The sequence below is a fragment of the Lampris incognitus genome, chromosome 2 (assembly GCF_029633865.1).
Source record: "Lampris incognitus isolate fLamInc1 chromosome 2, fLamInc1.hap2, whole genome shotgun sequence".
NCBI lineage: Eukaryota > Metazoa > Chordata > Actinopteri > Lampriformes > Lampridae > Lampris > Lampris incognitus.
Window position 1 is genome coordinate 28459532 of NC_079212.1, and position 144179 is coordinate 28603710.

Sequence of the window (144179 nt, forward strand, 5' to 3'; positions counted from 1 at the left end):
TTGTTTGTTTGTTTGTTTGTTTGTTTATTTCTGTTGTCTTCTATTTTTCCCCTGTGCACATCTCAAAAACCATCTGCACGGAACATCATTTTGCCAAAGTCAGAAATATTACAACTGTGATCTTACATGTCAAGTGATCCATCTTAATTAAGAAAAAAAAAAGTATTGATACAATAAAAAGGGATAATAAAGAAGGGCTTGTGTGGATAACTTTCCCAATTTACATTCTGGATGCTTCTCCTGTGCTCAAAAAGTCCCACTTCTCAGATAAGCCTTCAATGCTGCATTTGGATAGGTCACAGCTTATTTGAGATATGCAAAGTAAATCAATAACCGTTGAACATGTCACCTTTAAAGACATCCTGGCTGTCCCTGACTGCCAACTGGCTCCTGCGAGTTGCAGCTGCTGCCTCCTTGGCGATAAAGTGACTTGTTGCTGATTCTGTGAGTGGTTTAAATAAATACCAACCTGTTGCTGTACATTTTTGTCCCCCCCCCCTTCCTACTGGCAGAGGTTTACCAGCAAGCAGGATGTAATCAGGCACTACAACATGCACAAGAAGAGGGACAACTCCCTGCAGCACGGTTTCATGCGCTTTAGCCCCTTGGATGACTGCAGTGTCTACTACCACGGCTGCCACCTCAATGGGAAGAGCACCCACTACCACTGTATGCAGGTAAGCTACACAGCCTCAGACGTGCCTCCCCGCCGCTGTCTCTCTCACAGACATTCATGAGTATACACAAACATATGACCCCCTCATCTATAGGCATTGGATGCACATGACCCATTGTCCCTTATGCTAGAGCTCATTATGAAATGGGATTTCAGTATAAAATTTATCAGAGTTTACTCTAGGGCAACACCACAACATTTAATGTACAGTAAGCGCTGATGTCATTTTCCATTGAATTTTATGCCATGAAATAGTCAGTCTATATTGTTTGTTTAAGTGATATGTAACTCGGTGCTCAAGTTATGACTTCATAAAGAACCTACGGCCTACACCGTCTCCATAAAAGAGCCTAAATACAATTGAGTTGAGTTATTGTTTGCACCAATGATGCCATTTAGGGGCAATTCGTGATGGCATAGAGTATAGCAGAACAAAAGGAGTTGGAGAGTGTCACATGGCTGATGCCGGGCTCTGGGAAAACAGGGCCACTTAGCCATAACAAGACACACATGAGCTCCGAGATGGTGGCGAGTCGCACAGTTTAACAACATCCATAAAAGGGAATTACCGTTCCACCGCTTTTTCCATTAATCCCAAATTGCATTTTAAGAGCAGTTTGGCAAAAGGTGTTAGAAAGTAAATAAAAGAAAAAATTAAATGGATGAAGACATGTGTGGCCGCCCTGCGTTTTCCCCACACCTCTTCACTCTCTCGCTCCTTAATTGGCATGGATAAAAATTCGGTTAGGTGTTTATATAAACTACACATTTTTCATCTTTTAGTACCAAGCAGCCAGTTGAAGATCATTCCCCCCTCCGGATTTGTTTAATTTTTTTACATCTGCTTATTTTCAAGGTGTCATCCCGCTGAGAGCTTTCTCACCAGCAGGGCAGCGGCCCAGCGGAGGATGGCCTGAGATATATTCTTTTTAAACCCTCTAACGGCCTAATTGTTATTAAGACGTTTCAGCCCTTGTTTTAACAGTCCCTGAGAACCTGCAGATGTTGGCATCGGCACTCTTGATTTAGGGAGAAAAAAACGCAGTGGCATATTTTTCATTGTTTGACTCGATATGGAGAAGTTGCCCCGTTTGTGTGGCTGAAAAGTGCCAGGGATGATATACAATTGCTGCTTTTAATTCAAACATTAGCTGTTTTTTTTTCCTTCTGCTGGCTCCGAAGGCTCCTGTGTACCAGAACATTTTAAACTAAAGAACAAGACAAGCAACACCCCCCCACACACACACACACACACATCCCTCTTCCTTTAAACCTGTGAAATTTGTTCTTTTACTTACAGTAAGGTTGCAGTGATTTCAGTCTCACGCTACAACTATGAATTGCACTTTCTAAAAGACATCCTTATATGGCAGGTAGTTTCAATCACATGCTGCGAACTGTAACCACTGCCTCTTTCAGTGAAGTTCTTCCTTTTTACCAGTTGTAGAAGTTACAGCATTGTTTGCAGCATAATTTGGCCTTATTTGACTTTTTTAACTAGCACTTGTCAAGCTCTTATCTCCAGTCCCTACAACCATAAAATAAATGGTAAATGAAAAAAGAAAACAGCCGTGTGCTAACCATTTCTAGGCCACTGGAATCATCTAAACCACAATGAGCTCATTTCTCAACAGTTTGTCTAGCATCGGAACTCTTGATGGCACCTTTTGTCTGAGAATGATTTGATCTTCAATGAAAATGATCTTCCAGTCCTCCCTGACATATCGACACTGTCACGTCTGCACCCCGGAGACAGACTTTTTTCTCCAGTCGTGTTGTTTGGTTTCGTCTCTACAGGTGGGTTGCAACAAAGTGTACACAAGCACCTCTGATGTCATGACACACGAGAACTTCCACAAGAAGAACGCGCAGCTGATCAATGACGGCTTTCAGAGGTTTCGTGCCACCGAGGACTGCGGCACGGTGGAGTGTCAGTTCTATGGGCAGAAGACCACCCACTTTCACTGCAGGTGAATGGGGCTCAATATTTTGTATGTCTCCCTCATCACTTCGTGGTAACACTCAGCCTATATAAGATAAGATAAGATATACTTTAATGTCCCCATAGGGAAATTTGTTCTTGACGCTGTCCTACAGTTCCAGAGAAGATAAAATCATACATGCTACATAGTAAAATAACATCAACATGTAACAATTTGCACATCCACACCTTCTATCAATGATGACTTATTGCACAACCCCCGTGACCAGCATCCTACATTACCTGATAGTGTTAAGAATCTTAATGGACATGGGCAGGAATGAATGTTTATAACAGTTCAGCCTACTCTGGGGATGCTTGAATCTTCTACCAGAAGGTAAAAGCTGGAACTCTGGGTGGAGAATGTGACCTGGATCAGACACTATTTTCTGTGCCTGTCTGACTCCTCATAGATTGTTTGGAGGGACGAGTATTTTTTTAACCCCTATAATTTTTGTAGCAGTCTGAACCAGACAAGCGATCTATGTTTTCAACTGTACAGACAAGTTACCATACCAGGCTGTTATCCCAAATCTTATAATACTCTCTAAGGCTGCATGGTAAAATAGTAACATGAACTTCTGCTCAACTCCATAGATCCTTAGTCTACATAAAAAATACATCCGCTGTTGCAGGCTTCCAACATGGACCCTCCAGCGGAGTCTTTTATCAATATGAACCCCCAGGTATTTATTTATAAGAGCAGAACTGGGTGATGGGTTCGTTGGGGATAACCACCGGCCTAAGATCACCCACTGCCCTGGGGTCAACACCATGTCCTCGGTCTTGTTGGCTTGTCGGTCAGCTTGTGTGTTGCTGTAACCACCATTCCTAATAAACCAAGATGCGAAAGACTGAGCGGCATGAAAAAAATGAATAGAGAACATGTCTTTCTTTGCATTGTCCTCACTGGTTGCGTGTGACATTGAATGTACAGCACTGCGTTATTTAACTCTGTATCATTGCACGCCCTTTCTCTATTTTGACAACATTTCACTGGTGTACTCCCACCTTCAAAGTCTTGCAGTTGGCCTACCGAACTTCCTTTACCTTTTCTAATAATACTCAGAGAACCAGGTATATGCCATATATGCAATATCTGCAAAGTAAAAGTTAAGCATCTGCATTGTTATTAACAGTTGGGTTTGCAGAGGTACTCCTTAAAAGGTTAGGAAAATGAAATGTTATTTAACCAAAAACTGCCTATGTACTGACTTGTGGAACTTACTTGTGGAACGTAAAAAACGTAACGTAATTTAGGAAGGGATGTTATAGCTAATTCCCTCGCTGGCAGCTGGTCTGGAAGGGCTGTTATACATTTGTGCAATCTACACCCATGATAAACATGGAAACATTTGGTGTACCAAATTATCATATGTTCAAATCTTCGTATGAACTTTTTTTTTTTATTTCAAATCATATAAAATGAGAATTGATGATAACAATTTTGATAAACATAGAAATTCCCTGGTTGGTTCACCAAGCTGATGTTATGGAAAAGATTCCTCTGGCAAAGGTTAACCATGGTGACTTATCAGTAAGTTGCTGATGTGTTACCTAATCTACAGTTATCATTCCTCCAGTGTCAAGCATTTGAGTCATGTGGCCTCACTCCTTGACTCCAAACTGCTTCATAATACTGATGAACCTTTGTGATCAGGCATCTGAATGCTTTTCCTGTTTTTTTTCCATGCTTTCTTTTAGGCGCCCGGGCTGCACCTTCACCTTTAAAAACAAGTGTGACATCGAGAAGCACAAAAGCTATCACATCAAGGATGACGCCTACGCCAAGGACGGCTTCAAGAAGTTCTACAAGTATGAGGAGTGCAAGTATGAGGGCTGTGTGTACAGCAAGGCCACCAACCACTTCCACTGCATCCGCTCAGGCTGCGGCTTCACCTTCACCTCCACCAGCCAGATGACCTCACACAAGCGCAAGCATGAGCGCCGCCACATCCGCTCCTCAGGTGTCATCGGCCTCTCCTCCGCCTTCTTGGCATCTAAGGATGAGCCGGAAGAATCGAGCAACGACGATTTGGTGGACTTCTCAGCCATCAGCAGCAAGAACTCCAGCCTGAGCGCCTCGCCCACCACCCAGCAGTCCACCACCGTACCTCACCTGCTAGCCACACCCACCACTGCCGTCTCCTCCTCCCCATCAGGCCACACCCTGAAGCCCACGACCTCGCTGTCCAATGTGAGCCAGCGCATGTCCAGTCTGCTTTCCCAGGCCTTGCCCAGTAACATGCCCGTGGCCCTGGCTCTTTCCAACAATGCCTTGGCTGCCTCCAACCCCTTCTTTCCCATCATGCCCAGGCTGCCTCTTCAGCTCCCCCACTCGGCTGTCAGTTTGATGTCAGCCGTCTCTTCTGGTGCCCACTCTATGTCCACCGACTCGCTGACCCAGGGCTGCTCCACAGTGGGGACGGATGGGGCAATGGTGTCGACCCCAACCTCTTTCGCTACCTCCTCCATCATGGAGAAGATCTCGGCGAGCAAGGGGCTGATATCACCCATGATGGCCAGACTGGCAGCTGCTGCCCTCAAACCATCCAACAACCCAGACACAGGTTAGTATAATATCAACAAATATTCATCAATGTTAAATGAAGTAGTGATTGGTTTGGTGATTACTTTGACCCCTTTTTTTCCACACAGCTGAAAGTAATAATGACCCCTTATCTACTTCATTATTAATTGAAACAGCTTGAGTGAAATTATCATGTGTCCAGGAGAGACTTCTTTGTTAATTGTATGGGTTTTTTTCTGTTAGGCCATCTGAAGTTGTTGCCAAAAATTACAAAAAAATATATGGCAAAGACAACCTTTACTGAGCTAATGATAATACAATGTAGCTTGTTTTCATCTAAAATCCAAATCCCCCCTTCGTGTGTGGACTCGCGTCACTCCAACTAGAGTTGAGAGAGTGCATGCAGAGGTCACTACTATCACCATCACACAGGGAAGAGAGAGAGCGCGAGAGAGAGAGGAAAACTCCCGCTTTGAGGGAGTTTAAGCGACATACTTGAGGCATGGTCCTCTGCTCTGGGCTTGTTATTGTGGTGATTGTTTGTCAGATACCCACAATCCATTTGGAGATAAATGCGCTGACAGGGGAGAGTAAAGCCTGTAAAAGTCTCTTACGATGTTCGGAGTGGGGGCTCCCGGGGCTTGTGTCGAACGTGGTTCCTCATCACTGGTCTCTTATCTGTGCCTGTGCTCGTTCCAAGCAAATGGAGGTGGAATGAAATTAAGTTCAGAAATTAAGAGAACAAAAAATTTTGTTTTTCTCCCTTACCCTCTTCGTAAACTGATATAAAAACAGAAATTGCTCATGCAGAATTGACTCAGTGCACCAGAGCTGAGAAAGCTTCTTTTTTTTCACCCCAGTGAAACAAGAAGAGTTACACACTCATAAAAATACACTTTTCCATTTCTAGAGACACTGTTCTCACAACAACAAAAAATAGAAAACAAGCTGATTTCCATCCAGTGTAAACACATTTCACATAAATATTGGAGGTAATTGCCTTGTCTGTTTACCATATTTCTCTTAAAAAAAAAAAAGGGAGGAAAAAAATGAAGGTGAGGTATTAAATTCGTAATACGCCGAACACACTCTCCCACTCAGAAGCTGTGGGGCCTCCTGTGCTGAGCCGGAGCAGGTGGGGTGTGGATTGTAAATTGGGCAGATCGGGGAGCATCTCCGGATGCCTGCGCTGGGGAGGATTACGATGCCTGGTGGTGTTCCTCGAGAAGGACAGGCCCGGGGAGAGAAACGGGGCAGCTGCTCCGCGGAGCGAGGAGCTTGTGTATGGAGCCCGGGCTGTCAGACTGAGCTCCACCTCTGGGCTTCCAGCAGGTACCCTGAACCCTGGGAGGGTCCCGCTGAGGGTGGGGCCTCCACAGATGGTACCACAACCCCCCGCCTCCCCCTCCCCAAAAAACACTTGCGCATTTACGCGCGCACACACACTCATGCACGCGCGCACAGCCTCATCAGTGGAAGAGGAGCGTTGCAGCAGCTCACAAAAGCTGTCCTCCCCAATGCTGTCGAGGGCACTTGAGCGGCTCTGCCGTGCACTTCAGTCAACGTTGCATCTAAAACAGCAAAGCACGACTGGAGGACAGGGGTCGATTGAGGTTTTTTGTTTTTGCTATTTCTCACATCTGCTTCAACGAAATGTGTGTGAACAGGGCATTCAGGGCTAAATTGAAGAGGAAGTGGTTTGTGCTTCACAGTCAAAAAAGGTGTGAGATGGGTGTTTCAGTGTGTGTGGCTACTCCAAATTGTGTTGTGTTTGTTTGTTTGAAAGAGAGTTGTGAAACTTTGCTTCTAATAAGAGTAAATTATGTCATTTCTTGTTCCCCTATCTCTGCTTTCAGCATTTTCTCAATGTTTTTTATTTGCGTTCCAGTCTAATTTACCCCTAAGTGTTTTTCCTAGAGATCCAAGCATCTGAAGGGTTTACTAATTAGACACACAGTACAAATGATCTTTCACAAGCTCTGTATCTTATCCAGAGTAATTACATGGTTGTACATTATTCCTGGATAATTTCCAGAAAGACGCTGCTTTGAGTCAAACTCATTTGTTCCCCCTCTTTGGAAAGTGTACGGGAAAAAAAATAAAAACACATAGCACTGTGCAAGAGTACAGGGGACTTTTTTACAGCAGAAACCACCTCACACAGTCAGCTTGCTCCTCGAGACAGTTGTGCTTGTGTTTATCGTCACATGGCGCTCATGTGTGGATTATACAGGGAGTAGCTGCTCTCGATATCATGCACTCTCATTTTGTCCGTAAACTGATGTAATTGCCAATGACAAGGCAGGATTCGTCTGGCTAGTTAATTTGGGGTGTCCTTTTATCAAGTCAGTCGGTGGGGGTTGGCGTGGGGGTTAAGGGTTGGGGCATGTGTAAGCGTTTGGTGACCTCAAACCAAGCACAAAATTGTATGACTACCATTTTCTTCAACTCCTGCACCCCCCCCCCCCCATACCTCACCATTGTCAGACTAAACTGACACTGACACTGACACATCCCCATCTCCTTGCTTTCAGCTGACAAGGCCTAAGACTGGCTTTTCCACTCCTATTCTGCCTGATATGTCTTTGGGTCATCTTTTAGCAGTGTGTGTGTGGGGAGGGGGGGGCTGAGGTTGGTTTCCTCCTACGTAGGCTGGTCTTGCTCTTTCTCCCCAGTGAAAAAAGGAGAGGGGCCTCACTCGGCTGAGGGCCAAGGGCACACACTTGGTTGCCCATGACCTTGCCTGTCACAATCCCTCAGCACCAGCCAACCCACCCTCCTCCATTTCCTAAATGACATACCCCCTCCGCCCCATCACCACTACCAAACCAATCATGGCCTCTGATACACACCAGTCTGGCCCAGGCTGTGCCAGGGGCCTCCACTCCTCCCTCCATCTTTTTTTTTTTTTTAATAAAACACCACTTAATGTCTAGCTTTTGCCCAGCTTTCTCTGTATAGCCCCAGGACAAATTAATATTTCAATCACTTGGGGATTGGGGGGGGGGCTGGATTCACCTTCCTGTCAGCATGTTTTAACCACCCCACCACATCCCCCCACCCACCCCCCGAGCCCGTCTTTATTTATTTTATTTCACCGCTCCTGTCCTCACTCACAGCATCCACTGAATACCTATTTGGAAGAGAATGTGATCGAGAGGTCACGCTATTTGAACCGATCTGATTGGCTGTCAGCTCTAATCTGACCGACATACCCCCATACCCCCCGGTTCCTCATGGGCATGCTCGGTGGCATTGGCTGCCGTCGTTGTCAGGCCAACAAGGAGCCGGGGAAGGTGGAAAATGTGTGTGTGTGTGTGTGTGTTGGGGGGGGGGGGATAATCTTAGACTGCCACTTTCCCTCAGCATTAGCATCTCACTTAATGACCAGTTAAGAGGCAGCCAGGCAAATGAGTTGTGACAAGTGCTACAGAAAAAGAAGTCTTTTTCCCTCATATCTCCCGCCTCTCAATCACCATTTAAAAGGCTTGACGGCCTGACATAATTTCGCAAATAATTATCACTTGGAGTATTCTTCTCGGGCCAGGACAGAAGTCAGATTGGATCTCGTCATTGGGTAATAATGCTGACCAACAATAACTTTGTTGTCTCTCCTCCCCTCTCCTCTGTGTCTCTGTCTTGATCCTCAGGAAACGGTCAGCCCGCTCCGGCGAGCCGGTTCAGTCTGGTTCAAGTGAAGCAGGAGCCGGTGGACGCCAACTCCGGGGCCTCCCAGGACGCCATGCAAGAGCACAGCTTGGACCTGAGCAAGAAAGACCACAGGTACAACGACACGGGACACTTAACGTTCACCGCTTAATGAGTACTTACATTTGATTGTCGCTACAAATTCACCTCATAAACAAAACAGTGTTGATGCAATTAAGAATCCTTGGATTTATTCATTTCAAGATCAAAGACACTTTTTGGCGGGTTTGGTGATAAATGTGTAGATTTGTCTAAACTATTACAGTCATCTAAAATTTGCATACCAATTTATGATCCTCCCCATATTTCTCCATTTCTCTGCGAGAGGGATGTTTGCCTAAACCTTCAACTCCAATTTTCCTGTCCAACTTACAGTAGATCTCATTTCTTGTGAAGCCAGCATTTTTCTTCTTCATTATACATGCACACCTTGTGTGATAAATAGTAATATTTACTGTTCTCATGCAAATCTTGACTAAACATTGTTCATTTTCCTTGTTCCAGTAATGAATCAAACGGACACCCTGTACCGGGGAATACATCTCTTTTATCCTCGCTTATGAATAAGGTAAGATCCATCCATCAAACGCTTTTCATCCCAAGACAAATTAGCGGGACGCGGAGGGGCCTGTTTGTTTTTTAATGTTTCACCGCTAATAAGATGAGTTTGTATCATTTAAATTTTCCAGCCATTTTTCATAGAGTGTAATTTTCACTGCACCTCTCACAAATTAATATAATGAAGCAGTGGCTGGGTGCCATGCCAGATATATTGAGATGTTTGTTTTTTGATGAGCTGTTTTGAACTCGCCATCCATTTTTTTCTCCTCCTTCCTACTTTTTTTTTTTCATTCCCCACTCTCTCTTTCTCTCTCCGTATTTATTTATGGAGTTTGTAAATTATTTGATTAGAAAGTCAGAGGAGGAAAAATAAAGAGAAGCCGTCGCGGTCATTTTTTTTTTACCAAGTCTAAATGTTAGCGAGGGGATGTTCGAAGGTGTATGCTTTTGGCTCTTTTTTTTTTTTTTTTGTGAAGAATAAAGTGGACATCATTTCAATCATACATCTACATGGAACTGATACAGATTCACCGGGGGGATTTTCATTCACCTTGATGATTAAATGACAGATTCTCTCTTTCATTTATTCCTCCGGCTAACTGGCTGAGAGTAAACACCCCCCCCCCCCCCCCAGGGCTTGCTGGAGAAAAGTGTACATTCATGAGTCGCACTCCACAAAGCAGTTGTTGAACCCTGACAGGAGTGGAGCTTGAGGACCCGTTGTCCTACAGCTCTCTGCGTCATGTCAGCCTTTCGGGGTGAAGATCCGAGCCGCCACATCACATAAAAGAGTGCACAGTTGCCCCTGGAGAATTTGTGGCGCACACACTTGGCTCGCAGTCAAGCAAAAGCCCGGATGTTTGTAAATCTGGCTGAGCCTTTTTTGCTCTGCCAAGTCGTTTGTGTCTGCCTGTGTGTGTGTGTGTGTGTGTGTGTGTGTGTGTGTGTGTGTGTGTGTGTGTGTGTGTGTGTGCGTGCACACGCACTACCCCACGCATGTCTTGACATGTAGAAGTGTCTAGCCTACCTGCGCTTGGTTAACCCAGTGGCTGGATGTCTATGCGCTGTGTGTTTTGCAGATGTCACAGGTGAACCCTGCCCTCTTCAACGCCATGAACATGAAGACAGAACTGGAGGCAGGCCAAGGTGCAGACACGTCAGAGGCAGCTCAGTACCTCAGCAGAATCATGAAGAGGCCCCTGCCAGAAAAACACACAGAGATCTGGAGAACATATCTACGCAGGTACTAAATGGCTAGCGGGAGCTTTGAGTCACTACATTTTGATTCATCTATTTATTGGAGTTAGATTTTTTTTTTCAATGCTGCCAAAAAGCACAACTGGTTTTTGGAGGTACTGTACTTAGAAGATCAGTATAAATCACATGATTACTAGCATTTTAATGAAAACCCGCTGAAATACAGAATATTGCCTTATGTCCAATAGCCGATTTCTCTTTGCCCCAACTTCCTTTTTTGCCACAAACAAGCTTTTTATTTAATCTGTGCTTGATGACGTTTGTGTCTTGGGAACCATGTGACCAATGAGGATTTCCGATTGACATTCTCACAACTTGAAAATATCATGCAGTGTATACAAACAAGTCAATTTTTTGCGTGATGGCAACTACAGCTACAGTGGTTAGGTGTGTGGTTAAGGTTGGCTAGTTAGGTTGCCATACAACATTTCTGCTATCTTCATCTAATCACATGGTTTCTTGGAGAATATCAATGGAGAATCTCTCCCTCACCTCGAGTGCTTTGTGACGGTACAGATATATCACTTAGAATCTGGAAAATTAATGTCTTCCACCTAAATAAGACATTTGGTCAAAAACATGTACCAGCTAGCATTTGTTGATAGGTAAGTAATCATTTCGCTATTATTTTTTTCATCTGATGCAATGTTTTATTCAGTATTTCCATGTTGTTTGCCTCTTCGTTTAGGTTTGACACAGATGACTTCTGTGAGGCTCAGTGTGACTTCCTGCAGAAGGTCCACTTCCACTGTTTGGTGGAGGATTGTGGAGCACTCTTTAGCACAGTGGACGGAGCCATCAAACATGCTAAGTAAATATCAGATGCCCAAATTGGTCAATTATCAGAAAAACTAACAACTTACTTACGTAAAGAGAAGCAATCATGATTTTCAACATTATCTCTATATACTATACATTGCAGGAATAACACTCCATAAGCAGTTGTAATACCAAGCAGTCTCCTTTGTGTCTGAAATTTTGCCAAAATTGTGCAGGAAAAGTTACAGGCAGAAAATCAATGAATGTGAAAACTACAACTTTTAATTCCTGGTTTGCCGTTACCTTCAGTGGGCTACATTAAAATAGGCTACACTGTGTTGGAAAATGCAAATAACATACTGCTGTTGTAGCAAATGCCGCTGTATACCATGTGAAGATGGCAATTTACAGATTATCCACCAGTGACATCACTTGTAAACATTTTTTCCCTCAATTCTGATGGCGTTTCAGAGACACATTAAGATTGCTCAGTGTTATGGCTGTTATTCCTACAACATATATAAAGAGATAATCCTGAAAACTGATTGTTTCCCCTTAACTCATGGCCTTACCTGGCACACTATAGGTTTAAGCTTTGTTGAACCAAACCGAAATTTAAACAAGGCTCTTATTTTGGGTTTTTTTCAGCTTCCACCTCCGAGCCAACCTGAAGGTAAAATCAGAGCCAGCTTTCAATGACGCTAAGGAGTCTGGTGAAGGGGCTCCTCTCCAGCCTGCCGCTCCTATCTCCATGGCCAACAACCCCTCTATGGACGTGGCCAGTCTCACTTCCACTGGTGGCTACGGCTCAGCTCCACCTTCCTTGCTGGCATGGAAACAGCTGACAGGCAGCATCCCCCAGATGCCCGCCTCCATGCCCAACCTGCCAGCCAACTCCCCTCTGGCTACCACCTCTCTGGAGAATGCCAAGCCCCAGGTCAAACCCGGCTTCCTGCAGTTTCAGGAAAAGTACGAGAAACATCCGTCTCTGTTGTATGGCAGCTTTTTTTTGTGTTGAATTACTTGTTTCCTTTGATAGTGAGAGTATTGACTCAATTTGTTATACCCTCTCTTTTCATCCATCTAGTGATCCCTGTTTGGCTACTGACTGCAAGTACTCCAATAAGTTTCACTTCCATTGCTTGTTTGGGAACTGCAAATATGTGTGCAAGACCTCGGGCAAGGCCGAGTCCCACTGTTTGGACCACATCAACCCCAACAACAACCTGGTCAACGTGCGCGACCAATTCTCCTACTATTCTCTGCAGTGTCTCTGTCCCAACCAGGTGGGTGCAGCTGATAACACAAAGCCACAGACTAGCAGGCCTTGAGCTGAATCACCAACTGTCATATCCCAGAGTTTTCTAAGCATGAAGTATGCTATCTATTAGACCTGTATTTGAGGTTATTTGACTCTGGGCTTTCACAATCGCCTCTCGCGGTCTTCCATCTCCGCAGAAAAAGACAGTCAACTCACCCCCGTAATGCCTGTTTATATGTCAATGATGTCATTTTGACTGCCGCATTCTCCTCTCAGAAAAGGCCAATTTAGCTGATATTACCCAATAAATCATTGTCACTCGCACAGTAAACAAGGCTGTCTGGAATAGGGCAAAAATCAGGAGAATGCTTCGCAAATGAAACTTAAATGGCAGCCCCTGCCTGCTCTCATGAGCCCGCATTTGGAGAACAGTTTAAATGAATTCATTAATGTGTCGAAAATCGGCCCTCTCAAGAAATGGCACCCCCGCCCCCGCTCATCCCCACCTCCTAAAATGAACAGATCTTATTTGGCCCAGTCCTTTGGGACCAGGGGCTCACAAACAGATGGTGGTGTACAGACATGCTGGAAAAGAGGGGTGTCTGAGAGAACTGAGCCTGGATAAATAGTAAAGAATTGGCATGTTTTTATATGTGGGACTCTCCCAATTCACAAACAAACAGGGATTGCAAGCTTTTGATAAGGTTGATGAAATACACTTGAATACCGGGTGTAGTGTTTATTCATTTGTATCAAAGCTCCATTTGTTACCATGCTCTTTTGCATAATGAACTTGGAAACTTGTCATGGAGGGTGACTGAAAATGTGTGTATTTTACATTGTCCCCCCGCTACAGCACTGTGAGTTCAGAATGAGGGGCCACTACCACTGTCTGCGGCCGGGCTGCTTCTTCGTCACCAACATCACCACCAAGCTGCCCTGGCACATCAAGAAGCATGAGAAGGCAGAGCGCCGTGCTGCCAACGGCTTCAAATATTTCACCAAGAGAGAGGAGTGCGGCAGAATGGGTAGGCACTTAAGTTTGTTAGTTTGTACTTTATTGGTCCATTTGTTACATTGGGGATTTGTCATTCACTGCCTTCATTGGACCAGGAGCAGCACAGCGTTGGCCCCGAAGCAGCACCGTTTGGGGCAGTTTGTTGGAAGGATCCCAGATGCTGGTGGTAACTCTAACCCTAATTCAAGTAACCCCCCAGTTGTCAGCCCAAGTCCAACCAGGATTACCCGGCCTGTCCGGGGATTTGAACCGGCTACCCTCTGGTTATCTGGTTTCCTTTACTGCTGGGTTGCCATCCTCAAACAGTTTCAAGAGCTTCTAATGCTGTTAGCAGATAAAGGGGCTGCAAAATGTTTAATTTGTGTAAAAATGAAAGAAAAGAAAAACTTCTCTTGACAGATCGACCCCTGCAAATATTTTAAATTACACAGTGGGCTGTGCATTTTGCCCCTGGGGTTAGAAAGGCTGCTCAGCCCTCTGTCAGACAATTACAGTTTCAAAATCACAAAAATTGATTGGCGTCATGGCGTTTTCACATGACAACAATGTGATACTGTATGCATCTTGGCCCCTCATCTTATCCTTGTCTTCTTAACTTCCCCCAAGCCTCTCTCTCCCTCTTTCTCTCTCTCTCTCTCTCTCTCTCGCTCGCTTACGACAATATTTTCCAAGGGGGGATATTTGGGCTAAGGGTGTGAAATCAGGGTGTATTTGGATTGATTTTTGATGGCTGTTATGAGAGAATATTCTCTTTATGCCTTGGTTGTTTACAGAGGGAGAAATAGCTGCTCCTGGCACTGGCAAATGCACTGTCACGCTATCAGAGTAATTCACGTGGCATGAAACAAGCCCGGCTCATACCTTTTGTTGTAGTGTTTTGCATACGCACCACGGCACCTTCAAGTCCCACCAGTCCTCTTTGCCTACACTCGATGCACAGTAAGGCAAACGGGGGACAGTCATATCCTGGTTGTTTTCCTTTTCTTTTTTGACCCCGTCAGAAATGAGCTATTAGGTTTGTGTGTGTTAATTATCCGGCCTGTCTGGTTTAGCCCGTTTGTGTTCTGAACCCTGCACCTCACAGCCACGGCCGCCATCGCACAGAAACGAATTAAAAGTGATCTCTTTCTTTGTTTTTCAGGTGGTTACACAAGCCTTTCAGAGCGTGCACGCACAGAGAGAGAGAGAGAGAGAGACACACACACACACACACACACACACACACACACACACACACACACACGCACACACACACACAAAGCAAACAAAAAACAGGCCCTAAACAGCTGTTTTTTGTCCCCAGCCTGATCTGCCAGCTGTATTGTTTGGGCTCAGGGAAAAAAAACAGAGGATTACCACTGCAAGCACTCCAGTCATAAAGAATTGATGGCTTGCCAGTATCCATGGCAGCAACATTAAACTGAACACCGCCGATGATGTTACCTGGTTCCTGTCTCACAAAAGGGCCTCCGTGTCATGGGGGTTGCTGTTATTTGCTCAACTTTGCGTGTTTTAAACATTGTGTGTACAAAAGCTATTTGATGACACGGACGTGTTGTGCCCTTCACTGGGCGCCATGGTTACTGACATGCTAGCACCTGCCCAGCATGTTACTCTTTCAATTATTTCTGCCTGCTTTTATATAATGGTATTTGATTAACAAGCACAAAAAGGAACATTCATTTAATTTGAAATCATAAAGCAATTAGAGCCGGAGTTGTTAAAACAGGGGAAAAAGAACAGAGGTGTATGACACAGACGACACCACAGTAGAGAACAAAAGGAAAGATGACAATGGAGAGATTTTGAAAAATGAATTTAATATGGGAATAATTGTATATTTACTTTGGTTTGCAGGGGTGTGTGCATTATTGGCCCACAGAAAATGAGAATTTATTTATGTAAATTCCTGATTGAATAAAGCATGTCAGTGTAATAAAAGGGCTCCACAGGTTTGGACCACCGAAGCCCAGACTTGCTCAGTGTGACACTGGGGCTGATCTAATATTCCTCCTACGGGTACACTCTGAAACACGATCTGTCTTTTGTCCTGGCCATGTCAACATGTCAGATTTTTTTTTCCCCCTCCCTTTATCTCCCCAATTGTATCCGGCCAATTACCCCACTCTTCCGAGCCGTCCCAGTCGCTGCTCCACCCCCTCTGCCGATCCGGGGGGGCTTCAGACTACCCCATGTCTCCTCCATACATGTGGAGTCGCCGGCCGCTTCTTTTCACTTGACAGAAGTTTTGCCAGGGGGACGTAGCACGTGTGAGGATCACCTCCAGTTCGCCATCCCCCCCCCCCGAACAAGTGCCCCAAATAACCAGAGGAGGCGCTAGTGCAGCAACCAGGACATATACTCACATCTGGCTTCCCACCCGCAGACACAGCGAATTGTGTCTGTAGGGACGCCCGACCAAGCCGGAGGTAACATGGGAATTCGATCCGGCGATTCCCGTATTGGTAGGCAACGGAATAAACCACTACACTACCCGGATGCCCCTTACATTTTTTTTTGTCTCAAAAAAAAAAAATTCGCTAAGCACTTCGGATTCGCTAAGCACCATGGATTTCAGCTCATGACACACCATTATGCACTGACACTACAGCATTTAGCACGATAGCTGTTTAATAACAGAGTTTATCAGGGTAGCACTAAAGCTGTCAGTTTAACAGCATCTGAGTAAGATAAACTATAGTGAAAGGTAACCATTCCACCATTGTTCTCGTTTCTTTCGCAGGCTGCAAGTACAACCAGCTGAACAGCCATTTTCATTGCATTCGCGAGGGTTGCCAGTTTTCCTTCCTGCTCAAGCACCAGATGACGTCCCACGCTCGCAAACACATGAGGCGGATGCTGGGGAAGAACTTTGACAGGGTCCCGTCACAGGTACTGCGACATGGCACCACCAGCAAGCGCTTCTCAAAGGGGAAGTTTACCTTGAAAATAAGATCTGGGCAACATAACAGATTCTGGTTACCATGTCACACATGCACTGCGAAAAGGCCAGCCATGTCACACACCCTGTTTACAGTTGACGAGAACAGCAAGGCCTCGTGCCATACAGTTTGGAGTTGTATGGGAGAGGGGATGGGAACGGGGGGGGGTATGTTTCTTGTTATGTGAGTCACATAGGTTGATAAGAATGAAGAGTCATTTCTCATTATAAAACATACCTGTCTTACACATTCAGCCAGTCAGTGACAAACGATACCTGAAGTTTCCTTTGAAGATTTTTTATTTTTATTTTTATTTTATTTTTTTGCATTATTCTGAAATAATCTCAGGCTTAAACCTCTTTGGTATGTACAGTATGTACAAATGTGGGCATGTGAAATTACAGACTGCTGCTAAGCCTTATGTGAGGATTTCAAAACGAATTCCTTACGTAAGACATGACCGCAGTCTGAGGTTGAATCTTTTGAAATGTTTTGTGTGGGGTTTTTTCTGTCATGATAAACGTTGCTTGTTTGTCAGATACCAAAACTTAAACTCTGCACAGGAGGATTCTTCTCATCCCATAATTACTATTAACTTTATTGCAAATTATATATTTAGACATGTTGGTAATCTTAGGTATGCAGATACTGTTTGTGTTCTTGTGCCTTTGTGTTGAGCATATTTGTCACTAAACTTGAACTCATGTGGATGGAACGTTCATCATATTCACTAGCATATGTTTGAGATGACCTGAGGCTTTAAGGACATTGTACCTGCCGTTACTAAACTGTCTGCATTGTGCGGTCTTTCCCCCAGGTGATGCCCCTCGGCCAGAGGGTGGACGAGATGCAGCAAATGTCCGGCATGTCAGGCTCTATGGCCGCACAGCATGGCATGACCTCCAACTTCTCCAACATGATGGATGAGACAGATGACTATATGGACTACATGGGTGGAGGCAGCCCGCTGGGCCTCTCCTCTGAGTCCTCCAACCAGGACCGCAGCTGCACCAGCACCCCCGTGGGCAACGAGGGCTCCCCGGCAGGTAAGCTTGCTGATATACCAAATGCCCGTGTGATGTAAACCTAAAATGTGTCTAAGTATCAGCAGGTGGAATTTGAATACTAACAATATATTGGAGAAGGCAAATAGTGCATTACTGATTTTATACTCATACGTTAGTATTGGATCATAAATCTTGCTCCTGTACACTGTCATTTTCTACCATGCTGAGACAAGTATCACATTTGTCATTTCATATTTTCTCCAGTTGAATTGGGTTTTTGTGTTTTGTTGCTTTTTTATGAATAGTTTTTTTTTAATAGTGAATTGAGTTATGTTATAAGTTTGACAAAGTATAGAGTGCACTGTGATATCCTGCTCTTATGTTCTCAGTCCCAAACTTGCAAGATCCTTTTTAATTTGCCTGGTCATCCTCAAATTTCATTTTCCCCATTAACAATTTGAGTTATTTGACTACATTTTGTATTCTTAATTTTCCTTTCGCCAAGTCCCCCTTGGCTCTATGAGCGTAATGTCTACCCAAGTAATTTAAAATTTTAAATGATAAAAAGAAAAGGTCCCTCTTTCTGACACCTGCTGAAGAAACACATTCTCCTCTGCTTTTTCAAAATCTGAGCATGCCTTCGTTTGTATGATTTCCACATTTCTCCATTTGTTGCAAAATATACATATATATATATATATATTATCCACCTACTCTCATCATTGTTGCTTTGGCTGGTGTTTGGGTTACTTGTCTTGAGTGGGCTTCATTTTGTATCATTCTCTTATCTTTTCCCCTTTTTTACCTCCCATCCCTACCGTCCCTGTGTGTGTGTGTGTGTGTGTGTGTGTGTGTGTGTGTGTGCGTGTGTGTGACCGGGCCCTTGTTTTTTGTGTCTACCTTGTCTGTCTGTTTTCCCCTCTGTGTCTGTCCTCCACCTTCTCTGGTCAACCTGTCTCTCCAGGACAAGGCTGCCCCGTCACCACTTCTGCTCCTTCCACCCCTGCTGACACTAGCGCTCCCCAAAATGCACCTCCTCCTCAAAATGCTCCTCCTCCACCACCACCACCTCCTCTTCCTCCTCCTCCAGCTCTCCCCACTCTCCCCGCTCCCTCTGCCCCGCACCCTGGCCTCCAGTCGCAGGCCCCCTCCCTACCTCCCGCCCTCCTCCGCCCTCCTCTCCCTTCACTCCCATACCTCCTCTCTCCATCCTGTCTGTCATACTCTCTGCTCAGCGCCTCTCTGGGAGCCACTCGGAGTGTTGTCATGCCAACCAACACACCAGCTTTCAGCCCCATCATTGCCACTCCGTCTCCGGTTAAAAATGACGTCCCTATAGTTCAGGATGCTGCAGGTACTTACCCCCCGCTCAAACCAACACTGCAGCTGTCACTCTCAATTGAGTCCAGTGCAACATTTAACTGTGTGATCTACTCTCACTCGGCAGTAATGTTGTAGAAAGATGAGAGGAAATAAAAGGGACTTCCCAGCATGCAAACAAGTGAAGGAAAAAAAAAGAATCTTGTAAAAGTGCATGCTTACCAGGGTGGGCAGGTTAACAGAGAACAACATCTCTGAGAGTAAATTTATCATATTGCATCATTTAAACCTTGGTGTTTGGTCACACGGAAGTTAGTATCCCTCTTTGGTGTACTTACTAGGCTTCAGAGCTGGTGCGTTAAATTCAGCACCTGCAGTCGGAAGCCTTGGCCTCGTTTAGCCTCCATTAACAACACTCCATCAGCGGCCTCTTGTTTTAATCACAACTCAAGTTTTATCGAGGCCCACTGCTTCCTGTCGTACACAATAGGGATCGCATCATTAGCAGGGACTCCAGGGTGCTGGAGAAGGTGGGTGCCCCTCGTAAAACAACAGGGAGATAAGATGGCCCGACCCACAAGTCCGCCTGTTTGGAGGCTGTAGACACCATGTAAAAGTGTCACGTTCTTTTTAGGAGCAAAGTCAATCTGTCACGTTCCCCTTCCTTTAAGCTTCATGGGAATTATTTAAAAAATGTCTTTAAAAAAAAACAAGATTCCAGGGCTCAATATGCTTACTCAGCTGTGAACCACTTCTGGCTGAGTAAGGAGGCATTTAAGTTGCAACCAAGATGGTCACGCCATGTCAGTTGCTTGTTGTGGGTGGGGTTTATATTTTTCGCCAACAAATTCAGATTTTAACATGATTCCTCCCTCTTTTTTCCCATCCTCAGGAAACACTATCTCTATCCCCACGGCCACAGGCGCTAAAAAGCGCTTCTGGATCATTGAGGACATGTCACCCTTTGGCAAGCGGCGCAAGACGGCCTCGTCACGTAAAATGCTCGATGAGGGGATGATGCTGGAGGGCTTCCGACGCTACGACCTGTATGAGAACTGCAAGGACTCAGGCTGTCAGTTCTCCCTGAAGGTGACCCACTACCACTGTACGCGCGAGAACTGCGGCTACAAGTTCTGCGGCCGCACCCACATGTACAAGCACGCGCAGCACCACGACCGTGTGGACAACCTGGTCTTGGATGACTTCAAGCGCTTTAAGTCTTCACTCAGCTGCAACTTCGCTGACTGCCAATTCTCAGGCAATAGCACCCACTTCCACTGCTTGCGCTGCGGCTTCCGCTGCACCGACAGCACCAAGGTGACGGCTCACCGCAAGCACCATGGCAAGCAAGACGTGATCAGTGCTGCCGGATTCTGCCAGTTCAGCTCCAGCGCCGACTGTGAGGTCGCCGACTGCAAGTACAAGCTCAAGTGCTCGCACTTCCACTGCACCTTCCCCGAGTGTAAGCACACCGTGGTGGGTATGTCTCAGATGGACTCCCACAAGCGCAAGCATGAGAAGCAGGAGCGTGGCGAGCTGCCGTCCGTGTCCCCAAACCAGGAGGGGCCACACCACCTGGGAGGAAGCGTGTCAGTGGTCCCGCCAGCCTCTATTGGTCTTCCCTCTCCCTCCACAGGGGGCCTCCATGCGATCTCCCTTAACAATAACACCAACGCACCCTCGATGCTCTACACAGCAGGCAGCATGGCATCCGAGTACAACCACACATACCCACCTTCCTCAGTCAGCCTGGACAGCTCGCTCAACCTGAGAACAGACACCAGCAGCTCGCTGTTCTTCCTGAAGAATGCAGTTGGCCTGGGCCTCAACGACTCACTGGACCTCAGCAAAAAGTTGCAACGCGACTCAGCTGTGGCCATGGGCTCCGGACCTAACCCCATGCCCCGCCTTGGTCTACAGGCACCTCAGGACGAAACCACAGGAACGTCTGGAGATGCCGAGGATGACATGTCACCGGAGGAGGAGGCAAACGCGGAGGAGGACGACGACGACGATGAGGATGATGATGAAGAGGAGGACGAGGACGAGGCAGAGGAAGATCTCAACACTGACTCATATGAAGATTCGATGCCTGAGCCCGACGGCGAAAAGGACAATGGCGTTAGTTTTGATGCTTCCGTTAACAATACTGACACTTCCCAACTGGAAAAGCAAGAGGCTGACCCTTGAAAAATCCGGACTTAAGGAACTGAAAAAAAAAAAAAACATTGAAAAAAAATTTTGTGTACTATGAACAACCAGAAATTTAAGTGGCCTCATTTATCATGTTTAGAGACAGTTCAGATGACAACAACGGGGAGAGAGAAAAAAAGAAAAAAACAGCAAGTGGAGAAATGACGGCCTGAAATGATTTATTATGATGTTTACAAGATGACCAACATTATTAATTCAATTATGCATTAAAATAAGAAAACGAATGGAGACACAAAGAGTTAGGGCCCTCTTTTATACACGGGGCAGCAATGTAAACAATTTACTACACATCAGTCTTTTTTGTGTGCGTGCATGTTTGACTTTAATTTATTTTACTTTTTGTTTTCACTTTTTTGTGTGTGGCAAAAAAAAATATAAGAAAAACAAAAACAAATCTCTCTATATAACTATATATGTAAGTGTGTGTGCGTGTGCGTGCGTGTGTGTGATATACAAAGGAAATTGCTGTTTGCAGTCGACATGAACTGCAACCACCCTGGTTACCTATAAAAAAGGGAAGTAAATCACCGAGGGGAAATTACGAAACAGAATGTGTTCAAACATTTGATCTTTTTACCTGTATTATTATTAATATTGTTATTATTATTATTAATATCATCATTGCTATTACACACTGAGAGCAAGGGTTTACATGTTGCTTTGGCTTGTGCCCATCTCTCCAGTTCACCAGTTGCAAGGTGTTTTAATTTGTTCTTCTTCTATGAAACGTGGAGTTGACCAGTGACTGCATGGTCAGTCTCGGCCGCAGGCGGGCATCCGCTTGGCGCGGTCGGCGAGCTGTCGATATATATAAACAATTCTCTCTGACATTCTGCTAGATATGCTCACCTAGCACCACCATCAAGCTCAGCCCTTGTAATTTTATCCCTATGTCCCGTGTTGAGGAATCAAAAGTTTGTGTATGGATAGTGCACTTTTTATATTAGCTGACAATGATGGCGAGGATCGATAACTCCAAACATTATATTTAAAAGATATTTTTGTTACCGTTTGCATTCATCGCATCACGATTTCATTATTTGTTTGTCCTGTCGGTTCGGATGCATATCGATTTTTTTTGTGAGCGGGCGAGGGTCGTGACTTCACGGCCGACCGGTTGAGGGGTCAGCCTTCCCATTGGAGGTGAGGAGTCACTCGGATGCAGCGTCGGTGTTTTATCTTTGAAATGTACAGACCCAAAATGACGTCTCAACGGCATTTTTTTTTCTTTTCTTTTTTTTTCTTTTTTTTTTGTTTTTTGTTTTGTTTTCCATTCACTATGGCTGTGGTTGCGCTCCTGTTGTAACGGTTTTTATTTAATATTTATGTGACCTTCCAATGAGAAATTTTTAGGGTGTTATTGCACTTTTTAGGTTCATTTTTACCTTCTGAAAAAAAAAGGACGTATATCTTTTAACAGGGAATTTGCTTTAAGATGTTGTTTTAGTTCACTTTGCTTTGATGCACAAATAGATGTTAGTGTGACAAAGAACTGTTGTTCTGTGGTTTATTTAAAAGACTGCTTTTATTTGCTTCGATTGATTGGTCGGTTTTCAAAATGAGAGAGGGGGGCGCGCCAGAGAGACGGCGGGCCCCGGCATAAAAACACTAATACGAACTGTGATTTCAAATTGATTCTCCAGAAGATCATGGAAAGGTGCAGATACTGTAGTACTAAATTACGAACCTGTCAAATCCACCCTCTGGTTTCTATCGATCGGATGTGCGGGACCGAGGGGTGAACATGGTGACCATGAATTCTCTCCTGAACTTGGCGTGGGAATATTAAATCATCACACCGTAGGGAACAATGTGTGCAGATGGTATTCCTCCAGATATTGTTTTGAGAAGAAAGAAAAAAAAAAGGTTGTACAGTATTTTCTTCTGTATAAAATAACTATATATGAACAAAATGCTCTTTGATGAACAGCTTCCTTTAAAAAGAAAACCATAAAAAAGGAGAAATGAATAATAAAAAGTTAAAAATTGAAATAGCCTGTCCATACTTTGCTTGTGTGTGTGGACCTTTTTCAGGCACAAGTCAGCGGGGAGACGTGTCAAGACGTTGGCCAGCGACTGACTCCGGGCCCTGCTCCTTCACATGGGAGTGGAGAATCCTTTCTTTCTTTATTTTTACTGAAATATTTTTTACATCAGAAGATCCTGTCTCCCCCCCCCCCTTTTTTTCTTCCAGTTAAAAGCTAAAACCTCATGCAAGTTAAACGCTCATCCACTGATCTGAATTTACAGATTATTTATTTATTTATTTAACTACTTGTTTTATGCATCGTGTTGTCGTTTTTGTGTTTTTGTTTTTCCTCAGCTGAAATGCTTGGTTAATATTTACTTTGCTGTGGGCATGCCTCGTTCACACTGTGTGGCTCGACTCATGCACATCACCTTCTCTGTTCCTTCCACTGATGGACTGTTTAAATCACCATCGGGGGAGGAAGACACCCTGCACTTGAATACTGTGTGTGTGTGTGTGTGTGTGTGTGTGTGTGTGTGTGTGTGTGTGTGTGTGTGTGTGCACACGTGTGTGTGTGCGTGCGTGCGTGTGTGTATGTGTGTAAAGCAGGATTTGTAAAAAGTTGAAAATAAATAAATTCTAATTATTGTAATAACTATGTACATGCTGCTTGAAAGTGCTTTAGCCTGAAAATATTTAGGATCAAGTATAACCTGAACTCATGACCACAGGGGTCTAAGGACTCTCTCTGTCTCTGTCTGTCTGTCTCTCTCTCTCTGTTTCTCAGAGTCTCTCTGCCTTTCTCTCTCTCTCTCTCTCTCTCTCTCTCTGTACTACTACTGAAGTGTGTGTGTGTGTGTGTGTGTGTGTGTGTGTGTGTGTGTGTGTGTGTGTGTGTGTGTGTGTGTCCCTGCTCTCTTCCAGCCGTTCCAGGTAGATAGACGGCCTTTGTAAGAACTGTCCAGAAACGGCCCTGACCAACAGAGGCATGACACTTAACCTCGTAGGTCATGACCTCGTGCATCTTCCCCTTCCTTGCACCACTTGGGACCCGAGTTGAGACGCTGTCTCGCCAGAGATTGATGTTAAAAGCAAAAAAACCAGAAAAACAAACCTGCAGCTTGGCCCTCGGGGGACTCGGCAGCGTGTGTTGTTGGAATTACCCATTTTAGGAGTTTTGCTGTTCCGAGTCAGAAAAATTCAGTGAGGCTCATTGTGAGTTTTAGAGGCCCGCTCCTGCTGATAAGATGCCTCCCTGTGATTGGGCCGTCGTTAACGGGCCACATTTTGCATCCGATAATGTTTTTATAAGACATGCACTGTGTGGTTCTGTCTATCCCCCTGTCTACAGCTGTCCCCGTTCCTCCTCCTCCTCTTCCTTGTGATGTTTCTTTAAATGAAAAAAATTACAAAAGAAAAAAAAAACGGGTAAAGGCATCGCCATCTGTCAGCCAGCTGGCATCCTGTATATAATCTACCAGAAAAAAAAAAGAATAAACATGAAAATTATATTACACAAAAACCAGACGGAAACGACCTCCAAATCCTGCATAGGCTGCTGCCGAAACGACAGATCATTTTACTGTTTTAATTACCAGAGGGAGGGGAAAAAAAAGATGGTTAAAAAAAAGTAAGTGGGAAATGAAATGAGATGTATTTCCTCTGCTAGTGGAGTGTAATATGAAAGCAGTCCGCTGCTGCAGTATAAACAGCGACACGTTTTAACCTTTGTTAAATATATTGCACTTTTGGACTAAAAGCCATCTCCAGTTCGCAGTCAATTTGGCCAGATTCATAACCATTACGGGGGAGTAAATGGGACATTTTATATGAAAAGTAGACAATGAGGCAATTGAGGCAAAAAGTCTTCTGCTACTTGAATTTGCTGCCCTCAGCATTACTGTTCATACCCTTCATATTGCCTTTCCCCACTTGGAGATATATATATATATATATATATATATATATATATATATATATATATATATATATATATATATATATACTTTCCCTAACGTTGAGTGTTTCTTTAAACAAAGTATATATATAGTGCTGTTCATCATTGTACTATATTTATGTTATAGGTACTTTTGGTTCTGCGTGTCTTATGCAAAGACTGAGCTTTTCACTCTGAAATAAAAATGGACTGAACAAATGTAGGACTGATTCGGTGCTGATGTCTTTTGAAGTACCAGGAATAATACGACCCGTCTTTTACACATGCATGCAAGTGTTGATCAGCACGCATACCTCTATATGGTTTTATTAAACACCACTGAAAAGTTCAGGTGTGCCAACATGCATCCAATTTACTGTGTGTGTGTGTGTGTGTGTGTGTGTGTGTGTGTGTGTGTGTGTGTGTGTGTGTGTGTGTGTGTGTGTGCGTGTGCGTGTGTGTGTGCGTGCGTGCGTACTCTGGCTTACTCTGACGTGTCCTGGGTTGATGTGCCAATAACAGGTTTAGTGTGGAGGTGGGGGAGGTGGGGGGCATACAGAAAAGGAACAATCGGAGCAAGGAACACACACATGACAGGTGTGTGCTGCATATGTGGTCACATGAAGCCTATAAGGCAGATTAGGGCCCAAACAGATGAAGCACTGCTTAATGGCAGCTTTTATTAAGTTCACAAAGCGGAGACGGAGGGTGGGAGGTGGGTGGGTGGGGGGGGGCTGAGGAAAAGCAGGTGGCTGGGTCTGTGTACTCCTAGATGAAGATACATATTGTGCAGAGGAGTCTTATTCCTGTGGATGGATTCATGGAGATATGGCCGCCCAGGAGTCACTGCCTGCCTGTCCCCAAATTGTGTTGTAATAGCCAATACAGGAAGTACTGGAAAAGCTCACAAGGAGGGGGGGAATAAAACATCTGATGTTCCAACCAAGAGATACGGCATGTGACACTGATCATATCATGATGCAGTATGTGTGGCAGAGGACTACAGTGGCTGCAGCACCAGTCAGTCCTGGTGCAGCCATGAACCATTTTACAGCTCAGTGTTGAACGAGCTGTTTTCCTCCTCTCTCTCAGCACTCCTCTCCAGTTCAGTCCTCACTTTAAGTGAGTTGCCCTTTGCAATAGACGTTCATTTATCTATTTTTGCATGTGTATGGGCCTATTTTGGAAAGACCCCGGTCACACGGTGAAAAGAGGAGGCCGTGTGAAAAAGGCTGCTTTGCCATTGGTAGCAGCTGTTGTTGGTGAGACACCCCTGAGGAAAGGGAGAATTGGACACACATTCAGCCAATTTACCATTAACAAGACCTTATTGGAAGCAGGGCCATAAGACACATGCAGCTTTGCCGTATGTGGCTTTGTATATATAGACGTAGTGCTATTTCACCAGAGCATGTGTGATCGGGCTGTGGGGTGGTTGTGAAATTAGTGATTTGATATGAAAATGACATTGGGGGGGGAGGTATTGGTGGTGGTGGTGGTGGTGGGGTGTTGGTAGCTGGGGAGGATTCCAAGTCCATCCAAAACTATTTAATTTCGCAATGCCTTTTATTAACTGTGATAATTTCACCAAATATAAAGTGAAATATTAAGATGTCAGACTGAACATTTCAGCAACTGAGTAGAAAATAACCTTTATAAATAATGATTGAACCCAGTAAAAAAAAGAGAAAAAAAGTGTTTTAAGTGCTTGAAAGTAACTAAAACAGCTTAATGAACCGTGTCCATGGAAGTTTCACTATTAAAAACAACCATAGGAAAGTCTGAGGAGTTGAAAGATGAGATAATTTCAGACATCAAACACACGAGTTGGTCTACAATGATCTGCACACACAAAAAAAAGACTTCCAGCCCTTTAAAATTTTCCACATTTAAATGTAACCACACCATGAGAACCCGGTTGTTTTTAAGATTTTCAACATAGCAACCATTGGTCAAGGGGATATTGACTTCATCCTCCGCTATGATTTTATGCATTAATAAGTGTGTAATTATCTTTTAGGGCCCTCTGCTGCACTAAAGCATAGAGGCACTACTCGATTCTCCGCTTTTCTTCCCTACCACACCTGTGCTTCACGTTTCTGGTTGGATAACATTTTTCCTTCCTGTTCCCTCATAGATCTCGGAATCTTTGCCGTGGAATGCATTATGTTTTTTCTACTTTCAACGCAAAGATAACAAAGCATTCTTTTCACAGTTTTGCTGGAACTTTCTATTAGTTTAACCGTCTGTGCAGCTGCTCACATCAAAAAACTAGAAAAACTGGACAGCGTCCTAGCCTGTTCAGACAGAACGAAAGTCAAAATAACTCCCCAGGAGCCGCTGATATGGTTTTCTTCTATATGTTTTGCTTCAGATTGCAAAAGTAATGCAGATAAGGTCCCATGTGATCCCCCCACCCACACACACACACACCCACACACACAGGTCAAAGAGTGCAGGTTAAGCTACAGGGCACCACCATTTGAGCAGGTTGGGTTTCAATGTCTTCCAGGATTGATGCATGTCCACACTATATGGCTTAAAACAGGCTCATTAAGGTTACCTCTACACCATCCAACTGCCCAAAAGTCATGCTAATGCACTATATGATACTGAGTCAGTGCCGCCCATTTTCAGTAGTACACAACCACCAAGACTTAAGTGTTGTAGCTTAATAACTGTAATACTAGCTCTCATCAAGAGCTGCGAAACACTGAAATAGATCACAGAAAGTTGAATCAGTTTATCTGGACATGAGAGAAACGTTTCATCACTCATCATTGAGCATGATCACTTCAGATTATTGGCAATGGCTTATCTGTATGTCATATCCCGCTTATTTACGTGTTCAAAATAAATCATCATCATCACCATCGTCATTGAGCATGCACAAAGACATTTAGTTGGGTCATGTACACAAACCTCACACTGGGTTGTCTGGAAATCCCATTATAGTAGTAATTTTATTGCCTAAGTGACATGTGGGCTAAATCCTGCAGGGGGGGGGGGGTATGTGACGTCATTATTATTATTTTGATGGAAGAAGCGCATGCTTGTCGACATAGCTAACATTTTACCATAATTGAAATGAAACGAAAAGTTCGCATGTCTACGTTACTGTCAACAAGGGGCAATTCTGCATCCACACAGGGAACAAACAGTTCATTTATTTCCTTTTGAGCTCTTGTTTGACAGGACTACATTTTCGGCAGAGTACAAAAGGGGGGGGTGTTATGTTGCGCGGGAGATTTTACTGGGCAAACAGGCGGGTTGTCGTCTCGCAAACACAAACAGAATCCAATGGAAAGACGCGTGTTGAGGACCTATAAACAGCTTCTGAAAAGTGAGACGCTTGTCATCCCCGTTACATAAATGTTTACCGAGAAATACCAAACATTGTGTTCTATTTGTTTTACTTTGCCTGAAGTTTGCCCATCGCTGCAGATTAGTCATCCCCGGGGTTAAACAGGACTTTGTTAAAAGAACAAACACTACATACGGCAGCAGCCAGAAACAAGTGCATAAAACAGTTGATCCCCCCACTCCTGGCGCGTGGCCACGCGGCCATTACCCTTCAAGTAGTTTGCTGAAGAATCCGAGCAGAGGTCTCCAGAGTAGAGTGCGGCTGTTTCATCACTTTATAAGTCTTTTCCAAAAGCAGAGCGCTCGGATTGGGGAGGTGGGGGTGGGGGGATCTAATGGCTCAGAGCTCTTTCAGGGGCCGGAGTAATTGGCAGTCCACTTCAATTGCCACAGTGCAGCACCAGTCGTTGGCAAGTGAGGCCTGCCAATTTCTTGGCAAACGGAGAATTTCCTAAGTGCTAAGCTGTAAATTTGCTTAATTTGACGTGAGTCTGAGGGGGAATGGGATGGTTTTCTTTCAGGGGGAAAAGCCCAGCAGATTGGCTGACAATAAGCGTGAATGGTCCAGCATGGTGTTCGTGCTGTGGGATGATGGGTGGAACATCGGACTAACAGGCTCTGACATGGATGCCCCAGCCTTTGACGCTGGCGTTGGACTTGTATCACTTCAGAAACCATATAGAAGTGTAATTCCACTTTATACTAGAAGTGATGATTTACTCTAAAAGCAGCGGGACATCTTCAGAGACATGACCAGGGCCTCCGCTTGCAGTTTACACATCAACCAACATACTAAATGTGCAGCTGGTACATGATTGCATAAAGACACACCTGTTGAGGTAGCTGGAGGTAAATGTGTTTTGAAATTGTTGTGAAACCAGTTCAGATATTTGCTGTACCATTTGCAGCAGACGTGAAGAGTGGTTGAAGTTTGGTGGTTTGACATTATATAACCCAACTGGTGGACCTGTCAATTGACAGTTGCCTCGTTTGAAAAAGACTTGGGCTTCAAGGGAGGGAAGAAGACAATATATGAAAGTAAGAGGAAGTCATTGTTTTATTTTTTCCCTTGTTTTTAATGTAAAGCACGTTGAGCTGCATTGTATGCATGCAAGGTGCTATACAAATAAAGTTCATTATTATTATTATGAGCCATGGATTTCCATATACAAAGACGTTTAACGCAGATTGCTCACATGAAAGACATAAACGGTTTCTCCCTATTTTTCCTCCCCGTTAAAGTTTGTTTTTTTTCCCCTAAGGAGTTGTTCCTTATCTGATGCGAGGGTCTAAGGACAGGGTGTTGCTGTAAAGCCCCTTCAGGCAAATCTGTAATTTGTGATACTGGGCTATAGTACAAATAAAACCGACTTGACTTGACTTGACATAAGACTCTTCCAAAACGGGAAATTGTAAAAGTGTCTAGGAATATCGAGAAAACACAAGGAACGTCCGTATTTCAAACGATCTAAGAATATATGAGAACACGGGGGGGGGGGGTGAAGGACTTGAACACACTGCAAAATAAGAACTGTTTATCCAGGTATATATAGTAAAATCTCACCCCACTGGCAGATACTATTGCTCATTTCAAGGAATGAGTGTACTTGTGTCATGATTATAGGACTTGTTAAGCTCCTATAAATATTCGCCTAACCCTCTCCTTCTCTTCCGCTCTCATATTCTGCATCCCTCCCCTATTTCTCTCTGTGTCTCCCGGTCCTTCCTCCCCATCGTAAGGGTTCTGGGGGGGTCCGTCGTTGCCCGGATGCTTCCTTACGTAGCCTTCCCACAATGCAGTCAGTAAGCAGAAGAACTGCAAGAACTATGCACATCAACCTACTACTACTACTACTACTACTACTACTACTACTACTACTAGTTTCGGCTGCTCCAAGTAGGGGTCGCCACAGCGGATCATCCGTTTCCATTTCTTCCTGTCTTCTGCATCGTCCTCTGTCACACCAGCCGCCTGCATGTCTTCCCTCACCACATTCATAAACCTCCTCTTTGGCCTTCCTCTTTTCCTCTTCCCTGGCAGCTCCATATTCAGCATCCTTCCCCCAATATACCCAGCATCTCTCCGCCACACATGTCCAAACCATCTCAATCTTGCCTCTCTTGCTTTGTCTCCAAATCTTCCAATTTGAGCTGTCCCTCTAATATAATCGTTCCTAATCCTGTCCTTCTTTGTTACTCCCAGTGAAAATCTTAGCACCTTCAACTCTGCCACCTCCAGCTCCACCTCCTGTCTTTTCACCAGTGCCACTGTCTCCAAACCATATAACATAGCTGGTCTCACAACTATCTTGTTAACCTTCCCTTTAACTCTTGCTGGTACCCTTCTGTCACAAATCACTCCTGACACTCTTCTCCACCCACTCCACCCTGCCTGCACTCTCTTCTTCACCTCTCTCCTGCACTCCCCATTACTTTGGACAGTTGACCCCAAGTATTTAAACTCAAATGCCTTCGTCACTTCCACTCCTTGCATCCTCACCATTCCACTGTCCTCCCTCTCATTCACGCATAGGTATTCCGTCTTGCTCCTACTGACTTTCATTCCTCTTCTCTCCAGTGCATACCTCCACCTCTCCAGGCTCTCCTCAACCTGCACCCTACTCTTGCTACAGATCACAATGTCATCCGCGAACGTCATCGTCCACGGAGACGCCTGCCTGATCTTGTCCGCCAACCTGTCCTACGCACATAAACCATTTTCTTTAATTGTGTAGCGAGCGTGTTTTGATATGTAATGAGCGCGCATGCGCGAGTGTGGAGACTTGAAGATATGCGTAGTAAAAGGTCAAGGTTATGCCTTGGTCTCCGGTCCATTCTTTACTAATATAAGTACTATAAAGTACAAGACATGGTGTCAGAAGTTGTCGTCCTCGCCTCTGAGATAAATGCAATCACCCGACGCAAGTGACCGGAATGTTCCGTGCAGTCTGACTACGTGAGAAAGGAACTTTTGAATTGGCCGAGTGAGCTAGCGGAGCTAACGCTAACGTGGAGCTGCGTTGATACAACGTTTGAGGGAGCGTTCGGAAGGTAAAACAGGATGGATTCTCTATTTTCAATAAGTCCGCCTGAAGCATTTGACTTCGGAGACTTTGGTAGTTGGCCTAATTGGATCCGACGTTTTGAAAGGTCCCGCATAGCGGCAGGACTAAATGCAAAGAGTCAAGAGTATCAAGTTAACTCGCTGGTTTACACTATGGGAGACATGGCGGATGACGTTCTGAACACGTTAGCACTGACGGATGAGGACAAGGAAAAGTAGGACAAAGTAAAGCAAGCGTTCGATAAACATTTCATATGCAAGCATAATGTGATCTACAAAAGAGCTAAATTCAACAAACGTAGCCAGGAGCCTGGTGAGACGGTTGAAGCGTTTATTACTGCTGTGCATAAACTGGCTGAGCATTGTCAGTATGGAATTCTCCAAGACGAGATGATCAGAGACCGCCTTGTCGTAGGTATCAGAGACCATGGACTTTCAGAGAAGTTACAGCTAGATTCTGAGTTGACTCTCGTGAAAGCTGTCACAAAAATCGGCCAAAGTGAGGACATTAAAAAGCAACAGCCTGCATTGAGACAGAGTAGCACAGATGGCACAGATGCAAACATGGATGCAGTTCGATTCAAGTTCAAACAGAAATACTCTCTACTCTTTAAACCAAAGGAAATAGTGCAAAATAATGCAAATACTAAGTGTGGCAGATGTGGGACGACACATGAAAATTAATTCAATGCATGTCCCGCGCGCACTGCTGAGTGCAAGAAATGTAAGAAAAGAAAAGGGGGCATTTTGCCGCTGTTTGTAAAACGAAAATGAGAGTGGAAGAAATTAAGGAAAATGACTTGGATGAAAGCGTAGAGACATTGTTCCTGGGCACAGTGAATTGTACAAAATACAACACATTCTGGCAGAAATCGGTTGCAGTGAATGGTCAGCAGATGACGTTCAAGTTGGACACGGGCGCTGCAGTGACAGCTATCCCGGCACATGTGTATTCACAAGAGCGCCATGGAAAGCTGCTACCGACAACCAAAAGACTGTGTGGCCCAAGTAACACTCCCATAGAAGTGAAGGGACATTTTACTACGGATATTAGTCACAATGGAATTGTGGTGAAGCAGCAGGTGTATGTTGTGTCAGGGTTAGTGACTCCTTTGCTTGGCTTACCAGTGATACAAGACCTCTGCCTGCTCAGCTCTGTGCAAGCTATCACAGCAGCTGAGGTAAGCTACAAAGAAAAATATCCCAGAGTTTTCACAGGCTTAGGCAAGCTAGAGGGAGAATACAAAATTAAATTAAAAGAAAATGCCACTCCCTTTTCCCTCGCTGTGCCACGCCGTGTGCCACTGCCCTTAAGAGGAAAAGTTCAAGAAGAGTTAAAAAGGATGGAGGAAATGGGCGTTATTTCTCCCATAGAGGAAGCTACAGAGTGGTGCTCAGGAATGGTCATAGTACCAAAACCTAATGGAAAAAATAGAATATGTGTCAACCTAACCCGCCTGAACGAAAATGTGTGCAGGGAGCGACATATTCTTCCAGCTGTTGATGGGACGCTAGCTAAGCTAGCTGGAGCTAGGATTTTTTCCAAACTGGATGCTACTGCCGGTTTTTGGCAGGTGCCTTTGCACAAAGATTCAGCCCCACTCACAACCTTCATCACACCATTTGGCCGTTATTGTTTTAATCGGCTTCCCTTTGGAATATCATCCACGCCAGAACACTTTCAGAAGCGTTTAACACAGATTCGGACGGCCTAGAAGGAACTTTGTGTCATGCGGATGACATCCTGGTGTTCGGTGCCACGCCCAAAGAGCATGATGACAGGGTGCATCAAGTGTTGCAAAGACTGCAGCAGCGGGGCCTAACTCTGAATGACAAATGTCAGTTCGCAGTGAAGCAGGTCAAATTTCTCTGACACGTTGTCAGTTCAGAGGGCATACAAGCAGATCCTGAGAAGATTAGGGCAATTAGAGAGATGCCACCACCCAAAGATGTGGCTGATGTAAAACGCTTCATGGGGATGGTCAACTAGTATGTGGGGAAATTCTCTCCTAACATTGCAGAGTTCACTGGGCCAATCAGAGAACTCCTGAAAGCAGAAAACGTGGATGTGGAGAGCAGCGCAGCAGTGTGCCTTTGAAAAGGTGAAAAACGAGCTAAGCTCGTCTACTGTCCTTGCCCAGTACAGTCCAGAGAAACCGACCAGGGTATCAGCAGATGCATCGTCTTACGGTTTAGGAGGGGTCTTATCTCAGCTTCAAGAACCTGGAGACTGGAGCCCAGTGGCTTCCATATCTCGCAGCATGACTGAAACAGAGCGCAGATATGCCCAAATTGAAAAGGAGGCCCTTGCTGTCACCTGGGCTTGCGAAAGATTTCAGACCTACCTCCTGGGTCTACACTTTGTGATGCGAACCGACCACAAACTGTTAATCAGTCTTCTCAGCTCAAGGCCGCTGGATGACGTCCCGCCTCGTATAATGCGCTTCAGATTGAGACTTCTGCATTTTTCCTACTCAATTGTACATGTACCAGGGAAAAATCTTATTGCAGCTGACGCTCTATCAAGAGCTCCACTCCAGCGTACTGCAACAGAGGAAGACCTTGCGCTTCAGAACGACGTCACAGCTCAAATCAATGACGTCATTCAGCAAATCCCGGCCTCACTGGAGAAGTTGCTACAAATAAGAAGAGCACAAGAAGAAGATCCAGTGTGTAAGCAGCTGTCCTCCCTGATCCACACGGGATGGGAAAGAAGCAGTTCTGCGCCACAGTTAAAGCTGGCAATACAGAAACGACTTGTTGATGTTGGATGGCCTGTTGATGAAAGGAAAGAGAATACTGATTCCAGCAAGCATGCAATAGGACATCTTGGACAAAATTCACCAGGGTCACCAGGGAATAGGGAAATGCATGGCCAGGGCCCATGAAGCAGTGTGGTGGCCTGGGCTGACAAAACAAATCAGAGAGAAGGTACGTCAGTGTGAAATTTGTGCTAAAGAGAGTCAAAATGCCACAGAACCTCTGATGACCACACCCTTGCCATCACACCCATGGGAACGGCTAGCAGCTGACTTATTTGAGTGGAAGAAGGGTCAGTATTTAGTAGTCATTGATTACTATTCAAGTTACATTGAGGTTGCAAATTTAACAAGTACTTCAGCAACAGCTGTGATTGTGAAGATAATAGTCATCTTTAGCCGCCACGGGGTGCCGGATACACTCGTCACAGACAACGGACCGCAGTTTGCTGCTGCAGAGTTCGCAGATTTTGCTAAAGATTATAACTTTCAACATGTTACCAGTAGCCCCCGTTACCCACAAAGCAATGGGGAAGCTGAATGTGCAATAAGACTGTGAAATCCTTGTTGCAGAAGAGTGAGGACCCTCACAAAGCGCTTATGGTGTACAGAGCAACTCCTCTTGCCTATGGAGTATCACCGGCACAGCTCCTGATGGGGCTCAACATCCAAACACCCCTTCTGGTGTGTCCACGCACTCTCAAACCAGCATGGCCAGACTTGAGAGCTTTTGAGTTGAAAGACCAGGAGCTTAAAAGACAACAGGCTGAAGGATACAACAGACGACATAGAGCACGGGAGACACCACCACTCCAACCAGGTCAGAGAGTTTGGATACGGAATGTTCCACACACAGGAGTCGTCTCTGGATCAGCAGGGACACCACGTTCATACACTACCGTTCAAAAGTTTGGGATCACCCAAACAATTTCGTGTTTTCCATGAAAAGTCACACTTATTCACCACCGTGAAATGAATAGAAAATAGAGTCAAGACATTGACAAGGTTAGAAATAATGATTTGTATTTGAAATAAGATTTTTTTTACATTAAACTTTGCTTTCGTCAAAGAATCCTCCATTTGCAGCAATTACAGCATTGCAGACCTTTGGCATTCTAGCTCATAATTTGTTGAGGTAATCTGGAGAAATTGCACCCCACGCTTCCAGAAGCAGCTCCCACAAGTTGGATTGGTTGGATGGGCACTTCTTTGAGCAGATTGAGTTTCTGGAGCATCACATTTGTGGGGTCAATTAAACGCTCAAAATGGCCAGAAAAAGAGAACTTTCATCTGAAACTCGACAGTCTATTCTTGTTCTTAGAAATGAAGGCTATTCCATGCGAGAAATTGCTAAGAAATTGAAGATTTCCTACACCGGTGTGTACTACTCCCTTCAGAGGACAGCACAAACAGGCTCTAACAGGTACTATTTAATGAAGATGCCAGTTGGGGACCTGTGAGGCGTCTGTTTCTCAAACTAGAGACTCTAATGTACTTATCTTCTTGCTCAGTTGTGCAACGCGGCCTCCCACTTCTTTTTCTACTCTGGTTAGAGCCTGTTTGTGCTGTCCTCTGAAGGGAGTAGTACACACCGGTGTAGGAAATCTTCAATTTCTTAGCAATTTCTCGCATGGAATAGCCTTCGTTTTCTAAGAACAAGAATAGACTGTCGAGTTTCAGATGAAAGTTCTCTTTTTCTGGCCATTTTGAGCGTTTAATTGACCCCACAAATGTGATGCTCCAGAAACTCAATCTGCTCAAAGAAGTGCCCATCCAACCAATCCAACTTGTGGGAGCTGCTTCTGGAAGCGTGGGGTGCAATTTCTCCAGATTACCTCAACAAATTAACAGCTAGAATGCCAAAGGTCTGCAATGCTGTAATTGCTGCAAATGGAGGATTCTTTGACGAAAGCAAAGTTTGATGTAAAAAAAATCTTATTTCAAATACAAATCATTATTTCTAACCTTGTCAATGTCTTGACTCTATTTTCTATTCATTTCACAACATATGGTGGTGAATAAGTGTGACTTTTCATGGAAAACACAAAATTGTTTGGGTGATCCCAAACTTTTGAACGGTAGTGTACGTGATTCAAACCTCAACAGGCAGTCTCCGAAGAAACCGTTCTCATTTGAGAGTAGTGCCTTCACCGTCTTGAAGCCAGTCGGACTCTGGACTACACACCAGAGTTGGCAGGGCAGTCAAGCCTGTTAAAAGACTGAATTTGTAGTTTAGTGTTGTGAGTATACACGGAGCAGAATAACCTCCATACCACAACAGAGAGGATCAGGTAAGTCTACCCCACCTCTCAGTTAGGTTATGTACTTGTCTTGATATGTTCATATGTCAAAAAAAAAAAAAGGAAAATGAGATGTGGAATGTGTGGCAAGAAATGTGTTGTGAAATGTGTGTCTAGATATGAGATGTGAAATGTGAAGTTCATTTAACCAGTTTACATATGCTCAACTTACAGAGATGTTTAAGGTGCCAGCTGTTCCCCTACCTTGTTGGTAAAATCAGCATTAGGCTTTATTAACATATGATTTAAGTTTTCTGTAAAGATCCTAAAAGTATCAGTTTAAAAGGGGGAGATGTAGTGAGCAGGTTTTGATATGTAATGAGCGCGCATGCGCGAGTGTGGAGACTTGACGATATGCCTAGTAAAAGGTCAACGTTATGCCTTGGTCTCCGGTCCATTCATTACTAATATAAGTACTATAAAGTACAAGACAAATTGCGCACATCAACTACGTAGTTCTTTTAACTACGCACATCAACCATTTTCTTTAACTATTTCAAGCAGCGGTAGACAACTTTTTTTGCATAGTGTAATGACTATAGCATAATGACACCATCGGCGTTTAGATTGGTTCCCAATATAAGCTTCGCTTTCAATATGCAATTCTGCCTGCCACCGGGTACGATCTCGTGGGAAAACGAAGGCTCGATTTATGGCACAAGGGAAGCGTGTCGACCATTGCGTAACCAAAATAGGAAGAGGACAACTTTTTTTTCCCTTGGACCCCCCCCCCCCCCCCCGCGCTTTTTCCTCCCAATTGTACTTGGCCAACTACCCCACTCTTCCGAGCCGTCCCGGTCGCTGCTCCATCCCCTTTGCCAATCTGGGGAGGGCTGCAGACTACCACATGCTTAACTCAGATACATGTGGAGTCGCCAGCCGCTTCTTTTCACCTGACAGTGAGGAGTTTCGCGAGGGGCATGTTGTGACTTCTCTTATGTACACTATTGTAGTGTTACTATTCGTGGGTTACTAACTTAATCACTATTATATATAAGCACACGGAGACGAGGATGCGGCACAAGTCTGATCTTTACTGACGGAGACATCACACACTACTAGGCTCGACCAGTGTATTACAGAACTCAGTAGTGGTGACAGTCCAACACAATCGAGCACCGAGTGCTCGATCCAATACACCACATCCCTCTTTTCCAACTGAGATGTGGCCTACTCATCAGTTGCTTCAACAGTAGACCCTTTACCGAACCATTAACACTATGGCATTAACACTGAACAAGTCTTTTCTACTTGCATATTTCAATGATTAATACAGCATTTTTTTTAAATGACAGATGACTCTCATTAAACAACATAAACCATTTCCTTTTCACATTCTGGTGGTTAGCATGTAAACATTTTGAACATTCAGCAATCTTGCAACATTTCAGGTTAAACACACCTTGTACTCTTTGTTTCACCTTCTTTTTTTCTTTTTTTTTTCTTAATAAACACTTGAATGATCACACAAAAGAACCCTGAGGTTAGTCATTGTATCTGGCAGGGCGCCTAACTGCTCTGCCACACTTTGTGTAGCATGTGGGTATACTGCCTGTAGTCACCGGAGGAGGGTCGTGTGGTGGCAGGTCATGTGGTGGTGAGTCGACTGGCACAGGCGCTTGTGAGGGTGAGGGTTGTACCTCTGGGTCAAAATGTTCCTCACTGTCCGTGTCTCTGAATAGGCTCGGATGTATCTTCCTCAGATGTCGCCTGTTCCTTCTCTGCATCCTCCCAGCCGGTGTCTGCACAGTGTAGGACCGTGGTTCATCTCGCTGTCGGATGACAACGGCAGGCTCCCAGCCGCGCCGCTTTTGCATGTGTACGGTGTCTCCTGGGGTCAACACTGGCAGGGGCTTTGCACACTGGTCGTAACGTTGTTTTTGGCGGAACTGCAGGTTCCGGATCTTGCTGTGAATGTGCTGTGGGACTGATTGTGTCAGCACAGCACTGGAGCACGGAAGTGTGCTTCGTAGAACTCTCCCCATCAACATTTGTGCAGGTGATACGTCCAGTCCTGTCACCGGTGTGTTCCTCAGTGACAGCAGCACCAGATGTGGGTCAGTGCCGGTCTGCACTGCCTTCTTCAGCGCATGTTTCACTGTCTTTATGGCTCTCTCAGCCATGCCATTTGAAGAGGGAAAACCTGGGCTGGAGTGTGTGAGCTTGAACTCCCATGAAGCTGCAAATGACTTCATCTCATAGCTGGCAAATGGGACATGGTCACTCACTATCTCCCTAGGAATCCCGTGTCTGGCAAACACAGACTTCATCTTCTGGATTACTGTGTATGCTGTTTTGTCAGATATGTTGAGCACTTCAGGATATTTGGTTAGGTAATCAACTAACAACAGGTATGACTGACCGTGTAGCTCGAAGATGTCAGCTCCGACTTTCATCCATGGCAGTTCTGGGACCTGATGCGGCATAAGTGGCTCAGCCTGCTGTTTGGGCTGTAGCTGCTGGCATTGCACGCACTTTTCCACCATTGCCTCTATATCTCGTGCCATGCCAGGCCAGTAGAGAGACTTTCTTGCTCTGGCTTTTGTGCGCTGCACTCCTTGGTGTGCAAGATGCAGCTTCTCCAAAATCGTGCTCCTGAAGCTCTGGGGTATGATGATTTTGTCTCCGACCAAGACAATGTCATCTTCCATGCTTATAATGTCCTTTACTGCCCAGTAGGCGTGTAGTTTTCTGTCCAAACTTTTCTTTTTCATGGGCCAGCCTTTCTTGTGTTTCTCACACACAGCTTGCAGCACGCTATCTGCTGCCGTTGCTTTCTTTAATTGGCTGAGTGTTTCCTCGCTCAAGGCATCTGTGGCATCCAAGGCATACACAACTCTCTCATCACAAGGGTTTTCATCAATATGGTCACCTTCTCTGCTAGCTGTAGCGCGTGAGAGTGTGTCTGCAATGTACATGTGCTTGCCTGGTGTGTATGTTACACTCAGATCATACCTCTGCAGTTGTAAAAGCATACCTTGCAGCCGCGCAGGTGCTTTGCTCAGCGGCTTGCGCATGATGACCTCCAGAGGCTTATGATCGGACTGGACAGTTACTGGTCTGCCGTAGACATACTGGTGGAATCTCTTAGCAGCAAACACTATAGCGAGCAACTCTTTCTCTATCTGTGCGTACCTCTTTTCTGTGTCGGTGAGCGCTCGTGAGGCATAGCACACTGGGCGGTCGTCCTGCATCAGACAGGCTCCCAGTCCATCCTTTGAGGAGTCTGCTTGTAGAGTGAGAGGCTGCTTGTGATCGTAGTATCTCAGCACAGGGGCTTGTGTGAGGATGGTCTTTAGTGCCTTTAGCGCTGAGCTGTGGTGCGGGCACCATTGCCACGCTATATCCTTCTTGAGCAGCTGTCTGAGGGGTGCCGTGAGTGAGGCTTCGTTTGGTATGTATTGCGCTAGGAATTTTGTCATTCCCAGCAGACGTTGGAGACTTTGTTTGTCTTCCGGGGTTGGCATGTCGACAATCGCTTTGATCTTTGTGTCGTCAGCTCTCTGTCCTGCTGCCGTGATGACGTGTCCCATGTACTTTACAGTATCAACTTTAAACTGGATCTTGTCCCTGTTAAATTTCACATGTGCGGTCTTGGCTCTCTCCATTACTTTCTGCAGGATTTCATCGTGTTCCCGCTCTGATGACGCTGCGATGATCATGTCGTCTGCTATAATGTATACACCTGGGATATCGCCGAAGGTCTCACAGTTCTTTTGTTGAAACACTTCGCTGGCCGATTTGATCCCAAATGGGAGTCTGAGGAAGCGGAACCGGCCCCACGTCGTGTTGAAGGTGCATAGCTTAGACGACGGCTCATCTAGCTTGATCTGCCAGTATCCATCCTTTTCATCTAGGATGGAGAAGATGGATTTTCCTGTTAGCCTCCTGCGCACGTCTTCCGGTGTAGGAATGGAGTAGTGTTGACGCTTGACTGCCTCATTCAGGTTGCAAGGATCCAAACATACCCTTAGCGCACCATTTTTTTTCTTTGTGGCAACAAGACTGTTCACCCATTCTGTAGGTTCATTGACAGGAGTTATGACTTTCCTGTTCTGCAAGTCTGTGAGTGTCTCTCTTAGTGAGTCCATGATGGAGAGTGGTACGTTCCTGCACGCGTGAATCACAGGCATGACGCTGGGGTCAATGTGTATGTGATGAACTCCAGGAAATTCGCCTAATCCTGTGAAGACCTCTGCATACCTCTGCAGCAGCTCCTCTTTGGTGGCCAGAGGTTTTGCTGGTTGTGGGGACTCCACTGCAAGCGCCTCGACTCTTCTCACCAGCTGCAGCTCTTCACACGCATCTCCACCCAGGATTGGCTTGTCAGCTCGGCTAGACACATGGAAGTCCAATATAGCCGTATGCTTAGATGTGCGGCAATCTAGAGATGCAACACCATCTGAGGGTAGTCGTGCACCACCAAAAGCAATCAGCACAGTCTTTGTGGGCCGTAACTGAACGGGACCTGGTAGCTGCCGGAATACGCGCATAGGAAGCACATTTGCATCGGCGCCTGTGTCCAACTTGAAGTTAATTGCTACGCCTCTGACCGTGGCTGTTTCACGCCATACAGTGCCTTTAGCTTGGTGGGCTGCTTTGTTTTTGTATTTTCCAATCATGCCTATATATAAGGAATCAATTTCACTTTCTAGATTATGCACTGTCTTTGTCTTGTAATTGCCGCTTTTTTCAGTGCTTGATTTACACACCTTGGAAAAATGATTGTTCTTACCACATTTGTGGCACACTGCACCATAAGCTGGGCATTGACGGGGCTCATGTTTATTTCCACACTTGTGGCAGAGAGTTGTTGCTACATGCCTCTTGCTGCTCGTTTTGTTCTTGTTCCAGCTGCCCGTGCGCGTTTGCCCTGTTGCTTTCTTCAATGCCTCCACTGAGGCGTCTTGGACAACATGTGACGTCTGCATCGCTTGTATTTGTGACTTAGCGAGCTCGGCTGATCTACATATCTCTACGGCCCTGCGCAAAGTAAGCTCATTATCACGTAACAGTCTTTCTTTCAAACGGGCATCATTTATGCTGAACACTAATTTATCCCTTATCATGTCATCTTCATGTCTGCCAAACTCACAGTCTTTGCTCTTCTGGCGCAGCTCTGTGATGAATCTGTCCACCGATATTCCTGCTGACATCGTGTGCGACCAGAATTGATGGCGTTCGAACACGACGTTCTTCCGAGGGCTGCAGTAGTCCTTGAAGGCTTTCAGAACGTCCTCCATCGATTCGTCGTCTCCTTCTGGGATGACGGTGAGTGTGTTATACACTTCCAGCGCCTCCTCGCCGATGGTGTGAAGCAGAATGGCTATTTTAACCGTCTCTTCCTTATCCAACGCACCTGAAGCGGTCATGTACAGCTGGAAACGCTGCTCCCATCTTCTCCAGTTTTCTGCGACATTCCCGGTAAGTATCAGCGGTGGTGGCGGCTTGAACTGTTCCATATTTGTGCTCAGTGCACGTGTTAGCTAGCTGTCTCAGCTACCAGCGAACTCGTTGAAGTACCGCCCTCGAATTATACCGTAACTCCGTCTTCTGACACCATGTTGTGACTTCTCTTATGTACACTATTGTAGTGTTACTATTCGTGGGTTACTAACTTAATTACTATTATATATAAGCACACGGAGACGAGGATGCGGCACAAGTCTGATCTTTACTGACGGAGACATCACACACTACTAGGCTCGACCAGTGTATTACAGAACTCAGTAGTGGTGACAGTCCAACACAATCGAGCACCGAGTGCTCGATCCAATACACCACAGGGCACGTAGCGCGTGGGAGGATCATGCTATTCACGCTATGTAGCGACCAAGACACATACCCACATCCGGCTTCCCACCCGCAGACATGGCCAATTGTGTCTGTAGGGACGCCCGACCAAGCCGGAGGTAACACGGGGATTCCAACCGCCGATCCCCGTGCTGGTAGGCAACGGAATAGACCGCCACGCCACCCGGACGCCCCCAGGAAGAGTATATTATAGCGCTTTTGTTTTCCCTGGTAGCAAATAAGGAGGATGGCGGGAATGTCATCGGAGCTGGAGAGCGAAATTGAAAATGAAAATGAGGATACAAGAGGGTTTGAAAATAAATGAAAAGGAAGAAGAATACATCAAATTACCCAAGTGATTCTAGTCAGGCATTGAGAACAGATGAGACATCTTGTTGAGATGATAGCCACGACGAGAAGACGGGATTTTTTAAGGACTCATGCGGTCGGGAAGTTTGTAAGGGGAAAACTTGGAGATGTACGATCGATCTGGATAACAAGAAGTGGGATGGTTATCATTGATTGTAAATCAAAGCGTCAGAGAGATGGAGACCTTAAGATTGATGTATTTAAAGATTTTGGTGTGTGACGTGCTTCCCACTCGGATCAAAACCACTGTCAGTAGAGGCTGAGTCATTTCGGGATGTTTCAGGTGTGTGTGTATGCTTCAAGAAGAATGACTAGATTCCGAGAAGGGAAGAAGGGCAGTAATTCTGTGTGTTTGACATTTAAAAGGGAATTGCCAGAAAGATTGTACCATGATAACGTGTGTTACAGGGTGAAGCCATTTGAGAGAGCTCCTCTTGGATGTTTTTGCTTTCAAGAATATGGACACGTTGCTGCAGTTTGTAGGGGAGTCAGAAGATGTTGGAGATTTTGGAAGAACAACTGCATAGTGGAGGAGTGTGAAAGTTGAGAAGGTGCAAGCAAAGTGTCTGCACTGCAAGGGAAATCATGAAACGGGGTCAGCAGTGTAACCGGTTATTTTCTTGCCCGGTGCGGGATTCGATACGGTGCTTACTGCACCACAAGGCGACATCACTAACCGCTCGGCTAAAGGGTCAGACCCGTTAGTTAGGGACTAACGTGTCTTATTGGGTAGTTTACAGTCGTCACCCTTCCCGGAAGCGCGCCCTCGCGCTTTGTTATTCCCGCGCTCCGAAGAGACTTCTGAGGATCTGCACACTTCCGGATCCCACCGCTGCCACCAGTGTAACCGGTTATTTTCTTGCCCGGTGCTGGATTCGATATGGGGTGTATTGCACCACAAGGCGACATCACTAACCGCTCGGCTAAAGGGTCAGACCCGTTAGCTAGGGACTAACGTGTCTTATTAGTAGTTTACAGCAGTGTCCAAAAAGAATTAAGAAAAAGAACGTGAATAAGATTAGAGCAGAAATTGGATTTTCGTACGCCAAAACTGCAAAGAAAATGGAGAGGAATGACGAGATGGTGGAAACGCAAAAAGAACCGGAGCAGAAAATGAATGGAGCTGACCAGAATATCTGCATGAACAAGAAAATATTGTAGCGAATTCGGGGGCAGTCCGGGAGATCGTCGCCACAGCCGGGGCGCGAACCCGTGTCTCTCATAGCGCAAGCGACAACGTTAATCAGCCCATTAAAAGGTCTAACCCGTTAGTCAAGGACCAACGTGTCTACTTATCCATGCATGTTACACTACCCCCCTCGCTCGGGAATCCCACTTCTGACACCAATGTAGCGAATTCGGGGGGCAGGCCGGGAGATCGTCGCCACAGCCGGTAAGCGAACCCGTGTCTCCCCCACCGCGACGTTAACCAGTCGACTAAAGGGTCCGACCCCTTAGTCAAGGACCAACGTGTCTACTTATCCATGCACGTTGCAATATTTTTTGGCACCTATTGCCATGGTCATAAATTGAGCTGCTGAAATAAAGGGGAAGTCGGAAAGAAACAAGATGGTGCCGGATGCTGCCAGGAGACATATCTGGAGAAGATCTAGATGTTACACTGCGGGAAGGATTTGCATCAACTCAGACGGGGTCTGAGTTATAGAATGGACGATGTTGTGAATGGGCCATCACCATCACGTCTCTCTGTGATGGCCTGACGGCCTGTCCAGGGTGTCTCCCTGCCTGCCGCCCAATGACTGCTGGGATAGGCTCCAGTATCCCCGCGACCCTGGGTAAGGATAACCGGTTTGGGTAACGGATGGATGGATGTTGTGAATGGGATCACTTTGGGTGTACAATGTAAATAATCAGTACTGCAGTGTTCTTACATTTCAGTAGGTGGCGGTAATGCCAACCACTCTAAAACCTCATAGAAGAAGAAGCTATCGGTCGCTATCCCCAGAAGTGGAAATGGCGGACAGTGGAACAACCGAAGTGACAGTTGAAACAGAAAAAAAGAACCCCGCTGACAGGGGATGCGAAGAGGGAGAGAGATTGAAACAGGTAAGACGAGAATTAACCTCGGACGGGCATTCTCAATGGAGAGCGCTGCGGTGTTGTATTGAACTCTGTTTCCATGTTGAGATCTGTTTCCCACTTGCCATGGAAACAGGTTAGCTATCGGTTACGATTAGGCTAAGGTAAGCGTTAGGTCAAGTTTAGGGTTAGGTTGAAGTTAGGTTAAGGTTAAATAGGGAGGTGGCGAGTATTGGGCTAGATGTCCTACTTGCTAAAATGAATGCGAAGCGGTGCGGTGGCCTCTCGCTTCCCGGTGTAGCGATCGTCGCGGGTCCATCAGGACCTCAGCATATGGCCGCTCCTACGCAAATGTGTCCGCAGCAGCACCACAGTAGCCAGGCTGCTAATAAACGTAAAGTGATCCGGTTGTCTTTGCGACAGTGGCAGTGGAAACACTGGGGGGGGGGGTTGTTTGAAAAGTTGTCTACAGCCGCTTTAAATGCATCTTGTTGATGGTGTGGTCCTTGCTAGGGGGAACTGTTGGGTAAAAGTTTCTCATAATGAGTCTATTACCGTGAAACAAATACTCTCAGTTGAAACAAACAATAATATCTGCCAGTGCAATAAGAAAATCTTTACTAGCAATATCTTGAAACAAGCATTTGAGACTTAAAACAGTATCAGATAACTTGGTACGTTTTTCTTTTTGCAGTGCAGAGGGCAGCTGAGGAGAATATAGACGGTGAAGTATGCTTTTAGGTTTCTTTATCTGTGGGTCCACGCCTGCTGCTGTACATCTGCTTTATTTTACCGTTCAGCTTGGGAGTGTTGAATACCAACAACCTCAGACACCATGACAGGAGCCTTTAAAAAGACCGGTTTCAGTGTCACAGCTGTGTCCTCCATAAAAAAGAGCTGGGCAACAGGTGGACACGATGTGTGTGCTAATCTTCCACATTATGGTTGTTGATAACAGCCACTCCGCGCCCAGCTCAGTTAAAACTCAGTAATTTAATATGGAATACATCAGCGCATGTGACATTTGTAGGATGGAAGAAGCAAAAGGTTGGGGCGATTCTGCCGATGCTAAGAATAGAAAATGTCCATCATTCACTATGGGTTTCTGTTACCAGAGGAATTCTGTGAGTACCGCACTCTCCAAAACAAGACATTGGGTGACCAGCGAGGGATTTTGGGATTACTTTTTTCACTCACTATCGCTCTCGCTGAGGGCATGAAAATACGGATTGTATTTCGCCATGACAATCCATGCCAATTTTGGATGACAAGGTCAATGAATACACAACCCTCCCCTTCTTTTTTTTTTTCTTTTCGTAGGCCATCCTTCTATTGCCTTCAACCCTTGCACACGGCATGTGGTGGATGAGAGTCTGAGAGCGAGAAAAGAAATAGTTCCTCCTGAGAGATATACGGGAAAGGCTGAGTCAGGCTTAGAGACAAGAAAAAAATAAACGAATGAATAAAACAAACGACACGTGAAGTTTGTTGTTACTTTCGCCAATCCAGAGATTTTGGTGAACAGGATTTTAGATAACGTCTCTCATGCTGAAGCGTTGTGAGATCAGAATTTCGCCGAGTAGCCATGTGATTGTAGTCAGGGGGTCTGGTGTGTATGGGTAGAAAAACCCTCAATACAGAATGTATTGCTCCATGTTCTCTCCCTCCTGATACCTCCCTCTCAGTTTCCTTCCCTATGCCTGTTAGTTCTCTTTTTCTCTTCCACCCCCCTCCCCTTCCGTCTGCCTAGCTGCTGGCATGCTTCAGGTGCTGCACACAGTCGGGCCCTGTGATTAGTCTAATTTGCACAAACGTTGGCGAGCGCCACACCTGTTGCCCCCGCACCGCCTGCAGCCATGGTCCCTCAGCAGGCTGACAGGCCTACTCTCGGATAATCCATTCTCCTCACAACAGCGTCACTACTTTCCACCAGCACAGGGAAAACAGCATTATTTTTTTCCCCCTCTAACCCTGCATCATGTCCCTTTTGTATTTTCATATCTGTGGTGCCACTGATGGCTCATTACTGAGCCATTCATAAATACTGCCAACCAGTTAGTTCCCCTTCCAGAGGGCTTTTTGGCATTGGAAAGATTTATCTGGCTCTTTTTTTTTTGTGGGTGGCTATTGTTGTTCTTTTCACCCTTTCCATTCCCACTGCACCTTTACCTGCCAATGGGGTGAGTAAAGCTCTCCGCCATGGTTTGTGGCGTGGCAGTTTAAGGGGGGCATGGCCTTCCACATGCCAACCCATCAGCCTTGATCCATTTGGATTAGAAACCACACCTGGAGAAAGTAATGTGACACAAGGCCACCCGGAAACACAGTCTCACAGATAAAATGTTCGCATATAACATGTAACTTATTTGCAGTCGCCAAAATAGTGTGATTGGTATTGTTTTGTCAGATTCATTTAACGCATGTCAATGTAATGATAAATGAGGATGTAATCAATGACATCCGCTTAGATCTACTCTTTTTCTCCCCAATTGTATCCGGCTGATTACCCGACTCTTCTGAGCAATCCCGGTCGCTGCTCCACCCCCTCTGCCGATCCGGGGAGGGCTGCAGACTACCACATGCCTTCTCCGATACATGTGGAGTCGCCAGCCGCTTCTTTTCACCTGACAGTGAGGAGTTTTGTCAGGGGGACGTAGCGTGTGGGGAGGATCATGCTATTCTCCCAGTTCCCTCTCCCCCCCGAACAGGTGCCCCGACTGACCAGAAGAGATGCTAGTGCAGCGACCAAGACACATACCCACATCCAGCTTCCCACCCGCAGACATGGCCAGCTGTGTCTATAGGGACGCTTGACCAAGCGGGAGTTAACACGGGGATTCGAACCAGCGATCCCGTGTTGGTAGGCAACGGAATAGACTGCCTCGTTATCTGGATGCCCGCTCAGATCTACTTTTAACCCCGATGTACAGACAACATGGATTATTATGTTTAATGACTGGCCTCTCAGATCCTTACTCTGACCTTAACCACACCAAACCCGTACCTAAACATAACCGTCTCTAGCCTACTACCTAAACATAGCCATTTGTAACCGTACCTTCTCTAATGTAATAGTATTAAGGTGGATGATCTGAACATTTGTTTTCAGCAATGTCTTCATCCGTTGATACATTGACATGTATTGTATGCATGTGAGAGAACATGCCGATACGCTGATATGAATTCTTGCAAGGCATGATGTAATGTATGTATATAGAATAAATACGCATATTTTTAGTTGCGTCCGGCCCTGCAAGAATAGTAGATACGCATTGTATGCATGTGACAGAATTTTTGCAATCAAAGTATTTTGGCGACCGCAAATACGTTTTATATGAACGTTTTGTATGTGGGACTGGGTTGCCACCCAGAGTGGGGGGGTTGATGGAAGAAGAGGATAGGGAACATGATCCCTCTCAATTGTTGAGTTTACATGACGAGCGATGACAAAGTACTTTATTGCTTTGCAGTGTTCGCCGGTGCCTGCAACCAAGGCCCTTTACTGGACCTCCCCACACACACACACATACCTCCCTACCTCCTGCAGATGACCTTGGCTTGCCAAATGCATTTGTTTTCACCAGTACGGAGCTGGAGTTCAGCTGCTGGTTGAGGAGCGATGATCTGCTTTAAAAGAAGCGGCTGCCGAGAGCTTTTGGAGGTGACACGCGTTCTCCTACTGCTTTCTCAGACTAAAATGTCAGTCTGAGGTGCTAAAAGATCTGAGACCGCCCCGGTGAATTCTAAATTAATTTCACTTCTCTTGAAAGTGGACGGTTGTTCAGCTCTGAATGTGTACTTGTGGTGTAACCTGACTGCACGGCAGGTCAGATCCTGTTACCTCATATGCTGCACCTTGTGTGTCCACCTTCACTGTGTGACTGCCGGGTACCACGCAGCTTAGTGCGCCCGTCACAAGTTATTCTGAAAGGCTGCTTTCAGATCTGGTGATAATGTCAGTCGGAAAAATGGATTCCTTAATGGATATTTCCAGAGTAGTGACACACCCGGTGCTCCTCCGTAGGCCTCGTCACACATCAAGTCTTAACATCAAAGTTTTCCAATTCCGCCCTCTGAGTGTCGCACGCCACATGCGTCTTATCTCACAGGGAAGAGGAAGGAGAAATGCTCCACCATCATAACCTCCCTCATGCATTGTCCATGACCTTTCCCATGCAAAATGTTAGAGGACACTTCCCTCGCAGAGCTGGGGATGTCTGGGAGCCAGTCACCAGTGAAGGTTAAAGTTGGACTGAAATTTAAACGTTAATATTTTCTTACATCACTGATTACTTCAATCGTTGTGCACTTTGTGTCATCTTTTTTACAGAAAAAAAACAAGTCCAAAAAGGTAAAACTCAGTTTTGGATTTTTTTTTTATTTTTAAAAGAGCTCCCCCTAGTTCAGCTTCTGTCAGCCAAACTTTTTTTTTTTACTGATCCTCACGATGTCATCAGACAAACTCATTTACATACAGTTGATCAGATTAAATCGTCAATATATGAAGCCCCACCCACCTTTACCTGCCAACCAGGCTTACACTTGTCAATCAAAGGTCAGCTCATGGATATTAATGAGGACTAGATCACTCCCTCACAGTTGTTGAGACAACTGGAAACAGTAACAAAAATGTATTGGTCATCTACAAATGAAAAAAAAGTTGCCGAAAGTTTTATTATGCCACGTTCAACATTTTTAGGCATGTAAAGTTAAACCTGATTACAGATTTTGGTCTGACTTTGTCTACTACTGCTGGACCCTCACTGAGAGGTTCAGTTTCACATACTTGTAACTCGGACCTGTGTCAGTGTGATGAGAGAAATGAAGCTGGACCAGCATTAGAGATAGAGAGCTCAAGGACTTTCACTCTGAGGAGCTAGTTCGGATCTTGTGTGTGTGTGTGTGTGTGTGTGTGTGTGTGTGTGTGTGTGTGTGTGTGTGTGTGTGTGTGTGTGTGTGTGTTAGTGTGTGTGTGTCTGAGGCAGTTAGGGCCACTGTAGCCCTCTGACTGGCTGCCGTGGGCATTGATCCGAGGAGACACTCGGCCCTCTAACCTGCTGAGTGCTCAGTTCCAGTGAACAATGGAGTTCAGAGCGCGTCGATACACTATCCTATTGAGTGCTCTCCGTTTAGCAGAAAGATTGATGAGGTTAAGGCTCCCGACCCGGGAGCCAAATGGTGTCAAAACCCAAGGTGTTGTCCTGGACAAACTGATCCTCGGCCCAAGCCATAGTAGTCCTAGTTGTTGGCCAATTCTCCCTGTGATAAGGACGTGTCTTTTTTCTTCCTTTTTCTTTTTTTTTCTTTGACGTCCTCTGAAACGTGGCTAATAGTGACCGGACAGCCGTCCCGTTAAGATGGAGATGAGGATAGGAGATTAGGATAGAAGGAGGGGTCTCTGGCTAGGAATGCATTGCAAATCCCACAAGACACTAAATGATGTACAAGTGCATTTATTACAGTAGGCCCCTATAAATCTAAGGTTGGCCTGAACTCCAGGGAGAGGTTAATGGATTACAAAGGGATGCGGTATCGAACCTTGGAGAAGTTTATACACCTCATCAATATGTGAAACGCTATTGATCATTCAGACCTTGACAAATTAAATTCATAAACTTGATAATGCATTGGAATATTCAGAACGCCCCGGTATAAGAAAAATAGCATTTTTTTCAGTCTTGCTTTTCAGTGGATCTGAGTTTATTGATGGCTGCCTTGTATTAGCAAGCATCAGAATGCTTATTCAGACCAAAAAAGAAAAGAAAAGAAGAGAGCAATATGTAATTGGGACATTACTGTGAAATCTCTCAAATCATATGTAAGGGGCATGAATCGTCTTTTATTAACTCAAATGTAATGCTATGAATACTGACAGCTCAAATTGAAGATGAGATTTCAAGGACTGATACAGCTTTAGTAAAAGTATGTTACATAAGAGGGGCTTAGGGCGCTTTTCATGCCTGGTTACTTTCACAAACAGTGTCACTCAGTACAGAAATGATAGTGTTTAAACGGGGAGCAAAAACTGGTCTCAGTTGAAAAATGAACATGCATTCTCTTAATCTTTAACTAAATCCCATTCGTGCCTTGTAAAGAAAGCACAGGCCAGGTAAAATTCTGTATAGATACACTTGCAAATTTTGACAAGATCTGATTTCAAACAAAACAGCACATATTGGTCTCTTTAGAGTCCAGGTGCTGTATACGTAGCGTTTGATGAGCCATAGTAGTCTAGAGCGGTGGTTCTCAAACTTTTTCACTTCAAGGACCCCTAAACTGACACAAATTAGACCACAGACCCCCATCTAATAAGATTTTTGCTTTTAGAGGTTTTATTACAGAAAGTGTGTGAAACCCATGGCCAAAATAGTCGTAGATTCTGTCACTGTGTTACTTATAGATGGAATTGTAGTGAAAATAAATTATTCCCCTTTTTGCTGGGGACCACTTGGAAGCCCTTAAAGGACCCCTGGGGGTCCCCAGACCCCACTTTGAGAACCACTGGTCTAAAGGGTGAAGAAGCAAGTTTAGTTTGAAACTTTGCAAGGAACACTTGGCTGTGGAAAGTGAAATACTGTAGTAATCCCCTCCCTTGCCTCAATGCTCCAGTGGAGCAACAGTAGTCCGCTACTGGGACGCTCCCAGTACACCCATGGGTGTTAACTGTGTGAATATAAAGCAGGGTGTTGTTGGGAAAACAGGCTGTATTCGTGGTCAACATTCTTTGGAGAGCTAAAAAGTTTTTACACAAACACACATATATGCATAATAAGAGCATCTGGGTAGCATAGCGGTCTAGTCCGTTGCCTGCCAACGTAGAGATCTGCGGATCGAATCCCTGTGTTACCTCCAGCGTCCTACAGATGGGCGTCCTACAGATACAGTTGGCCATGTCTGCGGGTGGGAAGTTGGATGTGGGTGTGTGTCCTGGTTGCTGCACTAGCGCCTCCTCTGGTCGGTCGGGGCACCTTTTCGGGGGGGGAGGGGGAACTGGGGGGAATAGCGTGATCCTCCCACGCGCTATGTCCCCCTGGCGAAACTCCACTCTGTCAGGTGAAACGCGGCTGGTGACTCCACATGTATCAGAGGAGGCATGTGGTGGTCTGCAGCCCTGCCCAGATCGGCAGAGGGGGTGGAGCAGCGACCGGGACAATTTGCCGAATACAATTGGGGAGAAAAAAGGGGGGGGGATGTGTGTGTGTGTGTATATATACTATATTCATAATGAATTTGATATAAATGCAGACGCATTTCAAAAGAGTGAATGAACAAAAAAGGAACATTCAGTGCAGCTGTAAGAAATAAAAACGAACAACCTTGACTTAGAAAAGCTTTAGCCATTAGCATCCATATGAAATGTTAGTCCTCCAATTATCTTAAGAACCACGAAAAATAAGGAGTTTATGTGATGAGTTGTAAGGTTTGACTTGATGTGGCTGAGATTGTATTTACTTAAGGCATTTATAAAAAACTGCTTACCGTCTACTCATGAAAATCCAGGATATTTATGCATATTTAAGGAGCAGTTCATGCTAAGCTATTACACGAACCTTTTCCAAATGTTCTTCAGTGCCCTACAACAGTTTTTGGGAGTCATTCTAACCATGTTTGTCATTTTAGGGTGTACAAAATGAGCAAAAAAATAAAAATAAAGACCAAATCTGTGTGACTGATATTGTCAAGATAACCTGAAATCTTATGAAAGAAAGCTGCCGTTTAGTAAGTCTTCTCTATGTCTTTCAAAACTGTTGATTGCCAAATACTATATTTACTTTCGTGCATTATCCAAGTGACAGACTACACATCTATGAAAAATGACTTGGGGGGGGCATCCGGGTAGTTTGGCGGTTTATTCCATTGCCTACCAACACGGAGATCTCCAGATCGAATCCCGTGTTACCGCCGGCTTGGTCGGGCGTCTCTACAGACACAATTGGCCGTGTCTGCGGGTGGGAAGCCGGTTGTAGGTGTGTGACCTGGTTGCTGCACTATCACCTCCTCTGGTCAGTCGGGGCGCCTGTTCAGGGGGGAGGGGCACTGGGGGGGGGGATAGCGTGATCCTCCCACGTGCTACGTCCCCCTGGCGAAACTCCTCGGTCAGGTGAAAAGACAAGGCTGGCGACTCCACATATATCGGAGGAGGCATGTTGTGGTAGTCTGCAGCCCTTCTTGGATCAACAGAGGGGTTGGAGTAGCGATCAGGATGGCTCAGAAGAGTGGGGTAATTGGCTGGATACAATTGGGGAGAAAAAGGGAGCAAAAAAAAAAAAAAGACTTGGACGCTCCTCCAACATGTACACCAGCAACATGGCCAAAACAGGCTCCAACATCTCCCTGCCCGTTTAACGCTAAGGAATATATTTTGACTCCAATTCATCCGGAAAAAAAAAAGACAAAACAGTTCATGATAAACCAAATTTATTACAATTATATACATTTCTGATTGATAATCAGAAGTTAATACAATTATACGCCGGGCACAGACAGGACAATTCAGTAAAACCACAGCAGCAATGAAAGGTGAAAAGAGACACTATGAACCTTTTCATGAAGCCATACTTATTCATTCATAAACCAATTCTGATTAAATGAAAAAAAAAGGAAAAAAAACAGGTGTCATTTACAGTATCATGTTGTTACGTCATGTCATTATTCACGTATTAGTATTATCCTTAACCACAGTTGTTTGCTTGGCAGCTCACTATTATGACTGGTGTCACTTTGAAATGTTCAGTGCCCCTCTCCTTTTATTGTCTTCATGAGCGCTGTGTGATAGAAGTGAAAGTGCCACCAGAGAGCTGATACCCCTTCCCCTCACTCGCAGCCTCTTTTCTCGTCAGCTGTAGACGCCAGTGAGTAATTTGATAAGGTAAGAATTCATTTGTTGCTTTCTGTTTCAATCATTGGGTCTTCCCTCCGCCTCCACACTGAGACAGGCCTGACAAGTTTAGGAGGAAAAAAAGCAAATATAGCAGATACAAGCCCCACAACTTCCATTTGCGAGAGTTCAACTTTTTACCACGGTTTAATTACAAAATATTGGCAGTGTTTTCGCGTAAAGAGTCCTCACTGTGGGAGGCCCGATGCGTAATTTGGACCGAAGGGTTTGTCATGGAATACAATATAATGCGGCAGCTCTCTCGGTGTTAGATTTCCGCTTTTAGCCTCCTTGACATTTCAAACTGCATGAACTAATACATCTGTTATTTGTTGATCATTTGATTATTAACATACTTCACACGCCGAATCAGCTGCCCTGCTGGAGACAGAGATGCAGCTGAGCGGAGTGACTGGGCTTCCTCGCCTGCCACAAACACACAAACACTCGCGATGACGTGCGGTTCAGCTCTTCATGAAAAAAGGGGGAAAAAAAAGTAAGAGGACGGGGGGGATATTTATCTTCCTCTTCCTTTGAGCATATGAGCACGCTGACACTCTGGCGTGGAACAAAGCCCGTCATCACATTCTAATCTCAAATTTCAGGGCTTTCATTTCAGCCAAATGCCACTCCGCTGGCCTTGTGAATTATTGACAGGCTGACACCAATGCGAAAGGACACATAAAAGAGGCTAAAAGCTCCAGCCCTGGAAGAGCTTGTCCTCTCCTATTGGCACTAACCGGGAGACAGGAGCCCTTCTAATGCTCCCCTGAAACCTTATGACGACTTTCGGACTAAAGTATGGTACTGTGAGACTCCTGACCTACAACTGTATTATAAAAAGTGAAGACATACAGTACAGTGCAGTTCCAATTCTTTGGCCAATAAAAGAGCGATCCCCGGGTAGCAGTATGACAAGGACACTAACGCGCTGCAGTATGTTAACTGATCATTTCATCAGAATCACTAGCACTGAGTACCACGCATGAAAGGATAAAGTACTGCATATAGTTTTTGAGAGTAATATCGTGTTGAATATTGCTCGTCATTTCTCTTCCCACTGAAACCTCACAGGATGTTACTTGCCCGGGCATGCAGTCATTTAGTTTGCAGGATGAAAAGTAAATTGAGGTAAGCAGTGTGTCAACTAGGATGCGACGTGCCAATTTTAGTCAGTTTGGCCTCATTCCCCCACCCCTGCTTAATCTGCATTTTGCTCAAGATTAAGATGTTAAGATGAGAAAAATAGGGAAATTGGTTAAGAAATGGGGGAGAAAAAAAAAGGATGAAAAAAGTAGAAAAGGAGTGAAGCAAGCAGAGGAGCAGGGTGAAACTTGACTATGAGCTGAGACGAGAAGCGGCGTTTTGAGTGTTGCTGTACTCATGGCAGCCGTCTAATCCACCTCACTCTCGTTACTTGCTCCCTCGGGCCGCCTCAGTTTGTCCACCTGTTCGTTGATCTGTCCGTCGCCACCTCTCCGATCCTCTGTCTGCATGCTTAGACACTCATCCTCTTCCTCCTCCACATGCCCAACATCATCCTCCTCTTCCTCTTCTTTCTTCTCTTCCTCCCCCTGCACCTCCATGCGCACCTGGCCCTTTAGATCCAGGGGGAGTGTTACGCCCAGGCCTGCTGCACTCGTGTCCCCGTTGATGCCATGGTCCCCATCAGGCCCCCCCAGCTGATCTTGGGGGGTGTGGTGGCCATCTTTGACCGGGGAGGAGCTGGCGGACTCGGTGCTGACGGGGGAGATGTCGCTGCTGCTGTTGGTGTGGTTGATGGACGGCGAGCAGGAGACAGAGGGCGACTTCAGGGGGATCTGCCATGATGGGATCTTAGGAACAGAAGGGGTGGCAGGGAACTGCCTCCTGTGTCGGACAGAGGGAAACAGAAAATATTCAAGCTGCGTGAAAATGCTTTCAGATGATTTAACCAGTCATGATGGGACATATTAGTAACATCCATCCATCCATCTATTCTCCGAACCACTTATCCTGCTCTCAGGGTCGCGTGGATGCTGGAGCCTATCCCAGCAGTCATTGGGTGGCAGGTGGGGAGAGACCCTGGATACCTGTCTTTGGACTGTGGGAGGAAACCCATGCAGACACGGGGAGAACATGCAAACTCCACACAGAGGACGACCTGGGACAACCCCCAAGGTTGAACTACCCTGGGGCTCGAACCCAGGACCATCTTGCTGCGAGGCGTCTGCGCTAACCACTGCGCCACCATGCCGCTCATATATTAGTAACATAACGACCAAAAATATATGTGACTTCTTTCAAAGAATATGTTGAGATGAGAACAGAGTCCCAGTATCGGTGTCGCTCTGAGTATGCAGATGCACACAGAGAACCCAGTGTAGTTGTTACAATTACCCTTCACAAACAACCAGATGTTTGTCGCATCTGTTAAAGTTGGTGAAAGATTTTTTTTTTATTACATCCATTGCAGCTTTTAAGATAAAAAACAAACCATCTTAAAGAGGCTCAGCACTGAACAGCTTAAAAAAACACACACACACAAAACTAAACTTGGATAAACTAATGTTACAAGTTTGGAGACAGATGGTGGTTTGGTTCCTGTTTGTTTGCGACTTAGCCCTTTGCCAGAAAACTGACAAGAAAATTGACTGTAAAAGCCAAGGAAGTTGAGAAGAGGAAGGATAAAGGGCTTACCACACTGATCAGGATGTGTGATGGGAGACTCAAACACACTCAACCAAACATCTGTGGCAATTTTCATCTCATCAGTTTTCTGATGTAAACCATTACTTGAGGCTTCCTTAGCGACACTGATACATAATCATGCATGCTAATGTTGACACAAGTGAGGACACCCCTTTAAAAGCAGTGACAGACTGTGCCTGACAAAAATGGGCAACAGAGTTGAAAATAATGAGAATTCTAATAGTACTCAATGAGACCTTTGAAAACGAGTATTATCAGGCTTTGACCAGGTAGAACTTAAATGCAAAAAAATTACGGCATAAATGAACCAAGATATATTGAAAAGGGCTGGATCAGGGGGCGTCCGGGTGGCGTATTGGCCTATTCCGTTGCCTACCAACACGGGAATCGTGTGGATCGAATCCCTGTGTTACCTCCGGCTTGGTCGGACGTCCATACAGACACAATTGGCCGTGTCTGCGGGTGGGAAGCCAGATGTGGGTATGTGTCCTGGTCCCTGCACTAGTGCCCCCTCTGGTCAGTCGGGGCACCTGTTCGGGGGGAGGGGGAACGGGGGGGAAGGCGCGACCCTCCCACATGCTAACATCTCCCTGGCGAAACTCCTCACTGTCAGGTGAAAGGAAGCGGCTGGTGACTCCACATGTATCGGAGGAGGCATGTGGTAGTCTGCAGCCCTCCCCGGATCGGCAGAGGGGGTGGAGCAGCAAGCGGGATGGCTCGGAAGAGTGGGGTAATTGGCCAGATACAAAAAGGGCTGGATCTACTTTGCCTACAATTAATATTTAGGCATAAATTGTTATTTGTGTACTTGGCTGCCTTCTTTTGGTGCTAAAAATATAAAGTTTCATTAAATAATTATGTTTATGTGGTTGATTTCTTTGTTCGGCAACAAATAACACAAACATAGAGGGGACAGCTACAGCCTGCAGTATGCTAATTGGCAAAGACAAGTTTGGAAGTAAAAGAAATGGTGCATGCAGCGTTACAATCTCCCTAGTGCCTGCAAGATTATGTTTAAAACACATATGAGATTAATAATTGTGCATTAACTGTATGAGCAAGTTGTCGGCCTAGCCATGCATGCATGCATATTTTTAAGCATTTTTAAGAGCAATCTGACAAAACGTAGATAGCATAGGTTTAGGTTTAAATGAAATGCGGATAATGCTAACCTGTATACTCTGGACATGAAGTATATGTTACTACATGGTTCAAGAATGGTCTATGTCTCATGATTTGGGACTGTATGCAGTTGCATCTACTCGTTTCCTGCTCAGCACTGTCCCATTGTTGACAGATCTGACTTGGACAACACACACACACACACACACACACACACACACACACACACACACACACACACACACACACATGGGGGGGGGTCTGGGTACATCTATTACCTGCTGAGCAGTAAGCCCTTCAAAGAGACTATCTCAGCCTTCAACTCTCCAATCGTCTGGTTGTCCAGGATTCGGTTGGTTGCAGAGGATGCCTGAGAGATTAAATTAAGTGAGAGATGTGCAACAACCACTTCAAACTCACCCACCAACCTGCACACACAGAGACGTACACACTTCAGGTAAAATGCAGGGTTGGAGCATGAAGTCACTGATGTACTATAAACATCACGTCACCTTCAGTGCATCCGCCCACTGTAACAGGAAAATGAGAGAACGCTTTGTAAAAAAAAAAAAAATGCTCAGAGTCCAGAAGGTAAACAAATATGGCAAATGCAAATGCTCAAAGCCATATGCTCCTGTGTAGTTAAGTCATCCATCACAGTATAACATCGTCACAACCGCCTGCATGTGAGCCTACTGGGCTGTCTGAGATGACAAAGAAAAACAAAATCCCACTGCAGTCATCTTTATCACCTGCATTGCTCAAAATAGCTAATGAGTGTGAATCATGCCATTTTTACATAGTTTTCCATACTACCTTGAGAAGATTAGGGCAGGTATGGAGTTTTGGATAATGGCCTTATCATGAACAATGGGTGGCATTCATAAAGGCAGACCAAAGCCTGGCAGTTTGTTTTGTTCTTTTATCAAAGGTGAGTGTTATCACACATAGACTGGTGCAGTATGAATTGCTATGGGGAACGACGGCTAATTGTGATATCCTGCTAAATATTTGAATGGCAAATTGTTCCCAAAAAAACATCTTTGTAGTCCCCTTTTCTGGGCAGGGACATGCAGCCGGCTGTAAAAGGAAACCGCAAGCTGGTGTGAGATTTGAAAGAATGAACAGAAAGCATCACAACTCGGTTTAAAACAATTATGACGCAATGACTTCATATATAGCATCCTGTACCAACTCTTTAGAATTTGGACTTCAGATCACTTTAATATCATGATAAACCCATGGCACGACAAGCGGAAAAGTGCATAAAAATCCAGATACTTAAGTAGCAGGGGCTTTAAGCTGGGTGGGGTTCTAGATGACAGCAGCAACTCTCGCCCTCGCTCATTCTGCTTTCTGATGACAAGAGTGGGGAACGGACGGGAACAGAGGGAGGAGAGGGAGAGAACGAGGGGAATAAGATGACTAAAAACTGTAATCAGGACTCTCCTAACTCACCAGGGGTGGCTTGTTAGGAAGCGTGGACCCCCCACTGAGGGGAGAGGGGTAACTTTGACTCTTTCGCTTGTAATTAAATCTAAGAGAAATTAATTGAATCACATCTGAAAGGGATCAGACTCATTTACAGTAGAAGGAGGGACTCAGACGAAGAAAAGTGAAAGGAGAGACTGGGGGGGGGTGTATTTGGCTCTTATCGGCTACTAAAGCTGGCTGATAAGGTTCTGTGTTTTAGAGGGAGGTGCATTGGAGGCCTGGTGGAGACACTCTTATTACAGCCGGCATCTCATTAGAACCATCTTAATCCCTTTCCTCCCCAAGGCATCCACATGATAAAGCTGGAATCTGCTTCTCTCTCATTTTACCTTTAGAAAAGTAATTAATTGCTCCACAAGGCTGAGCTTTAAGACTTCCTAGGCATAGTCCATCCAAGAAAAAGGCAGACTGTTGAGGCTGAGACGTTATGGCTGAGAGGCTGAGATGTTAAGATATCTACATGCTTAAAGTATGTTGTGAACGTCCCAAGACTTGACATAACAAGAAAAGGCGGCTTTGGGAAGGAGTGTTAACCACAGGCAACATATGGATACCTACAGAGCAACACCAAATAATGGCTTATGTCAAGCTTGGTCACACCACAGTGCTTCTGACAAAGGATTATAAATCTTGAGTAAGAAGGGGAATTTTGCTTAATGTAAGCTTTCAAATATGGAAGTGTATCATATATCAGAAGTCTACTAAGTGCAGAGAGATACGAGCGAAGAGTCCTCTTATCTGCAAAGTCTCACAGATGTAAAGCTCAACTTAGGTGGCCACAAAATCTGTTGTGAAGGCAAATCTCCCATTCACTGTCCAGGAAACAAGCAGAGGCTATGCATCAGTAGTATTCAGTACACTGTCACAGATCACAGTCTTGGTTCCTGTGTTTTGAGTTTGAGGTCAGCGTATTCATTTTCACAGATTCTCATTGGACCATCTTTGGCCACTGACTTTTAATGAGTGAGATATACCCTTTCAGTTCCTCTAAAACACACTGTAGTGTGGTAGATGGAGGTGTTTTTTTTGTAATGTGTTGAATGTACAATTATTTGGAAAACCTTTTGATTAATTATTAAACTGACAGTTGATACAGTTAAACACATTTTTTTAAAAGGGTACACAGATTCCCACTATTTCGTGTAATAGTGTAACTAACAGGTCTTGGGTGGTTGCTTGGGTGCGATAGGGGTCAGCCCTTTTCTGCTGTTTAACTAAGTGCTTCAAGACTCTCTCTCTCTATATATATATATATATATCAAGCACAAAGAGAGTGTCATTACTGACAGCACCCAAGGACGGCAATGCATATCCAGCTAAATGAAGATAAATGCGTGTGGACCATTGGCAATGAGATAAGATCTTTAACAAGCCTTGTTTAAGAGTGTCTGAACACAAATTAATTCACAGTTAGTTCGCCGGCAGACAGTGTGTTTTCATGTAATGCATGTATATTTATGATAGAATTAGTTTCAAAAGCAAGTCCCCAGAGGAGTGCTTTTGAGTGGAAACATTGGTACAGTGCAATTGATTTTACTCTATTTATGCACTTTCCCACTGGCAGTCCGTCTCGCGCAAGCAAAGAAGGCGGGTTTCTAATCTTCGATGTGCATCCACTAATAGAGAGAACTATCAGTGAGCTGCGACAGCAGGGCAAACACTGTTAACTGGCAGATTTGTAATGATAATGGAGCAGAAATAGACTGGTTGTTTAACATTGGGGATGATTCAGCCTGAGGCAAGCTCATCCTTGAGCCAGCCGTTTAACAACAGCATTGGTATGATGCAGCGACAAGATAACACTTAAAGAAACCAAAGGAAATGGCAAAACACAAGAATTGTCTCTGGCCCTGGAGTCTTGGAAGCAGCAACATGCAATGTGTGTGTGTGTGTGTGTGTGTGTGTGTGTGTGCTGCAATTCAGTGGTTTTCAAACTATGAGAAATGTTTACTTAGCAGCCGAGGAAACAGAAGTCTCCATGTGTTTTGGGTTAAAGTCACATTTCCGTATTGAGAAGTGTAATTGCCAAACGTGGCACACTTCGACTGGCGTGGTTAGGCAAACCGCGAAAGCTGCGCACGGTGAATGATAAGTGGCTCACTGGCTCCAACATGTGTTTCTGATCACACACCCCAAACCTGAAAACCGTTTCCCAATTTCCCCTGTGGCCCGAAACAACTGAGGGCCCTGTGACAACTGGCAGGGAAAATTAAAGATCGGCACTATAGCTATAAAGCAGAGTTTATGATTTGTTTAATGGGTGTTTTGATGTGAAATATACTTTTTATACACTGCTGCTATCCAACAAGGCACTCATGGCAAATGAAGTAGACACTTTTTAATCCAATCCGCTTTGGTGATGACAAATGAAAAGAAAAACATTGCTCGTCCCTTCATGTGATGGAGGTAGCTCATTGTTTAAAGTGGGCTTGTTGCTGTTGCCTGGCTGAATGGGGGAGCCTTAGCGAGTTCCTTTTTTTAAGTCATTGTGGGTTCGATTAGAGCAACACTCACAATCCCACAGCTGATGAGAGCCGTCACTCTTTTTGACTCTGTTTAAGGAAACCGCGTGGGGAAGAGGAGCCTCAAATGCATGAAGAAATGAGCTATGAGTCGTCAGTTTTTGATGAACCTCATCCAAGAAAGAGATTCATATTTTTCTTCCTAGTGTGTGCTGAGGCAGATGTGTCCGCATATGTTTTCCTGCGGTATCCAGATGCTATATTCAAACAACCATGTGCTTAACAAGCTGTGGACATAAAACATTGTCTAAGATTGTCTCTTTTCCAAGGCGCTTTCTTAGAACACAGAGATCATAAAGCGATTTATGGCTGGTGTTATAAAGAGCAGGCTACATTTCATCCATGCACTTAAGTTTTGTAGTGTTTGATGCGGTGCATTTTTAAAACAATCACTCAGTCTAGTGCACCTAAACAGTTATAATTCTCACTAGATAATGAACATGGCCTATAAAAATCAGGGCAAGCAGAAGCAGCATTATGGTTCAAGATTATGATCCCATCATGAAAAGTGCCATACTTTTTGCAGACATTCTGTTGATGTTGTATAATAAGGCTGTCCATCTTAACAGCTTATGAGTCAGAGGAGCACAGGAGCTATTAGCACATAGAGGGATGCAGAGTCAGCCTGGTCCCCTGATCAGACCAAGGATTCAATTTTGCAAACTTCTTTCTACCAAACTATTGGTTTAACTTTAACTTCATTATCTATGTCTAGCTTTCACCAGGACAGTGGTTCCCAATCCCAGACCTTGGCCTATCTAATCAGGGAGTTTTTAGACTTGGCACTACAGGGGGATGCAATTTAACTAAATACTTGGCAGAGTAGAGAACTAGTAGTACTAGAGGGACTTGAGGACCGGGACTGGGAACCCCTGGAAATCAAGCAAAACACAACAGATCTTTACTAGTTTGTAATCTGAACCAAATACTCACATCTTTAGTCTAGGTCACAATTAAATAACACCGCGGAGAACATGAAGCCCGGATTTTTTTTTTTTTTTAATCACAGAGTATCACAGGGTGCCTTTGATATTCTTGCACGGAGTTGGTGATGGGATGGTACAGCAGTTACCTCAGCGGAAGTCAGTTCCTGGGTCAGCTCCTGGATCTTCTGCTGCTGCTGGACAAGGAGCTCCTGGACTGAGGCCAGGGTTTGCTGAAGCTGGCTTACTGTATAAACACACAGAATACAACATTCAAATGATTCAGATGTCAGGATAAATAAAGTAACAAAAACTTTAGCTAAAAGGTGATTTAGGAATTATGTGAAATGCAATGAAAATATTTCCTTTTCACTTGTACACCTGAATAAAAAACAAAAGGTATTGCAGAAACGGATGGAGCTATATCATATTAACACCTACTATGCTATATCAAATTATACTCTATACTATATCAAAGCAATCCTCTAAGAATTGTAATCAAAGCTGATAAGTACCTTAAATTCTCAGCTTTTTGGTTATAGAGGCATAGGGGAGGGGGCTATTTTTGTGCAGTGGACAGAGATATTAATCTCTAGTGTCTGAACTTAAATCAAATAACAGTCTCTAACCTTCCATTATCCGCCTAGACACTGCCTTCTAATGCATCTTAAATCCTCAAACGATCAACAAAGGAAAAAACAAGGCTCTCATTTGGGAGGATGCTGCCAGACAAAATGTCCCCCCTAATCCCAATAAATATTGCTCTTTTTCCATTGACTTTGAAGATTGAATTAGTTCAAGTGTTGGTGTTGGAAGGGGGTGTATGATTTCAAATAACACCGGGCACAGTTTGTTGGCCCCTGCTTCCAGTCACGCGTGTATTACCAAACAATGCATTAAGTTTCCCCGAGCTGATTATATTACAGAAAACCAATAAACATTCATATAAATCTTGGGCGTGTAAAGTGTTAAATCAAGCCTAATAGGATTAACATCAACAGATATTGTGGCGGTCTGCTGCCGGGTTGTCAGCCCAATGGTTAAAAGCTTGCCTGCACTGCAGCAAACTGGACAAGATGTAAAGATGCCCCCTCTCACTTTAGCCCAGGGTTAGGACAAAGGCTGGAGCCTGACTTGGATAGTGTGTTTGTTTTGATTAAAAACCAATACGTGGAGATAACATCTGATCCCTCAAAGACGGTAAGATATTGTTGTAACACCTGTGTTTACATGGGTGGAGTTGCATCAACATGGGTGTGGTATTTAAACGGTTGATGTTCATGTCAGGGGTGCAAACTACTGGAATATGAGCTTGGGCCTGAAAATCAGTTTGACCAAAATAACACTCACTGGTGAGCAAACAGCTCGTGCAGACTCTCCCTCTGCCCTCCAAAAAGTGACCAAGGTTTCTAGTTTTATGAAAGGGGCAATTAAATGAAAATCCCTTGGCCAACACAGCTTAAAAAGGTGTTGGTGACAGGGTGTGCACAGTACACCAGGAGTCGCCCCCATTAGTCTAAATGGGTGCTTACACCTCACCGCAAAGTAACATTTCCAGATGTGTGGGTCGAATTGCTAACCAGTACTACTGTCTTACTGATTTACCATCAGTGCAGGGTTTTAAACCAGCGTGTGCTCTTCTGTTTTTAGTGTAGCTATTTTCACGTCTCTCCATGAGTTTTACTCGTTTAATGCTGGAGACACTTGGAAAAAAAAAGAAGAACTTCTCACCCCTGGCTATCACAGATATGAAGCCAAGAATAATGAGGTCAATGACTTTGGCCGGGCATGAATCAGAGGGATACTTTGTTGCTATGGCAAGCATGTGTGTGTCTGCATGTGACAGAGAGAATCTGAGATGAGCTGAGGAGTGAGGCTCGCAGCTGCTGTGAGGAGGGCCCGCATTGTGTATTCAGTAAATTATTCAGTAAATACCTCCATATAATGTACACTACATATGTCCAGGCCTGTCTCTGCCTTTAATGGCCAGCTGGTCACCAATATGGCTTCCCACTGACAAAGAGTGCCCAAACAGCCGCACAATTCCATTACAGCCTGGGTGTGCTGAAGTGCTTCCAAGATCCATTCATTAATTGTCTGTGTGAAGTTGTAGGGAAATCATAATGGGAGTCAAGGCCCCTAGTCTGATGCTGGGGCTGGTGAGAGAGACTAATGGAGTCCCCATTCAAAAGGATACATCACTTCATTGCGCCCGGTACTAGAGAAATACATGAACTTTAACAAAAGAGGGTTCAAGCAATTGGTAGCAGCCAGGCAGTTGGTCGCTATTACCAAGTCCAGACAGAGAGAGAGCGAGCGAGAGAGAGAGAGAGACAGACAAGAGACTGAGAAGAGAAAGAAAGAGAAAAAGGAGAGTGTGAGAGAAAGAGAAAAGGAACGAAAGTATGTGTGAGAGAGAGAGAACTGTCAGTGTAATTGCAACCCCTCTCCCCAACTGTTAACTACAACAGTGATTAACTACAATAGCAGCTTGGCTACTGCAGTCACAGCAAATTAATTCCCCCACACTGACTGAAGCAAACAGAATGGGTTTGCCAATGGAGTACGATCCAGCTCCAGTGGAACATATGAGGACTCTTATTGTGAAATCATGTCTTTTACCAACAAAGCAAAATAGGCTTTGTGCTTTTGGCAGACCTACAAAAAAAAAAAAAAAGTAAATGCAGAGTGAGAACAGACTTGCTGCTTCTAAGCCAGGGGAAATGTTTTTGCATAGTTGGGGCAAAATTATCATAAAAAGAGCTCATATTTGTTAATCAGATTGATAGTGACATACCTTGCACGCGATCTCATACAACTGCTGCCTTCCACCTACCTTTCTCACTCAGAACACAATGGATGGGTGTGATCTGATAAAGTGATAACAGCCATACTTTCATCGTTTTAGCTAAAGTGCAATTCAGGGAAACTTCCTCAGTATGCCGGGTCGTGACAGTAATTGCAAACCCAAACAATGAATTTGCTTCAATTTAGCACTGGAGGGAAAATGATACAAGGGTTAAATCTGTTGTATCTGAGTTGATGAGATAGCCCCTCTGACCCACATGAATCTGTGGCCTGAGGAAGAAAAACATTTCTTTGGGTTCCTCTTTTAAATAATAGGGACAATGACTTTATGGTTAATTGTGACATGCCAGTAATATGGAGGATTTCAGTGATACAGAAAAGAAATGTACCTTTTTTTCCACACATCAACACCTGCATTTCAAAGCATGAGTCACTTTAAGGCATATTTTAATTGTCTTATTACACAATAATTTCAGAAATTCTGGAAGGTACTCCCAACTAGTGTATTTGATACAAATGCAGCCCAACAACAAGAGCCTATTTTACCATGGGTTGAAAGGTACAACTTGAATGCACAGTTTTCAATGCTGGGTCAGATATCGCAAATGGCGACTCGTGTCCTTTGTGTGAAAGAGGGTTTCAGTTGAACTCTTCTGTTAACAACACTAAACTTTCTCGGAGTCTCTCCCTCATTTATGCCTTCCAGGATGTTTAATTACATTGACGAAGAGCTAGGAATGCATCTCTCTGTCCCCCCCCCATTCCATGTCTGACAGCTAGGTTGAGATTCCTCACCTGTCCGACATGGGAGCCGCACCTGTCACTGCGCACTTAATCACACTAGGCCCAGTGCTGAGCCCAGACGCCACAGCACACCACGCTATACACACACACACACACACACACACACACACACACAGACCAACACCACAAAATTAAAATGAACTTTCTCGCCACCAACAGGGAGGAGGGTGGATGATGATGATGGTGAGAGCAGGGTGACGTTGGCGCACGGAGAGAGGGATGAATGGGGGAGAGGGAGAGGATAGGGGGGGGGGGAGAGTGAAGAGAGAAAAGTTGTCATTTCCCAACCCCTCATTAATATTCTGAGGTTAAGAGCTTTTCAGCGAAACGTAATTAATTGAGCCCCAGTCTGACAGTAAACAAGCAATTTCAAATTAAAGCGAAATGACAGCGGCGTCATTTGTTAAAAACGTGTGGGGCCCCCGATTTTGGCGACAGATAAATGAAGGAAAATGTTAAGGAGGGAGAAAGTGATGAAGATATTAATCTTCACCTGTCTGTGTCAGCGTGCCACTCATCGCTGCAATGTTGCTCTCCATCCTCTGCAGATGCTTCTTGTCCTCTCTGCTGCCCATAATGAGGGGAAGGATGTATCTCTGCAATTAAAAACATGACACGCTATTACACTTCTCTCTCCATAGGGAAGGGACACAAAGAGGGGGGAAAAGAGAAGGGTGCCTCGGTTTGGTGGTAGAGGGTCAAATACAATGTTTTTCCTTGGATTGGGGGCCCTGCTGTCTAAAAAGCCCAAGGATGTTCATTCATCTTTGCCGCTTACAAACACCATAACATCACAGCTATGCACAAATGCCACAACGACAAAAAGAATGGCATGAATGAAGGGAAGAAGTGGTAAATTAAGGAGAAAATAAGGCCCACAGTTAACAGGATGAAATAAAACATGGCCATTAACGCTGAAACTGGTCCTCTGATGACACCAGGTTCAGTTTTGTCCTATCTACCTGCCTTCTGCAACCAAATAAAAAGAACCGCACTGAACGACGAGAACACCTCACAGCCAAAGGAGGATCTTTGTGATCCAGCGTGAGTGTTATCCAGATGAGTGGCCTGTTAGCATTTGACTAAATCTTAGCCATGTGTCTGTGCAGAGCTGAGCTCAGCAAATCCACACAAGAGCCTTGTCACCCCCAGAAGGCCCCTTCAAACTGCATTTAAAAACCACAAATTCACAAATGTTTGTTGTCTATCTGTGGAAAACAATCACAGCCTTATAGATCAGTATGGAGCTTGCTGCAGCCCGGGCCAGGCCGGGTTTTCTCTCTAGCTCATGGGGTGGCTAGCGAACACCGGTGTGAGTAATAAACACTTTTTAGAGAAAAAGATTAAATGAGTGTCAACACGTGGTAATTAATAAGTGGGCTGCTGAGAGTGTGGTGTTTACAAGGTGCACCATAGCATAAATAAAGTATGGGCAGAAGCCTGGACATATGGTGCGAATGGCGCTACGCTGCTGTGACATGACAGCAACCTGCATCGTCCCGCCGGGGAATCCCACCTCGTAGGCTATCAGTGGCTAGCTTACCATGGTGGCATGGTGGAACCAATAGACAGTTAAGGTTTGTGTATGCGTGCTTGTGTGTGGTGTGCTAAAACTAATTTATTTATTTACTTTACAGCAGATTTCACACTGAAAAGCATCATAACACACTGTAAAATGCAGAGGGGAAAAAGGCAGTAGAAGAAAAACAAGATCAACCAAATGTACCTGAGTGTAAGTATGAGAGAAAGGGAGAGATACAGACTGGGAAAGTTGGTAGGGAATGGAGCTGAGAAGTAAAGGAATATATGTATGGGATCAAATATACAGCTTGATGGAAGGATGGTGAACCAGAGAAAATACAGAGTACGCTAGGTATAATATACCTCAATGGTCAGCTATCCACATAGGTATAGGTACACACACACACACACAAACACGGACACGAATACAGAGTAACAGAAAGGCTTGACAGTTTGAGGGGCTACCAAGAAAACTCCTCTAAAATGAGAGTAATGGCTTCCACATGCCACTCAGAGTCCTACTAACAACCACTTTGGGATTAATGTTACTAAGGGACAAGGGGCCTCGTGGGCTCATGTTAGAGGGCTGCTAAACCCACAAAAAAAAAAGGTGATTATTTTCTGGCGGCGGTATACTGAGAGGGTTGTGTGCTGCGTTAGCAACTTTACTATTCTTTTTCTAAATAAAAAATAAACCAAGTCTGTCAAAGACGGAGAGGATGAAGTTAAAAAGAAGTGATCCGAATGAGCTCATGCTCTGACGTAAAGCAGGGCATCTTTAACAAGTAGACCAGAGTGATGCTGTGCAGAGGCGCCTTTGCCTGCAGCCCCATAACTCATCATCGACTGATGTACTCGCAAAGCCCACCAATTTAAATGTAATAGCAGAGTGGGGGTGGGAGCTGACAGAGCCAACTGTACTGTGTAAAACATACGTCAATATTTACAGAAGGCCAAAAACAATGTAAGAAAATGAAGTCATGGTGACAGCATATGATTAGATGGCCAGGCGGGGCACGGTGCAACCTACCTTGTATAAATGATGTAAGCCAAAGGCCATGCCCACCATGATGATGGTGAGAGCGCCGTAGTCTCTCCATCTGTAGCCTGTCGAACCTGGGAAGAGGGCGAGAAGAAAATAACATTTGAAAAAAACAACAACATTCGAACAAAATGAAGGCGGAGGAGCAAGACCTTGCTCTCATGACATAGTAATACTTCTGAAAGATGCTGTTTCATGTATTTGCCATTCCATTCAATACTGTTACAACAATGTGTTGGCAGTTTAGGATTAAGGACATGCAGATCATATTGGGAAGTGACCCCCACCCAACATTAAAACAATCCACTTCCTTAAGTGCATATGATATTTGCATTGTGCAGTCTTGCACAAGCAAACAAGCACTCACCATTCTGCCCCCCCCCCCCCGGTTAAAGAAGCCAACCTTTGTCTTCCAATTATTTTGTCATGAAACCTAGTAGAGTGAATGTATGCAAACGTTCAAAAGTGGAATGGTGAGAAAGGTGAGTGAGTTTATGTGTCTTCAGAAATAAAATGTGATTGACGATAGTGTGGAAGACTCCCTTTGTGTGAGCTGTCATCCATGTGGGCCAACTGTCAGTCAAGGTGGAATTTACCAACATAAGAGAGGCATTTAACTAAAAATGTCACTAAACAGCAAACAGTTCTGTGAAGGAAACTCAAGTTTGTTTCCTTGTATTTGCTTTGGTAGCATGCAAATCACCTGCAAATCATCATAAACTTAGCCACTAAAGTCCACTATTGAGTCTATAACATGATTTCACATCACAGGTTATGTGATAGACAAGTATGTTGGCCTAAGACAAGTAAAGAAGATTGATCTCATGCAAATCAAATTGAGGGATGTACCATTGCCGTTTACCGTACAGAACATTTCCAAGGTGAATGCGATATGATTCTCCTTATTCAAGGACATGTTTTAGCCCTAATGCTGCATTGGAGGATGAACCCTCAACCTTTAATGTCAAAAAATTCTAAATCACTCTCCATTGTCCATATGGTAACCACATAAATTTAGGTGTTCATCAACATTATGGCTGCGATAGATCCTCACCTATCCCAGAATACTGTGCATCAGAAAGGCCTTGGGATAGGTTTGACCCTGAAAGAGTCTCTCTGCATCACTAGGGGGTCTTCACTTGCTCTCTTCCCCCTTTTAGGACCTACTATTCTTCTTCTGTCTCCCTTTTCCTCTTTTGCTTCCACTCTGCTATCCTTCTCCCTTTTTCTCTCTCTGTTTTTTTTTTTAATGTGGTCACTTAAGCTGTGGAGCTGTGGTCTCCATTCCCCGTTTTTCCAATCTCCTCTCAAATTTATTGGGTTCAGTGGAGGCCTTCCTGTCCTTCCGCCGCGTGGAAATAGAGATCAGAGTATCCATTACTCCGACAGAGATGGATGCAGGTCCCTGCGCACCATCCCCATAACAAGGACATCAAAGGGAGGTAGCCCCCTCTTTTCGGCGTGACCCCCTGTACAAGACTCCTCGCTCTCACCTCATTATGCAGCTCCCTTATAGCCATTTTGATATAAACCCCCCCACTATGGACGGAGAGCCTCGAGTCCCCCTAACTACATGGCCATCCCATCAACATCACTTTCATTACAAAACATGAGATGCCGGGGGAGTCAAGGACAGTGTGGTAATAAATGAGGGTGGAATACATCTGGAATCATTGTCATACAGGTTAAGCATTATGCGGACTTCATTCTGCATTGGTAAATCAGTGGACAGCGCTCATAACCTGCTGAAGTAATAAAGATACAGGTTGGGGTGTGGGGTCTTGCCAGGGTGAAACCTCCGGAAAAGGAGTGGCAGGGGAGATTTCATGAAACCCCCTGGACTGTGACAATGTGATATTCACTGTGTTTGAGTATGATACCGGTGAAATGTCTCCCAGTCTGTTTGACTGTAGTAGGTCGCACAGCATATACTGTATGACTACAGCATTCATTTAGAAGTAGCTATTTGGAAAGCTTCTGTTAATAACGCTTAGTGATTTTATGATATTTAGACAAAACCGCCATCGGTGCAGTGCCCTCACAGGGTACCGATGGAAACTATGAAATCCGCTGTGGTGACCCCTAGGAAACAGGGAACAAGCTCAAAGAAGAAGAAGAAGAAGAAGAAGAAGAAGGAGTGAAGAACCTCAGCTAGCTCTTTGATACTGGGCATGGACCTCAGTTTATTAAATAGCACCTTTTAAAACCATTGCTTCAATGTGGTTCACAACACGAAATGCTAAAATATTAAAACATAGTGAACAGTCAAAATGAGGCAAGTAAACTCACAGAGTAAAACAAATAAATAAAAAGTTAAAAATATCCATACTTTCTTTGTCTCAGGAGACAATAACACAATGCATCAAATTATGCACATAAATATCAACATCACGTCTTATGTGCCAAGCATCACAGGGCAAAGAGAGGATGGGTAAATGGTGCACTCACCGTGTGGTCCAGGGACAAGCTGAGGGCTGTGGAATGGATGTGGGGGTCCCACAGGGCTGAGTGCCAGGACCTGTTCTGTGCTGCCAGATCGCTGGATGGCCAAATCTACCTCCTCATCAGTCAGCCCTGGAATCAAGAGACATCCATGTTTAAGATTGTCAGCAAGTGTGCGTTAACTGTGATGATGTCAACATAGGGAATAAAAGAAAAAAAATCCAACGTTCATAGTTCTTAAATACTTACCAAGCTATTGACAAACTGTAAAAGTAAAATCAGTCAACACATCTTCACCTGATATTATATACTTCCTGATCATCAGGAAAATGCATCAATTCAGAATTTCGGTTGAGTCTCCGTCTCACTGAAGTCCATCTAAAGAAGAGAGGGTGTGGATAGGCTCACACAATGAGAGCTGAAACTCTGCAAGCCTATTAACTGTCACCAAAGGCAAAGAAAATAGGAGTCTGTCCACTTCTCCAGTTATATTTCCCAGGTGGAGATTTCATACATCCCAGACAGAGAAAATGCATTATTTTAATTTCTTCATTGTGATGTAAATGTATTACATAATTTTGCAAATGCCAATATAATTTAATCTTCAGATCTTTTTTAATGATTTTAGTGATGATTAAATTGCAAACGGCTCCCTGATGGAGAATCAGAGGAGAAGAGAGGAAAAAAAAATCTAATATGAACATCTCCTTTCGTGGCAAGAAAAAAGATTTTATTTCAGGCACCATATGCAGCTATTGCTACAGATTTCACCCTTTAATAAGCATTCTAATCTAAACAAAGATGAGTAATTGCAACTTTCCATGAGAAAAAATTGATGAATAAAAATAAATAGAAAACACCATTATGTATTTACAGCACAACCACAAATAATCAGAATGTGAATCTCTTTCCAAAGCACTGTGGTGATTTATGTTGTGAAATCCACTGAACGGTCCAAACGACTTCGTTTTTGATAAGTATAGTATATTTTATGATGACCCAACAGTGCAGTCTATATTACAAGGCCGTGCATTGCTCTTTGTAGTTTAAGAGGCTCTCTCATGTTGCTGTTTTACCATTACTTTCCCGGCCCATTTCCCTGAGTGCGCTTCCTGGGTTCGCCTTCTTCCTGACAGAAAATCCCCTTTGCTGAGAGGGCCTTTTACTTGGACTGGTCCCTAGGGTTTTGAAGAACTCTATACATGCTCAATATATGCTTCCTCTATCCTATGAGAGACAGAAGCATTGGCATGGGGTTCAGCTGAGATGTTTCAAGAGACCGCTCTCATGCTCATATAGTTTGCATGTACACTTGTAGTAGCAGCACACCACTATCCATATCCCCATAGCTGTGACAGGAGCATGGCGAGGGATCATAACACACATGTGGCGTGTTAATAATACATCATATCAAAACCTGCTAGACTAATTTATTTTTTCTGGATTTCCCCCCTTTTTCTCCCCAATTGTACCCGTCCAATTAACCCACTCTTCCTAGCTGTCCTGGTCGCTGCGCCACCCCCTCTGCTGATCCAGGGAGGGCTACAGACTACCGCATGCTTCCTCCGATACACGTAGAGTCACCAGCCACTTCTTTTCACTTGACAGTGAGGCGTTTCACCAGGGAGACGTAGGCATGTGGGAGGATCATGTTATTTCCCCCAGTTCCCCCTCCCCCCCAACAGGTGCCCCGACCGACCAGAGGAGGCGCTAGAGCAGCGACCAGGACACATACCCACATCCAGCTTCCTACCCGCAGACATGGCCAATTGTGTCTGTAGGGACGCCTGACCAAGCCGGAGGTAACACGAGGATTTGAACTGGCAATCCTCGTGTTGGTAGACCACCAAGCCACCCGGATGCCACTAATTTCCATTTTTAACAAATGCAATGAGATATTGGAACAAAGATTATTGTGAAACAAATAATGTGTACTCTTTTTATACCAGTATGCACTTCCCTGGTTTTAGAGTTCAACAAATGTGAGTCAACTTTAAAAAGAGGACCAAGCCTTGATCAACTTTGACCTTTCTCTACATGTCAAAGCGGCATTCTCAAAAAGAATTCAAAAAGTAGTTCTGGGTGATACTGACAAAAATCAAATATTGCAATATTTTTGACTGAATACCTGAATGTCGATAATGCAACAATATTTTGTCGACGACTATTGGCGCTTTCACTGGATATCTACACACAAGAACATTTTGAGAAATGATCATTAGTAATGTGGATTTGATGATCAAGCATTCATTGTTCATTTCACTCAGCTGAAACAGTCTAAGTTCAAAAATTGTATCCCTTTACTGTAATGCAAAACATTAATAACAGCAAATGACAACATTTCAGTTATATCACTAGATATATATATATATATATAGCTGTTGTTTTTTGTTTTTCTTGCCCTTTAGTATCTGTTTAAGTCGGAGAGTACTACTGGCGTTGTGTCTGGCTGCTGCTTCTCCCTCTCCCCATTCACCCGTCTGTCTGTGTTATGTTTATCTGTTGTCGTTTCACCCAGTTTATTGTCAAGCAACTTTTAGTGTTAGAAAAAGCACTATATAAGATAGATTTATTATTATCATTATATATACGTATATCTGAAAAAATATGGGCGGCACGGTGGCCCAGTGGTTTAGCATTGTTGCCTCACAGCAAGAAGGTCATGGGTTCGAACTCCAGGCCGTCCCAGGTCCTTTCTGTGTGGTGTTTGCATGTTCTCCTTGTGTCTGCGTGGGTTTCCTCTGGGCACTCCAGTTTCCTCCCACTATCAAAAAGGCATGCATGTTAGCAATAACACTCCTGTCTGTGCCCCTGACCAAGGCAATAGGAAGAAATAATTGGAGTTGGTCCCCGGTTGCTGCACGGTGGCTGCCCACTGCTCCTAGCTACACAGCTAGGATGGGCTAAATGCAGAGTAAATTTCATTTGTATGCATGTACAAAATGACGAATAAAGAGTATTCTATTCTATATTACGATAACCACAATACCAGACGATATCTCATCTCACGATATAGATATCATATTGATATATTGCCCACCTCGAATACCAAGATGGCGTTTGACATCTCCCATACAGAATGCCAAGAAGAGGTCTCTCTGTCACCTCCTTAAATGCTCCAAAGGATTCAAACGGCCATGAAAATTGTTGAATAATTGAAGGCAAATATTGGACAGTCTGTTGTCTATGGCAGGTCCTGATTGCCAGGAAGTGGTGAGCGCCATGTGCTGAGTTTGTGCAGTAAGGCTGCACTGTCCAATAAGCAATAATGTGTCCCTGGACTCCAGATTCATCTGACCACAGCAGACTACATGGTGACAGACTATTGAGTGAGACATGCAAGATCTCCATTTCACCAAACGGGAAGAAATAAAAACGCTTGTCAGTTCTCCGGAGGAACCATATTTCCCTTTTCACCTTGAAATGTAAGGCCTTTGCTAAAACTAACTTTTGGTCTCGTATGAGCCTAATGTATGTACATCTTAAGGCATATTCATTTCTTTAATGTTGCAATTCGTGCGGCAGAATGAAAGAACTCTTTTTTTGGTCCAGCTTCAAAATTAAACACATGGAAATTCACGAAGCCATTTTCTTGTCGAATTACAGCTCACTCAGCTATGTTGTGGGCTCTGATCTGTTTATTGTTGAGGGGAAGACAACAAGAAATGAAAGACCTCTCAGATGCATTTATGAAAGAAAGAGAACAAGGTGAAACTGAGTTTTACATATAAAAGGCAAAGAACACAAAAAAGGGATTGTGAAATATATTATGGGTTCCAGAACCTGTGGAATGACCCCGGGACCCCCATTTCAGATCGACCTGTAGGGAGATGAATTTTTTAAGACATAAATTACACCTAATGATGACACCGTAAAAAGAACAATAATGGAAAGCTATTCTGTATTTCATTATACTGTATTATCTGCTGCACCTGATACACGCCGCGCCTGTTTATGAGTCACCGTATTAGCAGATGCTCAGCCAAAGCATTTGCTTTGACCTTGCCATTCTCATTGGGGCATGAAATTACGGTGCTGGCACCTCGATATTACAGCTATAAATACTGTAAACTGCATATCTGGGCTGCGTTTTCTATTGTCTTTCAACATAAACCTGATCGGTATTTATTTAAAGGAAAACCCATTGCTCGTCACGTTATTTACGGCTCTATTTTCAGAGGCCCTTACTCTCTGGGCATTTTTCTAAGGGCAAAGAGGCAGAGAGGCTCCTACATAAAATCCATTTCTCTGATTCTGGCACTTCTGAACTTTATGGGTCAAGACCCAGGCTGGACAGCCAATTATAAAAATTGCTTACTAAAATATTTTGGGTGGTAAAAGGTGAATGGCTTTTTCACAGTCCTCCAAGGACTGAAATATGAAGCTGCCCTTGAGTGAAAATTACTTACATTTTGAATATCATATTTAAAAAAAATGTATGTCAGAGGTCATAAATAGATAGAGGTCAATGGGTTGTTGGGAGTGCGAGTGCAACTTCAACATATTTCTCATACTGTGCTGGCACGTGAGATTTTACATGTCATTTGGCGTGGTACTACAACTGCCTGAAAATGGCATGTCCTAAATAATGACCACTCTCATAGCGTATTCATTTATGTATTAAAAAAGAGGACTCTGCTCTCATTTCCCTGGTTTATCGCTTTGTACTGATGACAAAGTGGGCAAGGCCTAGGCTAGGTGGCGCCGTGGAGTTATTTATAACCACATCAATCCCTTTACCTTCTCTGCAGGCCTTGGTCATTGTCATTTTTGTCCGAGAGGTGAGTCACATAACCCCACTTGCAAACAGCATCCTATTACTACCTGGGATGATGAACCTTATCCTTCCCCTTACCTTCATACCAGGTATGGTAATAGACCAACAACCTACCTGTGTTCCCCATGACCCCAGATCAGTGGCCCTCCACTCAGGGTGAAACATATTAGCATTATTTATTCATGTCAATAACAACTAGGACATTCAGATGGAAGGGGGAAAAAAAGAAATAAGTCAAACCATAATTTAAGTCTCACTGACAGAGAATGCACTGTACAATTTATCAAACTGAATCTTCCTCTAAAGTTGTGATTCATTTGTACTCCTGAGAGTTTTACCTTTGCTGATAAACTAAGGTGGGTGCTTTTGAGCCATGCAGGATTTGGGATCCTGGTCAAAGCGACACGCTGGGGGATGGAAATTGATGTCGACTATGTTCAGAGAATTTGATTTTTTCAGTAATTACAGTATGTGTGCAATTGCTAATTGTCTAGGCTAAATGGGGGTTACTGAAATGAGCCCCAACACTCTTTGAATGTCACATTTGTTAATTGTAGAGTGTAGATGGCCCACTTCACTAGACAAGGTGGGAACACATGACATTTCACTCCAACACAAAATTCAGGTAGTCTTGGCCAAGGCAAAATAATTCAAAATTGCTTTAAGAGGGCACTTGTTAGGAACACAGTTAAAATGCACTCCCACGACTCAGTGTAGAAATATTGTGAGAAGCGAGCAAGAAAGGAGAAAAAAAACACCTTGGGTTTACAGCAATGCCTCTTAAATGACAAAGTTTCAATATTTTGGTTATTTTATTCAACAAGGCTACAAGATGACAAGCTACACATACTGGAGTGCATAATTGGCAATTCATACCACGAAATTGACAGTTGGAGGAAAACAGAAAATCACATTTTTCAATGAATATTGAAATAAACCAGACTATTAGGATCTCTTTGGAAAAAAAGGAGCTGTAACCAGAGAAGCATCATTCAGTGCAGATTAGAACACAAATATGCAGGGAAATAATATGCGCAGGCGAGATTATTGTATAAAGATTCAGCAACATGCAATCAAAGTAGGGCCTATTTTCCCCTTCATCAGCTGGCCAGCATAAGTACTGGCAGCAAGAGGAATCCAATTTAAATTCCACTCTACCGGGAGATGGTTTTGTTTCATTTTATGTGTGCTTTGACATTTCTGGCTGATAATATAGAGTAAAATTCAAGAGTATTTACATAAATATGACATTAAACCATATTAGAAATTAAGACTGACATATTTGCGACGATGGCAGTGTGCGGAGGAAGGTGATTGAGTTTCAGGGTCAAAAGGTTGAGAGGATAGTATGGATAGACTGGGTACATATAAGGGAATAAGGAGGCCATGACAATTGGTGCGTCACCATGTCCATCAATATGTCTGCCTTGCCTCAGAAAGGATGAAAGGCCATGAGACAGACAAGGAAAGAAACAAGTGCAATTTTGTATAAGTGTGGCTAGTTGGGTACTTCAAGTCATGTTGTTTTACTCAAACTTTTTTTTGGCTGAATTTGAGGCTTTTGCCATCCTGCCACTGTTCCTGCTCTGAGTGAGCATATGGCTCTTGAATGGAAGATCATACATTTAATTGGTCATTCATTTTTTGGGGGGGGTTTCCCCCCTTTTTCTCTCCAATTGTATCTGTCCAATTACCCCACTCTTCTGAGTCGTCCTCGTCGCTGCTCCACCCCCTCTGCTGATCCAGGGAGGGCTGTTGCCTCCGATACATGTGGAGTCGCCAGCTGCTTCTTTTCACCTGACAGTGAGGCGTTTCACCAGGGAGACGTAGCACGTAGGAGGATTACGCTATTCCCCCCAGTCCTCCCTCCCCCCCGAACAGGTACCCCGACCAACCAGAGGAGGCGCTAGTGCAGTGACCAGGACACATACTCGCATCCGGCTTCCCACCCACATCCATCCATCCATTATCCAAACTGCTTATCCTAATTAGGGTCACAGGATGCTGGAGCCTATCCCAGCAGTCATTGGGCGGCAGGCGGGGAAACACCCTGGACAGGCCGCCAGTCCATCACAGAGTTGGGGGGGGGGGGTAACCCACAGACATGGCCAATTGTGTCTGTAGGGAGGCCCGACCAAGCCGGAGGTAAAACGGGGATTTGAACTGATGATCCCCGTGTTGGTAGGCAAGGAATAGACCACTACGCTACCTGGACGCTCTTAATTGGTCATTCTGAATGGGAATTTGTGGTTTACATTCTGAATATAAGTCAAAGTTAATTAAATCAAAACTTACATTTTACGTTCTCGAGGACATGAGCCACATCTTAAAAACATTATTTCACGTGATGTTACCTCAAACAGGGCTGAGAATCAATAGCATGTTTTCTTTAGTCTTCTTTTTACCCTCAACATGAAGAAGTAGAAATAATTTGTAGGTCTGTAACAACAGCCCTAATAGAGGCAAGGCGATGTCGTTTTGTGCAACTCAATGTGGCAGTGCAAAAGAGAAAATGCCATGTCAAATTGAGTCATTTGAAATTGGCTTATGATTTATCAGCAGTTTGTCAAATAGATAAGTGTCCCACCTACCCTTCAACTCATCCAACTTACACCCAGCTTCCACCCTACATGTCACTTCCAAAGTGATGCAGCACTCGGACAATTACGATGTTCAAGGTGAGGCTCAGTCAAAATGGCCTTCTGTTGACCCATGGCAGTTTTAATATGAACACTGGTTATTTGTAACATGAACATTTACAAATACCACTCAAACCTGAAAATCTCTCTGGGGCTGTGTGGAAAACAGAATCACGCCTGGTTCATTTTGAGATAATGTGGCAAAGCACAAGCTTCATATTCGTTAGATGTGTGAATAAGCAGACATCTCAGAGCTCTGCTGTACAGGTATACCATAAGTCATTATAATATTTTTATCACAAACGCAAGTTGTTTTTCACTGTACGAATATTTCAGCTGATGCAAATTGTTTGACAAACACACTTTGTGCTTGTTTTTTTTTACAACTTTTCTTCCTTCCAATCGTTTGTCTCTTTTGTATCAATGCCTTCATCTAAAATAAGACATTTTATTCAGATCAACAGCAGAAAGGACTTTTCGAAATAAACCGACAGTAAAGCCTCATACATATTTAATTGACTTGAAGTGAAGCAATAGGGAACCATTTTGGGAGAGCAAGTGAGTTAAGAAGAAACCAAGCCAAGTGCTGCAAGAGGAAAAAGTGACACTGCATGACGTCATTTGGCACTGATGAGCCGTTATTGAATTTGAGATAACCAACGGTGGATTATGAACATGCCTAAGTTGTCAATAATGAGACGCAAAGACAGGGAAATTTCAAAAGATATCAAAGTCATTAGAGCCAGATGAGATGTGTGTAGTAGCAGCCGGCAACCATGGATTTGGTTTCAGGTTACCCTCCCCAGTCATGGAGCTTTTAGGCTCATTTTTCACTGCTTGGCTGCTCTAATGATACAGGGAAAGTCCCTTAGCTGTCGATGGATCAGTCCCACAAGTGCACAACTGTTTGGCAAAGAATTGAAAGAAAAGCGCTTGTCATAACAGTAGTTTATCTGAGGTAAAGCTGCATACTGTGTGATTTTTCTGTCACAAACCTCTTACAAACAGCATCCATGTAAGGGTAGTTTTTGGCTTTGAGATGGAAAAAAAAAATCAACTCAAAATTTGCCTTGACATAAATGAGCTCTGAGAGTGATAGCACTGGCTTGCCTTGTTTCATCAAACAGATTTTAGTAACGTGGTAGGAATAATTTCAGTCTACTGCACAGGAACTGATAAGCCAATAAATGTAGCCACCCTCCCTCCCCCCTTACTCAGCTTCCTGTGTCCTGCATCAAATTTACATTGAGTTAAATTAAGTAAAAGGGTTAAAATGCTGGAAGGTAATATTGATAATTCCATTGAAAATGCAGAGGGGTTTTGTCAATATTAATTTTCCTGAACCCAAAGCAGCATCCCAACTCGTAGGCCATTTATTCACGGGGCCTGAATCATGTTCTATCTGCAGCTAAATCGACCCCAGTTTGACCCCCTGGGGCAAAGAGCTACAGCCACAACCTTTGACCCTTTAAGACCAAGACTCCCAAAAAAAATGAAACTGGGTATACATCTCTTGGCCATTTACATTTCAGATTTGTATCTCACTTTGGTAATATAGATTTTGCTAACATATTCATGGTGAATTTTTGTTTGTTTGTGATAATTCTCTTCAACAAAAAGCAGCACCAGTCAAATCTAATACTATTTTGCCAAAGTAAAAGAAAAAACAACTCTCACCTTTTTTCTTCAAGAAGGCTTTTCTGGTGGCCAGCGGACTCTGGCGTACTTTGGGGTTCTGTAGAAATTTTACAGCTGTGACAATCTGGAAAAGAGACAAGTGCGCTTTAATTTGATGCAGGGTGAGCTAGCGTTTGTGGAGGAAGACAAAGTGTGCAGGAAAGACAGCATGATGCACTCAGCAGTGAAAATATCAGTCTAGACATTCTATGAGAAACAGATTCATTAGCAGAAAATAAAAAGAATAAAAATCGAGATGAAGACATAAATGGATTTCATTTGTGAGTTGCTTCCCAAACTCCCTCAGCAGTGAGGAGGAAGACCACCTGACCACTTTCCAGCTAAATCCAGGGAATGACCAAATCAGCAGTTATAAAATTAGCCCATCAAGAGAGCCGGACAAATGGAGTATGGAGCTTAATTTGCTATTACCCTCTTAAAGACAAACTTCCAGCCTTAAGTGCATAGGGGGAAGAAAATCTATACTTAATGCAGATGTGATCATTTGTATCTAATAACTTCAGAATCCTAGGCTGAAAACTTCTGCATTCCTTCCAGTTAAAAACATGCGTGATCAAATCACCGAGCCTGAATGTTGTAATGACTTGAAACGTTAATGCACCAGAACATTAAATGGCATCAGAACATCAGTAGTTTTAAGTGCACGGCGTTCATCGATTCTATTATGTTTTCCTTCGAGGTGCACCTTAATTTTCCATACCGGTATGCATTTCCAAGAATAGCGGGGGGGGGGGGGGGGATTCATCCTTAAACAGCATTAAAACATAAACTTGAAGTGAGCACCGTGAAGTGGCGCCTCCTAAAACTGATAAACATGAAAGAACATCGAGAAAGGGAAAACACACTAGAGGGGAGGGTTTAGATGACTTATTATCGCACCTGTGGTCCCCGTGATTCAATTGTAAAAGTCATCCCTCTAATAGGTTGAAAGGTTTTGATTACTCTTCTTTTCTTTTAGTGTTGAAAGATACAAAGTGATTGAGCGCGCTGCCAGTGGTAATTCGTTTTGGGTAATGCATTGCATATACTATGAACCTGTTTCAATCCAAAAAATTGCATTTTAAAACTCAGCAAAGGGGTAAGCGTGAAAGAGAAGTGGTCTAAAGAGCCAGATAATTTTTCTGTGACCACAAGATATGTCAAAGCTGCAGATTAATTACATGCAACTTTTTTTTTCTATTAGCACTAATTTTAGTAGAATATCTTTTAAAAAAAAAACAATATAACATAGCAGATAGTGAATAGTTTTTATACAAAATTACTTCTAAAAGTGCCATTCTGTATATACCACAGCGATGCAGAACTTCTTAATATACTCCATGTAAGTGTTACTGCAACTTAAAAGTGTTATTTGTATCATGTTTTCAAAAGGCACCAGTTTCTCCCAAAGAGATGCCTCCACAAATTATTTAGTGGCACAAATCTCCCATGTCACTGTGACATTACCGTAACCTTTCATGTACAACAGGGTTACGCAAGGGGGGGCTAGAATTTCCTGGATCTCTATATGCTGAGGGCTTATTAAACTCAGTCACCCGGAACCTTCATTGTGACAGGCAGATTAAACCATTTGCATGGTGAACCCCCGACTGATGTTCTGGGCCAGCAGATACTGTAAAAACACAGGAAAAATATCTCTTTGATAACAAGACATTATCATTCCGCTCCCTCCATAATATAACGAGCTGACCAGACTTGGCGGATATGAGGTGAACTAAAAATCAGACACACTAATATTCATACCAGTTAACTGGAAAATGATGTACACCCCTTACGAAAATGACCCAATACTGAAGCATTATGGTGATCTCTTGATTCGTGTTTACATTTTCCATACCATATATCGACAAATAAAAATAGGTCAATGTTAATAGGCGTAAGTACGACATCTTAATAAAGACCTCAAGCTAGCTCAGCTGGAAACTAATAAGGCAAATGTCCATTTGGTTAAACCTGTAGTGTAGATCCTCTGGGTGAGGAAAAGTGCACTTCTTAGCAGATGACATAGATGCGTTACGCAAGTTCTACCCAGACATCTCAATCAATTATAACCACATTGTGCAGATTTCAGTCTTGTCTTGTTATCGACTTATAGATCATCCCAGTTATAGTGTAGGGTAGCGCACAATTGGGCCTTTAAAGGGGTGAGCTGTATGTTAGTACAAGGCACATTTGGTTTGGCAGCACAAATCTCAACTAAAATTAAAATGATGGGTCTCCCTTTTTGCCTTTCTGAAAACCAGAAAATACCTTTTGGTTAGCATTACAATTAGGCTCTCTTGTAACAGTTCTTGTAAAGCTGAAACTGCTAATGCACCAAAGTGCTCCGTGTTAGGACCAATAATCTTTACAAACCAGATAACCAATAGAGTGTCAGGTAAAGGCGAAAAAGAGGTGAAAACTCAATCATAGAGAGAGATAACATTAACCAACACACTTAAGAGTGTGGAGTTGATGAGCGGACAACATTACAGCAATGTAACCGGATTTGAATTGGACAAGAGTTAAGCCTAACGTTGCACTTCAAAATCACAATTGTGATTTTTTTTTTCTTACTTTCAACCGGGAGAAATGAGATCGAAATCAAATTATGTTCGAACCGCATGGTTGGATGCTTGAGAGAATCCATGTACCCAGTTGCATGTTTTTGTTTTAACTGGTAAGTACGTAAATTATGGTTCTAAAACTCAAACGATTTCCAGCGGGATGCTATTAGATCTTAACAAGTGAACATTCTGGGAAAAAATGATTCACAGCAAGCTGAGATAGTATATTATACATGTTCCATTCCAACACTGCTTTCTCCTTGTCAAAGTTTTTGAAGTTAAACTGAGTAAATAAACTGACTTGAGACAACATCTGAACCAAAGAGACACCTTATGCTGCCAAGTAGTCATCATGTAAAAATATATCAAAAATTAGTATAAATTCAGTGAAAGCGTCGTAATTGTATGATTCTTCTTCTAGCCTTTTCATAAGGGTAGCAAATACACTAACTGGTTTACTTAGGTCCGATATTTAAACTTCTTTCTTTTTATTCAATAAAAGTTAATTTGCTGTCTTTAAATGGTCTTTAATACAAGTCCTCCACTCTACAAAAGACATGCGTGTGCATTTGTCTGCAATAATGAGGACACTAGAGAGGATGGTAGATCTGGAAGTCATGGAGGGGGGCAACAATGGGTGGGATAAAAGGAAATCATTAGCAAGTATAGGATTCAGTCTCAGTGTGAATCAATTCATTCCAAATTGCCCTGGCCTGTACATTTGTGGAGAAGTGCCCCTGATATAATAACAGGCTGATAGACATGGGGAGAAATTGTGTTAGGCTAGTCCTCAACACCCCCCCCCAAAAAAACAAAGGTTCAGAAGACTAAAAGAGAGAGAAAGAGGGGTGGCGAAAAATTAAGCTCTATATTAATTAGGTGCTTCCATGGGTGATTCACCATCACTGATGGCTGTCTTTGATGCCTTAACCCTATAACTTTCCGATACCTGAACCTTGCTGAAAACCAATGCGCTTTTAATGAAATTATTGCATTTCCTCCTAGTTTGTCTTCTAACAGCCTGATGTAGCCAACAGTGCTTTATAATCTTTTTAAAAGATTATAGAAGAAACAGCTTCTAATTGTGACCTTAATGTGACCTTTAGCTGAGGAAGCAAGGCCTCGTGGGAGCAGCTATGGAGAATTAGTGACCCTGAGAGCCATGGGGAAGTGAGGTGCCAGCCGGTTTAACTGAGTTCCACATCTACACTTACATAAATACTGGAGGCTGCAGGAGAGACCCTGCTGGATTTGCATCACTGCAACAATGACTTTACAGGACCTACTTCTCCTTAATGTTAGGTAATGTTTTCAAGAGTAGTTACATTATATGAAACATCACAAAGGACAAGCTTGAGCCAAACCCTAACTTTGGCATTGGCAAAAACTGATAAAGCAGCACTAGTAAAATTTTGGGCTTGTCCTTAAACTAATGACAAACTGTAAGCCACAGTCCTCCTTTTACGTCTGTTAAAATGATTTAGGGGGACAGCTGGCTGGTTTTCTCAGCCTTACTGTACAATTCCCAAATGTGGTTAGTCTTTATTGAACAGCCCTAACTTCTGAAACTGAAGGTCAGACAACGTTTCGATGAATGCAAAAGGGTCATGGAAAACTTCATTGACGTTTGCTTAGCAAAGGTTTAAAAATAACAGACAGTGCTGCATTGGTGACACTGTTAGATCCATGGGCAAGGCTACGAACACAGCATCAACAGCACATTACGCAATTTTTGTGAAGGGGGCCCGGTGGATGGAAATCAGGTTCTTTTAAGATCATTGCATGTGCAGACCAAACTTTCCACTGAAAAGAATTTCCATTTCAGAGTTTTGTCATCAAAAAAAAAAAAAAACTTGACAGGCTCATTGAAACATGTGCAGGCCTATCTTAGTGGAAGCTTTATCAAGCAGGCAAGACAGTTCAGGTAAGAGAAGATATCTGATGTTGATAGAAACATGTAATATAGTCTTGTAGTCGTGTTAAAATGTTAAGAAGGAAAAAAAGAGCAGAACCTGGTCACTCACGTTTCTCATCTCCCTCACTGACATAACAAAGCTGATTATTACTATGTTTACTCTGGTATTGCAACTATAGTTTTTAAACGTGCATTTTCTGTCAGAGGTGTCCAGAGAGTTTGGTCACATTGCTTACTGCATGCATCCTTGAAACAATCTTAATTCTACCATAAAAAAACATATACATGGGGCGTCTGGGTAGCGTGGAGAACTATTCCGTTGCCTACCAACACGGGGATCGCCGGTTCAAATCCCCGTGTTACCTTTGGCTTGGTCAGGTGTCCCTATTGGCGGTGTCTGTGGGTGGGAAGCCGGATGTGGGTATGTGTCCTGGTCACTGCACTAGCACCTCCTCTGGTCAGTCGGGGCATCTGTTCGGGGGGAGGGAGAACTGGGGGGAACAGTGTGATCCTCCCATGCGCTACATCCCCCTGGTGAAACTCCTCACTGTCAGGTGAAAAGAAGCGTCTGGTGACTCCACATGTATTGCAGGAGAAATGTGGTAGTCTGTAGCCCTCTCCGGGTCAGCAGAGGACGTGGAGCAGCGACCGGGATGGCTCGGAAGAGTGGGGTAATTGAACAGGTACAATTGGGGAGAAAAAGGGAGAAAAAAATCCAAAAAAACAAAAACATACATAAAAAAATGAAAACATGCAGACCAAGTTTACCACATGTACTTCCCTACATACTGGATTTGTGTTTTAAAAAAGTAAATTTTCTTGTTTTAAAATTGTATAAGACTTCACTCAGAAAAAAAAAGCCCTGAATTTATACTTCTGGGGCAGCAAACTGTACACAAGTTGTTGTAGGCGGAGTAAAAGATGATAATGCCCTAGCAAAGTGGCATATCAATCTGTTCCCCCCTAACCTAAATCTAAGCAGAAATATATGGTGTACACCCAATTTCAGAAATGGCCCAAGACATACAGTATTAACCTCTGGCTGAAGTCTCTCTATGTGCAACTGTCGGGCCTAATGCCTGCGGTCGCCCATGCTAAACTACGGAGACAGATGACTGTTTGGATAAGAACATTCCCACGGGGGGCCCGAGAACCTGATGACTAAAGACCAGCGCCTCTGTCAGTGACACCTCACTTTCACTCACTTTGGCCCAAAAGACTGGACCTATAGCCCACAAATTCCTTTTAATTCAGGTGAAAGGCCCAAACCGGGGGGCGAGGACCGCTGTGAGAGATAAGGGTCATCAGAGATTAAACCGTGGCACTTTAGCAGCCGGCGGTGGAGCAGCGGCGGGGGCAGGGGGCGGGGAGTGATGGGGGAGCGGCGGTGGAGCACAACAAACTACTTAGGCACCACAAAACATTCCAGCCCCTTCTCAGCTGCAATCCAGTAATGGATACTTCCTCGGCTCCTCGATTGGTCAAAATGTTTTCATACAATAATTTAATTCAGAAACACTTTTACAAAGCAGGAGTAATCAATTTTAATTAGTTGATTTTTTTTCATTCGCATAAAATTTAATGTACTGCTATCGATCTCCTTTGTTCTTTAAGGCAGTGCCTCTTTCCTGTAATTCAAGGCTGTCCTTTTTTTTCCGCTCCTTTCTTCTTCTTTTTTTATGTTTTACAGTCAACGATGACATTCTGTGACAGGCAGCTCCACATGTCTTTCAGGACTGGAAATGAGCATTACCAAACAAAATGCAACTTCAGATCAGCACGACCTACCAAACAACGTGGTAAAAGACTTGTGGGTTCATATTTATATCCATCTTTACAAACAGCGACTGAGTGAATGCCTGTTTTTGCAGAAAGAAAACAATTTGTATTTACAAAAAGGTTAAATGGTTCCCTTAAACCAATGGCTGACAAAGTCATGGCACTGTTACACAGATTGGATGCGCGCTACATTTTAGAAATAAAAAACAAACTTCTGTAGATCCTTATTTCTGAAATTCACATGTTTATATATTTTTTTAAATGAGCTCCTCAAACAGATAGGAAAAGAGTTATATGTAAATGTAAAGGCAAACATAGCATTTAGAGTTTAAATATCTAGTCTAGACCAACGTGTATACACATTTTACATTTTTTTTTTTTTTATAAATTTATTTCTGATTTTTCCCTTTTTCTCCCAATTTAGTGGCCAATCGATCCCTATTTTAATTCAAACACCCACCCTCGCACTGTATGCGTTCGCCAACTGCATCTCTCCGGCCGGCAGTCTCGAAGGAGACCGCCTCGCCACTTTCGTGACAAGGCGACTCCAAGCCGAACCACTGTTTTTCCGACACACACAGAGTCGCATTCACGTGACGAACACAAGCCGACTCCGCCCCCCTCCCGAAGACAGCGTTGCCAATGATCGCTGCTTCGTCGAGTCCGGCCATAGTCGGATCTGACGAGACCGGGGCGCGAACCCCAGTCCCCAGTGGGCAACTGCATCGACACAGAGCCGATGCTTAGACCGCTACACCACCGCGGACTCTACACATTTTACATTTAAAGATAACGTGGATGCTGCATGAGCAAAATGAGCTTTGAGCCTCACAGTAGAGTGTGTCGTAGTATTACTTATTTGAAAGGTCTTAGAAATTAAAACAGAAACAACTGGACATAATCAGAGTGACAAGTAAACAAACACAAAGGCCTCCTTAAAATTAACACTGCTCTGTATCTTGTCCTTCATATTATCGAGGCACTGAGGCCTTTCACATCCAATCGCTTGATTGAGGCAAAATGCAAGAGGCACCGGTAGCAAACGGCGTGGAGCTTGTGTCCATGTGACACACCACAGAAGTTGTGTTGTGGTGGCAATGGAAGAGCCGCCCCGTCACAAGGAACTTACAGTGACAAGCTTATCCCTCTACGTTAATCCACACCACTCCCCCCACTGCAAGAAACACCCACACCCACACACACACACACACACACGCACACACGCACGCACGAACGCACAAAAGCACCCACGTATTCACACAACAGCAACTTAAAAGGAAGCCACTGCAAAAGGGAAATCAAGCAGCAAGCTGGGCTGGAGATGCAGTAAGTTGGCATCAGTTTAGAGAGCAATTGTCACTGCCTGCCAAGATGGCTAATAATGCTACAATAGAGAGGCCAGTGACAATAGAGTGAGGTGTCCTCCTATTGATCAGATGATACCTTTTGGAGTGCATGGGATGAAAGGATGCTCACAAAGACAAACTAGACAGATCGTGACATTCCAGTGACATAATAATCTCATGTCAGATCCTCTCTAGTCAATAGCTTGAATGTGCTAATAGCGTGTCTTGGATCAACAATTTCATGGTCTTCAATAGGGGCTAGGAATTGGTGGCATGACCCTCCACAAGGGGTGAGAGCCCTGTTTCCACAAGCGAGTGCCACAGAGAGAAAAGGAAGAATGGCAGTGGGAGCCAGTTAAAGGCCTGGGCAAAGCCAAAGAAGATTAACATCGCCATCTACTGGCGAGTGGCAGCTTTATCCAAGTGCCTTGAAAGCTGTCAGAAACGTTTAGACACAGTTACCAAGACAATGGGCCACACATCCACAGCAGGGTGGGTACAAGTCGGTCCGGAATCAGCGCCGAAGAAGGGGGAAACTTAAGGCAGTAGACCTCCCTATGGTTTTGGCAAGAGAGAGAGCAGGCAAAGTCTGTTCCCAATCAGGCTAAGTGACAGAGAAAAATGTTGGCAAATTCTCTTTTTTCTGGAGGCCTCCAACTGCCAGTGAGTGTCTAACCTCAAGTATAGGATTAGGATGGAAAGCGTGTGCTGCTGACAGGAAAGAACAATCATCAGGACTGCAGAAGGAGAAGTTCCCTTCCTCATTTTATCCAACCGGGGACACGGTTTAAAAAATTATAGTTGATCAAATCATGTCATAAAAAACAAAATTCCTTTCAATCATTCCCAAACAGGTCATATGGAGTTTCAATGAAATGGAATGAAAGGTATATGACAGTCTAGTTGCACCACACCCATCCACCTAAGCCTGTATTTTCTTTTCAGTTAAAGTTCAGCCAGAATTTTCAGGTTTTACAACATACCCAAAGACAATATTCTTTCTCAAGTATAAGTATGTCTATATTGTGGCACTTCTACCCCTATCTGTTGTTTGTACGGTGATGAGAACTATTCTCATATAGTATATTTCTGCAACCGTGCTCTTGACATGAATAACCCTCAATAAAAACAAAATGCAGGACTGCCTTTTAAGTGAAACTTGACATCTATAGATGTATTTTCTCTTTGTATGTGGTGTTACCTTGGTAACCCATTTCTAGAGATTGACACATTTTCAATTTTTAAAACAAGTGTAATCCTTCAGGTTACAGTGATGTGTGGTACAGGTATTTTTCCTGTGAGTACCAATACAGAAAAAAACATTTTAAAGAAGCTTTGAACTACACGTTGAGGTTTTCAAAATTATGTTCTTGACAGTACATCGCTTCACTCAGATCAAAATACAACTGAGCAGAAACTATGGGATCATAACGAAAACGCTGTGCATCATTGTTCAACAGCGCCCATGTTTGTCACGACCATGAGACAATCAAAGGCAGTTTATAATCAAAGTTTATAGGTCAGGCCCATGTGAAATCTACTATATAACAATAAAGGTGGCACTGGTGAAAGAATGTGCAAAGGTTTTACCGGGCCGCTCGCGAGGAGAGCGAAGTGTCCCATGGCAAGCCACCATAATGTCACACAGGATGGCGCGTTACCGCAAAGGGGCTGAGTTGGCAAGCCTCTCAGCAACAGACGCACACCTGTTCTGACATTTTCCTGTCGACCTTGACACAGAAAACACATGACAATGCCACTCTCTGCATTTCAAAAGCGTAGGGCGTTTTTGACGAAGCCCCTTCACTTCCCCTTTCCTCGTCCCCCTGATACCTAAAACCACTTTCCACAGAATGGCGAGGTGGGGTGTGGGGATGAGGGGTTTTCGGGGGAGCATGACGTAAATGCCATAGAAATGGGCCTGGAATGGATGGGAGACAAGTCATGACATGATGATAAATGACAGACATTAACAAGGGCCAAGTCAGGGAGATGTAAATAGAAAAATAATATCGGAGATGTTCACTCATACTACTGGATTGCAGGCAACTGATATCTCTTAGCAGAAAAAAATCCCCAATTCTAGAAATCCAAACCTAGAGGAAACAGAGAGGCCTACTCTGTCTCTTTCCTCGTTGCTGTATTTCAGCCCACACACACTCACTGTTCCTCCACAAGTACCATGCAAAGATATTTTGCACCAAATCATCTGTTATTTCAATCAAAGGGTAAACTAAAGAGATGTGCCGGGAGAGATGCACAGTAAAACAAATGCAGCCCTCTTTGTCAATCATTCTATTAACAAGAAGGCGACAGCCTTGGCACCCCTGCCAGTGACGGAAGCCATTCCAGGTGTTGGATAATTGCTGGTTGTGCCAGTGGACTTGAGCAACGGCTGCTTTTTATTGTGCCAGCCCGTGTTTCACTGCTGGTCTACACTTGCGCCCCACCTTATGATAGCTGTTAAAGCTGCTCTTTCTGCTGAACACAGCTTGTAGACTCAAAGAACTCTTGGCAAGGATTTTACCATGCTGATTCTTGTGGACTATCGATGGGGATATAGACATGCAATTATTTTCTCTGCCCAGTGTCTAAACAGGGTAAAAGCACAAAATCTTGACAAAGTGCATCTAAGCGCTGAGAAATGTCCTGAAAAGCAAGTTCATACACCATCTGTCAGGTGTAGAATACTAAAAAAAAAAAAAAAAAAATCTGATAAAAAAACAACTTGCCAGGAGAGCACCTTGCCAGAAACGCCTTGAGTGCTGCTTTTCCCTAAGAACATGCACAAACACACACACACATGCACGCACACACACATTTATCAGGCAAGGATGACGTCACTTTGACAAGAAGAGTCAAAACACAAGGAAGGCAAAACTTTTCTGTGGGACCATGGTAAACTAAAAAAAAAAAGAAACAAAACTTTAGAACGGGTTGCCAGGACACTATTGTACCAAACTCCACTACATCTGAGGCTAATTATGGTACAGCATTTTAGCTTAAGTACTCTACTTAGTAGGTCTTAAGATGAATGATCTCAGTTTCTATGTTCTCACTCATTTTCATTTAGGCCTGGAGAGAAGCGCGCTATCTCCTTTTTTCCCCTGATTCCCTTGATAAAGCCACAATCTCAGGGCGCCACACACACAGAAACTCTGAAATCTCATTAGCGTTTTGCTTTCATTATTTTTCATCAAACCCAGAAAAGTGACACATATTAATTAATATCCATTACCAGTTTTTTCGCCCCTCTTGCAGGGAAGATGTTGGGGGGGGGAGCAATTAGCTTAACAAAATAATCAAAAAAATTGTTTCAGAAATCCCTGATAAATGTCCTGTGAGGTCTCGTCTAAATGTAAGAAGTGTAATACATTCTTGCTGTCATATTCCATTAAACTGCTATTACAGTCTTGATAGAACTATTAGTCACTACATTATTAATAACATTAATGTATTTACATTTTTGGTGTACAAGCCAGCTTTCGTGCAATAATTCATGAACCAGACTTCAGATATGTTACAATGTTCTCCATCTCGGCTCTTTTGTGTTTATTATTGATTGTGAAAACAGTCAGAATTCCAAGTTAAAGCCCCCCTCTGCCCCCCACTCCCTCCTTTTAATGTATTGGAGTGGGCTGTTTGCATTAAAGGACTGAAATAAAGTGCATTTACATCTGGAGCATAACTTCATAATTTACATTCCAACATTTATTAGAGGTGACAAACGAGCGTTTGGTCCACTCATGCTTTTCCACAATGCAGTGCTCATTCAATCCATATAAATTACAGCTGGGCTAGCGAGTGCAAGTGCAAATTATTTTATTATATTTATGCATGTACGACTCTATAGGGGGTTATACGAGCGCAAACAGGGAGTTACTAGATTAGGCTGACGATGGTTAACAAAGCAGTCTAGAGGAGTGATGATAAAGGGTTGGATCACTAAACTTCCACATTGTCTTAACGTTTGACACCCCCCCCAACTAAAAAAATCCCCCCCAAAAAACAACCCAGAATCCTAATATAGAATCCAACAAAAAAACAAACCAAAACAGAATCCCAATATAGAATTTGAAAACATGTAGACGTGCTCATTGCTCATTATGTGTATTCATGTAATGAGCTTTTCAGCATATCAAATATAAGCTAAAGACAACTTTATATCTTCTAAGCTATAAAGTAAATTACTGTTACTGTGCACAAAGCTTTGATGTGTTACTGTACCAATATCTTATTCTTAGCTAGCCCTGATATTATTCCATTAAAAGCCACTGGCCTGACAGGCACTATTACATTACATAATTAGATGGGGAAGCATTTTCAGAAATATAGTTAAAGAATGCACTGAGGGGGATCTCAGCATTTGAACAAATATCTGGCACTGCAGGGGAGATGGCAGACAAATTACTTGCTAATAATTTGCTGGGAAGCTAGATAAAGGGAAGGAAAAAAAATTCCCTAAAGTGTCAATTAACAATATTTTTCGCCTCTGATTTCTACACTTCTGAAAACACGATGTGCTTTGGAGAACCAGGGAAGAAGAAAGAGAAGATGATGACGATGAGGGAGAAGGAGAACAGGATGAGGAACTTTTATTTTACTTGATAAAAACTGCGGAGGGAATATGAGAATTCGGCCTCAATTCAGGACGGTCTTAGAAAGCACAAACACATGCCTCCCTTGCGACAGCACTTTCAGGTCGGAGCAATGAGAGTAAGGAGGGAGGGAGACGGAGACAGGGAGGGTGAGGGTGAGAAGGGGGCTTCAATCAAATTCCTGTTCATTAAAATCAGAGGACATCGCAAAAATTGGAAAGATGCTGACAAATCAAAGGGTCTCAGTACCTGAATTACCATAGTCATTTACTTATTAAAGCCAGGATGCCTCCTGTCAATCAAGAGCCATCACATCCCCCATTTGCGGCGGAAAGCCAGCGTAATTGCTTCTCATACTAATCAACACAACTTGTGTAATTATGCCTTGAAAGTGACATTGGAGGCTGAGCGCGATGTGAGTAGTCTTGACAGCGGAGACATCTCAAATTCACCAGGAGATTTCTGGTCTTGCTGCAGGGAAGACAAGCCCCTCTCAGACCCAAGTTGCACACACTCCTACAGTTTATGTCCGTAAACACAAAGGGAAAATACAATAAATCACGCTTAAAGTAATTACAAAGCTCTATAGAGTGTAAAAAGGCAGCTTGGCTCAATAAGGCCTCTTTCTCAAGTATACTAAGGCAAAATAATGACGCTGCAATTAAACTGGTGTCGTATTTCTATCATTTCTTAAGTAAATATATTATGACAGTTCACTAAATTGTGGGAGAATGGGAAATTACAGCTCTGTTGCCATGCTGTTTGCATTAATATACTCGCCGAGATGAAAAATCATTACAAATAAAGCCCTAAGTATTCATTAAAGTTCATTGAATTCTGCATAATCACAGACTTCAAATATGCCTCCAAAATGAACTTTGCTCAAAAAGTAGCTGAGGCATTCTTTTGAGCATTGGAACGCGCCGGCCAAGCCAAATTCCCAGGCAGCATCTGTCACCAGTCAGCCTGGAAGGTCAGGAAGAGGTCAAACTACTGGCCTAAAACAAATCACAACCCAGGGACCACAACACCAAAACGTTCATCTACACATACAGTGGGTTTGTGACTTATCGCGACAGAAGCTCTTTTTTGGTCATTATACCAGGGGCACCGTTTTGCCATACAGCAGAGTGAGAGCTTTTCTCGTGTTTTTGAGAGTGAGATAAAAGTTCTCTTGGGAAAAGGCACAATATTGCCTCAAAGGGATTGGCAATGAAGATCTGGTCCGGTTCAGCACATGAGGGGGAAACCACAAAATAATAAAAAATTGGGCTGGACTCATTGCTGCTCATCATTTTCAAAGGGTTGGGTGGAACCATCAAAAAAAAAAAAAAAGTCGCTGACATCAAAAAGAAGCCAACTGAAAATTCTGGCAAGTGAGGGGGAATAAAAGGGGTTATGTTTTCATCTGCAAACAGAAATGAAGATTAGAGATTTATGGCTCATGAAAAAAAAGTTCAAACAACAGAAAAGGCAGAAATCCTCATCTGTGTCATGCCTCACTCATGAAGTCCAAGTTCTGCACACACTGAAAACAAAGTCAAGAAAATGCTTTATGTGGCCAAAGATGAGAGAAACAAGAACCCTTACTGTCAAGAAAGGAAGCTTTTACAGGAAAAGTGTGTGTGATTCACCCCCCCCCCATCCGCTACCCACCGCGTTCAACTCTAATGAGTCAAAAAGTGTGACCTGCACTTAAACAAGAAGTCAAAGCCAGAAGCTGTAAACTCATTTTCCCCACCCAAGCCAGCAACGTCGGCAGGACCTGGAAGATGTGCTCCGAGCACGCACAATAAATCTGACGTGAAATCATAATCATAAAAGCAATTAGCTGACCCTGCGCCACTCGTCCTTGGACATGACAGTGAGAATTCATGCAGAGTCCTCCAAGGAGGCCAGTTGCTGGGTTGCGCAAGGAGGGGGAAAAAGTGCAACACAGCAACAATAAAACGGAGGGTCCTTCCTGTATCATTAACCACAGAAACAAACACGCCGCTCAGTGCACAGCGAGTCACACTGAGAAACGAGACGACGGGGCTTCTGCGCTTCTCACGGGGAAAGGTTCACCAAGATCATGAAAAAATGGTGTGAGAGGTCCATGTGTTAATCGGCTGTACAGGCCGAACATCTGAGAAGGCAAACAGGAACAAAAAGGCAAGACTTTGTCTTCTTATCTAAACAGCTCACAGCACATGCCAACAGCCTAACTGTCGAGTACAGATTTCAGATTACATATACAAAATGTGCTTGTTAATCTTCAATTAACCACTATGATATGAAACATGGATGGTTGTGCAATGCACTCCAGAGAAAATGGAGGGTTTAGCAGAAATCTACCGAGGCAAATAATCAATTCTTCACATTCAGAGTAGTCAGATTTATTTTACTTTTCTCTTTCAAAAGCATTAGAATTTGAGACCCCTCTCCCCCCCATTCACTTAAACACACGCACACAGCCACTTCCAGATTCTCTCTCTCTCTCTCTCTCTCTCTCTCTCTCTCTCTCTCTCTCTCTCTCTCTCTCTCTCTCTCTCTCTCTCTCTCTCTCTCTCTCTCTCTCTCTCTCTCTCTCTCTCTCTCTCTCTCTCTCTCTCTCTCTCTCTCTCTCTCTCTCTCTCTCACACACACACACACACACACACACACACACACACCAGTCTCTCGCCATCACTCCCCACCCAGTAATTACAGCAGGGCCGAACTAGTGGCTGCCACCTAGTGACCGTCTTCTCTAATAATCATGAAATATCTCCATGGCTCGCGCCCCCACTCGGACCATAACTCTCCTTTAGTGCAGACAGCTCCAATAAAGGATTACAATTACAATTAAAGTAATGAGCAAAAGAAGAAAAAAAAGAAGAACCTCACAGAAGGTTCCCCTGACTAACTAAATGGCAGCCCAGCTTCTTGACAGAATGGAGATACCCTACCAGACTCATTACTGGCTACCATTTCTTGTTCTGCCCCTATAATTAATTTGGAGCATGTTGAAACCAGCAGTCCTCAAAAATTAAAATAATGGTTTTAAAGTTGATGGATGTAAAATGAATTTGAATGTGGAATATCAAATGAAAGAGATTTACTTTTTTTTGGATTCACAGCAGTGAAAAGGTAAAAAGTTTCAAATGACCTGGTAAACTGCATGACATTCTCCACTATTTGGAAGCCATACAATCATCTGTACTGAAGTACTGACAAGACACAGCATCTCATCAAAGTAGATCGTGGAAAATAAAGGCTATAACTTTCCACAAATACACAGCCTATTGGGGAAATGTAGAACATCTTCATAGATGAAAACGACTGAGTCAAGTGCTATCTGTGAAAATCTGAAAAACTCCCTGATATCCCAATTATGTTACATTTGCCTACAACCCATGCATTGGAGGGGGAAAAAAATCTGTTTTCCTAACACATGAACAACATATGTCAGCCTTGGTCCCACAGGGCTTCAGAGAAGAGTCAGAGAAGAGCCGTTTTGTGTGTGTGTGTGGGGGGGGGGGGCGGTGTCAGAAAAAAGAGAGGCCACATAAGGATGGCAGCACAAGTCCTACATCCCTATACCACTCGTTCCACTGTTACAGGTGGCAAGTCCTCCACCAACCAGCCCAGGCCTCCCCAACTCCTGCATTTAACACACTGCTCCTTTCCCCCCCCTCCTCTTGCTCTCCGTAGTGTGATGGCGATAGCAGAGGGGCTACGGAAATACGGAGACTGCTGAGCCAAAACAGATCACTTCAAAGCGCCTTATTTAACGCTCTCTAAATTTTTCATCACAGTCGCTTAATATCCTGGGGAAGGGGAGCTTTTGAAGTTGCTGTGAGACCGGGGACGTTCTTCATACAACTCCTTTCTCCCCCTCCCTTCGCTCTACTACCCCCACCACCACACAAACATACACGCACACACACACTCACACACAGTGTACTCAATACATGCCCACGTGCGCACACAGAGGTGTGCAAATCGCATAGACTTGCTGCTATCCAAATACCCTGCCCACATCCCCCCCATACTCACATCCCCACACACAAACACACTTTTTCATCTGGGGCCAGTGATATTTCAGTGCACCGAGAGCAAAAGGTTGGTTTAATTCTGCCAGGGGTGCACAGTAGAATCCTATTTGGTGAGATGCCGTCTCCCCTGTAGACCAGCTGCACACCCACACATCTTGGGGTCACACTACACAGCTCCCCAATGTCTTTCTCTCTGACACACACATGCATGCACACACACACACACACACACAGTTTGAAAGCTGTGCAACAGAAACAATCTGCTTTTCATTAAGTAGCATAAGTTTTAGCCACTCGTGCTGAATGTGCAGGGCTGAAATGGGGCAGATATAGTGTGGAAACTCAGAATTGTCAAATCATTTAACCTGACAGCAGCACATACGCACACAATTTGTTTTTTAACTATTTATTTCCTTTTCAGTTTTCAAGCTTTTGTACCGCAGGAATTAAAAACCCCGCCTGGTTTTATTTGTGGGCTGATCAAAGGGGTTTTAACAAATATGATTAAAGCTATTATGTTTACGGGGAAGGAGATGAGGACAAAGCGATCGGAGGAGGCGAGGGGTGGTGCTGGGGACTGAGGGCTGGGGAGGTGGGGTGCAAGGAAAGAGCACAGGGAGTAGGGAGACACCAGCAAGAGAGTGTCAGGGGTATTGGAGATGGCAGCGATGAGCAGCGGGTGGGAAGGGGTGGGTGGGCACACATAGCGACCATGCGAGAGAGACAAAGACAGAGAGAGAGAGAGAGAGAGAGAGAGAGAGAGAGAGAGAGAGAGAGAGAGAGAGAGAGAGAGAGAGAGAGAGAGAGAGAGAGAGAGAGAGAGAGAGAGAGAGAGAGAGAGAGAGAAAGTGAGCGCGAAGAGCAGTCCCAAAGGCAACAGCAGTGGCTGATAGCAATGGGTATGCCAGTCAACCATGGAATGTACACTCGTACTCTCTCTCTCTCACTTCCTTCTCTCTGACTGCAGCTCCAAACCTGCCCCTCTAGTCCTGATGGTGGCATGGGTGGTGGCAAGGGCTGTGGCACCAGCCCCTGAGCTGGGTCCTGTAGCCACAGAGGAAAGCCCACGCCATGCAGAGGGCCAGGGTCTGCTGATCAGGGCAAGGTGAGTCAGAACCTGTTAACATGACTGGTGTCCCCATCCTGACATGCTGATGCTTCTGACGCACACACACACACACACACACACACACACACACACACACACACACACACACACACACACACACACACACACACACACACACACACACACACACACACACACTTGCATGCGCATGTTCACATGAATGTTATGCAAACGAGTGTTACTACACACACACACATACACACACACACACACACACACACACACTCTCTCGCTCTCTCTTATTCCTCCCGCCAAACCCTGCCAGCAGTCTCTTTCCTCTCATCCAGATAAAATCCTTTCAGACACAAATTTCAATTATTCACCTCATCCAAATAATGCCATGTGACAAGAATTATCCCTACTGTAATAATCCACTTAACTGGGAAAGAGCAGCTCATCAAAAAGAGAAAGAAGAAATAAAGGGGACTGGGATGGGGGTGGAGGGTTCTTGTCAGCCAGTCTCGAATTAGGACCTTCCTTCATAACAAGAATTTCTTCCCTTTTTGAAGAGGCAGTTTTGAAGCGTAGTGGGATGATGAAATTGAAGTAAATTGAAAGAAAGCCTAGGAGAATGCTCCCACAATCAATAACCCCAGGATTAAATTGGCCTTGGCGTGAGGGGATGATGGGGGGGGAGTGGGTGAGGAGTGAATGGCTGGTGAATGACATTGAGACATGGAGGCTGAACATTACAGTTCTCAGATGACCTGCATCCTGTGGTCACACAAGCCAATGTGAACACACCTGAAATGTGTTCCATTTGCCCTGAGCGATGTAGCATGCTTGGTTGTAATCGGTGTCATCATTTAGGCTCTGCATGTTCTCTAGCATGTAAACCAATGATTACTGCTAACCAACTTGTAATAATTGTCGTTTAAAAAAAAACTGTGGACCCTTTTTCCCCTTTTACTTTCATTACCAACTTAAAACACCTCTATGGACTGTATCTGCATGGCAGAAACCTAACATTAAAAGAATCTGCTAACCTTTAGAAGCCCAGGCCACTAAGGCAGATGCTCAAAGCTTTATGCTAAAAAAAGAAAGAAAAAAAAAATCACACATGCAACTGTGGAGCTGTCAAACAAAGATGGTTCAAACAGGCTTGTGGGTTCTTTATTTTCCAAAGACATTGAACACAAAGTAGCCTCTCATTAAGACGACTTGGAGGCCAGCAGTGTGGTGCCTGTCTTATAATTGGAAGCCTTGAACACTTTGTCTTGCAGGAGAACATAATCACACATCTAATCAGTCAAGGAAACAGAAACTCCTCAAAAGGAAGAAAACAAATATCTATAAGTCTACCAGTGGTGTGATAACCAGGAGCCTAGGTAATTAACAGATTAAAACTATTGTTACCACATGTGCAATTGTCAAGTGATACAAGATAAATTTAACTGTTTTCTGAAATTGCAGAAAATTAAGACTTTACTTCTAGGGGTAGCTCATGCCAAAATACAAATATATGACTGCTTCTGGAATTTGAGACCTCATAAGCGGATCTGTGAAATCATTTTTAGTAAACAGTGGGGGCTGTTTTTTTTTGTGTTTTTTTTTTTTTTTGTGGCTGGGTTTGTTTTGTGATATTGGGCTATACAAATAAAATGGACTTGACTTGACTTTGTTTTGCAGGTGAGCCTTACCAATGCTTCTCTGGGGGGAGACGCAGCATCATCTCCAGGTGGAAGGCCAGGCTGTGAGGACAAACAAAGTATTACATTACACTGCCATCTACTGTAGGCAGGGAGGGCTTACAGCTCTATCAACACAGCAGTATGTTGATAGATCAGTCGATGAGACTGAAAAAAAAATCAACAGAATACAAGAAAATAAATAAAAGTGAAGAACATGTTTATATTATGCATACATAGGGGCTGATGACGATGCAAACAACACAATCCAAGTTAATAAGCCAATAACTAAACTAATAAGAAGCTCATAACAAAAAAGCATGACTGTGCCCATACAATTTTATTTGAGAAACATACATTAGCCTCTACATTAGCCCATCAATGTCTCTGACAATGTACTATCATTAAGAGCTAATGATTCAAAGATGATTTGCTCAGTGCATTCATTTCAAATCTGCCTAAAGGGAGAAATACAGCTACAATAATACAACATGGAATAGCTTGTCATACTAGTTCCTATACACATAGATATAGAATGTATCTCACTACTGCAAACTGGTCTTATCACCTGTCTTACTAAATCTAACACACACTTTACTGACACAATCTAGCACGTAATGCTTTTTGTACGTATATAAATTCACTTCAAACAGAGGATGTCAAATTTATGAACTTATCTATGTTATGTCTTTATGCATACTCAATAATCCAGGTAAGAAAATCAAAGAAGGCTGAATCAGTTCATCTGATTACAACGTTGTATCCAAATGAACTGATTCAACCTTCTTTGATTATCTTTTTAATATTCGATTTTTTTCTTAATTTTGTGCAGTGTCAAACTTTGTATTATGTCTAAAAAAGTGAGCAATGCCACCAGGTTCTTCATATTGGAAAACCTAGTGGGCAAATAAAATGGCTTTTGATATTTCAAATTATATAATGATAAATAATAATAATATGTCCCCCATAGGAAGGTCAGAGTGCAAGGGTAAACAAAAGAAAACCTCAGCAAGGCGGAAGCTTGCTGATTTGGGCTTGAATCCAAATAATATCAATGACAACACAGAGTAGCAGGATCATAAATGACAACAGAAGCCACAGGGCCGCATATTAGTTGCTCCAAAGTAAACCAGAGTTAGCCTTGTTTTGTCACGTGTTCTTGTTAATTCACTACATGTGAACTGGCGTGTAAAAAGTCATGACTTCATAAGTTAATGCTCCCATGCCTTTTCACTACCTGCCTCTGGTTACCACAAAAACAAAAAACAAAAAAAAGTGACCATGTTGGTACCATTTTAAAAAGTTCTAGATTCGACTGCTCCTATTGTCTTAAGCAAGCGTGCACATTAAATGCATTGTTAAGTAGTGGTATAATATAGGAGGCATGGTTTTGCATCGTGTTCGGGGGATGGCCACTTAACATTACAAACCAGCCTACTTGTAACATTGCTGGCAACCTTGGAGAGTGCTAGTGAACAGCTTCACCTTTTAGATGACAAGTTGGTCTGAAGGCCAGCAAAATTACCTTTTCGTAAAGCACAGAAGAAAGTGAAAACTAGATGGCTAATGTTGTGTAGATCAAAGTTAGATAGGTGACTATTTAAAGGGCGAAATGTTTTGTCATGTTCTTGTCCTGCCCATGCACCGGCACCTTGGCCTTGCTCCTCCACTTTGTCAACACCAAGCCTGCCGTCAACTTTTACGACGTTAACGTCTGCTAGCTTGCCAGTAGGCTAACGTTAGCTAACAAACTAGCGTTAACCTCTGAAATGTAACTAGTCAATCAGAACAACCAGTCAAATTTTTGGTGCTCGACAGATGAAAGTGCTATTTCGATTTGGACAATTTCGCCTCGTTATGAAGCCATTGGTCAAAAAGCCATGAGAGTATAAATGTGGTTAACTAGACCTGTGTCGGTGGCTCAGGTTGGTCGGTGGATGCCATCTTTCCAGCCTTCTAGAGTGGCTGCTCGAATCAATCGCGATCTATTGCTTTTCCTGAAGAAAAAAACAACAACAACGAAACATAGTAAAATTGTTTCGGATGAACTTTTTCTGGAGGAATGTGATATCACTATTGTAAATAACATACACATGTTATTTGCCTTCCTATACCTTCTTATATCACATACATGTGGTCTATCTCATGGTTATTTTAAAATACTATGAGAACCACCTAGATAAAACTACATTACCCAAAAAGCCAAGCGCTCCACCACGGCTTCCGCACTCCAATCTGAGAAGGCGCAAACTTGTGAGGTTTGTCAGTCTCCCAGCTCTTCTACATAAAAAGCAGAATGACAGAGTTGAAATCCTGTAAGGTGTGCAATTTTACGCGTCAGAAATCATACGGACTGGTGGTTCCTTCTCTGGAAGAATTAAAGACAAAAGGTAAATTGTAAATACCTGACTTGTTCGGTGCTCGTCATGAGCGCAACAGTAGTAGAAACGACTACGTTTGCGTTATCAAGCATGGTAAATTAGAGACAATGTAACTCTCGGGAGTGTTTTCTTTACACAAAGTCGGTTCTTTTAATGATACATGTAGTTTTTCTGAATGCACAAATACGATGTCAGTTTAAACATGTCTTTATTCTACTGAGAAGCAAGTAGTATACAATACTTTGGTAGGTTAATACTCGGAACTCCAACGATGATTAAACAAGTTGTTTTGAAGGTGTTTGGGCTTTTCTAACGATGACCATGAACAGTGGAGGTGATGTGAAGTTTAGCTAGCACTGGCTACGTTTTCATCGTGTTTAAACTTGTATGAACGAAATACGACACTGCCTACCGGTCCTTTTCATTCCAAGAATGCTAGTCAATAGGTGTGGCTTAAACCTTCATACCTGTCATGACTGCTGGCCACTGGAATGAGAATAGGAGCCCTCTAAAAGCCTATGACCCAGAACTCAAGCACGATGTATAACCTAGATATATCCACTATAAACGTTGTATCCAGATGAACTGATTCAACCCTCTTTGATTTTATTACCTGGATTATTGAGCATGCAGCATGTATTGAGACATGTATCCATGTGTGTGTGTGTGTGTTTTTTAATTAATTCATACTAGCACATGGCTGATTGAGGCTCGAGAGTATAGTTTAAAGATTTTGTTTGGCTATTGCCCATTAAGTGCATGGACTAAATTTAAATCTCAAAGTGTCACCAATCTTTTTTTTTTAAATTATTTTCTCTCTTTTCCCCAGGGTGTGAGTTTCTTGGTTTCAGCTCTGATTCTCCTGTATCAGTGGTGCTAGAAGATGATGGGACAATAGTTCAAGATGAGGCCTACTTTTTGTGCTTACCCTTAAACACCAAGTTCATGCTCTTGCATGAAAATGAGACTTGGTCTCCAGTTTGCAGAAGTAAGCTTATTTATTAACTTGTACCTTTTTTCTGCAGACTGAACCCAATTCACTTTCAGAAACTTTTAACAGTATCACGTATCACCATGTAATTATGTATTTGTTTGACTTTCCATTGTCAGTTGATGGGGGTACAGCCTGGATGACCAGGGAATCTGTGGTTTTGGAGTCTGATGCTGTGGACAGCTCCAGCAGGATGGAACCTTGGTTGATCCTGGCCCAGCAGCTGAAACAAGACCTGGCCAGCCTCATCCTCATGTCAGAGGAAGATTTGCAGGTACCTGGGTTAATGGCTTTACCACCACATTTAGACAGCAGTATTTGCCATCACTCATTTAAAGATATCTAAAAGACTAAAATTGATTTCTATATTTCAGTTGATAAATTAAGTCATGTTTAGGTGGGATACAATTATGACTTCATTGCATACTATTAAGACAGAAACACTGACTAGCTAAGTGCATTTGCATGTACAAGTAACTTGACTCAGTTGGTTTTTAATTAGACTGTGCTTAAAGCTGCTGTAATGGATTTTTCACTGGCTATTTATCAGTCTTAATTTAGTTTTGATATTTCTATATGACTGACAATCAAATGAGACCATCAGTGAGAATAATGATTCCAAATCGGATTGCCTGGGAAATCTGATGAAATTATTTAAGGCACACAGATGGGTCACATAACCATAAATAGAGATAAATTACCTTATTGCTGCAAATCTTGCAAATGCCTGTTTTTCCAATACACCACTACATTTCTCGCTTTCCTCTTCAAAACAAATGCACATGCTACAAGAGTGTGAATGTAGATCTTTGCGACAATGAAGTTGTTCTTCTGCAAAATGCTACCACTTTTATACACAGTGTTGAAAGAACCAAATTTAGACCAGGAGATAAGTTGTGTCCATTAGACAGTATCCAAACAATCCGTTGGAGCCTGATTGGTGTTATTATTATTGGCAGTAGAAGAGGTTGAAGAAAGAATTAGTTTATTTAGGTAAGCATTTAGATAATCGTTTTTTTGCTGCAGAGTAACATTTGTCTGTTGCTGTTTCAGACGTTAGTGGACACACCTTGCTCTGAGCTGGCTCCTGCACTAGGCTTCCAGGAGAAGAAGGCTAAGAACCTTCAGGAGACCCTGCAGAGAGTGTTGGACCGCAGGGAAGAGGAGCGGCAGTCCAAGGAGCTGCTCCAGCTCTATCTCAAAGCTGTTGAGAGAGGGGACAGGCAGCAGGCAGAGCCCAGCCAAGAAGGTACTTGCAAGGACTGCAAAATTGGAATAACTCAAAAATGATGACTTTGTTTACCATGCCTAATCTTAAAATTTGTATTTATTTATTTATTTATTTATTTTCAAAGTTGGAGGACTGCTTCCCAATCTGTATGAACAAATGACATAGAATCAAGGTTACACAAGAAAAGAACAAGAGCAAAAACAAAAGTTATAGCTGTAGGGTTTTGTGTAGGAATATGAGCCTCTGATTAGAGTCACTGATGAAGCAGTTGACCCTGGATAAGATACAAACCTTATATGGGTAAGATGCAAAATGCAGGGTGATGATAGAGTCCCTGGGTTGAGTGGAGCATGAAGAATAAAATGTATGCTGCTAAAACAATTTAACAGTTTATTGATTGATTGATTGATTGATTGATTGATTGATTGATTGATTGATTGATTGATTGATTGATTGATTGATTGATTGATTGATGTACTCATCTGTAGTACTAGGTCATTTATTAGGTCCCTCATTTGATAAATTCTAAGTAAGTACATAGAAACTTTTTTTTAGAATGCTCAGGATGGTTATTTGAGATAGAAAAGTTGTAATAAAAAATTCTCTTTCAACACACACACAAAAAAATATTAATAATAATGGTTAAAAAATATCCAGCAAAATAACCAAGATTATCATTTTTTTGTATAACTCTGCTTCTCCACTGGAGGGTAATATTCCAGGTCATCAACAGAAACGTAGTTGATCTCTGTTGTAAAATGGGTAGCTTATTTTGAGCAAGAGTGAAATTGAAAACTCGTTGAAGTTATATTGAATAAACTAGTGGTGAGGTCTGCTTTAATTATTCAGTATGTTTCTTCTTCTTTACTGCCATGCATTTTGTAGCAAACTTTGTCAAGATTCTTTGTTTGTATGAAAAGTGCTATACAAATAAAGTCTTGACTGACTGATTGATTCTTAATGTGTGTTCAATACTGCAGTAACGCTGTTTATGGTGTGGCGAGGGCTAGCCAGTGTTTGTTCCTCTTTGTCACTAGGTGGAGCCATTGTTACTGTTTGAAGCAACTACAGTTCATCTGCAGTGTTGAACTACACCCTTATTATCCAACAAGTAAAGACGGGAACTGACTAGTTTCATCGTTTCAGGGGCTGGTGACATGGATGAGATAGATGCAATGGAAGTGGACTCTGCATCGGGATTCATGACCAGGACTCTGATGGTCCTGAAGGGCAAAACAAGCCCTGAAACCAGAGTCTCCACCGAGGAGCTGCAGGTAGTTCAAAAGGCACAACCACACTCCTACAATACTACAATGGGTAGTGATGCTAACAGGTGTCACACAGCCTGCCTCAGCTCTTTTGCACATTATATGCCAGATATAATGGTGGTACATGTACATAATTAGACATGATGGAAGGGACAATGTTACTCTAGAACCCACCTGAAAATTGTATACAGTTCTATTGTTAGGGAGAGTTTGTCATTTAACAGTGTTAAAATGAACAGGTGCAGGCTTAATGGCTTCTTAACAAATATTTAAAGTGCTTCCACTTTGGTTAATGCATTGCATTCAATGACAGCCAAACAAAAAGCTAATGAAGTCTCAAGACAAGCACAGGAAATATGCTGAGTAACATTAAGGTTTAAGTGTCCATTCCAAGGTACAGTGACATTTTCTGTACTTGTAAAGATGTTTCTTGCAAAGCATCTTTTAATTCTCATTGCTTTTGTTATTTATTGGTCTTGCTTTTTTTATCATGTTAATACAGGACTCCCTCACGAATCTGTCATTTGATTTATTATTTGTTCTTTCTGTAGTGCTCCTGCAAGTTTGTCAAAGAAACTGTTTTATCTTTGTATACTTGGGAGATCGTGCTTCTGACTGACAATTGATCATAAATCAACCTGTTTATGTAGAATTCATTCAGTAGTCCATAATACTCCACCCCCATGTTAAAACGTTGACAATTGAGTATCCACACAACCCAAAACAAATTAACCATTATATTATAATTAATAATTATTATACAGTGTGTTTAAATAGAAGTACAAATTTCCACAAATTGTTTCTTGTGGATGTTTTTATGTTTGATTGCTGGAGAATTTATTCAGCTGAACATTTGGAATGACGACAGGTGCAATTCAGGGTCCTGGATATGAAATAACATTCGCACTACAGAAAAAAATAAAATAAAATCACAAAATTGTTCAATGGCTGTAAATACAGCTTGAAATATCTTTATCACTTTAACAGAGTTATTGGGTTTTCTCTCTGGTCTATCGGTCATGCTTTGAGTCTTGAAAACGAGCTCTGTCTTATTCATCCACAGATGGTGGTGACTAAGGGAGGGGCAATCATGGAGCAGGTGCTAGGCTGGAACCCAGAGAGGACGTCAGGGCTGCTGCAGGCCTGTGAGGCTGAGCTGGCCAAGCGGCTCCAGCAGGTTCAGGCCATGCGCTCCCTTAGCAGCCATACCCAGCCAGACAGTGGTCAGCAGCTCGAGATGGAGCGCGCCAAGGACAGTCAAGACATGCCAGCCGAAAACAGCAAGTAGGCTAAAGCTGCACCTGAGCAAAGACTAATAAGAATATTTACTACCAGCCCCAAAACTCTTAAGAGGAGATTTACTTTATATAATGAATATATCAGTCGTGCTGGAATACCATGAATACCTATGATGTTGCCGTTTGCATCCCACTTGCCCTGTGGCCTGAATTGCAGCACTTAACTGACCAAAACACTTGAATGGCATAACCTCAAGAAGATGCCAAATAGCACAACAAGGATAACAGGGATCTGCACAAGTCATTTTTATCAAAGGGATGTTGGGGTTGAACCACTTGCTGCAAGTGTTAATCGAGTCCCTGATCTTTACAAAGTACCCATGCTGTGAAAATAGCCATAGATAGCTTCCCATGACAACCTCAAGCTCTTCTTAGATAATGATACTGTTTGATCTGCCGCCTAGTATTGCTGCATTCAAATCTGTTGATGCCTACTGTCAGTTCAGGACGGTATTGTTTCATGTAAGAATAGAACTAAAATATCTTCCATTTGTTAGATTTTTCTGGTTGGATATTGTTAAGAAACTTTAAGAATGAATAGGAAAGTTCTGATGGATCCTCAGGACCAGACAATTAATGACTTACATTGTTTATATTAGTTTGGTACTGCCACTGTTCATTTCTACCTGCCACTATTGCCAAAAATGCCTATTTGAATACTAAGTTGACTATAGTCCTAACTAACTCGGCCCTCCCTTCATCCTCCTCTATAACCTGGTACACATAAAAGACAACACCCCCCTACACACACACACACACACACACACCATAGTTCCACTGTTTTATACTATTTATGTATTCTGTTTTATCTTTTTTTAATAAGACTGGCTTCAAGTGGTCACATGCATTGTATTAGCGCAAACATTTGTCAGCATACTCAGAATGTCAAGCAATTGCTAACATAAAGGAAAATCGGGAAATGCTTTCTGCCCTTGACCAGGATTGAACTGAGGGTTGTTGTTGTGTGGTGGTTTGAGTACAAACCTTTCAAAGAATCGGATGCTTATTTGGCGCTTGCAACCATTGCACATGAATAGGGCAGATTGCTCTTGCACAAAGTAGTGAATTTTAACTCTGCCCTAACTGATGTGCAACACTGGTATTGCTTTTTGGAAATCCCTTTAAAAATGCATACAATAAAAGGAATAACAACACTTCCTTGAACAGCAGTGGCGGGAGGGCCTCTCCATTCAATAGACACAATAGCAAGCTTATATACAAAATGCCAACCTCACAAGAGTGAGTGTGACTGTTGAAAGAACACCGCTACCTTGTGAACGCCAGCATGGATGCACATTGTCAAAAGAAAAGCAAAGCTGTAAGCACCTTGCTGGATGTCTTCTTTTTTAGTTCATTCTGACCAGTAGCTTCTGACAGGCTTCAGATGCTGGCACATTACACCGTTTGACTGAAACTTGGTGTGGCGAGGAGGTTCCAAAATGAATTGGGGAGACCGGCAGTTGCTTTGAGGACACTGACTGCCATTAAAGGCCAAATCCAACTACCAAATGTCTTTGCCTTCAAGTTACATTGGCTTGATTAAATTGAACTGAGTACGAAAGCTAATCTGTTTCTCAGGTCTACCTCTGAGCCAGAATTGCACGAATAAAGAATAAGGTGTTGTGTCAGTTCCAACACCAACTAAAAAGGTGGTAAGACTTTTATTTATGGGAAGTTTTTTGTCATGTAATCATTGACATGTGTTGGTAGTCCCTTTAAGATGAGAGGTCGTATACCAGCTTGTCACTGAGTGGCTGTGATGTAAGGCTGTGTGTACAATCTGTGTATGTCCATGTGACTCAGGTCTGACACTAGAGAGCCTTTGTCATTCCTGCCATCTCACCATCCAAGTTTGTCCTATGAACAGTGGCTATGACATTATTTAAGACCATGGTGGTGGTTTTGAATTTCTGGAGAAAAGGGATGTGGGACTGAGATTTCACCAAGGTCGAATATTTGATCATTTCCATTAGCTAATGTTCTGTTCGTCTTCGATGCAGTGTTGCAGTTGTATAGTCAGGGTTTGGGTTAGCACTACAAATACAATTGAATTGTAGGCTTGTGTTTTAAAGTTCTTCAGCACATTCCCATTTTGAAATTAATTTTTGTACATGTATGCCAAATGTTATTTGAATGCATTTTGAAATATTTTTATACAAGTGTATATTTGGTTTTGACACTGATGTTGGGTTAATAAAATAAACTGGTCTACATACTCCTTAGCATGTTGTCTGTTATTTTTCTGCTCTAAAGGCATGTAATTGTATGCACAAGACAAGCAATATAAGGTGGTGCATTACTCTTGTGAAGGCAAGCTGGAGGCGCTTAAACTTCCTCATCTGAAGGATCATTGGATTGAAAGGGTACAAATTGCTGGTGGCTGTGATTGCTACCACATCCAGCAACACTATAGAACTAAGCGTGCAATTTTATCTACAATGAACTTCCTTTTATACTACATCTTAATACAGTGCAAGTTCATATCTAAGATGAGTGACAGAATGGTAGAGGAGCCCACTGGCAGCATGCAGCTGCTGGTTGTGTTCCAGCAGTTTGGTAATGGGTTTCCTGGTGTGCATAGTTCCTGTGCCATTGGTTCCGCCTAGGCGAGTCAAATCAAATCAATCAAATGTGGTATTAGAGCAGTAGATGGCGCTATGAGATGATTCACACCATCCCGGTATATTTTTGTTTCAGTTCAGTCTGTACTACAAATCCAGTGGGCAATTAATGTACAACCAAATCTTGAGTGTCATGAAACATTAATGACAATACAGCTGAAAAACAAAATACAAGGAAAAAATTACAATGAATAAAACACTGGCTTTGTGAAGTGTTTCTCAAGTTCCTCAAGATTGGCCATGTCGTTGACTAGTAGCACAGGAAATGGATAAACGCTTGTATCCAGGTTTATGTGCCAGAGGGAAAGTACTCTTATCTGCACAGCCTGAGGGGAAGAACTAAACTTTCTGTAGGGTTTGACTACCAAATAACTTGCCCAAACATGTCTGTCTGACTCAAAATAATCTTCAACTTTCCTGGCTTAATGTAAGACGGACCCTTCTTACAGTGTGACTCCATTTACATGAAAAGTCAATTTGTTCTAAATGACAGCTCCCGAGTGAGTACTTGTAGTGCACTACACTTTTTGCCACTTGGACGTTGATGGTGGTCAGCTGGAGAGCTTTTGATTTACATCTGAAATCAGTGGCTATGTCCTCTCTTTTCGCTACATTACTGCCTTGCCTGAAGAGACAGTTCACCCCAAAATCAAAACTACATGTTTTTCCTCTTACCTGTAGTGATATTTATCCATCTAGTTTTGCAGATATTGGCCGTAGAGATGTCTGCCTTCTCTCCAATACAATGGAGCTGGAGCTGGATGGCACTCGGCTTGTGTTGCTCAAAGTGTAAAAAAAAATAAACATTTGAAAAATTCAACAGCAATGTCTCTTTTCAGAAATCATGACCCGGTTACTCAAGATAATCCACAAACCTTATGAACAGTTTCATGTAGGAACTATTTTCTTAGACCGAACTACACCTACATGAAACTGTTCACAACGAGGTCTGTGGATTAGTTTGAATAACCAGGTCATGATTTCTGAAAAGAGACGTTGCTGATGAGTTTTTCCAAATGTATTTTTTGGCGCTTTGAGCAATGCAAGCTGAGTGCCACCCAGTGCCATTGTATTCGAGAGAAGGCACACATCTCAACGGTCGATATCTTCAAAACTCGGCAACTCGTACCAAAACGATCTAGATGGATAAATGGCGCTAAAGGTAAGAGGAAAAAACATGTATTTTTGATTTTGGGGTTAACTCTCCCTTTAAGCTGCAAGAAAGCCTCATGGTACCCTTTTACCAAGCCAAAGCCACAGCATGTTTCCTTGCAAAGTTGAAGAAAAGCCTATTTGCCAAGTTACTAAACAATCGTTTGTGTATAGGATTTACACCAAGGCAGAGAACATGGGTCGCCATGGTGATCCTGTAGCTTTCACATGCCGTTTAGAAAGGCAACCATTTACTGTTACCCTCTGTTCTGTGGGATAAGATGTTGAAAAGCCATCCCTCCAACATTAAAATCCAAATCAAAACTATGGATCCACTTGTAAATTGAAATGAGCTCTTCAGAGAAACTATCATAACAGTGATTATATGCAAACTGTAGGCTATTTGGTCAAAAAAGTACAGGGTAACCCTTCCACCATCTTAAGGCACAACTAAGACTCGTTTCCAAATTATGGGCAATTTCTTGAACCCACCCCCACCTCTATTTCCACTATCTAGCCAAGCCCAAGAATCCCCTCACCTTGCTACAATTAAAGGACCATGACATCAGACTAAAAACAAGACAAAACTGTGACTAGCTTCCATAGTTTTATAACTTCTATTTCATTTGTAATTTCCAAAACGTCAAACCCAAGAATTTTGCTCATTCTTATACCAGCCGCCGACATCTGATTTTATCTGCCTGCTCTTGTTCTCTTTTGAACCAGTGACGGTGTCTGTGTGCAGCTCATCCAAAAAAAAAAAAGAAACCCAGATTATTCCCATTTACTTCCCTCTCCAACTACTTCTCATATATTTTCGCTTTGCCTTCCTGATTTCACACTTCTGATTTCCCTCCGTGTTCTTTGTCCCTTAATCAAATCGCCCACAATAAAGGCCCTTCTACTCTGATTCGTAACAGCTCCTCTCTAGTGTCAGCATATCCTCACAAAATGAAACCGCTTTTATGCAATCAGTACATCATTGGTGGGAACTAATGGAGTCATCAGCCCAGGTTTTTTTTAGTCCAAGTTCCTTTTTTTCCAGTCTGTTTTCTTTCTTCTTGGAAAAACGGCCCTATAACTTGATATAAGGAGCGTGGTCGACAGATGAGCCCAGCAGTTGTTCGACAACAGACAAGCGCACATCTTTATTTGCACTCATATTACACAGGTAAACTGAACTGCCTCAGCTGCCCTGTAAACATTTCATGCAACAAACTGACACTGATGTATACGGTCAGATGAGTGACGTAGAGAGGTAAGTCAGAGGGTAACATGGTGAACGAAAGCCACATAATCTGTTCAGTGGGAAATGCTAAATTAATGTCATGCTGTGCTAAGTTATTGTCATGTCAATGTTATGCTATGGGTCAGCACATAACTCCTCAAGAAGTTGTAGTGCCATTCAAACTACAAAGACTACTTGAGGCAAAACATAGTTCTTCTTTTTGTCTTTAAGGCTGCAAAAAATGTTTGGTCGGAGTTCACAGGAAAAAAAAAACATTTTATTTCAAACAAATCACAAATAAATGACAAGGAGTCGAGTATCAGATCCTTTCGTGCAGCCACGTATACAGCGGGTTCTTCATGATACCACTCGAAGGTCGGCGATAGAGACGATATTAGTGAGTGGAATCCAAACGTGTCAAAAGAGAGACTGTTTCATGGGATTGAAGAACCCGATAATGACTGTTTTGATAGAGAAGTAGCAGGGGAGTGCAGAGAACGAGCTGCATAATGTATGAAGGTTAAACGACAGCAATTCGCTTCTCCTTAGGCAGGATACACACAAGCAGTTGGTTTGACTTTCAGAATACTTTACAGAATTTAATATTTTTTTTTCAGGCCGATTAGAAGGCTTCAAGTGTCTCTTTGTCTGGATTAGTCAGACAGAATTATTGTTTGCACTTGGTTATTTTTGAGATTACGTTTCAATCACTGGAGTTGCATGTCTGATCACCATTAAGCCAAAGCTTTACTTTTTATGGTCATGACATGTTGATTTGACTCAAATGCTAATTTAAAGACTTACCTAAATTAATTTAGGAAAATAACAAACTTGAATTCCATTTCCTTACAGTGTCTTTGCAGTGCCAGTGCTAAAACCCTAACAAGCAATCAGTGGGATAACAACTTTCATATGTAATAGAGATGCTATCAGTCATACTCTGAAATGTCTATTAATTCAGTACAAAATTATTTTGCTTTTTTGAAAAATGGTCACTTTGCGCAGTATCGCTTTAAAATTTTTAACTTAGATATCAAGTCGCTTGAGGTAAAATACGTACACAAGTCTACAGTAGGTCTAGTCTCTTTGAGTTATTTCAAACCTGGTGCTAGTATACTTGATCTTCCATCCCTTGTTTTGCCCGGTGGGATCAGACCTAAACGTGATGTGCACTTGATAACTACCGGTGTCAATTCGGCCCGGTGGTGATGATCCGCAGAAGGGCCCGTACTCTTGCCCCGCCGTTGAAATCTTATGGAGAGAGAACATGAAATACGTAATTGAATGTTGACTCATTTTATGTTGGACTGATCTATATGCAGCCAAGCTGAAAGCACATGGCCATATATTCCTTAAGGTGGACAACTCGCATTGATAGCCTGCCTCCGTGAGCATGAGGAGGAATACATTGCTAATTCATCAGCCTCCCTGTCTTGGGTGGGTTGGCGGTGCTGGAGTCACATGGCTTACCTTCAGGGTATCGTATGGACAGGGGAAATTTGGGTGTTGCTCTACATCAAAGGGTTCCACGAAGTCTATTATCACTCGATAGCCCTCCGGCAGACGGATAGTGTAGTCACACCGACTCATGGGTGGGTAAGGACGTGGGTAGCCCCGACTGGTCAGCTCCCCGGACGGTGCAGTCATAACCTGGCTAGGGCATAGCACTGGAGGAAAGACTCTCGCATTCACATTCAAAGTCCATATAGTCCTTCCATGTCTATCAAAATGATAACTATCGAGTGGCATAAACTTAAACTCTTAACAACCATTGACGTATGGATGTTGGAAGTACATAGACTGGAGGCTGAAATTAAACTTTTTTCCAATATCTTTATGTAAATTCATTTTCTGGCATCACAAATGATGGGATTCATCTGTGTTGGTTATCACACTAGCAAGTACACAGATGTTACAGACAACAATAAATGAATGTTTCAAAGAGGCTGAGTTGCTGTAATTCATATAATTAGGGAAATCTGAAGGCAGATAATCGTTTTTGCCTATTTGCTGCATGATCTGTTTGGTCTGTCTTTTTCCTATGGCAAAGAATACTAATTTAAGGCACATCCATGTTAGTAATTGTGATTAATTACCTAGCGTCAGTGCACAATTAGTACTGCAAACAGGTATCAATTTTCAATGTCTTTTTTTTAGGTTGCTGTTCCCTTAGGAATCAACAGTAATTAACCTTGCCTTACACTGGCTGGCAGAGATCAACTATTTTATGCATCAGTATGCCATTTAAGGCTGAAATTAGTTAATTTGCCCCAGCCGCCCTGGAACAAAATTTAATCTCAAACACTCTTATAACTGTGCAACCTGTCTGAAGTTTTTTTTTCATTATGGAAGTATATCTTATTTACAAGATTTCAAAAACTAAGCTGGATACTCTCTCAATAAATCAGTGCTGTGCAATAAGAGCATCGTGCGCTTTATTGTTTACTCCTCTAAACCCCAACCAGATGGTAAAGAATCTGCAGAATTCTGAAAGATTAATTTTCCTAATGTCACAACAAGGAGTTTTACACCACAGTATCGCTGAGTAGTTGACAAACAAAGTAGAGTAGAAACATCCTAATTAGATGCATGATGTAGATGAGTGAATCAAACGCAGATCAGTTTATTTTCATGGTAATACCTTTGCTTACTTAAAGAACAACTGCTACACTGCCCATGCTGTGGTATTAGAGAGCTGAGCTCCATTACATGTTGCTTGAGCAGTGACCGTGTAATTACAAAAATCTATTTGCAATCAAATGCTTTGTATCAAGCCCTTAATGCTGCACCTCTCTAAGGTTTTCACACGCTCTGACCGACCTCAGATAAATATACGTCTTTAGGTTGGTTTGCGTAGTCCTTACCAGTGCAGGATCTTTTGTTGTCATGGAGATGGTATCCCTGCCTGCAAGTGCAGTAATATCCACCAATGTAATTGTGACAGAAATGATCACACACAGTCTCTCCATCTACTGTGGTCATACACTCATCCACATCTGTGAGAGGGAGAGAAAGGGAATGAAGTGACCATGTACTAAATGATGCTATGTAAGATTAAACTGTTCATGTTTGTTGGTATTCAATTGTTACATTTTTATTTCTTTTTCCATTTTCTATTCAATTCAAGCTTGCATTTTTTATACATACATACATACATACATACATACATACATACATACATACATACATACATACATACATACATACATACATACATACATACATACATACATACATACATACATACATACATAAATGCATGCATACACAGATGAGCCAAAACATTACGACCACTCACCAGTGAACTGAATTACGATCATCTCCAAATAAGGGCACATGTCAAGGTCTGGGTAGATTAGATGGTAAGTGAACAATTAACAATCTCGTAGTCAGTGTGTTGGATGCAGGAGAAATGGGCAGGAGTAACGACCTGAGCGACTTTGAAAAGGGTCAAATTGTTATGGCCAAATGGCTGGGTCAGAGCATTTCTGGAACAGCAAGGCGGGCATCCAAGGGCATGGAAATCTATCCCGTCTGGTCCGAACCAACAGAAGGTAAACTGTGGCACAAGTCACAGAAATTTTAATGATGGTTACAAGAGGAATGTGTCACAACACACAGTGCATCGCGCCCTGCTGCGTATGGAGCTGAATAGCCACAGACCGGCCAGAGTCCCCATAATGACCCATATCTACCATCGAAAGCCCCTACAATGGGCATGTGAGTATCAGAACTGGATCTTGGAGCAGTAGAAGAGGGTTGCCTGCTCCAATAAGCCCCATTTTCTTTTTAGATCACATGGATGGCCGTTTATGTGTGTGCCGTTTACCTGGGGAAGAGATGGCATCAGGATGCACTGTGGGAAGACAGCAAGTCGGTGGAGGCAGTGTGATGCTCTGGGCAATGTTCTGCTGGGAAACCATGGGTCCGGCCATTCATGTGAACATCAATTTGACATGTGCCACCTACCTAAACATCATTGCAGACTAGGTACACCACATGGCAATGGTATTCTGTTAATGGCAGTGATCTCTTTAAGCAGGATAATGCGCCCTGCCACACTGCACACATTGTTCAGAAATGGTTTGAAGAACATGATGAAGTGTTCAAGGTGTTGCCCTGGCCTCCAAATTCTCCAGATCTCAATCCAGTTGAGCATTTCATCTGTGGGATGTGCTGGATCGTCTAATCCACGGCAGCTCCACCTTGCTGCTAATGTCTTAGTGCCAGATACCCCAAGACATCTTCAGGGGTCTTGTAGAGTCCATGCCTCAATGGGTCGGTGCTGTTTTGGCAGCACATGGAGGAACAATAGCATATTAGGCAGGTGGTCATAATGTTTTGGCTCATCAGTGTTCAAATGTATACACGCACACATTAAATGCAGGCATAGACTACAAACAAAACGGCGTGCTTTGCCATTCCACTATGATGTCAACTAAAATGCTGGAAGAAAAAAATGCATTTATGAATTAATGGCTGGTTATTTTTGATTGCTTCACCTTGAGAGTAACAAGGATAAGAATTATCAAGATTTTTTTTACTTTTTAGATTACTATTAACAAGTGGTTCCCATTTTGTGCCATGTAACTCTGTCTGCTGTCATAATTTAAAAGTTATATTTTCCATTAAATAGATTTCTTTCATTCTATCAATCCACTCATTTTTAGGGGAAGTGTCTTCCATTAACCAGTGTGAAGTGGTTCGTTTCTTTGCAGCAGACATATATGTGTTCACTTCAAATGTTGTACTTTTAAAGGTAAAAGCAGAATTGTCTTTGTATGTATTGTTTATAAGATGCTTTTAGTTTTAGTGTTTTTAGACGTAAAGCACCTTATGAACCTGGCTTCTGACTCACTCACAAACTGATATTAGTGTCTCATGGTTAGCTGTACCATCTATTTAGATGGGGGATGGGGGTTGCAGAAAAGGTTTGTTAGTGAGGACATGCTATTCAAAGACATTAAATACTGTGGGGGGTTTTAACATCATAATCCTCACTGGTAAGGACACTGGCAAAAATAAAATAAAATTCTGCATCCCTACCTAACGTGTCCGTCCCTCTTATGCTATCACTTAGTACTGTCCGAGTGGTTTCATGCTGACTAGGATTTCACAGAAACCCCATCAAAACAGAGATGCAAGTAAGACGAACTCCACCTTCAATGTACTAAAACATATCCCCCCCCTTTTTTTTTCTTTCCAATTTTACCTGGCCAATTACCCAACTCGTCCAAGCCATCCCGATCACTGCTCCACCCCCTCTGCCGATCTGGGGAGGGCTGCAGACCACCACATGTCTCCTCAGATACATGTGGAGTTGCCAGCCGCTTCTTTTCACCTGACAGTGAGGAGTTTCACCAGGGGGACGTAGCGCATAGGAGGATCACGCTATTCCCCCCAGTTCCCCTTCCCCCCTTGAACAGGCACCCCGACCGACCAGAGGAGGTGCTAGTACAGCGACCAGGACACATACCCACATCCGGCTTCCCACCCGCAGACACGGCCAATTGTGTCTGCAGGGATACCCGACCAAACCAGAGGTAACACGGGGATTCGAACTGGCGATCCCCATGTTGGTAGGCAATGGAATAGACTGCCACGCCACCCGGACGTCAACATATCAATCTTTTGAGAAAAGTTTTGAAGTGTTCCTGATGTGTCAGCTTGCTTTACTGAGTTGTTGATGGCTGAAAACACGATTTAGAAGCATCTGTTTTACAATGTCAACGTTAAGCGTTCAGTCAGAACATGATGTAAATAACATGTAACGTTAACTATTCAACTGAAAGTATGCAGTCAACACTAGGCCTACTTCCAGTTACAAAGTCAAGACAATGATCCCGTGCCACCCTTTTCACAGCCAAAATCACACAACATTTGTGTACTTCACATCTGTGATTACTATATGTGTCCTCATTTGAAAAATACAGATATTAAATTTGTGCATTAATTGATTGTTTTCTGGGATTTCAGATCTATTTAGCTATTAAATTCTGCTCAGTGGAACGAACATCACCAAGGTGAATCTGCCTTCTGGCAATATTGACACTGTCTCACCTCACCTTCAGAAGTGTAAAATGCTTGAAATCCGGTGAATCGGCCCTCATTAGAGTAGTCACTTCTAAAGACCACTGACATGAGGTGGCCTGCTGACAGGATGACAGTGTTCCTGGGGGCACTGGCGTGGTCCTTCTCCCCTTCACCACAGAACCGCAAGGTTTCATTGCCCTGTGCCAACACCTGGTTGGACAAGGTCAAAGGCCTTTTGGGAGGCAACTAGCTGGAGCAGTGCAGATAGATGGTACTTGCAGTTCAGTTCTTGATTGGTTTACCTGAATGTAGTCATATTCACACTTTTGTGACGGTTCCAGGCTGAAGTGTGTGAAGTAGAGTTTGACCCTGTGGCCATCAGCGACAGTGATGTTCCACGCTACAAACTGGTCGTCAGGATATGGCTGGGGGAAGTTCGGCGAGGTGAAGTTGCCATACAACCCTGTCATTTCCACACTCCGTGAGACATGGAAGAAGGAAAACAGAGCAAATACACCACACACACTGGTGACAATGAGATTCGGATTGCAAACAGTTTCAAGGATTATTAAGTGTGAATAAATAGCTATGAACAGAGCACATACCTGTTCATCTTGGTCTCGAAATGGTCCGCAAATTCTCTTTGGTGTGTTTTAGGATGTTTGTTTGAGCCTTGCACCCACAGTGATCTTAGGGTTAATGAACCCAGCGTCCTCTGACTGGCAAACATTTGAGTAAACAAAGGGAGACAGACGCATGATCAATTTATTCACTATTTATTCATTCCCCCCTCTCTTGGCCACAGAAACATATCAACCTTAAGCAAGTCTGTGTGACATTGAAGGAATATTTTTGCTAAACTTTGTTTTCTTGTTACAAAAAACAAAACAAAAAAACCCAACCCTTGCCAGTTTTTATAAGAGGGAAACTGAAAGTTTAGATGCTTGAGATGTTTTCCCTCCTGAATTCAATCAAAGTCCAGATAACCATCCTAATGTAGTTGAAAAAAACAAAAAACAAAAACAGAGAACGGATTACTGAGACCAAGTTCTAACCGTTTGTTTTTTGTCACATTACTGTCAATTTGAGTGAAGTGTCATCAATCGCGTTGAAAAATTACTACCATAAATAGGAAACACCTAAAACCTGTATCACACATCAGAGCCCTGTGAGAGTTTCTGTCGATTTAGGCAGTGATGCTGATCAAACCGGACTAATGCAGCTAATTATTTCTGACCCTGCTCTCATAATGGCTGAGCAGTTGAGCAACGTGGCATTTAATTGGAAAAAAAAACCAAAAACATATGCAATATTTAACATTTACCTAACCACAATTGTTTGCTTGCACCTCATTATCAGGTATGATAAGTGATAACAGCGGATATTTTTCCAGTGGATTACATTTTTTTTCCTTAAAAGCCTGTTTGTACCTTGCCATCTGCTTGCCGACTTTATTGCAAAGGCTTTTGTCATAAGAGGGCCGCTGTTTGTTGATGTTTTGTTGGTTCGATGGAATAAAAGTGTTAGCTATTCAGATGGGATGGATCCTTTTAACCAGCAACAACTGCATGATAAGTAAGCTTATAATAACCACTGCCATTTTGCTAACACTAAGGCACTAATTGCCAGTGTTTGAAGGGAATTACAATAATTATCTACATAAACGTCAGTGCTAAATATCCCTCTGTGAACAATCTGTCCATTCGGTGCTCCTCTCAGATAGTGCCATAAGCGCTTTCCCCTGGCCCGAGTGCGGACTGATGATGATGATGGATAACATTTCTATAGATGCTTTATCTTAAAAAAAACAAAAAAAAAACAAAACGCTTCTATGCACACTATGCATTGTCTCTATGCACTGTCTGTTGACACCTACAGTGCTGCTTGACAGTTTGTGAACCCTCCAGACATGGTCACTGTTTTTGTAAAAAACATTAAAATAAGCTTATTACACATACATCCAAATCCCAATTTGTAAAGCACACCTTTCAAATAATGGACACACACAAAAAGAGATATATTTTCATTATTTAATTCAACAAAGGTGGTTTATTTCACAAAAACTGAAAATTTAACATGTGCAAAAGTATGTGAACCCTTGTATTAGTAGCTTGTGGCTCCTCCTTTTGAGGCCATTACTTCAACCAAACGTCTTCTGTAACCATAACCAGTCTCTCGCATCTGCTTATTGGGATTTTTGCCCAATCCTCCTTGCAGAATTCCGCCAGTTGAGAGAGGTTGGAGGGACATCTGATATGTACCAACTTCTTCAGGTCTCGCCACAACATTTCAATTGGATTAAGGTCCGGACTTTGACTGGGCCTATCCAGCGTACGAATCCTCTTTCTCTGAAGCCATGCCTTTGTAGTTTTGCTGGATTGCTTTGGGTCATTGTCTTGTTGCATAATCCATTTTCGTCCCAGCTTCAACTCCCTGACTGATAGCAGGAGATTGTGGTCAAGAATTTGTTGATATGCCAGAGAATTCATGGTTCCTTGGATAATATGGAGTCGTCGAGGTCCAGAAGCAGAAAAGCAGCCCCAGACCTTCACATTTCCACCACCATGCTTCACTGTTGGGAGGAGGTTCTTTTCTTCATATGCAGTGTTGGCTTTTCTCCAAACATGTTGGTTTTGATTTTGACCAAATAATTCTATTTTGGACTCGTCTGTTCAGAGAATGGACTTCCAGAAGGTCTCTGGTTTGTCCAAGTGCTCTCTGGCAAAGTTGAAACGGGCAGCTTTGTTCTTTTTTGAGAGCAGAGGCTTCCTTCTAGCAAACCTCCCATGAATGTCATGGCTATTCAATTTCCGTCTGATTGTAGACGCATCCACATTTGTCCCAGATGCTATCAGAGAGGTCTGCAACTTTCTAGAGATGAAGTGTGGGTTGGCCTTTACCTGATTTATTATTTTTCTGGTGCTTCTGGGTGATAGTTTTGATGGGCGTCCACTTCTAGGCAGAGTTGCTGTCATGTTGAAGGCCCAACATTTGTAAATTATTTGTCTTACAGTGGATGGATGGAGCTGGAATCTTTTGGAGATGGTCTTATATCCTTCCCCAGACTGATGGGCTGTCACTACCCTCTTCTTCATGTCCTCGGATATCTCCTTTGCTCTCGGCATTGTTGATTTGTATGGGACCACAGTGGTTTGGTTGGTTTCCTCTGTCTTTTAATTAGTGCAGGCCAAACCCTTTCCCAAGGAGGTCTCATTTCATTGGTCTGCTTAAATGATTATTTAAGCACCCAAATGTGTTTCACCTCAGTCTGTTACCTGCTTGACTTAACCAATGCAGCTGGGGGTTCACTTACTTTTGCACATACACTAATTCCATGTTTCATGTAGTTTTTGGGCTACTTAAACAAGTCCCACTAAACAAGTACATGCAATTGATAAACATATATCTGACATTTCATACATAAAAACTGGTGATGATAAAATAAGAAAATCCTGGTAAAACAACAGAAAAATCTAAACTGCTCAAGGGGTTCACATACTTTCAAGCAGCACTGTATGTCCTGTCGGACTTGAACCTAGTTTTTTTTTTTTGGTACTTACGTTGTTGTCTCCTGACTAGATCCTTGCTTGTGTTACTCTCAGATGTACATCGCTTTGGAGATAAGTGTCTGCTAAATGAAACTGTAATTATAATTTTTTAAAAAATCTTGATACCCAAAGTGCTTCACACTGAAGGGGGGAAACTCATCTCATCTCAACCACCATCAATGTGTAGCACCCACCTGGGTGATGCACGGCAGCCATTTTGCACCAGAACACTCACTACACATCAGCTTGAGGTGGAGAGGGAGAACTCATTGAGCCAATTACACATGGGGATGATTAGGTGGCCAGATGGGCAGAGCCAGGTTAAGGATTTTGCCAGGACACCAAGGAACCCTGTACTCTTTGCAATAAGTGCCATGGGATCTTTAATGACCACAGTGAGTCAGAACCTCGGTTTTAATGTCTCATCCAAAGGATGGCATCTCCTACAGCACAGTGTCCCCTTCACTGCACTGGGGCATTGGGTTTTTTTTTTTTTTTCGGACCAGAGGGACTACTGCTCCCTACTGGCCCATGAACACCATTTCCAGTAGCAACTCAGTTTTCCCAGGAGGTCTTCAATCCAAGTACTAGCCAAGCCCATACCTGCTTAGCTTCTGTCATTCAGCAGAGCCAGGGTACATGTTCGTATGACTACTGGCAAATGGTGGGATGTTGGCTGAGCCGCTGCACAGTCGTGATTGATGACAGATGTTGTCTTCTCCTGCCTGCTGTCCTTCGATGCCAGAACATGTTGCACCCATAACAGAAAGCACAGAAGATAGTACTCTCCAAAATGGTCCAAACCAGAAAAACTGTCCCTAAAAAAACTTCATCTTCAAAAACTTCATAATTCATATGAGAAATACATCTAAACGCATTTACACATCTCCACTGAATGGAATACCAGTGGCCAAATTTGCTCAGCTGGGCTCCAGCAGTCACAAATCATTAAAATTTCCACATGAAAACTGTCGTGTATGAAAACACTAATAATGTTCTAAGCTGTTTAAGCAGATAACTGGAAAGTGCACATGGCAGACTTATGACAGTAACGTAGTATATTTATTATTACACTGTAACAACCTAGCTATCCAGAGTAGAGTGGAGTACAAAGAGAACGCCCTGGTGGCAATTCTGCCTTATATACTATTCAGGAACAACCAATAGATGACCTCCACCTTATCTAGTACCAATCACATTGATCTATGTATATTCAAAACTAATAAAACCACACTGGTTAATATTCTGTGTTGGGAACACCACAAAAACAACATTCAGCTTTTTTGCAGCCAAGCAGGGAAGTGTCCTTGGCATCAAAGGGAATATAGGTGATTTGCTTCAGTATACAGTTTAATGTAGTTTACTTTACCTCACACACTAGAGTAACACTCAGTATCTCTCTTTGTCAACAAGATATTTTAGCTTCGAAATAAATATGCACCAAACAGATGGATTTTCTTTTATATACATTCGCCAGAATGACTTCCCTCCCTCTGCAAAGATGAGTTATGGGGTTACATACGTATATGAAATTACAAGTTGCTGGCCTACCTATAACTCCAGACAATAACATAAACCTTTCCATTTCCAAAATGTTTACTATAAATGCAGTATGAAATATAAAGCATCTCATCTGTAGAGTATACATTGCCTATGGAAAAGATACCACACATTTTCATACAGATAAATACTCAAGTAAATCCGAAGAGCCTATTACAGTTGTATATAAAAGGAGCCTTTTGGAAATTCCGTTCCCCAAAATACCACTCTATTTTAAGTTTGGATTTTCAAACACAACAAGTAAATAATTATTAAATAGCCTGAATGAATTTGAAATCTTATGCTTGTTAGTTAAAAAGAAGTCAGCTTAGTTAAAAAGAAGTCAGCTGGTGGCAGGGCCTTTTCCTATCAGGCCCCGTTCTTGTGGAATAACCTGCCTGCTGCCATCAGACAATAAGAGTCTGTTGAGTCCTTTAAATCCAAACTTAAAAGCCATTTTTTTTGCCTTGGCTTACAATTAGTTGCCTTCAAGTTGAGTGCTTCACAACCTGTACTGCATGGCGGGTCGGTTTCTGTCTCAAGGAATTTACCAGCCACTTTTTTTTTGTTTTTACGTGGCGATGCTGGTCACGTAGCTTGGGTCCTGGGCTGTTCCGGTTGCGTCTGGACACTGCTTGGCATCCTCCTCATCATATTCTTGGTAAATTTTATAATCTCATTGTAATTCTGTTATCCTCTTTTCAATGTTGTATTGTGTAAATTGTGTAAACACAACATCCATTGCACGTTGTCCATCTTGGGAGAGAGATCCCTCTTTTGTTGCGCTCCCTGAGGTTTCTTCCTACTTTTTCTCCCTGTCAAAGGGTTTTTTTTTTTTTAGGGAGTTGTTCCTTATCCGATGCGAGGGTCTCCAGACAGGATGTTGTGCTGCTGTAAAGCCCCTTGAGGTAAATTTGTAATTTGTGATATTGGGCTATAAAAACCAAATTGACTTGACTTGACTCTCTCTGAAATGACCCATGATTGACTAAAGTCTTCTGTCCCGAGCTAGATTTTCTAAAGCCTGAATACAGAGCCAAGCGGAGGTGCAGAAGTCTAGTTTTCTCTCAGACCACTTGAATTACAATATGCTGACAGGTTATTAATATAATTTTTGCCCATTGACGCAAAAACAAAAAACCCTGCCTACCCCAGCTTTAATTTAGGTATTCAGTGAGATGAGATGTCAACAAAAATAAGACCATTGTTACCCCTGCCAGGTGGTAGGTAGCCTAGAGGGGATATTACGTGTGTGTTTGTGTGTGTATCTGTCCGCTGCTGTTATCACATACTATCAGGGTCTATCAGCCTGCTTTTTTTTTTGCAATTATGACTGTATGATCAGGACCCTCTCATGGTTGTGGTGATTTAAAACCTTTCTAAACCATTTGTTCTTGCTACCACCGCTCCCTCTTGTTCACTCTCTAGTTTGCTCGACTAACGCTGCTCTGTCGCGGCTCGAGCTGAATTAACTGTGCGCATGCGCGACTCATACCGATCAGGCAGCGACAGTTTCAAAACATTATGCATATGGGTATGAGTCTCGCAAGTAAACGAGCAGTCGATCGTATTTCGCAAGTCAGCAAATCATTCACTGCTGATCTTAGCACAGGAGAAGTGGAGGAACACTAGATGAACCAAAAATAATATCCTCCGTCTTTATTTTCATAATACAATAAAGCTGGGTAAAGCGTTTATGCTCGCGCATGCGCGACTCACATCTACAGATCGGGCAGCGACATGATCAAAAGTACGGAAGTTATAAAGGGACAACTTCCTCTGGGTGTCGCATATTCTAACTCACCCATATACTCACTCACTTACAAACTCACGTTGAATCTCACATTTAGCCAAAGCATCTATGTAGATGGGGTCGCACCCCCTCCAAAAATATTTGTGAGTGGGTGCATCTATGCTGTTATAAGCCATTTAAGATTTTGCTTTTTTTTTTTAAAACATAATCTTTCTTAGCCTCTTACCCATATTCTATCACCTGGTATTGCCGATGTTGTTGCAGTCGAGGTAAGCTTTTAGAGAAATGCCATCAACAGAGACGCAAGTAAGAGATGCTCTGTCACCTGTCCTGGCAAAATTCCCAACCTGGCTCTCTCCATCTGGCCACTTAATCCTCCCTCCGTGTAATTTGTTCAATGATTTCTCCCGCTCCACTTCAAGCTGACATGTGGTGAGCGTTCTGGTACAAAATGGCTGCCGTGCATCACCCAGGTGGGTGCTACACATTGGTGGTGGTTGAGGTGAGTTTCCCCCTTCGCTGTGAAGCGCTTTGGGTGTGAAGATAAAGCGCTATATATACATGTAATCCATTATTATTATTTATTATTCACGTTGCTGCCCAATCGCGCGTGCACGAGCGTAAACGGTATCCCCAGCTTTATTATATTATGGAAATGAAGACAGGGTTAGGGTTAGACCAAAATGGTCGCATAGCAAACCTTTTCATTTTGGAAAGTGCAAGTTCATATTAGACTTGGTCGCTTTCGTGCGAGAGTCCACCTCGGAGGTGCTGCAACCACATACCTTTTATTAGGTGCTTTTTCTCTCTTTTTTTGGCTTGAGTGCTGCATACTAACCCCCCCCCCCCCCCCCCCATATTCCATATTTCCCATTCAATTGACTTCGGCGCTGCGCAAAAGTCTTATAATGGCAGGAAATGTCCGTGTGTGCGTGTTTCTGACCGCTGCTAAGGTGATGCACACAATATGTGGTCACATTTTGTATGTGTTTTCTTAAATTCCGTTCATGGAAGAAGAAGAATAATTTGGTTAATATTGATTCACTGTCCCTCCCAGCCAGCAGGGGGCCCTGACTTTGGAACGTACGCACCATTGGAGTGATTGGTTGTTGCTCTGCGTTTGCTAGGGTTCGTCATTCTGTCGAGAGCAACGTCTGAAAAGCAGCATACGTTTCTCTGTCAGTGTCTTTCTCCCGTATTACAGGCAATATAATCTGCCCGAATGACCGCAACTCGGGGCCTGCAACGCTAATCTCCCATACTCCTGGGCCTGTCAACCTAATAATTTTTGTGCACCGTTATGACTGTATGATCAACGACCTCTCATGGTTGCGGTGATTCAAAACCTTTGAAAAGCCTGTTTTATACCACAGCTGAGTGCTAACTCCTCAACTGTTTTGTCGCCAAGTCCAATCACCTGGGAAGGGGACATACGTCTGACAGGAATCTGCACTCTACCGAGTGCACTCTTCTAGTTTCTAGTTTCGTTTATGTAATAATCATTATCCGAAGTAGACACAAGTTACGAAGTAAACAAGAACTAGAAAACTGTAACTGCAAATTGATTCTAACCCCAAATTGCCTTGTCACTGAAACGCGGAGCTGTCATGTTTAACTCCTAACATCATTAAGTCATTAACTGTGAAACAGCTTCCTCTTGTGTTGAAATAGACAGTCCCTCAGTGTAACTTTTTGTTTTATGAACTTTTCATAAAATGTTCACAGTATCCATTTTGGCACAAGCCATATTTATTGATTTCCCCCAAGTTGAATGCAATTTAACCTCTTCATGTGTCAGAGAGCTTCCTGGCAGCCTCTGACACAGCCCATATTTCCATTGCATTCATTAATAGCTCTGTATTTTGTCTGTCACTTGATTTGTCCTATTTGTCCATACACGTGTGTGCTGATTATACGTCTCTAAAAAGGGCGCCAGCAAAAAGTAACTTCCACTGACTTTGCCACTCACCAATTGATGATGTTGATTGTTGAGGAGAGAAGAGATGAGGAGATTTGGACTATGGCTGTCTTCACCTATCCTGATCAATCATAGATTAATCTAATGAGTGAGTAAAGAAAGAAATTGACGTTTTTTTTTCTTTTTAGTAAAAAGGACACAAAAAGGGAATGTGATACACAGAAAAACAAAGCACAAAGGCAAATAAGACAAAGACTAAGGCACATGTCAGACTACCAGAAGACTTCTGCCATACAGTCAAAAAACTACAAAACTACAAAAACGCAAATGAAACCATTATTTGCAATCAATTTCTTTGTCCAAGACCTCTTGATATGTAGCCTCCCCTTGATGAGTCTTCTTTAATTATATTATTCCCATGGCTTGTCCATAGTGAGTTCAAGACCTTCCATATTAAATCTCCTTCCCAATAGTAACTCTGCCCTGAGTGCAGTCCCTTTCCTATATTTCCTGTTGTCTTCGCCTTTCTCTCAGTCCATAGCACATTAAGGCCTTTTAAATTAAGGTAGGGCAGAATGTGGTTCAATTTCATGGTGATCGGCACTATGGACCAAAGTGAAATAACAAGAACTTTCTTGCAGAAGACAGTATTGTGGCTGGGTAGATTAAGTGAAACAAACTTTTAGTGAGCATTAATAGAAATGAAATGTAAGCGGTGCTTCGGTTGCATTGCGGACTATCACACCTGAGGTTCTTAGAATAAATCTGGATCTCTCTAAAATCCAGAACCCTGGCCTTAACCATTCCCTTTATTTTGGCCACACCCCACCTGTGATGCTGTTCTTAAACCCCTGGAAGTTTTCCCACCGACTTCAGGAATGCTTGCTTCTGATTGGTTAAAGTCCAGGAACGCCTGCCTCCGATTAGTTGTTAGGATGGGGTTAGGGTTAGCCAATCAGCTTTCATCACTTCGAAGTTTGATCTAAAGTTGTTTTTTTTTAGTTTGATCTAAAGTTGTTTGGAAAAACACTACGCTCCTCCTGGGTCAGGGATATAGGCTCTAACTGCAGTGTCGCAGTACTACACGACACACCCACTTCACTACACGCCCCCCCCCATGTTGTTACCCTAACGGCATGTTACACAATACACACCTGACCCCTAACCATCTCACGCCCCATGCCTAAACCAAACCAAGTGGGTGTGTCATGTAGTAAAGTGGGTGTGTTGTGTAATACTGTGTCACTGCAGTTAGATCTACTTGTGGTAGAGAGCCAGTAGGAGTAATGGGTTCCACCATTGTAAACAATGACTCCTGCAGGTTGGTGGGGGGCACCTGTACAGCTGCAGGGGGATATGAGGAGGAAATAACATGAGCCTCCACACGAGTTACAGTCCCCCAGGGAAGCTTTCAGTTGGCAAATGAAAAGAAGAGGCCGGCTGGCTCCACATGCATCAGAGGACGCACGTGGAAGACTGTCCTCTCCATCCACCATAGGAGTCGTGCACTGGTAGGACCCAGGAGAAAGGGGAATTGGTCATGTCAAATTGGGGAGATGAAAGGGGAGAAAGTCAAGAAAAAAAAGAAAAGAAAAAAGAAACGAGATGTTGGCCATATGTTCATTGTTTACTTTGTTTTATTCTCCAGTTGCTCTTCACCAATCAAATATGACAAATCCTAAAGCCGAATTAAATCACATTTCTCCTTTAAAAAGCTCTTTCACTTGAGCAGCATAAATTTGACAAAAAATCAGAATATTTTCCTTGGGCTGGAGGCAAATGTTTTATCCCACTCACACACCAAAATTAGAAAGAAAATTGCAGTGATTACAAAAGACCGATTTTGACATTTTGGCTCTGATCCAAAATGAAAATGTTGCACTTGCATATCCAGAGTTCTGGATATGCATAGCTTTCCTTGTACATCTCCTGTCTTATTAGATGAGTTCATGCAAGACAACAAACTGCATCGTAGCCCCAAAGCATCAACTTCCATAGTAAATGGTACAGAACATGACTGAATCTGGAGGCTAATGTTGCACATGTGCGTCATGAACTAAGTACCATATCACCATTTTCCATACAATACTCAAAAGTTACAGGTTTGTGCAGATACCATGGATAATTAAAAACCGAGAGACATGAGCAGTCACCATATGACACACACAGTCAGAGGTGCATGCAATCAAGCAATCTCGAAACGTGAATCAACACGAAAGTGCAGCTGCTTTTGATTTCAGCATGATCAAATCTGCGTCCCTCTACATGTGCAGAGCAGAGCTCTCCATGTGCGGTTCTTCCTGCTCGCTGTACCGTGTAACAATGAAGTGCTTCCTCATAAGAAGTCATCCAGTCATTAAATTGAGAATAGGCTGTACTAGATCAATTGCAAATGAAAAGGACAATAACACCGTTCTTATCTGAGTAGTAAACCAAAAAAGCAAAGATGGGGATGCAGGAGGAGATATTCAGATCATTGTAAAATCAAACGCAAGGAGGCAAATTAGTTTGTTTTGGTTTTTTTTGCTTGTTTTAGTTCTCTTCATTAACTCTGTGGGGACCTCACCAAGGCACAAATTATTGGTAGCACAATATGCCACACATATTCCAGAATTACATGATATGATACTCTGTAGGGGAAATGAGTGTTTAAATATTTGAGTCTTTATATCTCTGAAAATCTTGGGCCACAACTAAGTAAGGCCCCTGGAAGGCTACAGTTGTGAGCAGTTGCAGACTGGGAATGAGAAATGGCCCTGGACCTTTTGACTCAGACTGACTCACCAACCCCCCCCCACACACACACACACACACACACACACACACACACCCAAACCACGCCACACTTTATGTAAACAAGATTACTGAACAATATTTGCAACAATAACTTTAGTAAAATAGATGTAAAATAGAACAAGGGGGTCATTTTGCTCTTAGGAGGAGGCTGGCTAGAAGGAGCACATTTGGGCACAATGGCACTGGCGACAACGTGGCAAGAATCTCTGGAACCATCTGACCAGTAAAAGAAATCATTTTAACCACCTCTACGTTTCTTCTCTTTTCGTTTGTCCATCTTGCTCCCACTATTTATCCAGATGTCGCCACTTAACAGAGACGGGAAAGGGGCAGGGCCCCAAGAAACGTTAGAACAGACCGGACCGAAAGGCTGGGAGAGAGAGGCTGACAGATTTAATACCCAACCGCAGTGGGCCAACAGCCCACTCACCTGGGCCAGTCAGACACACAACACTTGGTTATTTTTATTTAAGTGGGGGCTGGGGTTATTTATATTTTGCATTGCATCAACCCCCAATTGTCAAGCGGCCCACCGAGAAAATTGCCAGTGCTCCAGATGACCAGTCTGCCATGGGCTGTGAGTGGTGTTATTTTCACTATAATATTGTCCTCACCCCCTTCCTATCTTTCGTTTCCATTTGCAGCAACGTCGGTAGTCGCAACCACACACGTGCTGTAGTGTAAACTGTAATTATGGACTTGAATAAGTGGGGATGTGTCACTTGATGTGAATACCAAGGAATAATGTGAAGTTTATCAACTGTAATTTACTTGTGCGCTGTAGTTACAGATGTAAAATTCTGTGGAGGCTGGCACAGCCCAAGTTATGGGATGACTAACGAGTTCAAACTAAACACATGGGCATAAAAACTGAACGAGGCGTTGTGTAGTGTGAAAAACGGTAAAATTATGTTAAGGTGCTGCACATGGCAAAACAGGGTTTAGTCTCACATGTTACTTTGAAGTCAATAATGTTTAATTTTCAATAACCAAAACACCATTCGCTTAAAATGTACACTGGAATGCAAATGCTTGCCAGTAACAACATTCACATTTTTAATCCATAGCCGAGAGAAAAGGGGTCCTCTAATGACTTTGCCTCTGGGAATTACAGTGTGTGTCTTTGTTTTTCGCACCCGCAGAATGCCTTTACTGAAGCCCTGAGGCCAGATATTCACAAGGAAGGCAAAGAAACAGATTGAATGCTGCCAATATTCAGAGGATATTAATGTTTGTTTGTTCTGCAGCGGTCAGTAATGTCAGTTTAATGTTTTCCATTAACGATGCCATTGTTTCTGGTCACTGTGCGTGGGTGGAGAGGCTAAGGTAAATGGAAAACCCCAAATACGTACCCAGAAATATCTCCAAGGGTGCCATTGCTATAATCTCACTTCTTTTTTCAAAATTGAACAATTTCATAGTGTACATCGCTACAACACCAGGGAAAGCTACATGATGAGACTCAAAATGGGGTTTATAACAGGTCACAATAGTGCTTTGTACACCGATCAGCCAAAACATTAAAAACCGCAGGCAGGTTGGTGAATAACAGCGATTATGTCATTACAATGGCAGTGGTGACAGGCACGGGGTATGAGTGCTGAAAGTAAATGAGACGTCGATCCTATTTCGCAAATCAGCAAATCATTCACCGCTGATCTCAGCAGAGAACTGGAGGAACACCGGATGAACCAAAAATAATTCCGTTTTATTCACATTGCCGCCACATTTGTTTAACGGACATCATGAGGGGGATTAGACGCGGAAGTGCCGTAGACTCCAATAGTAAAACTCTGCTGTAAAAATACAATTTCAAGAGTGGGATTAATCACAGTCACAGCTGGAAATCCTCTCAGTAGCTACAATAAAACATTTCCCATGGCTGAGCTATGTTTTCTTCCCGGTTTTTTTTTTGTGCTTTAGAATGAATGAAAGTCATTCGCCTACATTCAAATTATATCATGGCACGATGGTTGAACACATCTGACGTCTTTTTAATCAGGGCTCCTTCTCCCTGTAGGGGAAAAAACGGGTGGTTTGTCACCAAGTCTGAGCACCAGAGAAGGGGAGATGTGCCTGGCTGAGATCTGCACTCTTCGAGTTGTTTTTGTGCCATGTGGTGTGCGTGTGCAATCTGGCTGCTGAGTGACATAAAGGAAGATGTGATGGTGATGCTGCAATAGCTGCTCTAGTGCACAGTGGTGTGTGTTGTGGCTATTGAAAATCAGCTGTCTTGTTGGTGTTGATCCAGTAGTGCATATAGTGCATGATAGTGTATTTTGCATGTGGCTGTGTTGGTTGTATCAGCACCCATATGAAGTGTGTGTGTGTGTGTGGCGTGGGGGGGGGCAGTTCATTACTAAAGGCCCTGACTGAAACTCCACGGTATGCTACTGGGTATATGGTCTAATATATTTTTAACCATAACAAATGTTGTCTTAAGAGAAAAGAACAAGAAACAGGATAATGAAACTGACTTGTTCCCTGGTTACAAGATTTGGTATTTTGTAGAAACCAATAAAGCAATGCTAGTTTTGCATCATGGTGGTTACTTGCACAGTTAGAAAATAATTCTAATCATTCAGATTGCTTGGCCGATACAAAGTTAACCATACCACAACAGCGAAAATGGTGCAAGATTCCATCTGACACGAAATCTAGAGGAATATCCAGCCACCCCAACACCACATTTCAGTCCTGATGCTAATGATCAAGAAATAGCTTCTGATGAATTGATGTTGAGCCTTTTTGCACTGAATTTCATTCCTGACCTCACACACCCATTACTCTTTCAATTTGGCCCTGTATGCATCTTTTTCACAGATAACAAATGCCGCCATTTCCTCGCTGTTTCAGTCAGGCCACGGCTTTAGTAATTCAGTGGACTGCCATACGGCAGTAAAGCAGTCAGTGACGTTGGGGCTAGAAAGCAATGATGAGAAATGGCAAACAGGTGCTGCGCCCAAGACTGTGTCCTTTTCCTCATTATGGTGCTGCACTCGCCGCTGTCTTCATTCCTTCATTATAATGCAAACGCTTCTCTGTGACAAAACAAAGAATTACCATGTTAGAGCAAGAAATGTACTTTTTTATTTACAAATAAGACACTATTGATTCAGGCAAAATGCCTTACAAAACACACAAAATGAGATGTATGTGATTATTTATTTGAAAGAAAATATTACTAATCCATGGAAAGAATTTGTTTGGCATTCACAAATACCACAAGTTAAAAAATGCTTCCTTTTTCTTTTATGTCTTTAATGGTAATCCGCTCTTAACAAATGTTACATTGAAACTTTTTGCTAGGCTTGTGAACAGGCGAGACTGATTATTTCACATTTTGAACAAACTGCAATGACTAATCAGTAGCATATCCATATCAATGATACGAAATTATATAATAATGCTGACAGACCATGACTCAAGAATGGTAATAGGGAGATTAATTGGGTTTTCATCTTGTGTAATTGATTAAACACTGCAACTGTGGTAGGCTCAACAGAAATTATGGCCTCACCAAATGTTGCATATGGATTTCCAATATGAATAAGGGCACAGCTCTCTACTAAGCAAGAGTTGGGACTTCACATAGCATGATTAAATGAAAATCATTACTGCCAACCATAGTGCTATCCTTGGCATTTAAGATCTCAGTGGTTCAGATCTCTAATTTTGTCTCTGTGCAACAACCAGACCGTTTGACACAAGGTGGTTCTATGATGTTAAGAGCGACCACCATTGGGTTTGTTGCCATCTCACAAGTGCCCAATTGACCTCGAAGAAGTCCAAAACATGACTGCATTCTGCGTGATGGGATGAAATAAAACAAGATTCTCAATTGCTGCCCTAGCAAAAAATCTATTATAGGTATAAAGACTGAGCCAAATGGGGTAATTTCTTCCAGCTCATCACTGGAGTGACACCCTTGTGACTGGAGACTTGCATTCTGCACATAATACAGTACTTTGCAATGTTAAAACAAGCTGGTTAATATCATTTTATGGCAGTTTTATCCCTCCCCTTCAATCCATTCTTTCTAATGATACTATCAACTTGAGAGGGTCTCAGTTATAAGTTGCCACACGGTGTAACTGCCCGAGTAATGAACTGCCGTGATAGCATCAGCTGCTTTATATTGATAGGTACTGCTCAAACCTACCAAACTTCAGGATTTATACAGCTAAAAGTTTATATTATGGACTGCATTTATATAGCGCTTTTCTAGCTGCAACAGCCACTCAAAGCACTTTACAATTAATTAATGCCTCACACTCACCCACATACACCATCAATTAAATACCACTGTACCATTATTAATTAAATACCATTAAAATACCATTAATCGGTGCTCACACACTGATGCCAGTGTCAGCCATGCAAGGTAACAACCAGCTCATTGGGAGCAGTTAGGACTTAGATGTCTTGCTGAGGGACACCTTGACATTCTTGCCAAAAGAAGCTGATATATATAGATATCTTTATATCTATATTCTATATTAGTTATATACACACGTTGACTAACACAGGAAGCAGGTTGACCAAAGACCATGAGACCTACTAAACTACTATGTTTCTCACTTTTTTCTTGTTTGTCTTGTGTAACAATTCGTTATTTTGTACCTAATTTCCTTCAGTATTGCATATGTGCAACACAATAAAACTGCTGAATACAGTTTGACTTATCATAAAGAATTTGCCAAACCATGACCCTAAAAACGGGTTCATAAGCATTACAATTACATAGTGTAAAAATAACTTGATGGGGGTGTCTGGGTAGCGTAGCAGTCTATTTCATTAGGCAACAGTTCGAATCCCTGTGTAATCTCCTGCCTGGTCGGGCGTCCCTACAGACACAATTGGCCACGTCTGAGAGTGGGAAGCCGGATGTGGTTATGTGTCCTGGTCACTGCACTAGCGCCTCCTCTGGTCAGTCAGAGCGCCTGGTTGGGGGGGGGGGGTTGATGGCGACTCCACATGTATCGGAGGAGGCATGTGGTAGTCTGCAGCCCTCCCCAGTGGAAAAATTGCCCAAAAATTTGATTGGGGAGAAAAATGGGTGGAAAAAATTGCTTGATGGTATGTAACAATGCATTATGTAATAACGTGACAAAATGTGATAAATGTTTACTTCATTGTGTAATAACACCCACATTTTTGTAATAATCTGCCACATTTTGTACTACACAGCTTGAATGCAATATGTAATACATTTCCCTGCATTTTACTGGTGTTACGTGTGCTGGTTAGCAATGACAACACTAGCTAACCTAGAAGATAATATTGGTTTTAGAACGTTTCTGACAAGAAATTTTCATTTTCCCTAACTCTGTTGAACATCACATGAATGTATTCATAGGGATAGTTTACAATTTTCCACGTTTATTCACTCATTTATGAGCAAACTAAGTTGCTGACTTTTTTTGTAAGTATGCATTCTCTAGCATTTTAGAGAAAATTAGCAATAGTTACCATGCCTGTTAAAAGTATTATATATATTTAATTAAACCATGTGATAACGAGGGAAAATATTAATAATAATACAATCAACATTCATGATGCTGTCTGTTATACCCCTCCACTTTGTTTACATTGGCTGGTTAAATGACCAATTTAGCCACAAAACAGAAAACATTAAGTGAATAAAACACATTTCCACCATGGTAATATCTAAGTTACCACATAGTAGAACTTATTAAGCATGAGCGTCTTTATGCAGTATATATTTTATGGAATTTTGATATAGTATATTCAATTAAATGTACTACGTGTTTTTTCGACAGATCTGCAATTAACCATTCTTGTGACCTGCACCCTTTGGGTCGTATGTATGGGATACGGACAACAGTAATCAATGTGTGAGGATGTCTACAATGTCAGAGTTAAGAAACTAAAGGGAGAGCTCAATGTTCCTGTAGCTGAACATACAAGAACGCAACAAAATGCTCCAGTGAGGCTGTGGATGTGGAGGAATAGCGATCTCTATTCTCTAAGCCAGGATGGACAGACATTATTATATGTCGGGAAACCAGTCGCTTTGAAGGCTAGAGTTGATGGTATGGTAAAAAAAAGTCTTAATGATACCAAGGGATCAGGCGCAAGGAAGATGAATAAGCGACTAAATGAGCAAGGTTCAAATAATCCTGGACAACTCCAAACGCTACCAACTCCACAAGGCCAGATATGGAAATAAACTCACTCTAAGGCCGATTAGGGCCAAAGAGGTACAGGATCGGCATTAGACTGACCCCTTTGATATGCTTTCAGTTTGGAGGCAACAACACGTTCCAGTATTTTTGACAGAAAATGGAGATTATAGATGGGCTGGAAATTACTCATGATATTAGGGTTGAGCCCAGGTTTTTGAGGATAGGGTGAAAGCAGCCAGTTTAAGTGTATGGGGGACTTAACCAGCGCTGAAGGAGGAGTTAATGATTTCTGTGATGTGTGAGGAGATGGCTAAGAGACAGTCCTTAACAAGATCGGATGGGATAGGATCCAGAAAACAAGTAATTTCATTCCTTCTCACTCCTGCTGTAAGGTTGGGCAGCTCCATTTGGAACATGGGAGAACATTGACAGGGGTTGAGTGGTAAAAGGGGCAGACGGATGGGGAGGTGGTCAGTTTGCTGTGGATAGTGTCAATTTTAGATTGGAAAAATGAAAACAAAAGAGTTGCACTTGTTAACTGTGAAGGAATTGGAGGGATTGACACTAGGTTTAAGAAGTTTGTTTATTGTGGAAGAGAGCCTTGGTAGAGCCAGAGTGTAAGAGGTGTGAGTAGTAGGTGTGCTGGGCTGTGATGAGAACATCTTTGTATAGTTAAAGATAGTCTGTGTAGGCTTGGAGATGTACTGTTAAACCAGTTTTTTTTTGTGTACAGTCTTTCGAGCTGGCACCTATGGGATTTTATTGATGGAGTTCAGGAGTACTATACCAGGGAGCTGAGTGTGTGAATGAGACTATTTTGGTTTTGATGGGGCCAACTGATCAAGACAGAAGGAGAGTGAGTCATTTTAATATTTGATGAGATCGGAGAGATGATCAGACAGCAGGGGAGGGTAGAAAGACATTTTACTGGTAAGAGAGGCAGGAAGTGAAGAGGGGTAGACAGTTTTGAGATTTCTGATGGATATTTATAATTTGACTTTTGGGATGGATATAGGGATGTCAATGTCTGTGGTGATTGCCAGGTGGTCAGAGATATTGAGGTTGAGGCTGAACAGTTGATGTATTGTGGGACCAGTGCCGCAGAGCAAGTCCACGATGTGATCATGGCTTTGAGTGGGGAAGTTGATATGTTGTGTGAAGCATAGGTGGACATCCCAGGGGGACACGATCCTCCCATCCTGGGAAAAATATGATCCCCCCCCCCCAATATATCACTGTAACACAACTAAGTAATTTTAAAGAGATGTGAAGTATAAATGAAGTGAATTCATGTACAGTATGTTTGTTGTGGTGAGGTGTGGCTTAGCAGTATCACTATGTGCAGAGGTAAATCGGCTTGATGTTGTGGTGGATATGAAGTTGTGCGGAGCAGAAGGGGCCCACAGGTTTAGCCAAGCCCAGGGGCTTATGTCAAGATTAAATTGCCCCTGAATGTTTACATGTTTACACTGTATTCTTTCATATTGTATTGCCTAGGTCCGTCCCGCGAGAGCGAAATGTCTGGCCCACACCTACCCATTGGCACTAACACGCCTGTCATAACATGTGAAATAAAGTAATAATTATGATAATAATCATTACATTTATATAGTGCTTTTCTAGACACCCAAGTGCACAACATATGAAATACAGTGCGTGCTGCTCTACTTTATTTTGACCTCACCCCACACCACACACCTGACCTACGCCATAGAGCGACATTGCCTTTTCAGAGCATTGCTTGAGGAAATGGCAGCGGAACACACAGATCTTTTGCTGCATAATGATGTTCCCTGGCTGAGCAAAGGCCATGTGTTGGAGAGGGTGTGTGACCTGCACAATGAGCTTGAGTCATTTTTATCCAGACTGCAGAGCTAAAAAGCCCAAGAATGTCAGAGGTTGTCAAGTGACAATAAGCTGATGGCATGTTATTTTTTGTGTGTGACATGTCTCATATACATAATTCACCTTAATCTGCAATTACAAGGTAAGAACCACGTGGTTGTAGACATGTATGAGGTGGTTAAAGCTTTCTGGTCAAAGCTGAACCTTTTCGAGAGAAACATTCATGGGAGAAAATTGCACTTCCCATGTCTGCGGGAGCATTGCGAGAAGAACAGAATGCAGGAGGATCCAGTGATGAAGGATTTCATGACGAGCCTGGCAGAAACTTCCAGGAACGATTTGAAAGCTCCCCTAAACTCTCAGGTGACATCCTCCTCTTTCTGAGACGGCCGTTGTCCATTTTGGCTGACGGCCAGTGGACTGCAGAGGCCAAAAGGCTGGTACCTTCCATAGATGAGGCAACTCTTTAGATGGAGATCTTAGAGATGGGAACATCTGATTTGTTCAAAGCAAAACACAAGGACGTTGGGGTGAGTGACTTTTGGATCAACGTGGTTCCCTAAGCTCAATTCAAAAACATGAAGAGCTATTGCAATGCTCCTACTCACAAGTTTCTCCTCCATGTACATATGTGAGTCATCGTTTTCTTCAGTGAACTCGATCAAGGAAAGAAGGGGGACCAGGAAGATCAGGAGACCAGGCAAGAAACAGACCCTCCAATGCACATCTTGGCCAGTGCCTCAGGATTGCCACAACAGAAAACAGTCCCGACATCAGAAGGATTGCCTCATCCCATCCCTCTCACTTCTTGCACTGATTGGTAAATGAAAATCCATTTATTTTTGTCCATTTGTCCATAATTAAATGGTTGGTTTTGGACTTATTTTGTTTCAAGAGTGCATTTTTTTTTCTTGTGTGACCCTCAACACAGACTTTAAGAATCCCAGGCCTAAATTACTACTACTAATAGTACTACTAATAGTAATAATAATGATAATAATAATCACAATAGCAGCAACAATAACATCTGCACATAAAACAACTTTTGCTGGCGCAATCGGGAAAAAAAAGCTGGATGTTTTGGCCGTTGGCTTGGCATGCATGACATGATTTGGCCCTTGGAGAAAATTAATTAGGGAACCCTGTTGTATTGTAATGCAAATCAATAATAACCCACTTTACAGTGCAGTACACCTAATAGTTAGCTTATACAGTGCATTCTGTTATGATGTTCTATGTTAGAACCAACTCCCCTTGCTGCTTTGGCACAAACTTACATTTCCTTAAAAAGTTAATGTGCTCAAGAATGAACTATCCACATAGTAAATGATATCAATTATCATGTTTACCCATGGTTTCCCTCCAAACACCGAAATTGCAAAACTGGCCTCTGCTCCATTGTAATATCATATATAAGGAGCCAGCATGGCAGTACAATGACCAGTCTGAGAGTCAATGCCAACATACTGGGAAAGCAAATTGACATGAAAAATTAAGTTATAATTTTTTTTTTAAACTTAATTTATTTTCTCCCCAATTGTATCCGGCCAATTACCCCACTCTTCCCAGCCATCCCGGTCACTGCTCCACCCCCTCTGCCGTACCGGGGAGGGCTGCAGACTACCACATCTTGTAATCTTATCTAACTGGTGATGATGACCAGATGTTTAAACTAACCTATGGTGTGAAGTATAGGAAAATGTATGGCTGTGGTTGACTAATGAATAAGTCTTTGTCTTGGAACCGTATATAAGGTATATCCTTTGTGTCTTTAGAAATGCAGGGAAGTGTTCTCTGTGTGGTACAATACTAATTGTCTTGTCTGTGTATTGTATTATACTGTCTTTTATAATCAACCATCATTGTTTTGTGTAATCATTTCTGAGTACAGAGTGATTGCAGGTTAATTTCCATGACAATACACATATTTTGAAAAAATTGTATCAGCATATGCATATGTATGACTAATGCTATTTTGAGGTCTTACCATTTTACCTGTCTTAATATCTGCCATCTGAAGCCTGTTTATATACTGTTGCTTTTCTTCTGCTCTATTTAAGTCATGTCAGATTTCATTTGTGTAGCTCCGAATCACAATTCAGTCTCAGAGGGCTTTATAATCACACTATGTTCTTCAACAGATCATGATGGAATAGGCACCAAAGTACCCCCCCCCCCCGTTATCCTTAGACCCTCAGGTCGGATGAGGACAAAAACTCCACAGAAAGGACATAGATGGTCCCTTTGACACAATAGTTAGTAGTGGGATTAATGTAAAAATTCAATGGAAAACTTGTGTGGTGCACAGAACAAAGCACAGTTTATATTGTGGGGGGATACATTTGTATGTAAGAGTTGAGAATGAATAGCCCTACTTTAGTATGAAGCTCAATAAAATGTAAAACTTCAGATATCAATTTCATGAGTTAGAGTCCATCACCAATATCTGTGCATAATGAATCAACAAGTGTAATAGTGCTCCTAGTGCGGTGGCCCAGTCGTTAGCATTGTTGCCTCACAGCAAGAAGTTCCTGAGTTCGAACCCCAGGCTGTCCCAGGTCCTTTCTGTGTGGGGTTTGCATGTTCTCCCCATGTCTGTGTGAGTTTCCTCTGGGTGTTTTTCTCTCACCATCAAAAAGACATGCATGTTAGGGTTAATACTCCTGTCTGTGCTTCAGACCAAGGCAATGGAAAGAAGAACTGGAGTTGGTCCCCGGTTGCTGCAGCTGCCTACTGCTCCTATACAATAGGATGGGTTAAATGCAAAGAACAAATTCATTGTAACCTGTACTATGACAAAATAAAGTGGCTTTCTTCTTTTCTTCATTAGAATGGGCTAAATGCAGAGGCTAAATTCCGGGTATGTGTAAAATATTCCTGGCTAATAAAGTGAGTCTACCTTTTCTACCTTCTAAGTACAGACTCGCCATCTTTACCAAAGTAAGTGCAAAGTCTTGCTATTTTTTAGCTTTAGCAGTTTTTCTTTTGTGGAACGTGTTAAATTGGGGTAATATAGCATCTGGTAATGAAGTCAATCTCATTTTTTTCTGTAGTTTGTCCCATACAGGAGACAAAACTGGTGTGTCTCATATGAAATCTCTCATGAAAGTGATAATACTACTACTTTTTCCTGGACGTTTTGCATCTTACCCAGTATGTCATCATGATTTACTGAAACCCAGATTTACAGGCCTAAGGTTAAACATGTCCCTGCATTGTTTGCTCTCGCATCATTGATCTATCCACCTCTTTGCAGTAGTGGCATCCAGAGTGAACAGGTTCTCTGCAGAGACCAGCAGGTTACATCCTTTCCTCGTGTCAGTGGTGACAGCTCATTTTCTGAGCCATGGCTTTAGTGTCGAGAGAGCAGAGACCCTATAATGATCTGCTTTTAGTTCTGGCACTGGGTGGCTAAATTATCAGTCCAGCAACCATCAGGGATCATTAGCCTCTGCTGGGAGAACAATCTCTCCAATTCCCTGTGAGCTCCCAAACAGAAGAACTCTGGGAGAGACAGACACTTTGAACACTTCACTACGCTGGGGCACTGTATGGGATTGGTCTGCAGCTTATAACCTACAAGAGCAATTCAATTTTGGGTTTTTCTGCATCAATGGATTGAAAACCATTGTCACTATTCACAACAAAGCATTTTAGTCCAAAGACTGAAGATGAAGGTCATGTCGCAAGTCTTAATGCAGCCCCCTTGGTTTAAAGGCCTTTGGTGTATGGCTTTCTCTCGCCCCACTCTACTTTGCTTTCCAGTCAGTTGACGGCGAAATTGCCAAAGACACAACCTTTCAGAAATGGAAAATAAAATCAACAATAGCCTTGATAGAAACAGGAGGTTGTTGCAAACCAACAGGACATAAAACAGAAAACCCTCATCTTTACAGAGGATCTGAGAATACATACTTTATGACACTAATGATCTCTCACAAAATGATGCATGTCTGCCGAGCACTCAAGGAGACGGGTCCATTACCGGTAGTAGGCACATCCTCTACTAAGTACAGCATCCTTTTTTTCTTCCTTATGTAAAAATGTTTCAACTAGCCAACCATGCCACATTTGTTCCATGTTCTCAAGACAACCTGTCTTAAATGTCACAACTAAATAAAGTGTGCACGGCTGACAGAGATGAATCGCCACTGCAGGCGCTGCATCCAGAATCACTGGGTTAATAAAGTACAAATACTCATATCTACTGAGTCTCCCCTTTTCATCTCCCTTTCCCCAAACACTAAATAAAATACTGGCTGGAAATTCAGCATTTAAGTGTGTGTGTGTGTGTGTGGGGGGGGGGGGGGTAAGTTATCTCCTTAGATTGGAAAAAATACACAAGTTGTGTTATTTGTTGCATTACTTTTTTACTGTTGCACCCTTTAAATTTGTGGATTAATGGCTTCCATTGCATAGGAAATTTCATTTTAGAATTTATCAAGGTAGAGCGGCACGGTGGCGCGGTCGCCTCACAGCAAGAAGGTCCTGGGTTCGAGCCCTGGGGTAGTCCAACCTTGGGGGTCGTCCCAGGTCGTCCTCTGTGTGGAGTTTGCATGTTCTCCCTGTGTATGCATGGGTTTCCTCTGGGGGCTCCGGCTTCCTCCCAAAGTCCAAAGACATGTAGGTCAAGTGAACTGGCCATATTAAATTGTCCCTAGGTATGAATGTGTGTGTAGGTGTGTGTGTATGCCAGCCCTGTGTGATGGCCTGGCGGCCTGTCCAGGGTGTCTCCCCGCCTGCCGCCCAATGACTGCTGGGATAGGCTCCTGCATCCCCGCGATGCTGAGAGCAGGATAAGTGGTTCAGATAATGGATGGATGGAATTTATCAAGGTCTAACCTGACAGGAGGAAACTTTGCAATTAAGGAAAATACATCATCTCAGTCCCTTTTGTATGAAGATTTTAGCACACTGTTATACTTTGTTGACAATGTAGAATCCAGAAGGGAGAGGCAACACACCCTCTTCTTCAGGAAAGAACTGCTACACAAATTGCCTGTTCACACCTTTTCTTGTACACAGCCATAGCTTTAAGTGTTAATTCAGCCTTTTTTGACTGGTCAAGTTGTCCTAGATTTTAGTCATTGTACAGTTTTAAATTGAGTTGAATTGAGGACAGGACAGTGATTGTGGAAACTAAGTGAACCCTTACTTACACAGCTTACGACAATGGCCCAACAGCCAAGTAGCATATGTTTATGCAGTGCTGTACTTTGAAAATTAATTCAAAGTAGCTCACGTCTTGACCTACTTCGAATTAATTTTCAAATACAGCAAATCTGTTGGTAAAAAAGGACAGCAGCTTACTTCTCTAATTTAGACACCACTTCCCCCCACTCTTCTGAGCCATACCGGTCACTGCACCACCCCGTCTGCCGATCCGAGGAGGGCTGCAGACTACCACATGCCGAGGGACGTAGCACGTGGGAGGGTCACACTATTCCCCCCCAGTCCCCCGAACAGGAGGCCCGGGCCGGGCCAGCCAGTGCTGCGACCAGGACACATACCCACATCCGGCTCCCCACCCTCAGACATGGCCAGTTGTGTCTGTAGGGACGCCCAACCAGGCCGGAGATAACGTGGGGATTCGAATCGTTGCCTAAGGGAACAGACCGTTACGCTAATCGGATGACCCTAATGTATTCCTTTAAGTTAACCATAAGCTTCTGTGAACAGTTCTTAACAATACTAAACTGTACTTAGATTGTTCCTTAAACTTTGTTTTTTAAAACAAATTCTTTTTAATAAGAATTTTTAACAATGCAGACAATCTGCAGCAGCAATTCATTGCAATGCAGTCCTTGGACAGGTGCTCATAGGCCGCGGAACGCATTTCGAATGGGTAGGGCCACGAATGACATGACACCCCCCCCCCCCCCCCCCCAAGCCACACTCGTAACGCATAACTTTATTTATTATTATTGCCGTTAGTATTTGTCCTGATTATAGCCTAAACTTGAGTCACAATCAAATAGAATAATCAGTATGATTAGAAAGCATATGTAGAGCCGAAGGAACGGAGAAGACCGTAGGTTCACACTTTAGCCGTGTAGGCAACTTTCTTTAATCCACGGTAAATCAGAGAGACAACCAAACCACAGCTCGACTGAGCGGAGGTGGCAAGAATAACCAGAAAACTGGCTGGACAACCATAACTTAACCCTGCGTTAACCTGCCAGGGCAACCATGACTTAACCCTTAGTTCCTGGGTTGAATTCTGTCCCCAATACGTGTCCACCACATGAGCCCCCCCAGAATTCGCCCTAGTAATCGAAGTCAGGCAGGCGCGGGGGGACGACAGGCCGTCTGCGGCGGCTCCGGATAACAGGGGCCGGAGTGTCTCTGGGAGGCATTGACGCGGGCCTGTGGAGGTCGGCCTGAGGAGCAGAAGAGGCAGCTCGGGCCTCCACAGGGGGAGGAGGCGGAGCCGGGGGACGACCGCGACGAGGAGGTTGGGCTAACTCCAACGGCTGCGTCAAGTCCAGGTGTGCGGGTTTAACTCGGTCCACTGAAACATGCTCGGCCGTGCCCCCAAAATCCACCACCAGGTGCTTAGTTCCCCGTTCCAGGACGCGGAAGGGGCCGTCATAAGGGGGTTGCAGAGGGGGGCGGTGTGCGTCGTGACGGATGAACACGTAGTCCGCTGACTGCAGACCTGGGGGCACCTGGGACACCGGAGCGCCGTGTTGGGCGGTAGGGACGGGTGTGAAAGCTCTGACCCCGTCCAGCAAGGAGGCTCGTTGGTCCACAGCTGACCAGGGACGCGTTGCATTGGGCATGAAATCGCCTGGGACTCGCAGCGGCGTGCCGTACACCAGCTCCGCAGAGGAGGCTTGTAGGTCTTCCTTCGGGGCGGTCCGCAGGCCCAGCATGACCCATGGGAGCTTGTCGACCCAGTTGCAGTCCTTGAGAGTAGCCCGAAGCGCAGCCTTCATGGACCGGTGGAAGCGCTCACATAGGCCGTTCGCCTGAGGGTGGTAGGCGGTAGTGCGATGAAGCTTGACGCCCAGAGCCTCACCCACAGCATTCCATAGCTCTGAGGTAAACTGTGGCCCGCGGTCAGATGAAAGGTCGGAAGGCGCACCGAAACGTTAGACCCACGACCCAATAAAAGCCCGGGCCACATCAGCAGACGTCGTGGATGCCAGGAGAACAGCTTCAGGCCAGCGCGTAGTCCTGTCCACCACAGTGAAGAGGTAGGTGAACCCATGGGAGGGGGGTAGGGGACCAACCAGGTCGACGTGGACATGGTCAAATCGTCTCTCCGGCACTGCGAA

General features: G+C 43.2%; 4 protein-coding genes across 4 annotated transcripts in view; 2 read left to right on the top strand and 2 right to left on the bottom strand.

The window, feature by feature from the left end:
* The window catches only part of casz1 (castor zinc finger 1), a 208270-nt gene extending 185044 nt beyond the window's left edge, over positions 1 to 23226 (top strand). The window contains exons 8-21 of the mRNA XM_056299172.1: positions 513 to 677; positions 2474 to 2646; positions 4362 to 5227; positions 8838 to 8970; positions 9400 to 9463; positions 10536 to 10699; positions 11402 to 11524; positions 12121 to 12441; positions 12560 to 12758; positions 13590 to 13761; positions 16495 to 16643; positions 17511 to 17739; positions 18665 to 19054; positions 19913 to 23226. Of these exons, the coding sequence (XP_056155147.1) occupies positions 513 to 677; positions 2474 to 2646; positions 4362 to 5227; positions 8838 to 8970; positions 9400 to 9463; positions 10536 to 10699; positions 11402 to 11524; positions 12121 to 12441; positions 12560 to 12758; positions 13590 to 13761; positions 16495 to 16643; positions 17511 to 17739; positions 18665 to 19054; positions 19913 to 21210 (4446 nt within the window). The 3' untranslated portion in view covers positions 21211 to 23226. The remainder of the gene's footprint in view (positions 1 to 512; positions 678 to 2473; positions 2647 to 4361; positions 5228 to 8837; positions 8971 to 9399; positions 9464 to 10535; positions 10700 to 11401; positions 11525 to 12120; positions 12442 to 12559; positions 12759 to 13589; positions 13762 to 16494; positions 16644 to 17510; positions 17740 to 18664; positions 19055 to 19912) is intronic.
* Positions 23227 to 53238: 30012 nt separating this feature from the next.
* Positions 53239 to 101142, bottom strand: pex14 (peroxisomal biogenesis factor 14). The gene is made up of 9 exons (XM_056274113.1): positions 101057 to 101142; positions 99161 to 99211; positions 80168 to 80252; positions 71081 to 71206; positions 68621 to 68706; positions 66563 to 66665; positions 62607 to 62704; positions 57797 to 57888; positions 53239 to 55574 (listed from the first exon to the last, which is right to left on the bottom strand). The coding sequence occupies exons 1-9, from the start codon at positions 101090 to 101092 to the stop codon at positions 55100 to 55102; spliced, it is 1152 nt and encodes a 383-aa protein (XP_056130088.1). The 5' UTR covers positions 101093 to 101142; the 3' UTR covers positions 53239 to 55099.
* A 264-nt stretch (positions 101143 to 101406) lies between these two features.
* On the top strand, positions 101407 to 106324 carry dffa (DNA fragmentation factor, alpha polypeptide). The gene is made up of 6 exons (XM_056275278.1): positions 101407 to 101538; positions 102359 to 102517; positions 102640 to 102794; positions 103574 to 103769; positions 104898 to 105025; positions 106083 to 106324. Exons 1-6 carry the CDS (start codon positions 101445 to 101447, stop codon positions 106305 to 106307), a joined length of 957 nt encoding a protein of 318 aa, XP_056131253.1. The 5' UTR covers positions 101407 to 101444; the 3' UTR covers positions 106308 to 106324.
* Positions 106325 to 112009: 5685 nt separating this feature from the next.
* masp2 (MBL associated serine protease 2) lies at positions 112010 to 117976 on the bottom strand. Its single transcript, XM_056275178.1, has 6 exons — positions 117957 to 117976; positions 117654 to 117828; positions 117384 to 117561; positions 114183 to 114314; positions 112789 to 112985; positions 112010 to 112569 (listed from the first exon to the last, which is right to left on the bottom strand). The coding sequence occupies exons 1-6, from the start codon at positions 117962 to 117964 to the stop codon at positions 112396 to 112398; spliced, it is 864 nt and encodes a 287-aa protein (XP_056131153.1). The 5' UTR covers positions 117965 to 117976; the 3' UTR covers positions 112010 to 112395.
* Between the last annotated feature and the right edge of the window lie 26203 nt (positions 117977 to 144179).

Bases quoted from the DNA above. Each gene is read 5' to 3' on its own strand.
- masp2 (XM_056275178.1), bottom strand. The intron at 114,315-117,383 runs GTGAGGTGAGAC...TCCCTCTCACAG, and splicing joins AGCATTTTACACTTCTGAAG to ATGTGGATGAGTGTATGACC. The intron at 112,986-114,182 runs GTAAGGACTACG...TCTTTCCTCCAG, and splicing joins CAACAAAAGATCCTGCACTG to TGCTATGCCCTAGCCAGGTT.
- pex14 (XM_056274113.1), bottom strand. From the start codon at position 101,092: ATGGCATCCACCGACCAACCTGAGCCACCGACACAG. The intron at 66,666-68,620 runs GTAGGTTGCACC...TTTTAATTGCAG, and splicing joins GCTTACATCATTTATACAAG to AGATACATCCTTCCCCTCAT. The intron at 62,705-66,562 runs GTGAAGATTAAT...GTGTTTATACAG, and splicing joins TGGCACGCTGACACAGACAG to TAAGCCAGCTTCAGCAAACC.
- dffa (XM_056275278.1), top strand. From the start codon at position 101,445: ATGACAGAGTTGAAATCCTGTAAGGTGTGCAATTTTACGCGTCAGAAA. The intron at 102,795-103,573 runs GTACCTGGGTTA...TTGCTGTTTCAG, and splicing joins TGTCAGAGGAAGATTTGCAG to ACGTTAGTGGACACACCTTG. The intron at 105,026-106,082 runs GTAGTTCAAAAG...ATTCATCCACAG, and splicing joins TCTCCACCGAGGAGCTGCAG to ATGGTGGTGACTAAGGGAGG.